The sequence below is a fragment of the Suncus etruscus genome, chromosome 17 (assembly GCF_024139225.1).
Source record: "Suncus etruscus isolate mSunEtr1 chromosome 17, mSunEtr1.pri.cur, whole genome shotgun sequence".
NCBI classification, from domain to species: domain Eukaryota; kingdom Metazoa; phylum Chordata; class Mammalia; order Eulipotyphla; family Soricidae; genus Suncus; species Suncus etruscus.
In genome coordinates, this window is record NC_064864.1 from 23,074,585 (window position 1) to 23,196,480 (window position 121,896).

The window sequence follows — 121,896 nt, forward strand, 5'->3', positions numbered from 1 at the left end:
CTCTTTTTGCCTTTGGAGAAGCCTGTTCTCTCTCTCTCTCTCTCTCTCTCTCTCTCTCTCTCTCTCTCTCTCTCTCTCTCTCTCTCTCTCTCTCTCTCTCTCTCTCTCTGCTTTCTGGGCCACACCTAGCATCACTCATCACTCAGAGCTTACCTCTGACTCTGCACTCGGGGGTCACTCCTGGGAGGACCATATTAGATACTGGAGGTAAAATTTGGGTCAGCACAGGGAACCATATCAGATATTGGGAATAAAAGTCTGAGTTGGCTGTTTGCAAGGCAAGCACCTTACCCACTGTATTATCATCCCTCTGGCCAGCCCACAGTCTCTTGAGCACCTCTTGTCTCTCTGTTTTTGTCTTTGTCTGTCTCTGTCTGTGTCTCTGTCTCTCTCTGTCTTTCTCTCTTTCTCTCTTTCTATGTGTCTTTGTCTTTGTTTCTTTCCATCCTTAAAAATTTCCAGATAAGGGCCGGAGAGATAGCATGGAGGTAAGGCGTTTGCCTTTCATGCAGAAGGTCATCCGTTCAAATCCCGGCGTCCCATATGGTCCCCCGTGCCTGCCAGGAGCAATTTCTGAGCATGGAGCCAGGAATAACCCCTGAGCACTGCTGGGTGTGACCCAAAAAACCACACACACAAAAAAAATTTCCAGATAAGGGGACTGGAGAGATAGCACAGCGGTAAGGCATTTTCCTTAGACACAGAAGGACTGTGGTTTGAATCCCAGCATCCCATATGGTCCCCTGAGCCTGCCAGGATCGATTTCTGAACGTAGAGCCAGGCAGAATCCTTGAGCACTGCCAGGTGTGACCCCCCCCCCCCAAATTTCCAAATAAAAACTATTTTGCTTCACTTCTTGCCTTCCACTGAAAATTCTTTATCTTCTTTCTTTAATTTTCTTTATTGATTTGATTGATTGATTAGTTTTTTGAGCCACACCCACTGGTGCTCAGGGATTACTCCTAACTCTTTTTAAACCCTGGCAGGCTGGGGGACCATATTGGAAGCCAGAAATCGAACCAGGTCCCTCCAGGGTCAGCCTCATGCAAGGAAAACACCCTATCACTGTACTATCTCTCCAGCTCTAAAAATCCTTTTCCTTTGAGAGAAAGGCAATAAATTAGAATAGCCTGGTTAGGGTTGAGCTTTGGCCTTGCTTTCCTACAAAACTAGTTTTCTGCTGCAGGATAAGTCCACAGCTCCCTGAGAAATTGGAGGGCAGGGATCAACTCCAACACCACGCATAACAAATAAATATCAGAGGCAGTTGAAAGAGAGGTCTGTACTGAGAAGGGATTCACTGTAGTCTTTTTTCAGTCCCTAATTCCCGAGGTACTCGTGGTGGTAGAGTACATAGAGAGAAAGCAGTATATTTCCTTCTCCAGACTTCCATGATCTCCTCCTCACTTCCCATAAGTCACCTGTATACTCCAGGTCACCCCTACTGGGAAAGTCCACTGGCTTCTGCATGATTTTGTTATATGCATATTTTTGGGGGGACACACCTAGCTGTGCTTAGTGCTTACTCTTGGCTCTGCATTGAGAGCTCACTCCCAATGGTACACAGTGGACCATATTAGATATCAGATAGCTGTATGCAAGGCAAGCACCTTAAATTCCATGTTATCTCTCTGGCTCCATATTGTAGCAGTTCCTTTTGCTGTATGAAAGTTTATTTTTCTTTTCTCTAATTTGGGCCATTCTTAGCAGTGCTCAGGGCTTAATCCTGGCTCTCTGCTCAGAGATGTGGGGTTTGAGGGACTGTGTGTGGTGCCAGAGAATGAACCATGGTTCACTGCATGTAAGGTAAGTACCTGCTGTACTATTGCTCTGGCCCCTATATGATAAATTTTAAAGTTGATGTAATCCCATTAGTTAAATCTTTTTTTAAAAAAAATCTTTATTTAAACACCTTGATTACAAATATGATTGTAGTTGGGTTTCAGTCATATAAAGAACACCCCCCTTCACCAGTGAAACTTTCTCATCACCAATGTCCCAAATCTCCCTCTGCCGCACCCCTCCCCGTACCTGAGACAGGCTTTCTCCATTAGTTTAGTCTTGCTTTTTTGTTCCTTGCCACTGGAGTTGAATGTCCCCTCTAATGATCAGAAAGTCCTGAGGTGTACCTCTTATGTTTTAGTATTTATGGTTTTGGGGGGGGTCTTAGATTTAAAAAACTTTATTGCATAAAATGTTATATACTTTAGTTAAATAAATGCAAGAAACAATGTGTAAACCAGGAAGCAGAAGAGAAAATGTTGGCTAAAATGTGAAGTCCTGGGGCCTGAGCGATAGCACAGTGGTAGGGCATTTGCCTTGCTTGCAGCCTTTTCAGGAAGGATTGTGGTTCTATCCCACACCTCATATGGTCCCCCAAGCCATGAGCGATTTCTGAGTGCATAGCCAGGAGTAACTCCTGAGCATCACGGGGCGTGCCCCCCCAAATGTGAAATCCTTAAGAATTGAAAACAGTAGCTGGAGAGATGGTACAGAAAGTTGGATGCTTGCTTTGCATATGGCAGACCTAGATTAGACCCCATCAACCCATATAATCCTCCAGGCACTGTCAGGACCAATCCTGAATGCACAGCAGGAATTATTCCTAATGTGGCCCCCAAACAAAATAACAACAACAAACACTGAAAACAGCCAATGAGTGACTAAAATCCAAGTTAAGTCATGTTTGTAATCATGGTGTTTAAATAAAGATACTATTAAAAGAGAAAAAAGAAAATAACCCATGCTTTTATCTTACCAAATGGTCTAGAAGATAAGCAAAAGGCACTTTCTTTTTACTTACTCTTTTACTGCATCACTACAAATTATAAAGTAACAAAGATGTTTGTGATTAAGTTCCAGGTAAACAATTTTCTAACATCAATTTGTTCACCAATGTCCATTTCCCTCCATCAATGTCCCCAATTTCCTTCCCACTAACCAGCATCATAAGTCTCCTGGAGACACCCACCACTGGTATCATATTTCCCCTCAGCAATTGTTTTAGTGTACACTTTCTTGACGTATGCCCCCACCCACTCCAGTGGGAGTTTCCTACTGAAGACCATCTTTAAAATATAGGTTCTCAAATTTGCATAATATCCTTGTGTAGGGATATGCTAATCTTCTGTGTTTTATTTCAATTTTAGGATATGTGCTGCCAAAGCAATCACCAAGAGACAATTTCTAATGGGGAAACAGATTTGAGAGAAGAAGTATTTGGTTTGCTGAAAGCTCTTGTGAAATCCTATGCCTGACCTTTGAAGACTGGACGAATGTCTATGGGGTCAGGTTTTCAGGGGGTATTCAAACTCTAAATTGGATACTGCTCACTAGTATCCTTGGAACTTGTCTAACTGGCCCAAGTGATTTTTTTAAAATTTATTTTTATTTTTTACAGGTTTTTCACAGTTGTATTTCAGTAACATAGTGACAGTGAATTAGGGCCATTCCCACCATCAGTGTTGACCTCCTCCACCATAGTTGCCCTAGTGATTTTTAAAATTCTCCATCTAGGGGCCAGATCATACCTCTGTATGATATGGTGCTTGTATTGCACACAGCCAACCAGAGTTAAATCCTCAGCACCCCATGTGGTTCCCTCTAGGAGTGACCCCCCCCAAAATAGTCAGGAGTAATCCCTAAACACCTCCAGGCCAATGGAAGGGTATTTACTTTGCACATGGTCAATTTGGTTCAATCCCTGGCACCCAATATGGTCCCACGAGTCCCATCTGGAGTGAATTCAGAGTGTAGAGTCAGGCTGGACAGGATTGTGATTGGTTGAACAGAGATCATGCTAGGGCGGGTCCCAACCTGGATCTGGTCCCAGAAGAGCAGGACTTGCACTCTTAAATTCCCAGATCCACACTGCACATCCTTCACCAGGTTCTGTATCACCTCCTCCATGGGTCTGGAGCTCTACCTGGACCTGCTGTCCCAGCCCTGTCGCGTTGTCTACATCTTTGCCAAGAAGAACCGCATCCCCTTCGAGCTATGCCATGTGGACCTATTCAAAGGTGGGACCCTATAAGCTCTCCTCCTAGGAAGTCAAAACTCTCCTCCAACACCAAGAGCCTCCCCAAAACACTGCAGCTCACAACTGAGCACAAACCTCCTTGTGGGTGTCCTTTGATAAGCAATAGGACTTTTCTAAATGGGAGTGGGCATTTGGTAGGAGCCCTAGGTGGAGATTTTGTAAGGGTGGGAGATCAAAGGGTTTGGGTGATTACTTTTCAACTGGGAGTCTGGGTTCCATCCCAGACACCCTGGTTCTTCAATACCTCTAGGAGTGAATTCTCCCTTCCCTAAACCTTTCCCCAACTCTTATCATGGACAATCCCCTAATCACCACTGTGTGGCTCAAACTACAGAGATACAAAGACACACACACACACACACACACAAAACACACACACACCACACACACACACACACACACTGAGCCAAGACACATTGTTGTGGAAATTGAAACAGAAATGATAGAACCTTCCTTCTTTTGACCGTCCCAGTTTCAGCTAATTGGAAATAACTTCTCTTCAATCATATGCAGCAGCTCCATTATAACTCAGGTTCCTCTGCAAAAGGGCAGGAGGCCACCCCTGATCTCAGGCTGGCTGGGGTGGGAGCAGGAGGCCAGCTGAGCCTGGGCATCTCTACTCTGACAACTCAGTAGGCGCGGCTTTGCACTATAGGTCTCTGATTTCCTCCTTAGGTGAGACCATTAGCAAGGACTTTACACAAATGAGCAGCCTGCAGAGAATACCTGTCCTCAAAGATGGTGACTTTGTCTTGAATGAAAGGTACTTAACAATCTTGTGCCCTCTGACCAACCCCATGCCCCAACTGCATGCCTGCTCCATAGTTGAGGTTAAGTGCCAAACAAAAATTCTGTCCTGTGTCTTTGGGGACAGTGGAACATGGTGATTGAGGGAGGCACAGAGAGGAGAGGGAGGAGGTGGTGTCCAGGGAGCTTGGGGTAGAGGTGAGGAAATGCAGGGAACCTCCAGGGCTCCTGTGGGGCTGGGAGCACCTGGAGGTGTGGATTTCTGATCCTAGTGTGCTCCCCAGTGTGGCCATCCTGTTCTACATGATCTCTAAATATAAAACAGACAGTCATTGGTATCCATCTGATCCCCATATCCGAGCCCGCATCCATGAGTACCTGGGCTGGCATGGAGACCTCGTTCGAGGCACTTTTGGTGTGCCCCTGTGGGTAAAGGTGAGAAGCACCATCAGAGGCAGTTGATTGCCCGGGTCATGGGTGGATGTAGAGACCATGGTCAGAGCCCCACTTCTGTTTCTTCAGGTGATTGCTCCCGTCTGTGGGCTCCAAATACCAGAGGAGAAAGTGGAACGCAACAAAGATCTCATGGACAAGACACTGCATAAGATGGAGGAATACTTCCTGGGCAACAAGCCTTTCCTTGCTGGCCAGGAGATGACCATTGCTGACCTAATGGCACTAGAGGAATTGATGCAAGTATGAATTGTCCCTAATCAGCCAACCCCCCCTTTTGGCAACCTCTGCTAGCAACCCTGAGAAAGCAGCACTTTGACCAGATGAGAGCAAGTTTCTGGGTTAATTGGTGCTGAGGTGCTGACCTCATGCTTCTCTTCTGAGATGGTGCTCTTGGGTCCTGCCATGGAGCTGGTAACTCAGATCTCTCAGGGGCTTGGGGAAAGGGCCTGGCACTCTCAGGGCTCTTGGAGTTGTGCATTGAGAACTTTTTTTTTTTTCTTGTTCCTGTAGCCCTTGGGTGTTGGCTATGACCTGCTTGGGAGACATAAGAAACTGGAAGCCTGGCGTAATCGAGTGGAGACTTTCCTGGGTTCTGACCTGGTTAAGGAAGCCCATCATCCTATTATGAATATCGTGCAAATTTCTGCTAGTACAACCATCCCACCCCCTCCCCCAGATTTCTATTCATATTTGAGACATCGTATTGCCAGGATCCCCTGATGATCAAGGTTGGGAGCTCATGGTAGGGTAGCAAGCGATTGGCAATAAAGATGCACACTATTTCTTTTGTGTCCCCTGAGTCTTTTTTTAGGTCTCTCTGCTATCCTTGTAACTGGCTCCAGGAGCACTCTGCAGTCAGACTGCAGCAGTGTGTCTGGGTGATCTTGTGCCTCAGAGATACATATAATACTTCGAGGACTCAAATTCCCATACTTAAAGAGCTGTAAAGTTCAATACCATGAGAACACACCAGCTGAAGAATAAAAATACCAGTATTTAAGATCTAAAATTTAGGGCCAGAGAGATAGCATCAAGTTTAGGCATTTGCCTTGCATGCAGAAGGACAATGGTTCGAATCCCAGCATCTCATATGGTCCCCCAAGCTGACAGGAGCGTCTTCTGAGCATAGAGCCAGGAGTAAATCCTGAGAGCTATTTTGCGTGACCCAAAAACCAATATATATATATATATATATATATATATATATATATATATATATATATATATATATATATGGACTACTGCTGGTAGTCATCAAGGAATTGGTTTCCAAGTCAAGAGCCTTATCTCCAAAACCCATTTTTTTTTGCTTTTTTTTTGTTTGTTTGTTTGTTTTTGGGCCACATCCGGTGATGCTCAGGGGTTACTTCTGGCTATGCGCTCAGAAGTCGCTCCTGGCTTGGGGGACCATATGGGATGCCGGGGGATCGAACCGCGGTCCGTCCAAGGCTAGCGCAGGCAAGGCAGGCACCTTACTTCTAGCGCCACCGCCCGGCCCCTTTGTTTTGTTTTTGAGGATATTCAGCAGTGCTCGCAAGTACTCTTGTTCTCTGCCCTTTGTGCTGGTGGGGATTGAGCTATACATGGGGTGCCTAGGATTTGTCTGTTCCTGCTTCCTGAGCTGGTATCCCCTAATTCAGGGCCAAAATGTTAGGGAATCTACAGAATCAAGATTGTAGTCAAAGCTAATGGAAGAGAAACTCTTGGTCGTGTGGACCAAGAGTTTAGGCAATTCTGGCAACTCTAGGCCTAGTAGATGATCCACACCGTTTACTCACATTACAATAACCAAGCAAGCAGCATTCTTACACAACATAACTGACAGTCTAAGCTGGTGCTGCTTTCCACAAGCTAAGTTGCTGTTGAAGCTGAAGTGACTGGCCTTGAGGGACAAAAACTATTTTGTGCTAATCCATCTAGCTGCAGCTGCTATGATCAAGTGACTCAGGTGATTTTGTGCCCAATTTACCTCAGTTTCCCTGGAACTGCCTACTCTACTTTAACCTGGTGGTTTCCATTCATCTTCCATTTTTTACATTTAACCCTCTCCCACTGGTTCTTTCTTTCTTTCTTTCTTTCTTTCTTTCTTTCTTTCTTTCTTTCTTTCTTTCTTTCTTTCTTTCTTTCTTTCTTTCTTTCTTTCTTTCTTTCTTTCTTTCTTTCTTTCTTTCTTTCTTTCTTTCTTTCTTTCTTTCTTTCTTTCTTTCTTTCTTTCTTTCTTTCTTCTTTCTTCTTCTTCTTCTTCTTCTTCTTCTTCTTCTTCTTCTTCTTCTTCTTCTTCTTCTTCTTCTTCTTCTTCTTCTTCTTCTTCTTCTTCTTCTTCTTCTTCTTCTTCTTCTTCTTTCTTTTGTCACTGCACGTAACATGGATGTCTTCATTATAAAGGGAAAGCACACTCCAGATGTGTCTACTGGCTTTTCTGGTGAAGTGCCTAATTTTCTCCAAGAAATAATTCTGCCAGAGGGCCTGTCGGTGGAGGTCAATCATAACCGCTGCTTAGATTACTGGCTATATTTCTGACATAGCTGTGACATTATATTTCTCTCTTTTTTTAAATTTGATTTTGTCTCCTTTGCTAACTACAGAATTTCGGACTTAGTTATCCTAAAGTCATAAAGAAATTTCAGTACCAAAGAAAGCTGCTAGAAGTTCCCTGCTGGCTAAGTATATTTGCTACTGAAAATCCAGCCAGCTACCTCTTTCTGTCAGCCTATTTACTCCAAAGGCAAGGTCCAAACTTAGCATCTTCAAGACAATGGACTTTCTCTCCTTGCCTTTGAGCACCACAGCAGAATGATTTTGCCTCAGGGACTTTCCCAGTCACTTTGAATACCCACTTACAAACAGGTTTGGTCAGTGTAGAATTAGGCTATTTTACTAGGTATAATTCTGTACCCCTTTCATAAGTTTTATCTCTTTCTATTACCAGATCATAGGAAGTGAGTCTTAGCCCTTAGCTGGAATACTATTTCCCTCAGGTTAAGGATATTTGCTATTAGGAAAAAACCAGGATTCCTGCTATCCCTTAATTTACATCAGTAATGACACCTAGGGCCAGGATCTACTTTGATATGTAAGAAATTAGCCTTCCTTTTCCTCTGACTCCTAACTGAAACCTATTCTATTCTAAGGTTACAAACCACCTAAAGCTATGTGTATTTGTTTTAAAAATCAAACAATACATTGATAGTTCCTGTACTTTGAAAGAAACAAATGTTGGCATTCCTTTTATGATATGATTCTTTCTTTACCCATTATATACTCCCTTGCCTGAAGATTAAATTTGTCGCACTCCTGCCAGAAGTGTGTTGACCCCACATACACTGCATGTGGTATCATTTCATATTCTACCGCTCTTGTTACCCATTTTCCTACTTGAAGGACTCCCGTCCCACTAGAACTGCTGAGACGCAAGACACCTGCAGCAGTTTTTGGGCCACACCCAATGATGCTCAGGGATTACTCCTGCTATGTTCTCAGAAATTGCTCCTGGCTCAGGAGACCATATGAGATGCCGGGGATCGAACCCAGGTCCATCCTTGGCAGCAGCTTGCAAGGCAAATGCCCTAACACTGTGCTATTGCTCCCTCCCATCTCGATGTGTTAGCAGAGGGTGCGATCCCTGCACTATTTATTAAATGCAGCCTGACTGCCTCCAACCAGGTTTTCATAAAACATATTAACCCATTGCCAACACGACAACATATGGCTCAACCAGGAGCAGGTAGAGAAGTGCCATTGCTAGTCTCTGGAAAGGGGTGATTCACCCTGACCTGGGCTTCCTGGGAGAGAGATCATGATTGGCTCCTGCTGTCTTTATGTATCTCTTCAGGAGTCCTGACTGATTAACTCAGAAGTAGTACTCCTCTTCTGGGGCTCAAATTAAGTTAATATAAACCAGGGGTTTTCACACTTGTTGGAAAAGCTTTCTTAAGGCAAAATTAAGTTTGATACCTGGTAACAAAACTGACATGAAATTAGGTTCCCTTAACAATAGTATGCATTCCCATAAAATGGGAAGACTGATTAACAATATAGCATGATGCTGGCCTTGAGGAACAAAAAGCTACCTATTAGGTTGAGAAAATCTAAAACAAATTGGCTTGAGACCTGTAATTTGGGAATATGATGACTTGTCCTCAGGAAAGGCTGCCCTCCTCTAATCTTTACCCCTGAGTCCAGAAAGACCATTTAAGCTTAATCTAAGTTGCAGATCAAAGGAATCTGTATATTTCTTACTATGTTAATGCAAAATGACTGCCAATATTTATCAGAAATGTGGAAATTAGACCTCAGATCCAGATCCTAAGAGTCCCTTTTGGGAAGTTTGGGAAAGACATTGGCAGTTTTTAGAAGTTCCAATATACTTAAAAACTGCAAAAAAGCCCTATTTCTCCCATATACCCTCCCAAGGAATTCTGCAGTTTGAAGAATGTTTGTTAAGGAGTCAGCTACTTCCTCCAACCTTTGATTTTGAGTTTATGTTTGTTCTGACAATTCAGGTGTGTTTCTTGTAGGCAGCAGAATGTTGGATTCAGTATTCTGATCCATTTTGCCACTCTGTGTCTCTTAATAGGTGCATTTATTCCATTAATGTTGAGAGAAATAATTGTCATGGGATTAGTGTCATTTTTGTGTAAAAGTTTGGTGTGTCTGTAAACCTTTCAGTTTTTTTTTCTATTTTATTTATTTTCTTTTTCTTTTTGGGTCACACCCAGTGATACTCAGGGGTTTTCCTGGTTATGCACTCAGAAATCTCCTTGCTTGGGGGACCATATGGGACACTGGGGGATCAAATTATGATCCACCCTAGGTTATCATGTACAAGACAATCCCCTACTGTTTGCACCACTAATTCTGACCCTCAGTTTTTCTTTCAAGGCTGGTTTTGAGACTGTAAAGTTTCTGAGCTGTTGTTTATCTGTGAAGCTATGTATACTTTCTTCAGACCTGAAAGTCAGTCTGACCAGATGTAGTCAGTATTACTACAGATGTACTACCAGATGTAGTATTCTAGGTGAAGCATTCATTTCACTGAGTTTTGTCACTATATGCCACCACTGCTTTTGGGCCCTGAGGGTTTCTTGTGACAGGTGTGCTGTAAATCTTAAAGATGCTCCTTTGAATGTAATTTCCATTTTTTTTTTTTTTTTGGTTTTTGGGCCACACCTGGCAGTGCTCAAGGGTTACTCCTGGCAGTCTGCTCAGAAATAGCTCCGGGCAGGCACGGGGAACCATATGGGACACCGGGATTCGAACCAACCACCTTTGGTCCTGGATCGGCTGCTTGCAAGGCAAACACCGCTGTGCTATCTCTCCGGGCCAGTAATTTCCATTTTTGATCTTGCTCCTTTCAGTATTCTATTCCTATCTATTGGATTCATCGCTGTGACTAGGATGTGTCTTCAATTGCTTTTTTTGAGGGGTGGTGGTCTTTTCTAGATGGTACTCTTGGGGCATGCAGAATTAGTTTGCATGTAGTATTTAGCTCTGGAAATATCTCTGCAAAGATGTCCTTGACAATTGATTCTTTTTTTTTTTTTTTTTGATTTTTGGGCCACACCCGGTAATGCTCAGGGGCTACTCCTGGCTATGTGCTCAGAAGTTGCTCCTGGCTTGGGGGACCATATGGGACACCGGGGGATCGAACCGCGGTCCGTCCAAGGCTAGCGCAGGCAAGGCAGGCACCTTACCTTTAGCGCCACCGCCCGGCCCCGACAATTGATTCTTCCTGTAGATTTTCTTCCTGTGTCTTTGGGACTCCAATGATTCTTATGTTTTTCTGTTGAGTTTATCAAAGACATCTATTTTCATCTGTTCACATTCTTTGAGTACCTGTGCTTCTCTGGTACCACCCTTGTGGGCTGAGACAGCATACCTGGCCTGGGAGTCTTGATGGGATCAAGTTCACTAGTGTCATCATCAGCCACTTCACGCAGGGAATCAGGAAGCCAAAAATGGAGGAATGCAGAGGCTTTTTAAAAGGACACAGCAGGAGACTGGTACCACCATTGTGGTTTGGGACAGCCTACCTGTTTGGGGAGCCTTGATGGGATACAGTTTGCTGGGGTTGTCCTCAGCTGACTCATGCAGGGAATCAGAAAGCCCTCTAATGATTCTTATGTTGTTTCTGTTGAGTTCATCAAAGACTTCTACTTTTTTCCTTTTCACATTCTTTGAGGATTTTTTCCATTGTCTGATCTTTTGTATTAAAATTTTTTTTCATTCTCTTCTGTTGTATGGAGTTGTTATGCATCTCATCTTCCAGCTCACTCAGAGTCCTCAGCTGCTGTTACTCTGTTGGAGAGGCTTTCCAATGAGGTTTTCATTTCACTTACCAAGTTATTTTAATTTTGAGTTTTCTGATTTCTATATCATATTCTCTTGATTTTTATTTGTGGTTCATTCAGCTAGAATCATATATATATATATATATATATATTTTTTTTTTTTTTAGTTCTATGAACATCCTCCATATTTCTTCTCTAAACTCCTTATCTGAAAGGCTTAATAAGTGGTTGGGACTTTTTGGGTCATCATAGTTGCCATTTTCATTCTCTGTGCATGGTGTTGGCCTGTGCTGTTTCGCCATTGTCACACTTGTAGTGTAGTGTTTCCTTCGCATTGTGCTAGGGTTCATTGGCTAGAAGAAGTGCATGGCAACAAAGCAAAAAGGAACAGCTGCACTAAAGCACACAACAGGAATCCCAGATTGGGTTTTTTAGAAACCCCCAGCTCAAGGATATTTCCTGATATGTGACTATTGGGAGCCATTTTTCAGACTCCACAAGACCATGTCACAGACTAAAGTTGTGCTCCAGATTTTATCCCTCCCCAGACTATTTCAAAAGACATTAAGGGGATATGTATATTTCCTTCATATATATCTTTAAGTGTATTTCCTTCATAGGTATAATTCTTATTGTTTATTTCCTTATGTTGAAGTAGTTTTCCCTTTTCCTTTTTTTGGATCTGTTTAGTAGGAAATTCTAGTAGATAAGTTTCTCTTGGGTTCTGAGTTCATGTTAAATCTAGGTTATAGGGATTGTTTAACTTGCTATTGTTTTTTTAACCCACATATGAATCATATGTTAGAATTATGTAACATTGTTCCTTCTTGTATATACATATTAAAATGGAGAAAATCTTATATATGGAAACAAGTTCTTATCTAATAGAGATAGGAATTCATAACTTTTATATTGCAGTGGGGCCTTTCACTATGATCATTTGTCATAGTGACTTGGCTTAGGCTCAGATGATTGACCAACAGCCATTCACCCTGAACCTTGGATCCCATCTATGGTACAAGCATATTTTTCTGCACCAGCATCAGGAATTGGATTTATTTATTTTTTTCTTGGTTTTTGGGCCACACAAAAACTGGGGTTACTCCTAGTTCTGCAGATCAGGAAACCATATGAGATGCTGGGGATCTAAAAAAATGTCCATCCAGGGTCGTCTGAGAGCAAAACAAATGCCTTACCACTGTGCTATCACTCAGGCCCCAGGAATCGAACTTATACCAGGGAAGACCCTAATGCTGCCCTAGACTGACTTACTCCAAAGTAGGTTCATAAACACATAGTCAAGTCATATCTTGCTGATTTGGAAACAGCAATAACTTGCTTTCAGGGCAGGGTTCCCTGCATTGCCATCAATGGTGAGAATAAATCAGAAGACACTCCAAGGCACCCTGACTTCGACATAGGATCTGAGCAAAACAGGATTTCTAATTATCGAAACCTGACTACAACAACCATGATTTGAAAGGATTTTTATTGGGACCACAAGAAAGACTTTGGGGTTAGACAATGACAACTTAGTATGCCTGGAGCCTGTAGTTGGTTTTATGACAGGATGCTTCATGGGTAGTGTCTTCCTGTTTATAGGTCAAAGATTTTTCCTTTTATTTTCCCTACATTTTGTTGTGCCTATACAAAAAACAAAACAAAACAAAACAAAAAAACCCAACATAATCATTCCCCTCCAAAAATAACCCCCAAACTAGACAAAGAAAGCAAACAAAAAACTTGCTGCATACCCCTTTTTTTCTTTTTCTGTTTTAATTTTTTTTGGGGGGGGGGTCACACCCGGCAGTACTCAGGGGTTACTCCTGGCTCCATGCTCAGAAATCGCTCCTGGCAGGCACGGGGGACCATATGATATGGGACGCCGGGATTCAAACCGATGACCTTCTGCATGAAAGGCAAATGCCTTACCTCCATGTTATCTCTCCGGCTCCTCTGTTTTAATTTTTTATTTATCTTTTAAATAGGGGGTCCTGCCTCTTTCATAGAACCTTAGGGCATGAATTATTTTGTTTCACCACATATTTATTAATATTTTTATAAAACTAATAAGAATGGAAAAACTAAAGGCTGGGGACCAGGGGCCAAGTGTCTCAGATACATTGGTGGAGAAAAATAAGGACATAATTGAATATCCATGCAAAAGTTAATGACAGTAGAATCAAGAGACCTATACTTTAACAATCTAAACTTAAATGGGCCCATTATCCTGACAGACCAGGGGGCAAAGGATGGTGGTATAGGTTGCACTCTGGTTCATTGGTGGAGGGAGGTTGACACCAGGGCTGGGAATAGCCCTGACTCACTGTATATCTGAAATTCAACTATGAAGGACTTTGTAGATCACAAAGATTTCAATAAAAAATGTTACTGCAACACTAGAATTTTGTAGTTGATTAACTTCCAAATGATTCATTACAAGATATTGCATTGTCTATTTCTTGTGTCTATGCAAAAAAAAAAAAAAAAAGACATTGCCATAATATAAAACATACAACAAGGGTTGGAGCTGGAGCAAGCATAGTGAAGAGGGAGTTTGCCTTGCATGTGACTGACCTAAGTTCTACCCCTGGTCTCTCATATGATTCCCCAAGCATGTCAGGAGTAATTTCTGAGTGCAGAGCCAGATATGGCCCCAAAACAGAACAAAACATACAAAAAGGTGTAGAGGTGAGAAAAGCAAGTAGTTCACTTACATCATGATTCTGTCCTTTACATTATTTCAGGTTATTAACTTTAAGACAAAAGTATTTTAAATCCCTAAAAACAGATTTAATTTGATCTCAAAGCAAATTGTTTAAATTTTGATTCATTTCTAATACTTTATCTCAATGCAAACATTTTAATTGCTTTTTCAATAATTTTAAATTTTATTTTCTATAACTTTAAAAATCCAATTCTTACAACTTTATAACTTTTCAAAAAACTTCCATCTAGGAGCCGGGTTGGTGGCACAAGTGGTGGCACAAGGGCATTTGCCTTCCACGTGCTAATCTACGACAGACTGTGGTTCGATCTCCTGGCATCCCATATAGTCCTCCAAGGCAGCAGCGATTTCTGAGCGCACAGCCAGGAGTAACCTCTGAGTATCACCAGGTGTGGCTAAAAAGAAAAAAAATCTTCCATTTAAGTTATTATGTAACATGATTAAATCACACTTTAATCAGAGTACACAGAGTAATACAGCAGTTCAAAATTCACGATTGCAAATTAGTTACACTTGTTTAAAATTAAGTACTTGTTGGTATGAGTCAATGGAGCTATTCTTGCAAAAATAATGTGAATTTTTTTCTAGTGTTGTGAATTCTTAAAGCAACCATTTAATGTAATTTACAGTTCTTTTTTTACTAGAGATATTTTTCAAAGAAATACAGTTTCTCAATTTACTAAGTTACTTTAACTTTATTCCACTACCAGAGATATTTTATTTTCTCATTCTTTTTTTAAATTTCATTCTTTATATTCCCTACATAGAAAAAAAATTTTCAATTACATGCAATTCTCAATACACAGTTCAGAGTGTCTTATACAATTTTTACTTTGTAAATTAGAGCAAATTTTGAAAAACATAATTTAGAACAGAATGATAAAGTTTTAGCTTGTTCCCTTGTAAATTAGAGCAACTTTTGAAAAACATAATTTAGAACAGAATGATAAAGTTTTAGCTTGTTCCCTTGGCTCTCTTCATTAAAGTCCAATTCACTGGGCAACTCTTGGTCCAGTATAAGATCCTACATTGTATACATTCTAATAATCAAGCAAACAAGTATTTTTTTTGTTTGTTTGATTTTGAGTTTTATATCACACCCAGAAATTCTAGGGGTTACTCTTGGCTCTGGGGTTAGAAATCACTCCTGGCAGACCCAGGGGATCATATGGGATGTCAGGATCACAACAGAGGGTTGACTGTGTGCAAGACAAACCCTCTACCACTGTCCCATCACTCTTGGCCCCTAAGTATCACCAATGCAATCTAATAAGTCCTGTCAGAAGCCCACTGATAAGCCTTTCCTCAGTGTAGATGTCTGACCAGATTCTGATAGTGTGGGTGATATTTCTTAGGCTTAGTTAAAAGCATTTATTTGGCCTAAATACTAATCTCTGTTCTTTTGTATTAAGTGTGTATATATTTGAGTATTTACTTCCAAACATAAGTATTTATACAGGCAAAAAATAGCCTTGAATAAATTTCTTTTTACCTGGGAAAATTTGCACTAAAAGATATTTTATAAACAACTTCAATCCTCATAGTCTTTTAAAAGACCCTGCAGGTTTTAAAACAGACTGCTGTAAGGTGAAAGGAATGCTTGCTTTGGGACACTGCTAAGGAACACTGAGTGACTTGCTAATTCAATTTACCTCAGAGTTAACATTCAAACTGTGGCCTAGATGTAGCAATGGGCTGTTAAGAAAACTTTGACCAGGTATAGCTTTGTATCTCTTTCATATAAGCTTGTCTCTTTTATTGCCCCTTCTAAAAGCCAGACCTTAGGAAGTTAGTTATTTGTGATATAACCCCTATATCCCAAAATCTGTTCCCTCAGGAATAGGAAATTTGATAGAAAAGCCTGTTTTCTTGCTGAATCCCTTAACATCAAAATTGACATCTAGGGGCTGGCCAGAGAGGAACTGCTTTGAGATGTTAAAATTTACCTTCTTTCTATCCTCTGGACTCTATTTTTCATTTTTTTTCAATTTCATTATTTAAACACCGTGATTACAAATATGATCGTAGTTGGGTTTCAGTCATGCAAAGAACACCCCCCTTCACCAGTGCAACATTCCCATCACCAATGTCCCAAATCTCCCTCCTCCCCACCCTAACACCGCCTGTACTCTAAACAGGCTTTCTACTTTCCTCATTCATTCACATTGTTAGAATAGTTCTCAATGAAGTTATTTCTCTAACTGCACTCATGACTCTTTGTGGTGAGCTTCATGTCATGAGCTGGACCTTCCAGCCCTGCTCTCTTGTCTCTGAGAATTATTGCAAAAATGCCTTTCATTTTTCTTAAAACCCATAGATGAGTGAGACTATTCTGCATCTATCTCTCTTCCTCTGACTTAGTTCACTCAGCATAATAGATTCCATGTACATCCATGGAAAATTTCATGACTTCATCTCTCCTGATGGCTGCATAATATTCCATTCTGTATATATATCACAGTTTCTTTAGCCATTCATTTGTTGAAGGGCATCTTGGCTGTTTCCAGAGTCTGGCTATTGTCAATAGTGCTGCAATGAATATAGGTGTGAGGAAGGGATTTTTGAATTGTATTTTTATGTTCCTAGGGTATATCCCTAGGAGTGGTATAGCTGGATCAAATGGGAGCTCAATTTCCAGGTTTGGGAGGAATCTCCATATCGCTTTCCATAAAGGTTGGACTAGACAGCATTCCCACCAGCAGTGAAAAAGAGTTCCTTTCTCTCCACATCCCAGCCAGCACTGCTTGTTCTCATTATTTGTAATGTGCACTAATCTCTGTGGCATGAGATGATATCTCATAATTGTTTTGATTTGCATCTTCCTTATGATTAGTGATGTGGAGCATTTTTTCATGTGCCTTTTGGCCATTTGTATTTCTTCTTTGGCAAAGTGTTCATTTTTTTTGATGGAATTAGATGTTTTTTTTTTTTCTTGTAAAGTTCCTTCAGTGCCTTGTATATTTTGGATATTAGCCCTTATCTAATGGATATTGGGTGAATAGTTTCTCCCACTCATTGGGTGGCTCTTGTATTCTGGGCACTATTTCCTTTGAAGTGCAGAACTATGGTACAATGAGTAGGGCATTTGCCTGCATGTTGGTGGTATGGGTTTGATGTGTGTCACCACATATGGCCCAGAGCCCTGTCAGAGTGCTCCCTGAGCACAGAGCCAGGAGTAAGCTCTCAAATGAACAGGTGTGGCCCCTCAAAATTTCCCCTTCTAATTTTTCTCCTTGTTGTTTCAGTGATCAAGGTCACATACACTGGGCTGTACTGACATATAGGTGCTTGCTTGGGTCACACATTTTGGTTGTAGTGTTTGCTGGGTGCTGAATAGTCTTCAGGCATACAATATTTCAACTCCTATTCCTTCCTTCCATGTAGGCCCCTCTCTCCACTTCCCTCCACCAAATTCTGCATTTTTACAGATATACCCTAAGTTGCTGAAACTGGACTGAGGTAGGTTTAGAGAAGGAACTGATCTTCCAACACAGTTGCAGCAGGAGACCAGAGATCGGAGACCAGAAACTGCTTGTGTAGTGGGGAAGGTACCTGCTAGGTTCTAGGATTCTGGGAAGGTTGCCCTTTCATCACCACTCTCTCCTCCCATGTCCTCCCTTTTGCCTTTATTCTTCAAATCCAGGACTAGGCCCTGGATGTTGAAATTTTCTGGAGAATATTTTCAGTGGACAAGAGTGCTGGCATGATTAGGTAAGAAATATGGTTGATCACACACATTATTGGGGTGCTGGATCCCAAGCTTGGGGGTGGTGCAGGAGCCCTCAATCCTCAATGTAGGTTTTTTCTTAACACTGAGCTCTCCTAGGACACTAGGGTCCCTCATTGTAGACATCTTGATGAAAAGCTGTGGGTTTTCTTTGGATCCTGAGCTTTCAGTTTTGATCTTAGTCACCTAGATGCTAATAACCTGAATTCTCATCTGGTCTTGGGCCCTTTCAGTTGAGGCCTAACTTCACCCACCTTAGTGTTGCAGGGGTCTTCTTTGCACTCACTGAAGATACAGACTCAGGGACAGGAGGGGGCTGATGTAGGCTAAGTCAGGATATTGAGTGTGAGCATAAGTGTTAGAGTGTATATACATGTGTTTATTCTGACCTTGTGATCACTGCTGGCCCCCAGAAATGCTGCTCATGATCAAATCTGGAGCAGGGACCCCTTCTCTTTCTGGTAATTCCAATTTTACAAATTCCAGGGAAGCATCTGGGCCTGGGGTTTTGTTTTTGGGCAAACTTTTGATTATGGTTTTAATGGGGGTGTTTAGATATGCTACATCATCTTTATTCAACTATGGATGGTTATAAGAGATCAAACATTTATCCATTTCTTCTAGGTTCTCATATTTAGAGGCATAGAGTTTCTCAAAATAGTCTCTGAATACTCTTTGAATCTCTGCAGTATCTGTAGTGATCTTCCCCTTTTCATTTCTGATACAGGTTATCAGGTTTCTCTCCCTCTTTCTTTGTGTTTTTCCAATGGTCTATCAATCTTGTTTATCTTTTTCAATCTTGTTTATCTTTTTCAAAGAACCAACTTCTGCTTTCAGTCTTTCGAATTGTTTGTTTGTTTGTTTGTTTGTTTGTTTTTTGGTTTCCACTGTGGGAGGCTGCTCTAGCCTGCACAAATATGGATGCTATCACCTTAGCCTCTATCTCTGTGGATAGTTCCACTGAGCTGCATACGTGACTGCCGGCAGGTTCCTAGCCCATGAGCAAATAGGCAATCTTGCTATAACATAGCCCCTTGTACTAACCACAGGGCCATGAGACCAGAGACAAGATAATATTTCCTTATATGTCTCTGATTCCGGTCAAGCTAAAGGTTACTAGGATCAGTCATTCAGTCATTGAGTCATGCCTCCCCCTTTTCCTTTTCCCACCTCCTTTGGGCTGTGCTTAACAAGGCACACTCTATCCTTTTTCCCTTTTTGGCCAAAATACCTGTAGTAAGCATATAATTGGTGAGAAGCTTGTTTGAATTGACCAATGCTTGTATGCCCCATAAGTTTAATGTTTAGTACCTTTACTCATTTTTGGTTATGTGCCTATGCTTGGAATATAATTGGATAAGAGATGGTTTGAAATGACCAATAGTTTTTGAGACATACTTCCCCTTGTGTAAAAAATATATATAAGTGCTTGCCTGCTTAATAAATTGCCTTTGACCAGATAAAGACTTAGGCCTTCTTTCTAACCTTTACAGCTTTTTCCCCCAGATATTTCGGATCGGGTCGGCTTCAGTGAACCCACGAATAAGTTGCGGCATTCATCCCCTTCACCCTGCTGGCCAGGGTCCCCAGAAAGCCGCATTCCACTTCATTGATTTCTATTCTAAACTTTGTTATTTCTTTCTGTCTCCCTATTTTTGGTTCCTTTTGTTGATCATTTTCTAGTTCTATAAGCTATGTCATGAAGCTATTCAGGTATGCTCCTTCTTCCTTCCTAATGTGTGCTAGCAAAGTTATAAATTTTCCTCTCAGTGCCACTTTTGCTGTGTCCCATTTTCATTGTCATTTGTTTCCAGGAAAGTTTTTATTTCCTCTTTGATTTCATCTCGGACCCACTGGTTGCTCAATAGCAGGCTGTTTAATTTCCAGGTGTTAAATTTTTTCTTCTGTGCCCCTTTGTAGTTCACATCTAACTTCAGAGCCTTGTGGTCAGCGAAGGTAGCCTGCAAAATTTCTATCTTCTTAATTTTATGGAGGTATGTTTTATGAAAAAGAATGTGTATCCAGGTTTCTGGGGATGGAGTGTCATATATATGTACTAGGCCTCTTTCTTCTATTTCTCTTTTCAGGTCTATTATATTTTTGTTGGGTTTCAGTCTGGTTGACCTATCAAGTGTTGACAGGGCCATGCTGACGTCTCCCACAATTATTGTGTTATTATTGATATCCTTTTTCAGATTTGTCAACAATTGTATTAAATACTTTGCTGGTCCCTCATTGGTTGTATATATGTTTAGGAGAGTGATTTCTTCCTGCTGTACATATCATTAATTAGTACAAAATGTCCCTTACAACTTTTCTGAGTATAAAGTTTGTGTCATCTGATATTAATATGGTCACTCCAGCTTATTTAAGGGTGTTGTTTGCTTGGATTATTTTCCTCCTGCCTTTGATTTTGAGTCTATATTTGTTCTGACTATTCAGGTGGGTTTCTTGTAGGCAGCAGAAGGTTGGATTCCATTTTTGATTCATTTAGCCACTCTGTGTCTCTTAATGGGTGCTTTTAGTCCATTGACATTGAGAGAGATCATTGTCATGGGATTTAATGCCATCTTTGTGTAGAATTTTGGTGTGTCTGTTGGTCTATCTTGTCTTAAATTAGACCTTTTAGTTTTTCTTTTAAGTCTGGTTTTGAGTCTGTAAAGTTTCTGAGCTGTTGTTTATCTGTATACTATGTATACTTCTTTCAAACCTGACAGTGAGTTTTGCTGGGTGCAGTATTCTAGGTGAAGCATTTATTTCATTGAGTTTTGTCACTATGTCCCATCATTGCCTTCTGGCCTTGAGTGTTTCTTGTGACAGGTCTGCTGTAAGTCTCAAGGATGCTCCCTTGAATGTAATTTCCCTTTTTGATCTTGCTGCTTTCAGTATTCTGTCTCTATCTGTGGGATTCATCATTGTGACTAGGATGTGTCTTGGGGTGATTTTCCTGGGGTCTCTTTTAGCTGGTACTCTTCAGGCATGCAGGATTTGGTCACATATATTCTTTAGCTCTGGTACTTTCTCTTTGATGATGTTCTTTACTGTTGATTCGTTCTGGAGATTTTCTTCCTGGGTCTCTGGAACTCCAATGACTCTTAAATTGTTTCTGTTGAGCTTATCAAAGACTTCTATTTTCACATTCTTTGAGTAATTTTTCCATTGTCTGACCATTTGTTTTTTTGGTCACACCCAGCAGCGCTCAGGGGTTACTCCTGGCTCCATGCTCAGAAATCACTCCTGGCAGGCTCCGGGGACCATATGGGATGCCGGAATTCAAACCAATGACCTTCTGCATGAAAGGCAAACAGCTTACCTCCATGCTATCTCTCTGGCCCCCTGATTATTTGTTTTAAGGCTTTTTTTCCAATCTCTTCTGCTGTATGGAGTTGTTATACATCTCATCTTCCAGCTCACTAATTCTATCCTCAGCTGCTGTTTCCCTGTTGTAGAGGTTTTCCATTGAGTTTTTAATTCGTCTACTGAGTTTTTCAGACCTGTTATTTGACCTGATATTTCAGTTTGGAGTTTTCTGATTTTTATCTTCATATTCTCTTGATTCTTATTAGTGTTCTGTTCTACTCAATCTATGCTTTCTTTGAGTTCTGTGAACATCCTCCATATTTCTTCTCTAAACTCCATATCTGAAAGACTAACTAGGTTGTTGGCCGTTGTTGGGTCATCAGAGTTGCCATCTTCATTCTCTATGCCTGATGTTGGTCTGCATTGTTTCCCCATTGTCACGCTTGTATTGTGGGTTTTTCTACATGTTGTGATGGTATTCATTGGCTAGGTGGAGTGTGTGGCTGCAAAGCAAAGTGGAGCAGCCATTCTCCTTTGGCTCCATCCCTTGTGGTGGGACAACTGTATCCACAGTCTCCAGGCAGGGAAGACTCACCTCAGAAGAAGCGAGCCCTCGGGGTAAGGATGCCAGAGAGGATCAAAATTCCCAGGCTGAAGCAAGCAGAGGGAAGCCTCAAGATGTCTGCCATGCTAAAACAAAGGCAAGAAAGAAAGAAAAAAAAGAGATCCATCAGAGTCAGCTGTATCCACAGTTTCTGGGCAGGGAAGACTCACTTTCTTGGATTCATTTCTAATACATTTTTTATCTCATGAAAAATTTGAATTGCTTTTTAAATAATTTTAAATTTTATTTTCTATAACTTTAAAAGTCCAATACTTACAACTTTATAACTTTTCAAAAAAACTTCTATCTAGGGACCAGATTGGTGGCACAAGTGGTAGGGCATTTGCCTTCCATATGCTAACCTAGGATGGACTGAGATTTGATCCCCTGGTGCCCCATATGGTCCCCCAAGGCAGGAACAATTTCTGAGTGCACAGCCAGGACTAGCCCCTGAGTATCACCGGGTGTGGCCAAAAAAAAAAAAAACCAACAAAAAACTTCCATCTATGGGGCCGAGCGGTGGCGCTGGAGGTAAGGTACCTGCCTTGCCTGCGCTAGCCTAGGACAGACCGCGGTTCGATCCCCCGGCGTCCCATATGGTCCCCCAAGAAGCCAGGAGCAACTTCTGAGCGCATAGCCAGGAGTAACCCCTGAGCGTCACAGGGTGTGGCCCCAAAACAAAAAAACAAAAACAAACAAAAAAAAAACTTCCATCTAAGTTATTATGCAACTTAATTAAACCACACTGTAATCAGAGTACACAGAGTAACACAGCAGTTCAAAATTCATGATTACAAATTAGTTACACTTGTTTAAAATTAAGAAGTTGTTGGTATGAGTCTATGGAGCTATTCTTGCTGAAATAATGTCGTGTACATCCCCTTTTATTTTCTTAAGGCAACCATTCAATGTAATTTATATTTCTTTTTTACTAAAATTTTTTTCAAAGAGATACAGTTTCTCAACTTGCTGAGTTTTTTTAACTTTATTCCACTATCAGAAGACATTTCATTTTCTCATTCTCTGTTTGAAATTCAGTTCTTTATATCCCCAACCTAGAGAAACAAAATTTCAATCACATGCATTCTCAATGCACAGCTCTGATAGTCTAATACCATTTAAATTTGTACCATTAGAGCAACTTTTGAAAACACAATTTAGAGAAGAATGACAAAGTTTTAGCTTATTTCCTTTGTTCTTTTCATTAAAGTCCAATTTTCTCTTGAGACAACTCTTGCCAAAATACTTTAAATCCTGAGTTTCTTTTAACCATAAATATATATTTAGCTTGTCTTATATCAATAATTTCTATTTATAAAACCTTTAGAACTTTTAACCCTCACGTATCAGTTTTTTTTTAATATCAAAACTATAACTAGCATAAGATGATGATCTTCGCCAATCCCACCTCTTCCTAGACTTGGGGAGGAAATCAGGGGACTCTCTTGAGCTGCAGGGAATATGGGTGACTAAAGCACAAAGACATATGCATTATTTTTAGAATCTTTTTTTTGTTTTTGTTTTTGTTTTTTGTTTTTTTCGGCCCACACACATGGCCTCATCCGGGGTTACTCATGACTCTGCACATAGAATTGCTCTTTTCAGGCTCTAAGGACCATATGGGATGCTGGGGATTGAATCTGGGTCAGATCTCCCAACATAGTTGCTGCAGGAGGCCAGAGACAGTTGGCCAGAGACCACCTGTGCCGTGGGGAAGGTACCTGCCAGGATCTAGGGTTCTGGAAGATTGCCCTTTCATCACCTCTCTTCTCCTCCTCCTGTGTCCTCCCTTCTCCCTTCCTCCATATCTAGGACAAGGCTCTGGATGTTGAAATTTTCCGGCGAATTATGCCAGCATACCAGAATGCTGGCATGATAGGTAAAGTGTGAGTATCCCTTCCCCCAACTTCCTGTTCATTCCACTTGGATGGTCAGACCCACCCACATTTGGGAGGGGTCTGAAGTTTGGAATAAAAGTGACCTGATCCCTGATTCAATGCCACTATGTACTGCAAATTTGACTGTGAAAGATTTGTTATTCACGTTGGTCACAATAAAAATTATTTTTAAAAAAAAGTGACCCGAGGGGAAGGGAATGCAGAAAAAGGAGCAAAGGCCATCAAGGGCAGCAGGAAAGAGGCTGCTTAGCTTAGAAGTCATGTGGAGAAATGCACAAGGTAAGTTAAGGCTGTGTAATAAAATTGGCTGTCTCCTGAAACTTGAACTGACTGCTTCGTGAATCTCTCCACCATTATCCTGCAACTTTCAGACCCGGCTGCCAAGGGACTACAGGCAGCATGCAGAGAAAGGCCTCATTCCAACAGTAGGACTCTATATTTTATATTTAAACAACATTAAGGTACATGGTGGATCACACGTTTTGTTGGGGTGCCGGATCCCAAGCTTGGGGATGGTGCTTGGAACCTTCCTATACCAAACTGCAAGGTGGGCATTTCACTTGCCACTGACCTCTCCTAGGACACTAGGGTCCCTCACTGTGGATATCTTGATGAAAAGCTGTGGGGTTTCTTGGACCTTGAGCACCCAGTTTTGATTTTAGTCACCTAGATGCTAATAACCTGAATTCTCATCTGGGCTTGGGTCCTTTCGACTGAGACTTGAACTTTACCCATCTGGGTGATGCAGGGTTCTGCTCTGCATTCACTCAAGCTACAGGCTCAAGAATAGGATGTGTCTGCTGTCGGGTAAGTCAGAATAGTGAGTGTAAATGTAAGTGTGAGAGTGTATAAAATATACAATACATATTGTACATACAATATGATGTGTGGATTCTGGCCTTGTGACCACTGGTGGCCCCCAGAAATAATGCTCACGATCACTTCTGGAGCAGGGCCCCCTCCTCTTTCTGGGAATTCCAATTTCACTAATTCCAGGGAAGCATTCTTGTCTATTGGCATAATGCTCCAGCAAGTTCAACAGTTGGAACTGAAGAATGAGGGGAGGAGAGATAGGAGGGAGAAGAAGGAGATGGAAGGGGTGCCTTCTTGGACCCTAGATTTTAGCAGCTAGCTGCCTTTGCCCACAGCTCAGAAGGTCTCCAGGGTCTCTGGCCTCCTGCAATAACTGTTTTGGCGATCAGATCCCATTGCGAACCTGCCCTGTGGAGTTTTCCAGTTGCCCCAGCCAAGTCATATCTGCAAATGTGTCACTTCATTAGGAACCCTCTGAGACCACTGACACCACTGGGGAGCGCCCTTCCTCGGGACCCCAACAAAACTCTGAAAGAACCTTCCAGATAGACTTTATCAGTCTGTGGGACTGGCCGTGCCTGGGCAGGGAGAGGGGGATCCTCAGGCAGTGTGCACTGAAAAAGTAGGACGGTGCATAAACTGCCTAGAGTTCTTCTTCACTCCCCTCGGGGCCCCTCTGTGTTTTGGCCAAGGCTCCCTGCAATTCTGGACTGTTGGCCCAGTACCCATTCCGCTGCATGGACGCAGCCTGCAAAGCCTGTAACTCTAGAGCTGGGTGGAAACTTGTCTGCAGCACAGGGCCGAGGGGTGCCCCTTGTAGGTCTAGTTAGGGTCAATGATCGCGGGGGCGGGAGGCAGGGGAGGGTCCTCCCGGACCTACAGTAGCCTAGAGGCTGCTGGCGAACAAACCAAGTCTCAATAGAGCCAGATGGACCGGGTTCTGACCTATTGGGCAGCGGCAGTGCTGGGCGGGATCCAAGCACTTAAATACCGGCCCGCAGCCTCCTTCCAGAGTCCTCACCACCCCACCCACCCCCACCCCCCCCGCCATGGGTCTGGAGCTCTACCTGGACCTGCTGTCCCAGCCCAGCCGCGCCGTCTACATCTTCGCCAAGAAGAACGGCATCCCCTTCGAGCTACGCCCCGTGGACCTGCTCAAAGGTGGGACCGGGACTTCGTGTCCTGCTGCATCCCCTTTCCTACCCCCCCCCCCCCCAGCAGCAAAAGCCTGTGCCTCTGCAACTGGCCCCACAAAACTCCCGCTGTGTGACTTGATCTAGCCACAGGCCTTCTTAGAACTTTGCTTTTCTCTAAAAAGGAATCAAATCCAGTGTGTGTGTGTGTATGTGTGTGTGTGTGTAAGAGAGAGAGAGAGAGAGAGAGAGAGAGAGAGGGTGAGAGAGAGAGAGAGAGAGAGAGACTTGGTCTAGCCACAGGCCTTCTTAGAACTTTGCTTTTCTTTAAAAAGGAATCAAATCCAGTGTGTGTGTGTGTGTGTGTGTGTGTGTGTGTGTGTGTGTGTGAGAGAGAGAGAGAGAGAGAGAGAGAGAGAGAGACTTGGTCTAGCCACAGGCCTTCTTAGAACTTTGCTTTTCTTTAAAAAGGAATCAAATCCAGTGTGTGTGTGTGTGTGTGTGTGTGTGTGTGTGTGTGTGTGTGTGTGTGTAACAGAGAGAGAGAGAGAGAGAGAGAGAGAGAGAGAGAGAGAGAGAGAGAGAGAGAGAGAGAGAGAGTGACTTGGTCTAGACACAGGCCTTCTTAGAACTTTGCTTTTCTCTAAAAAGGAATCAAATCCTGTGTGTGTGTGTGTGTGTGTGTGTGTGTGTGTGAGAGAGAGAGAGAGAGAGAGAGAGAGAGAGAGAGAGAGAGACAGAGAGAGAGACAGAGAGAGAGACAGAGACAGAGAGACAGAGAGAGAGACAGAGAGGATTGATTGGTGGGGGCATTTGTAGTAAGGCAGGGAGATCAAAGGGCATGAGAGGTTGTTTCATTCGAACCCTCGTCCTCCATCCAACACCTCCAGAAGAGTGAACCTCCCTTTTCCGATGCTTCTTCCAGCCTTCCCTGAGTAGCCCCTGATCACCATTAATCGAGGCCCCAAGCAAACTAAACTACAAGTTGCTCCTCGAAAGAAACCCTGGGGTCTAGACTCCGCTGTGAAAACTAAACCGAGAATGCTGGAACCTCCTGTTCAATCTAGTTCCAGCTAAATAGAAATAACTTCTCTTCATCGACATGTAGTAGCTCCGAAGTAACTCTAGTCCCTCTATATCTAGTTCCTCTGCAGGAGAGCTAGAAACCAAGCCTGACCCAGGCACTCCTGGTGAGAGATCAGGAAGCCAGCTGAGGGCATACACAGTTCCAGGCCACTGGGTCTGAGCCAGCTTTGAGTTGTGGCTCTGCCCTGTAGGTCTCTGACTTCCTCCGTAGGGCAGCACCTGAGCAAGGACTTCACCCAGATCAACAGCCTGCAGAAGCTTCCAACCCTCAAGGATGGTGACTTTGTGTTGACTGAAAGGTACCTAAATTCTGTGCTGTCACCCTCATACTTGTGGTCCCTATGAGTCAGGGAGGGCCAAAGATGAGGAATGCTGGAAGAACAGAGCCTGTGGGTGACCAGGGCCGACACAGTGTCTCAGCAATTACCTGTCTTCAGCTTTCTCTTCTGAAACCCAGTCCTCTTCCCATGCCCACATTCAAGATCATTAGAAGCTAATAGGGGCTATGACCATGTACATGACCATGCCAGGCACAAAGATGAACATGCTGAAAGGAGTTCCTCTGACTCCTAAACCTCATCACCAGAGTCTGCTGTACCTGAGAGTAAATCTAGCTATCAGAGAAATGGCTACAGAATAATGGCTTGGGGACTTGCCATGGTCACTCTTGATAGATCTGATAGATCTTCATAGATCACTCTTGATGGATCCTCAATCCATACAGCTTAACATGGAGGGATGACTGAGCACCATGCACAGTTCCAAGGAGCAGGGAGCCAGTTCTGAGCTGCATGAGCCAAGTCGTAGCACCAGTTTGTACCTTCATTTCTGCCTTTGCCAAGGGCACAGGAGTCTCTTCTGAGAATATTGTGCCATACTCAGAGACCAGGTGCTTTGGTGGTAGTAGTTTTCTGTAGCACCAGGGATTGACCCAGTTTCTCACCCATGCCAGACAGTCAATCTACCAATGAATCTACCAATGAATCTGAAGTTCTTAGGAGCCAAGCGGAAGGTCTACCCAGTGCCTATGGGAACATAGGAACACAGAGATTCAGGGGAGCACAGTGGGGAAAGGGAGGAAGTGGTGCCCCGGGAGCTTGGGGGTAGAGGTATGGATGGAGGAAGGGCCTCAAATGCAGGGCAATTATGGGGCTTCTTTGAGGCTGGCAGCACCTGGAAGTGTGAGCTCCTGATCCTAGTGTGCTCCTCAGTGTGGCCATCCTGATCTACCTAAGCTCTAAATACAAAATGGAGGATCACTGGTACCCACATCTGAGCCCACATCCATCAGTACCTAGGCTGGCATAGTGACTTCATTTGGGGCACTTTTGGTGTGGCCCTGTGGGTAAAGATGAGAAGCACCATCAGAGGCAGTTGATGGCTTGGGTCATGGGTGGATGTAGAGGCCATGGCCAGAGCCCCATTTATGTTCCTTCAGGTGATTGCTCCCATCAGTGGGCTCCAAGTACCAGAGGAGAAAGTGGAATGCAACAAAGATCTCAGGGACAAAGCAGTGCAAAGAATGGAGGACTTCTTCCTGGGCAGCAAGCCTTTCCTTGCTGGCCAGGAGATAACCATTGCTGACCTACTGGCACTAGAGGAACTGATGCAGGTATGAACTGGCCCTAAGCAGCCAAGCCCTCCTATTGCCACTCTCTGTTAGAAACCCCGAGAAAGCAGCACTTTGTCCAGATGAGAGCAAGTTTCTGGCCGAATTGGTGCTGAGGTGCTGACCTTATGCTTTTCTCCAAAAATGAGATCTCAGCTGGTTCTCTTGGGCCCTGCTATGGAGCTCTCAAGAACTTAGGGAATAGGCCTGTCACTCTCAGAGCTCTTGGAATTGCACATTGAGAACTTTTTCGATTTTTTTAATTCTTATTCCTGTAGCCCTTGGCTCTTGGCCATGACCTGCTTGTGGGACATAAGAAACTGGAAGCCTGGCGTAATTGAGTGGAGACTTTCCTGGGTGCTGAACTGTGTCAGGAAGCCCATGGCCCCATCTTGAACATACTACAATTCACCAATAAAACTATTCCACCACCTCCCCCAGAATACTACTTAAGGGTGAAGCTTCGTGTTGCCAGGATTCCCTGATGGTTAGGATGGGGGCTGCAGGTGGGGGTACCAGGAAATTAGCAATAAAGATGCATACCATTTCTTTTGTGTTCCATGTCCTTTTTAATTATTTAATTTTTTTTTATCTCACTGCTGTTGCTTGTACCTTGGCTCCAGGAGCATTCTGTAGTCATGCTGCAGTGCGTCTGGGTGGTGCTGTGCCTCAGGGATACAGGTAACCCTTTGGGGACTCAAATTCACAGACTTAGAGAGATTTAAAGTTCAATACCATGAGAACACACCAGCTGAGAAATTATAAATATTTAAATCTAATTTTTAAATTTGATTTCGGTTTTGGGACTCACAAGTACTGAGTATAGATGGGGGTTCTCTCCTGGCAGTGTTCAGAAGAATATTGTGAGTGTGTACGTGTGTGTGTGTGTGTGTGTGTGTATGTGTGTGAGAGAGAGAGAGAGAGAGAGCGAGAGAGAGCGAGAGAGAGAGAGAGATAGATAGAAGTGCCTTAATCCCTATAGCATATCTACAGTCCATTATTTTGTTGTTTGTTTTTGGGACCATACCCAGTTGTGCTCTGAGCTTACTCCTGACTCTGAACAGGGGAATAATTTTTTTTTTCGAGACCTGGGTATCATATGTTGTGTCAGGGATTGAATCTGGGTGGACCACATTCAAGGCATGTGCCCTGTCCACTGGATTATCTCTACACCCCTCACCTTTCATCATTGGTTATTGTCACAATCACTTTACCTTTTCCTTTCACTTTCTCTAAGTTAATTAGCACAAGTACCCTTAATTTAACAGGAAAAGCAGCAGAAAAGAAGAAGCTTGGCTGGCTCTATAAGACCAAGAAGTTGCTCAACAACCCCTGGCTGAAAATACACTTTTTCTGTGACTCTCTCTGATTTTTTTGTACAAAATCACACATATTAAACTTGGTATTTTAAAAAGAATGAAGACTTTATATTTTAAAATGCTTTAGGATTCTAAAATGTTCTTAAATGAATTAAGACCAAAAATAATTTTTTTGCCTTTTTACCAAGATTATTCAGATATGAAGATATTTGTGGTATAGCTAACTACTAATTCTTCAAATCTAGAACTTTGTATTTATCGATGCAATGCATAATTGTAGGGTTTGGGGGCAATTGTTCTTGTTTCATTATTTGCCTATATTAAAATGTTGCCTCAGTGAGCACACGAAGACTGAGGAATTGAAATCCAAACTATATAGTTCGTTGAATCCTTTGCAGCATATTTTTAGTACGATCTGTTCCTCATGCTAAGCCCTATAAGATACATATGAATTTGGGGCCAGAGAGATAGCACAGCGGTTAGGTGTTTGCCTTGCATGCAGCTGATTCAACCAGATGGTGGTTCAAATCCCAGCATCCCATATGGTCCCTCTGTGCCTGTCAGGAGCAACTTCTGAGTGTAGAGCCAGGAGTAACCCCTGAGCACTGTCGGGTGTGACCAAAAAACATATGAATTCAACATTTAATCATTTGTATGGGTAAGTTACAATGGGTCATACAACACATTATCAAAGCACAATTCTAGACTCTAGTAAGGTGCTGAAAATAGATAGATTTGTCAGAGTTTCAGGCATGTTTTCCCACAAACAATGTTTAGACTATCAATAGCAGGTCTCTCCAAGGCTGCATATTGAGTAGAGTCTCATGAAAAGCAGCTCTATCTTATTATAATAGTTTGCAAGGACATTTAGCCCACGTATTGGTATAAAATCCAAATAAGAAATAAACATGCTTCAATTCAACCCAGCTGTTATTTATGTATAACATATTCTTTGTGTGTGTGTGTGTGTGTGTGTGTGTGTGTGTGTGTGTTTGTTTTTGTTTTTTGCTTTGGGCCACACTTGGAAGTTCTCAGGGTTAATTCCTGGTTCTATACTTAGGGGTCAGTCCTTGCAGTGCTCAGTGCTTCATATAGGATGCTGGGATTACTCCTTGCAGTGGTCAGTGTCTCATATGGATGCTGGGGATTGAAGTTGGTCAGCCATATGTAAAGCAAGCAGCCTATTCATTGTACTATTGGTGCAGCCTATATAACACACTTTTGGGGGCTGTATTTTTGGGAAACACTGATTGTGCTCAGGGCTTAGTTCTGGCTCTGCACTCGGGGTCACTCCTGACAGATAGTGCTTGAGGACAATGTGAAGTAGTGGGGATCAAAACTGTTGAGTCCATTTGTAGGGCACTTGCCTTGTATATAGCCCACTTTGACTGACCCTGGTTCCATCCCAGATATTACACATGGTCCCTGAGCTCCACCTAAGCAGGAGTCAGGAATAGACCTTGAGTCCTGCTTGTACTGCTTGTGTCACATCCTGCCAAATAAATTTTAAAACGTTATTAAAATATCTTTTGATGTTAACGATCTAGACCGTTTGAAATTTAACTCCTAGCTAATCACACTGATGTGAATGGGATAGCTTTTTAATGTCTATTTCTTCTCTATCATTATTGGTATACAAGAAGACCATTGATATTTGCGTGTTAATTTTGTAGCCTACCTCTTAGCTAAATGAATCTATTGTTTCTAGAAACACCCAGTGAGCAAGGACTGCTGGGAGAGTCGCCAGGCAGAGTTGATTCTTCTGTCTGTGGAGGTGCTTTCATGCTGTGCCCTTGATGACTGTGGTAACTTAAAGGGACCTGTTGGCTTTGTTTGTGTCTCTTTTCTGAATCCCTCAAGCTCTCCTCAGAGGGCTAGGAAGGGCAACCCCCACAAAAAAAAAAAAAAAAAAAACTGTCCCTAGAGGCCGCAGAAGAGCACGGCTGCGAACCCCACTGCAACACGCAGAAAAAAATCACACTACAAGCGCGACAATGGGGAAACCTTGCAGGCAAACACCATGATGAGAATGAAGATGATAGATCTGACAACACAAAAAATTCCAACCATCTGATTAACCTCTCAGATAAAGAGTTTAGAATAGAAATATGGAGGATGTTCATAGAACTCAAAGAAAGCATAGATCAATCTGAACAGACCACAAAGACAGAAATCAGAAAACTGCAAACTGAAATAACAGATCTGAAAAATACGGTAGCTCAACTGAAAAACTCAGTGGATAGCTCTCCAGTAGGGAACAGCAGCTGAGGACATAATCAGCATTCTGGAAGATCAGATGCAGAACAATGCAATACAGCGTTACTTTAGAAATTCCTAAAAATTGGGTAGATAGGGCCCAGAGAGATAGCACAGCGGTGTTTGCCTTGCAAGTAGCCGATCCAGGACCAAAGGTGGTTGGTTCGAATCCCGGTGTCCCATCTGGTCCCCCGTGCCTGCCAGGAGCTATTTCTGAGCAGACAGCCAGGAGTAACCCCTGAGCACCACCGGGTATGGCCCAAAAACCAAAAAAAAAAAAAAAAAAAAAAATTGGGTAGATAATGTTGCAAATCAATTTAATTTTGTGAGTGTCCTAATCAACAACGGGGAAGATGTAACAAAAATAGCTCCTTCAACCCCATGCCTGTGGTGCAAAAACAGGTTTCATTGGCAGGCTGACTGTAAATCTAAATTTCATAAGAATGAGGAAGACTTTAAACTAAATTTGGGCATCCCTCAGCCCCATCATCCAAAGGGGAATTACTAAAAAGGATACTGCTAAGGGTGCCTCACTCTGAAAGCAGGGTCCCCAGCCTACTGGCCTGGTGGTATCAGGAGTAAAGAGAAGTATACCTCCTCTTAAAATTATTAAGTGGTTAATATGAAAAGTTTCAAACAGAAATTCAGGGGCTATAATACCCCTCATAATCTCTTAGGACAGGAATACTGAGGCAATGGAAGGCTTATATCTTCAAAACACCTAAAGGTGGTGGCCAGGCCACTGCCCTTCAGATACTGATAATATCCTGGTGACCAGGAAAACCTGTCAGGGTGAAGCAAATAAAGTTGGACGCTTTAAAAAATATAGTGAAAACCACCACCCGCCCCTTAGGAATTTTGGAGCAAGGATTATCAGTAAAGAAAAACGTTTTGTCATTTTAAATTCAAATAGGCCACAAACATATTAAAATTTGGGGCTTTATTTTGGGGAATGGGACACACCCGGCAGCGCTCAGGGGTTACTCCTGGCACTATACTCAGAAATTGCTCCTGGCAGGTTCTGAGGACCATATGGGATGCCGGGATTCGAGCCACCATCTTTCCGCATGCAAGGCAAACATTTTACCTCCATGCTATCTCTTCAGCCCCAGAATTTGGGTCTTTTATATTATTACTGAACAATTTTTTTTTCAATTTTAAAGGTATCTAGAAAACTGTGTGCAAAATGTTGTCGTTAACCTTTTATTTTTTATAACATTGTTAATTTTGTGAGTGCTTAATATTGCTGAGATAACCAAATTTAGATAACTAAATTACATAACTGTTACCACAAGATATTAAATTTAATGTTGATCTTACGATCAAAAATGCTTAAAATGGGGCCCTGAGAGATAGCACAGCGGCGTTTGCCTTGCAAGCAGCCAATCCAGGACCAAAGGTGATTGGTTCGAATCCCGGTGTCCCATCTGGTCCCCCGTGCCTGCCAGGAGCTATTTCTGAGCAGACAGCCAGGAGTAACTCCTGAGCATCACTGGGTGTGGCCCAAAAACAAACAAACAAAACAAAACAAAACAAAACAAAAAATGCTTAAAATGTCTTTACTAAGTATAATAAAGGACAATTTGTTCTGTCAGATGGAAGTAATTCTGGCAATTTGCTTTCCAATTGGAAGAAAAAGAAATAAAAGTTCTGAGTATCTAGATAAAATACAAACCTTTTAAAATTGGAGTAAAATAAGTCTTATTTTATATTTATTAGGCTTTACAACTTAAGTTATGATAGTGTTTGGATTTAAAAAATACTAGTTGTCCAATTCAAGTCATCCTCTGTAGTGGCAATACACCTCCATTCCTCACTTAGTCTCTGTTGTTGTTGGTATCATGCTTCTGTATTAAAGATCCTGGAGTCTGCATATCCCATATTGTAGTCAGGATGGTGCGGAGCATCCTCTCATTTCACCTCACACTTATGGGGCAATAGAGAGAACCATGTCCTGTAGAGCAGGTCATTGTTGTTGTCAAGTCTTCTCAGTGTAACCGGAAGTCTCTTTTTAGGAGGTCGATGTCAGACCCTTGGTAGAGTCTTTCCTGGTAGAGGACTGCTTCCAGCTGTTGCTATAAAAGACCTTGGACGTTTCGTAGATAGCTTGCCTGGTTCCGGCATGAATGGAGGATGCCCATTCTTCTGAGGCCTGTGCCAGGACAAACTAGTGTGCCTGGAGCCTAGAGTCAGTCCTGTGCCAGGAAACTTCAGGGGTAGGGTCTCCTTGTATTTAGACCATAATTTGCCTTTTCATATCCCTTATGTTTTGGTGGGCCTATGCAAACAAATGCCACTTTAATACCGTTTTTTACTATGTTCCCTTGACTCCAATCCTTAAGAAAAACAACCCACTAAAACTTTTGAGGCTAACTTAAACTAGTAAGCATGTGCATGGAACTAGAGAAATGTACTTTGCCCTCAATGTTTAAGGAGTTACATAAGTCTAATGTCTTTAGATTATATTGTGTGCTGCTAAGAAATAGTATGTACTACAACTGGGGATTTGAGGGACAAAGTAATTGTATTGTACATGGGTTCAGTTTTGTTTTTCTTAATGTTCTTTGGCTGAAAGTTCAAGGCTGGGATATCATCGATGGGACTACCGAGAATTCTGTTTATGGGTGATTGGGCTTCCACTGTAACTTTACCCTGTCCTCTTTCTTTGCATCTTTGTTGTCATAATTAAAAAAAAAAATACTAGTTGTCCTTGATATATTACTTTGGAAACTATTGAACATCACTTACTTCTCATTTGCTAAACAAAGAAAGAAACTATTTTAAATAATGTTCTAAGTTATTTTTTAAAAAAAGAGCAAAGTGGGGCCCGGAGAGATAGCACAGCGGTGTTTGCCTTGCAAGCAGCCAATACAGGACCAAAGGTGGTTGGTTCAAATCCCGGTGTCCCATATGGTCCCCCGAGCCTGCCAGGAGCTATTTCTGAGCAGACAGCCAGGAGTAACCCCTGAGCACCGCCTGGTGTGGCCCAAAAACAAACAAACAAACAAACAAACAAAAAGAGCAAAGTAACTAATAATGTGTGTGGTGATGTCATATCTTAAAATTGTAATTCCTCTGGATTACTAATCTTAAAACTTCTTTTTAAAAATTTATATATCTTTTATAATTTTGGGATTTTTTTAAAATGAGCACCTATTATTTCTTTTTTTTCTTTTTTAATTTTTTAAATATCTTTATTTAAACACCTTGATTACAGATATGATTGTAGTTGGGTTTCAGTTATGTAAAGAACACCCCCTTCACCAGTGCAACATTCCCATCACCAATGTCCCAAATATTCCTCCTCCCCACCCCACCCCCACTTGAACTCTAAACAGGCTTTCTACTTCCCTCATTCATTCACATTATTATAATAGTTCTCAATGTAGTTATTTCTTTTTTTTTTTTTTTTGGTTTTTGGGCCACACCCGGCAGTGCTCAGGGGTTACTCCTGGCTGTCTGCTCAGAAATAGCTCCTGGCAGGCACGGGGGACCATATGGGACACCGGGATTCGAACCAACCACCTTTGGTCCTGGATTGGCTGCTTGCAAGGCAAACGCCGCTGTGCTATCTCTCCGGGCCCTATGTAGTTATTTCTTTAACAGCACTCATTACTCATTGTGGTGAGTTCATGTCATGAGCTGGACCTTCCAGCCATCAGCCCTCTTCTCTTTTGTCTCCATGTACATAGTTCCATGGTCATCCATGTATAGGAAAATTTCATGACTTCATCTCTCCTGACAACTGCATAATATTCCATTGTGTATATGTACCACAGTTTCTTTAGTCATTCATCTGTTGAAGGGCATCTTGGTTGTTTCCAGAGTCTGGCTAATTTAAATACCACTGCAATGAATATAGGTGTGAGGAAGGGATTTTTGTATTGTTTTTTTGTGTTCCTAGGATATATCCCTAGGAATGGTATATCTGGATCGAATGGGAGCTCAATTTCCAGTTTTTAGAGGAATCTTCATATCGCTTTTCATAAAGGTTGGACTAGACGGCATTCCCACCAGCAGTGAATAAGAGTTCCTTTCTCTCCACATCCCAGCCAGCACTGCTTGTTCTTGTTTTTTGTGATGTGCCCCAATCTCTGTGGCATGAGATGGTACTTCATAATTATTTTGATTTGCATCTTCCTTATGATTAGTGATGTGGAGCATTTTTTCATGTGCCTTTTGGCCATTTGTATTTCTTCTTTGGCAAAGTGTCTGTTCATTTCTTCTCCCCATTTTTGATGGGATTAGATGTTTTTTCTTGTAAAGTTCCGTCAGTGCCTTGTATGTTTTGAATATTAGCCCCTTATCTGATGGGTATTGGGTGAATAGTTTCTCCCACACAGTGGGTGGCTCTTTATTCTGGGCACTATTTCCTTTGAGTTGCAGAAGCTTCTCAGCTTAATATAGTCCCATCTGTTTTCTCTGCTTCCACTTGTTTGGAGAGTGCTATTTCCTCCTTAAAGATGCCTTTACTCTCAATGTCATGGAGTGTTTTATCTACATATTGTTTTATATATCTTATGGTTTCAGGTCTGATATCAAGGTCTTTAATTCATTTGGATTTTACCTTTGTACATGATGTTAGCTGGGGGTCTGAGTTCTCTTTTTTTTGCAAATGACTAGCCAGTTGTGCCAACACCACTTGTTGAAAAGGCTTTCCTTGTTCCATTTAGGATTTCTTGCTCCTTAATCAAAAAACTAGGTGATTGTATGTCTGGGGAACATTCTCTGAGTACTCAAGCCTATTCCACTTATCTGAGGATCTGTCTTTATTCCAATACTATGCTGTTTTGATAACTATTGCTTTGTAAAATGGTTTAAAGTTGAGGAAATTAATGCCTCACATATTCCTTTTCACAAAGATTGCTTTAGCTATTCAAGGGTGTTTATTGTTCCAAATGTATTTCAGAAGTGTTTGATGTATTCCTTTGAAGAATGTCATAGGTATCTTTAGAGGGTTTGCATTAAATCTGTACAATGCTTTGTAGAGTATTGCCATTTTAATGGTGTTAATCCTGCCAATCCATGAGCAGGGTATGTGTTTTCTTTTCCAAGTGTCTTCTCATTTCTTGGAGCAGGGTTTTGTAGTTTTCTTTGTATAGGTCCTTCATGTCTTTAGTCAAGTTGACTCCAAGATATTTGAGTTTGTGTGGCACTAATGTGTATGGGGTTGTTTTCTTAATGTCCATTTTTTCCCTATCATTATTGGTGTATAAAAAGACCATTGATTTTTGTGTGTTAATTTTGTGGACTTCCACATTGCTATATTAATCTATTGTTTCTAGAAGCTTTTTGGTCGAGTCTGTAGGGTTTTCTAAATATAGCATCATGTCATCTACAAACAGTGAGAGCTTGACTTTTTCCTTTCCTATCTGGATTCCCTTGATATTTTTTTCTTGCCTAATCGCTATAGCAAGTACTTTTGGTACCATGGTGAATAGCAGTGGTGAGAGAGGGCAGCCTTATTTTTACCAGAACTTAGAGGAAAGGCTTTTAGTTTTTCTCCATTGAGGATATTTGCCTTTGGCTTGTGATAGATGGCCTTAACTATATTGAGAAAGGTTTCTTTCATTCCCATCTTACTGAGAGTTTTTTTTTTTATCAAGAATGGGTGTTGGCATTAAAATGGGAAAATACTATACATACAAATAACATCCTATCTACTAGAGATTGGAACACACAAATCTTGTAGTGCAAAGGGACCTTACATCCTGAACATTGACATAACGACCTGGCACAGACCTCAGAAGAAAGGGCATTTTCCATTCACCCCTGAACCAGGGAAGCCATCCACAAAACATCCAGGTTTGTCTATGACATCACCTGGAAACAATCCTCTACCATGGAAGATCCTACCACTGCTCAGACATCGACCTGCTCAAGAGACTTCCCTTAACACTGAAAAGACTTAACAACAACAACGACCTGCTTACAGGGCAGGGCTTCCTGCATTACCCTTTAATTGTGAGGTGAAATGAGAGGACGCTCCACGCCCTGACTTCAATGTAGGATATACAGATTCCAGGATCTTTAATACAGAACATGATACCAACAACAGAGACTGTGTGAAAAATAAAAGTGTGTTGGCACTACAGACAATGTCTTGGATTGGACGATCTAGCTTGCCTGGAGCCTAGATTTGGTCTTATGCCAGGAAACTTCAGGGGTAGGGTCTCTTTGTATTTAGGCCAAGGTTATTCCTTTCCATGCCCCTCATATTTTAATGGGCCTATGCAAACAACAATTGCCACTCTAACACTGTTTTTACTGTGCTCCTTTGACTCTAATCCTTAAAAAAAAAAAACTTAAAATTTGAGGTTAACTTAAGCTAATATGCATGTACATGGAAATGTAAAAAATACTATGCCTCTAATGTTTAAGGAGTTAAGTAAGTTTTATGGCTTTAGATTGCCTTGTGTGCTGTTAAGAAATATTATAATGTGTTACAATCTGGGGACTTGAGGGACAAAGTAATTGTACACGAATTCTGTTTTATTTATCTTTTTTTTTTTTTTTTTTTTTGGTTTTTGGGCCACACCCGGCATTGCTCAGGGGTTACTCCTGGCTGTCTGCTCAGAAATAGCTCCTGGCAGGCACGGGGGACCATATGGGACACCGGGATTCGAACCAACCACCTTTGGTCCTGGATCGGCTGCTTGCAAGGCAAACGCCACTGTGCTATCTCTCCGGGCCCTGTTTTATTTATCTTAATGTTCTTTGGCTGAAAGTTCAAAGTTAAGGTATCAGCAAGGGGACTTCTTCTGAGAATTATGTTATGGATGATTGTCCTTCCACTGTAACTTTACCTTGTCTTCTTTCTTTGCATCTTTGTTCTCATAATTAAAAATAAAAATAAAAAAAAAGAATGGGTGTTGGTCCTTATCAAATGCTTTCTCTGCGCCTATTGATATGATCATGTGATTTTTCTTTTTCTTTTTTTTTTTTTTTTTGGTTTTTGGGCCACACCCTTTTGACACTCAGGGGTTACTCCTGGCTATGTGCTCAGAAATCGCCCCTGGCTTGGGGGGACCATATGGGACGCCGGGGGATCAAACCGCGGTCCTTCCTTGGCTAGCGCTTGCAAGGCAGACACCTTACCTCCAGCGCCACCTACCCGGCCCCGATTTTTATTTTTCTTGTTCTTGATGTTGTGTATTATGTTGATAGATTTACAGATGTTAAACCATCCTTGCATTCCTGAGATGAAATCTACTTGATCAAAGTGAATAATCTTCTTGATGAGGCATTGGATCCTATTTACCAGGATTTTGTTAAGGATCTTTGCATCTGTGTTCATCAGGAATATTGGCCTGTAATTATCTTTTTTGGCTGCATCTCTGTCTGGTTTAGGTATCAAGGCGATGTTGGCTTCATAAAAGCTATTTGGAAGTGTTCCTGTTTTTTCAATTTCATGAAAGAGTCTGACCAGGATAGGTAGCAGTTCCTCTTGAAAGGTTTGAAAGAATTCATTAGTGAATCCATATGGGCTTGGACTTTTGTTTTTGGGCAGACATTTGATTACTGTTTTAATTTCCTCAATACTAATGGGAGTTCTTAGATATGCTACATCCTCCTTATTCAACTGTGGAAGATTCTAAGAGTTCAAGAATTTAGTTTCTCAAAGTAGTTTCTGATTACCCTTTGAATCTCTGCAACATCTGTAATGATAGTCCTCTATTTATTTCTGATATGGGTTATCAAGTTTCTCTCTCTCTCTTTCTTTGTTAATTTTGCCAATGGTCTATCAATCTTGTTTATTTTTTTCAAAGAACCAACTTCTGCTTTCATAGATTTTTTGGTTACCACTTCATTGATTTCTGCTCTAAGCTTTGTTATTTCCTTCTATCTCCCTATTTTTTGTTCCTTTTGTTGATCATTTTCTAATTGTATAAGCTGCGTCATTAAGCTACTCAGGTATGCTCCTTCTTCCTTCCTTATCTGTGCTTGCAAAGCTTTAAATTTTCCTCTCAGTACCACTTTTGCTGTGTCTCTTAGTTTCTGATAGTTTGTGTCTTCATTGTTATTTGTTCCAAGGAAGTTTTGATTTTCTCTTTGATTTAATCTCAGACCCACTGGTAGTTCAGTAGCAGGCTGTTTAATTTCCAGTTGTTAAAGTTTTCTTGTGTCCCTTTGGAGTTCACTTCTAATTTCAGAGCCTTGTGGTCAGCGAAGGTAGCCTGCAACATTTCTAACCTCTTGATTTTATGGAGGTATGTTTTATGTGCCAGCATGTGATCTATCCTTGAGAATCACCCATGTACATTGGAGAATAATGTGTATCAGGTTTCTGGGGGGATGGAGAGTCATATATATATATATATATATATATATATATATATATATATATATATATATATATATATATATATATATATATATATATATAGACTCTTTCTTCCATTTCTCTTTTCAGATCTAGTATATTTTTATTGGGTTTCAGTCCAGTTGAATAATCAAGTATTGACAGGGCTGTGATGAGGTCTCCCACAATTATTGTGTTGTTATTGATATCCTTTTTTAGATTTATCAACAATTGTATTAAATATTTTGGTGGTCCCTCATTGGGTGCATATATATTTAGGAGAGGGATTTCTTCCTGCTGTACATATCCCTTGATTAGTACAAAATGTCCATTTTTGTCCCTTATTACATTTTTGAATGTAAAGTTTGTGTCATCTGACATTAGTATAGCCACTCCAGCTTTTTTAAGGGTGTTGTTTGCAAAAAAAAAAAAAAAAAAAGGGGGGGGTGTTGTTTGCTTGGATGATTTTCCTCCAGCCTTTGATTTTGAGTCTATATTTGTTCTGACTATTCAGGTGTGTTTCTTGTAGGCAGCAGAAGGTTGGATTCAGGTTTTTGATCCAATTAGCCACTTGGTGTCTCTTAATTGGTGCATTTAGCCCATTGACATTGAGAGAGATAATTGTCATGGGCTTTAGTGTCATGTTTGTGTAGAAGTTTGGTGTGTTTGTTGATCAGTCTTATCTTAAAGTAGACCTTTCAGTTTTTCTTTTTTTTTCTTTCTTTTTTTGTTTTTGTTTTTTTTTTTGTTTTGTTTTTTTGGTTTTTTTTTTGGGGGGGGGCCACACCCGGCGTTGCTCAGGGGTTACTCCTGGCTGTCTGCTCAGAAATAGCTCCTGGCAGGCCCGGGGGACCATATGGGACACCGGGATTCGAACCAACCACCTTTGGTCCTGGATCAGCTGCTTGCAAGGCAAATGCCGCTGTGCTATCTCTCCGGGCACTCAGTTTTTCTTTTAAGTCTGGTTTTGAGTCTGTAAAGTTTCTGAGCTGTTGTTTATCTGTGAAGCTATGTATACTTCTTTCAAACATGAAAGTGAGTTTTGCTGGGTGCAGTATTCTAGGCGAAGCATTTATTTCATTGAGTTTTGTCACTATGTTCCACCATTGCCTTCTGGCCTTGAGTGTTTCTTGTGACAGGTCTGCTGTAAGTCTCAAGGATGCTCCCTTGAATGTAATTTCCCTTTTTGATCTTGCTGCTTTCAGTATTCTGTCTCTATCTGTGGGATTCATCATTGTGACTAGGATGTATCTTGGGGTGTTTTTCCTGAGGTCTCTTTTAGCTGGTACACTTCTGGCATGCAGGATTTGGTCGCATGTATTTTTTAAATCTGGTAGTTTCTCTGTAATGTGTTCTTGACTGTTAATTCTTCCTGAAGATTTTCTTTCTGGGTCCTGGTACTCCAAAGATTCTTAAGCTGTTTCTGTTAGCTTATCAAGACTTCTATTTTCATCTGTTCACACTCTTCGAGTAATTTTTCCATTGTCTGATCATTTGCTTTAAGGCTTTTTCCCAATCTCTTCTGCTGTATGGAGTTGTTATGCATCTCATCTTCCAGCTCATTGATTCTATCCTCAGCTGCTGTTATCCTGTTGGAGAGGCTTTCCATTGAAGTTTTCAATTTGTCTACTGAGTTTTTCAGACCTGTTATTTGACCTGTTATTTCAGTTTGGAGTTTTCTGATTTCTATCTTCATATTCTCTTAGTTCTTTTTTTTTTTTTTTTTTTTTTGGATCTTGGGTCACACCTGGCAGTGCTTAGGGGACCATATGGAATGCTGGGATTTGAACCAATGACCTTCTGCATGAAAGGCAAACGTCTTACCTCCATGCTATCTCTCCAGCCCCCCAAAAAATCACCTCTTTCTTTCTTTCTTTCTTTCTTTCTCTCTCTCTCTCTCTCTCCCTCCTTCCTTCCTTCCTTCCTTCCTTCCTTCCTTCCTTCCTTCCTTCCTTCCTTCCTTCCTTCCTTCCTTCCTTCCTTCCTTCCTTCCTTCCTTCCTTCCTTCCTTCCTTCCTTCCTTCCTTCCTTCCTTCCTTCCTTCCTTCTTTCTTTCTTTCTTTCTTTCTTTCTTTCTTTTTTTTTTTTTGGTTTTTGGGTCACACCTGGCAGTGCTCAGGGGTTACTACTGGCTCTATGCTCAGAAATCGCTTCCGGCAGTCTCAGGTGACCATATGGGATGCCAGGATTCGAAGCACTGACCTTCTGCATGCCAGGCAAACACTACCTTCATGCTATATCTCTGGCCCCCATATTCTCTTGATTCTTGTTAGTGTTCTGTTCAACTCAATCTATGCTTTCTTTTAGTTCTGTGAATGTTCTCCATATTTCTTCTCTAAACTTCATATTTGAGAGACTAAGTGGTTGGCAGTTTTCAGGTCATCAGAGTTGTCATCTTCATTCTCTATGCCTGGTATTGGTCTGTGTTGTTTCCCTATTGTCATGCTTGTAGTGTGGGTTTTTCTACGCATTGTGGTGGTATTCATTGGTTAGATGATGTGCATGGCCCCGAAGAGGAGTGGCTGTGCTCCTCTGGCTCTGCCCTTTGTGGGCGGGTCAACTCTCCTCCAAGGAAGAATAGTTCTCAGGGAAGAATGACACTCAGGATAAAGTCTTAGGCCAAAGCAAGCAGAGAAAAGTCTAAAGATGTGTGCTGTGCTGCAGAGACACAGTAGAACTCCATAATTTATATTTTGTAATGGTCTACAAATTTTGTTAACCTGGCACATAAAATTTTAACATGGAATACTTATGAGCACAGTAAGAGGCCATAACTTTTGAATTTATTTAATTTTGGTTCAGTGTTTTGACTAAAAGTCTTATTTTCAAATATGACTTAAAATAAAAAAGGAATACTCATTATTTTGGGGGCATTTAAAATAGGCTTAACTTTCCTTAAAAGGACAAAAATAGATTTTCTGGTAATTTACAAATTATTAACTTGAGGTCTTCAAAAATAAAGACATTTGCTTGTTTTTTTGTTTTTGGTTTTTGGGCCACACCCAGCGTTGCTCAGGGGTTACTCCTGGCTGTCTGCTCAGAAATAGCTCCTGGCAGGCACAGGGGACCATATGGGACACTGGGATTCGAACCAACCACCTTTGGTCCTGGATCGGCTGCTTGCCAGGCAAACACCGCTGTGCTATCTCTCCGGGCCCATTTGCTTGTTTCTTGAGTCAGTTTTGGTCACCTTTAATAGTTTGTGTTTAAGAATTGAAAATTTAAAAAATTATTACAGCTGTCTTATTGTTCATGTTATTCTTTTTTTTTTTTTTGGTTTTTGGGCCACACCCGGTAACGCTCAGGGGTTACTCCTGGCTATGTGCTCAGAAGTTGCTCCTGGCTTGGGGGACCATATGGGACACCGGGGGATCGAACCGCAGTCCGTCCAAGGCTAGCGCAGGCAAGGCAGGCACCTTACCTTTAGCGCCACCGCCCGGCACCTGTTCATGTTATTCTAATATAAGCTACATCCTTTAAAAAGAGCCCTCAAAGGATAAAACAGGGAAGAAAAGGTTAAAAAAAAAAAAAAAGGAATTCAGATGTGTGACTTATGCAAGAAAGATAAGGTGTGAACGTATGAATACTGGAAAAGGGAATGGAAGAGTAAATTTAAGGAATGTGCAGAAAGGTTTCAGGATGTGTTTTAAGAAAAGAAACTATATAGGGGTCGAAGAGGTGGCACTAGAGGTTAGGCATCTGCCTTGCAAGCGCTAGTTAAGATGAACCACAGTCCAATCCCCCAACATCCCATATGGTCTCCCCAAGCCAGGGGCGATTTCTGAGTGCATAGCCAGGAGTAACCCCTGAGTGTCAAATGGGTGTGCCCCCAAAAATAACCACAAAAAAGAAACTATATAATCAAATTGAATGATTATTAGATATAACTGGACATGTTTTGTCTAATTAGCTTTTGTATTTGCTACTATCCAACTGATAATTTTTCATATATTGATAGGAGTATATCACAAAGAGCTTCTTTCCTCAAGGTGCAGAAGTATATGAATCTGCTGTGCATTTAGCTGACTCAATTTCCAGTAAGGAGAATGGGCTGTCAGCCTTTGCTCAACATTGAAAAAAGAAATCAGGTCAAGTCCCAAGTGACAGTCTATTGGAAGGAACCAGAATTAGGGAAATGGAGGGGTCCGAATTCTCTGTTGTCAGCAGGTCATGGCTTTATCTGTGTGTTTCCACAGGAAGAACCTAGACCCATTTGAGTCCCAGCCAGAAATATCAATCTTCCTAGTAAAAATACTAATAATGATAACTCGACCCAGCTTAATCCAACCTGAGGTAAGCTTTTCTTTTGTTTTGCAGGATAAAGATTTGTTGGATTTTCTTTCTTCGCTTTTTTTTTTTTTTATCCAGCTACTGCCTAGTGCCACCCTCTACCCCCATACAGCACCAACCAGTTAAGCAACAATGGCACGTTATTTGAGCCGCTGCTGGTGTTGATGCCCTTATGGTTGAATCCTTGCCTACCCAGCCAAAACCTGGTTTCCAGACTTGCAGTTTGATTTATGTGACCTTGTGGGCCCCTTTTGGTCCAGTATTCAAATACCTTGGACAGTCCCTGAATACCATGACCCATGGGAATCATATTATGATTGCTCCACGTTAAATGCAAAAAATAATTTCTGCAATTTACAATTTTATATATGCCCTGGCCATGGCCCTTTTTCTACAACTAAATGTGGAACCAAAAGGGATTATTATTGTGCCACATGGGGAAGTGAATCTACAGGTTCAGGTAGCTGAATAAAGTATAACACCAAAGATTTTATTAAAATTACCAAAACACCATCAGTTGTGTGCTCACCCAGGTATACTCAATGTAACCCTGTGCTTTTACAATTTACAGAAACTGGAAAGAAAAATGTAGAAAATTTTGAAAGAAAAATGATGTGACGATTAAGATTTTATTAATTTGGCTATGACTCTATTGCTTTTTAAAATCCAGTTAAGCATCATTTATTCTACCTTAAAATAGGGCCTAAGCTATGGCCCCATACCACCTCCTGCCCTCCCTGTAACATCTCTCAGCTTTTCATCACCCAGTCCAACTGTTCTGACCTCTGGGTCACCAATATTTATCACCAAATTATCATGACCCCTAGTGGGTCACTGCCCATGCTCCATGTTCTTTTAGGTTTAACACCTACTGCGCATGCCTGTTGGTACCTTGTGAATTCCACCTATGTTATGCTTAACTATACCAGGCTTAATTTAACTAAGGCTTGCTGACTTTGTTTTGATGCAGCCCTCTCTTTTTATGAAGCTAGTGCCCTTAATCAATCTTTTTTTATATAAATGTGCCTGAAACTCAATGGTGCTCCACCTCTGACACCCTGGTTCTGACATTTGGACAGTTCCAGGGTCAAGGCTCCTGTTTATATAGTGGGCAAGGGAAACAGTAAAATCGTCCCCCTTATTGCCAATTGGACATTTCTTTTTTCTGATTAGGCAGTTCAAGTCACCGGGCAATGGCTGTGTAAAAATATAGGCCATACCTAGTACATATAATTGATCAGCATTTTTAAGCAATAATCCAGATGTTTGTATCATTGTCCAGTTAATTCTCCGAGTTACCTGGCATTCTGTTCCAGATATTACACCTCTGCCACTATGACTCGCTTTAAGTGGAATCCAGGCCCTGTAGCCACTATCACTGTGGCCTCCCTTTTAAGCCTTGCAGGAGCAGCCACCAGAGCAGCAGCCCTTGGAACCCAGCATGCAGCCATCGCAACAATGAGATGACAAATTGATGAAGATTTGACTGAAACCGGCAACTCTGTCGTATACCTGCAGACTTCCCTATGTTCCCTGGCCGAGGTGGTGTTGCAAAATTGACGAGGCCTGGACAGACTGTTCCTGAAAGAGGGTGGCCTTTGTGCTGCCCTACGTAAAGAGTGCTGCATCTATACTGACCATACTGGACTGGCTGAGGACTCTATTAATAAATTGCAGATGGGAATTGAACAAAGAAAGAGAGTGGAAGGTGGGATCATCTTGGTATTTAATTGGTCCCCTTGGCATACTACCCTTTTATCTACATTAGCAGGATTGTTAATTTTTTTGCTTATTATTACTTTTGGACCTTGCATTTTAAATAGTCAGGTGGCCATGATTGAGTTGTTTTCACGTGGTTTCGATGCTTGCTATTGTAGCAAATGAGTTAACAGTACAAACTGGAAACAGAGTGGCTGCAGTGTATGTTATGTTAGTAGAAACTTATGACATATAGGCTGGTTTGGTAGTCAATAACAGGTAAGATTCTGGGACATCTTTTACATTTCACCAGGGCAACTTAAGACAGGCACAAACCCCAGAGGCCCCCAGCCCCTTCTGCATAACTCACTCGGTTCTTATAATCTAAAAAGATGGAGATGTGGGGAGAGAGGCTGAGAAAGAAGAGGATTTCTGCAAGCTGGCCTTATATATAAAAGAAAGTCTCTGTTTAGAGATTTGTGTCCCTGCTGTTAGGAGTGCAGGATGAGGGGCCGGGCAGTGGCGCTAGAGGTAAGGTGCCTGCCTTACCTGCGCTAGCCTAGGACAGACCACGGTTCGATCCCCCGGCGTCCCATATGGTCCCCAAGCCAGGAGTGACTTCTGAGCGCATAGCCAGGAGTAACCCCTGAGTGTCACCGGGTGTGGCCCCCCCCAAAAAAGAGTGCAGAATGAACAAAATAAATAAATAAATAAATAAATAAATAAATAAATAAAAATAAATTTGTGCTCGCTTTGGCAGCACATATACTAAAATTGGAACAATACAGAAAAGACTAACATGGCTCCTGTGCAAGGATGACACGCAAATTCGTGAAGCATTTCATATTAAAAAAAAAAAAGAGTGCAGGATGAGATAAGGAGAAAGTCATCCAGCACAACCTGTTCTTACAACCTGTTTTGGCTAATAGTGTCCTAAGCAAAATTCTGGGTTCATGGGCCACTCAGGCTCTGCACTCAGAAATCGCTGCTGGCAGGCTAGGGGACCATATGGGATGCCAGGAATCGATCCAGGTCTCTCCAGGTCTACAGCGTGCAAGGCAAACACCTCATGCTGTAGTATCTCTCAGGCCCCTAAAAGTCCAATTCTTACAACCTTATTACTTTTCACAAAACTTCCATCTAAGTTATTATGCAACATGATTATACCACATCTTTAATCAGAGTACACAGAGTAACACAACAGTACAAAATCCAAGGTTGCAAATTAGTTACACTTGTTGAAAATTAAGAACTTGCTGATATGTGTCTATGGAGTTAATCTTGCACAGATAATGTCCTGAATGCCCCCTTTTATTTTCTCAAAGCCATCATTCAATGTAATTTAGATTTTTGTTTTTTGTTTGTTTGTTTGTTTGTTTTGTTTTTGGGTTACACCCGACAGCGCTCAGAGGTTATGCCTGGCTTTTATGCTCAGAAATCGCTCCTGGCAGCTCAGGGGACCATATGGGATGCCGGGATTCGAACCACCGTCCTGTGCATGCAAGGCAAATGCCCTACCTCCATGCTAACTCTCCGGCCCCTATTTTTTTTTTTTTTTTTGGTTTTTGGGTCACACCCGGCGGTGCTCAGGGGTTACTCCTGACTGTCTGCTCAGAAATAGCTCCTGGCAGGCACAGGAGACCATATGGGACACCAGAATTCGAACCAACCACCTTTGGTCCTGGATCGGCTGCTTGCAAGGCAAACGCCGCTGTGCTATCTCTCCGGGCCCTCTAGATTATTTTTTTACTAGCAATTTTTTTTTCAAAGAAATACAGTTTCTCAACTTACTGAGTCTTTTAACTTTATTCCATTATCAGAAGATATTACATTTTCTCATTCTTTGTTTAAAATTCAGTTCTTTATATCCCCAACCTAGAGAAACAAATTTTCAATCACATGCATTCTCAATACACAGCTCAGATAGTCTTATACCATTTAAATTTGTACCATTAGAGCAACTTTTGAAAACACAATTTAGAGAAGAGTGACAAAGTTTTAGCTTATTCTCTTTGTTCTCTTCATTGAAGTCCAATTTTCTCTTGAGAGAACTCTTCTGCCAAAATATTTTAACCATAAATATAGATTTAGCTTTCCTTATATTACTAATTTCTATTCATAAAAACTTTAGAACTTTTTTTTTTTTTTTTTTTTTGCTTTTTGGGCCACACCCATTTGACGCTCAGGGGTTACTCCTGGTTATGTGCTTAGAAATCGCCCCTGGCTTGGGGGGACCATATGGGACACCAGGGGATCGAACCACGGTTCGGTCGGTCCTACGCTAGCGCTTGCAAGGCAGTCACCTTACCTCCAGCGCCACCTTCCCGGCCCCATTTTAGAACTTTTAACCCTTGACATATCAGTTTTTTAATATCAAAACTAACTAACATGAGATGATGATCTTCGCCATTCCCACCTCTTCTTAGACTTGGGGAGGAAATCAGGAAACTCTCTTGAACTGCAGGGAATATGGGTGACTAAAGCACAAAGGCTTATGCATTATTTTCAGAATCTTTTTTTTTTTCGGCCCCCATACATGGCTCTGTGCTCAGAATTGCTCCTTTCAGGCTCCAGGGACCATATGGGATGCCAGGAATTGAACCTGGGTCTGATCTCCCAACACAGTTGCTGCAGGAGACTAGAGACCGGAGGCAAGAGATTGCCTGTGCAGTGGGGAAGGTACCTGCCAAGATCTAGGGTTCTGGGGAGGCTTGCCCTTCGATCACTGCTCTTCTCCTACTCCCATGTCCTCCCTTCCCCCTTCATCCTTCAGATCTAGGACAAGGCCCTGGGTGTTGAAATTTTCTGGTGAATTATGCCAGTGGACCAGAATGCTGGCATGATAGGTAAAATGTGGGTATCCCCTCCCCCAACTTCCTGTTTCTTCCACTTGTGGATGGTCAGATCCAACCACACTTGGGAGGGGTCTGAAGTTTGGAATAAAAGTGACCTGACCCCTGATTCATTGCCACTATGTACCACAAATATTACTGTGAAAGATTTGTAATTTACAGTCACAATAAAAATTATTTTAAAAAAAGTTACCTGAGGGGAAGGAAAGGCAGAAAAAGGAGCTAGGGACCATGAAGGGCAGCAGGAAAGAGGTTGCTTAACTTAGAAGTCATGTGGAGAACTGCACAAGGTAAGTTAGGGATATGTAATAAAACTGGCTGTCTCCTGAAACTTCAACTGACTGCTTTGTGAATCTCTCCATCGTTATCCCGCAGCTTTCAGACCAGGCTGCCACCAGGCTACAGGTGGTATGCAGAGAAAGGCCTCATCCCAACACTAGGACTCTAAAAATTTTATATTTAAACTACAGTAAGGTACATGGTGGATCACACACTTTGTTGGGGGTGCTGGACCCAAGCTGGGGGTGGTGCTTGGAGTCTTCCTATACCAACTGCAAGGTGGGCATTTCACTTGCCACTGAGTTCCCCTAGGACACTAAGGTCCCTCATTGTGGGCATCTTGATGAAAAGCTGTGGGTTTTCTTTGGATTCTGAGCTCCCAGCTTTGATCTTAGTCACCTAGATGCTAATAACCTGAATTCTCATCTGGGCTTGGGTCCTTTCAGCTGAGACCTGAACTTCTCCCATCTGAGTGCTGCAGGGGTCTTCTCTGCACTTATTGAAGCTACAGGCCTAAGGACATGATGTGGGTGCTATAGGGTAAGTGCTTGTGTAAGAAGCTTGTGCCAGGCCACTATTGGCTGGGCCGCTTTTTGGCTGGAAAGAAGAACAAAAGTGCCTGGCCATTTTTTTGGTTGGAGAGACTGGAGTTTATCAAAAGAGAATTCACTCAGTCCCCAAGGCAGGGGCTATTGTCGGTAATCCCAGACTCACCTGGCTGGTGGGTTAGGTGTAGGCAAAGTGATTCCAGTGGGTCCTTTACATATCAAAGGAGGGACTAGAGCTAAGGGAGAAAGTCTATGTTTAGTTAATGGCTGGGAGTCCAGGGGAAAAAAGTTGTGCATTTAAATTTCTACTGGAGAGGGCCCGGAGAGATAGCACAGCGGTGTTTGCCTTGCAAGCAGCCGATCCAGGACCAAAGGTGGTTGGTTCGAATCCTGGTGTCCCATATGGTCCCCCGTACCTGCCAGGAGCTATTTCTGAGCAGCCAGCCAGGAGTAACCCCTGAGTATCTCCGGGTGTGGCCCAAAAAACAAAAAACAAAAAAAAAATTTCTCTAACTTTAAGGTTTCTTAGAATGAACAATTGGGTGGGAAATGTTTCAAATTATTGTGGTTGGCCTTTTTAGACATATTGTTCATTTTGTGAATGCATGATATTGTTTAACTCAATTCCATGTCAAATTTATCTCACCAAACTTAATGTTGGTCTTAAGATAGCTTTAATGTGAAAATCTTGGTGGTACTAGGTTGTGAATATCTGAAGGAAAGGAATCAACAGAACTGGGTTACAGATCTTTAATAAGTACCATAAGAAAAATTTGGTCCTTCTAGGTGCAAGAATATTCAGCCAAGTGGATCCAAATTGGCAGCATAAAATTTAAAGCTCTGCTCCTAGGGCCTTAGTGCTGGGTTCTAGGCTGTTAACTTGGGACGGGATTCGAACCAATCACCTTAGGTCCTGGATCAGCTGCTTGCAAGGCAAACACCGCTGTGCTATCTCTCTGGCCCCTGGAAGCTGGTTTTTCTTAAGGAGAGGCTGGACCACCGCCCCCCAGAGGGTGAATGGAGAAGAGGTTAGAAAGGAAAGAGGAGGGGACAGAGAGACAGCATGGAGGTAGGGCGTTTGCCTTGCATGTAGAAGTACCATAGAAATCCTTGTCAGCGGCAGCACCACAGGCTGCCTTGCTTCCCACTCCTGGTGTGGAGAACCGGGCTGGTGCTGGGCTGAGGCACTGAAAGGCAGGCAGAGCGAGTGCGCCAGGCAGTTGCGCTTTTTGGATGTCCTGGAGCCTCTAATTAGAGAGTTGCCCTAGAGAGGACAGTGGTTCAAATCCTGGCACCCCATATGGTCCCTGAGCCTGCCAGGAGCGATTTCTGAGCCTAGAGCCAGGAGTAACTCCTGAGCACTGCCAGGATGAAAAAAAGAAAAAAAAAAAAAAAGGAAAAAAGAGAAAGGAAAGAGGAAAGTAGCTGAATGCAGAACGTTTAAAAGGGATTGGAAATGTGTACTAGGAAAGAATGAATGCTATTGGGTGAAAATGGGGTAATACTGAGATCTTATAAACATCTAAAAAGATAAAGGTTTTAAAGTAAATAATTAAGAATTTAAGAAAAATCATTAAGGTCCTGTTTAAAATTTTTTGAAAAATGGTTGATTGTTGATTACAAATTCTTTAAAGTCTGAAGTCTGCCAAAATAGTGGGGTTTCTTCCTGGTATTCAAAATTAATTTGTGGAATGTGGATTGCTGATGTCTTCTGCCTGTAAACCGAGGTCAGGAGACTAAACTTCTGCTTTCTGTATGTAGAATCAAGCATGATTAAAACACTGTTTACAATTTTTCATTATTTGCTGCCAAGGATACTAATAAGTATATCACAAGGAGCTTTGTGAATATGGTCATGATTTAAAGAACTAAAAATATGAGAAGTCTTATTGTGAAAAGGCCCTAGACAATAATCAAATGACTTTAGGATTTTCTGTGCAAATTTAAGTAACATTTGCTTTTTCTCTCTCCTAGCACCTTTTAGTACCGTTTATGTATCATGGCATCATGTTGCTTTACATAAAATACAAACAGGTGGGCCCAAAGAGATAGCCCAGCGGCATTTGCCTTGCAAGCAGCTGATCCAGGACCAAAGGTGGTTGGTTCGAATCCCGGTGTCTCATATAGTACCCCATGTCTGCCAGGAGCTATTTCTGAGCAGACAGCCAGGAGTAACCCCTGAGCACCGCCAGTTGTGGCCCAAAAACCAAAAAAATAAAAAATAAAAAAATACAAGCAGGTGGCTTTCCTTTCTACATGAGGAGTGATCCCCATGCAGACAGGAAATATTAAAATTAGTGAGGAGGCCCCAGAGCCCTTTTTTTTTTAATTTTTATTTTGACCATCTTGGCTTACATATCTTTCACAGTAGTATTTTAGGTACATATTAACATTGAATCAGGAGAATTCCCATCACCAAATTTGTCCTCCCACCACCCCCATTCCCTTCCTGCAACCCATATCCCCCACCATCACGCCCCCTCCCCCGGGCTGCTAGAGTAAGTGGTCCCTTTTGTGTCTAGCTTACTACTAGTGGTCATATATCTGTTTGGTCCTGGTACCCTCCTCCCTTGTTTCCCCCTCTGTTTGAGAGGCAGAGCTAGATAGTTTGAGTTATGTGATTTTGTTTGAAGGAAAGAAAAGGAATAGAATGGTGTAAAAAATCAAATAAGCTGAAAATGGGTGAGTCCTTCTAGAGGCTTTCAACCTCAATTTGAGAGAGGACAGGAACAAGGTAATTGAAACTCCGCGGGGCCGGGCAGTGGCGCTAGAGGTAAGGTGCCTGCCTTGCCTGAGCTAGCCTAGGACGAACCGAGGTTCGATCCCCCCGCGTCCCATATGATCCCCCAAGCCAGGAGCGACTTCTGAGTGCATAGCCAGGAGTAACCCCTGAGCATCAACAGGTGTGGCCCAAAAACCAAAAAAAAAAAAAAAAAAAAAAAAAGAATGGGGTGTGTGATTCCTCCAGCATTGCTGTGTTTTTGCAAAGGAATTAGCCAAAAGTTATTCAAATATCTGGCAAGGTACAAGGTGAGGATGGAGAGAAAAACTATTTTTGTAGCTGATTAAATTAAATGCATTCTAGTGGGCCTAATTTAAAACCCACTACTTTGGAGTAACCTATGTGGAAATGTTCTTACTAGTTGTACTAGACCAGATCATAAACTGTAAATGCAAGCATTAGTCTGGCTGAAGTAACTCAGAGCTGAATTTATTGATAATGCTATGATGCTTTAATTTTTGTTGTTTAACCTTGTATTATCATGCAGATAAAAGGGACAGCTGTATTATTTACTGCTCCAGGGCCTGATTGGGTTAAGTAATATTTCTCTGTCTAATTGCTCTGATTCTTTTCAGGTGTTGAGACTGCAGAAATGAACCAGTTAACTCATTTAGGGTAATATGAGAACTCATCCTATTAGAAATGGAGACTACAGTCCTTTGCCAGCCTGAAGTAGTTACAGAAAAAAATGAATCTTCGACCACACTCCCTTTAATGACTTCTAAAGTGGTGAAATCTCTAGGGAAAATATGGAGCAGAATGGTCATCAGGAAAAGCTTCCAGGGAAATAAGGGAAAAGAAAGGCCACAGGAGTTCAATGAGCCAAGTTGACAATTGGAAATTACACTATGCCTATCTATTCCAGAGTTTGGAGCAGGTAGCAAGAATAAACGGACACTGACATTTAACAAGGATGAATGGTATAAGGGAAAAAAAAGCCATAAAAATTATGGCTTCCCTTGGTAATGTTAAGAGTAAGAAAATTATTACTAGGTATGAGATTTCTTCATCTCTGTCTGACCCAGTGCTGGAAAAGCAACTGGATTTTAAGGCTCTATGTTGTTCTCTCCACCCCAACAACCTTTTAAGTTGCAGGATTAAAGAAGAAGTAGGAACCTCCTTTTCTTCGTGGTGAAATCACAGCCTGAATAAGAAGGAAACCCTGAAGATCCAGCTGACTCAGCTCACTGGACCAGAACAGAAGGCAGACAGTCCTGGTGTTCCTGCAGCAGTGACCATAATGACTGACTGCACAGCGACTAGCAAGAATGACACTCTTTTACCCAGATTGTGGATGGGTGGGGATTGTGGGCCAGACTGTCACCATGGTGATTCCTCCCCTAAACTTTGACTTGGTGTGATTTGTTTGGGGTTTCTGTGTATGCTCCTCAAAATCTGCTCCTACTAAATTGTAAGTGTTAAGAAAAGTGGATACTGGGGCCGGAGAGGTGGCGCTAGAGGTAAGGTGTCGGCCTTGCAAGCGCTAGCCAAGGAAAGATCGAGACCGCGGTTCGATCCCCTGGCATTCCATATGGTCTCCCCCAAGCCAGGGGCAATTTCTGAGCGCTTAGCCAGGAGTAACCCCTGAGCATCAAATGGGTGTGGCCCGGGAAAAAAAAGAGAAGAAAAGTGGATACCAACCAACCCATGGGATCGGGTTCTGGGGAAAGGGATTTCTCTGCTGGATATAAGCATGTGTCAGAGTAGCCATCTGGCAGCACAGAGGGAGCTGGACCCTTAGGCTAAGGCTAGAGGTCTCAGGCAGAGTTTTGGGAGTGCTGTCAACCTGAGCTGTTTATCCCAAATATCAATAGGGTCTTTAAGAGAATGTACCCAGATTAACTCTAGTGGGGAGCATTAGTTAAGGCAAATAAAGAGGGAGTCATCAGCTTAACTGTCTTACGGCACCAGTGTATGCCCCATAACCCTATACCTCTTCTTGACCCAATAATTAGAGGAGAAGAGACACTCAGGATAATAATAAAGAGGGCAGTGGTCCAGACAACAGACTGGCTGCTCCTGGACTGAGGGGAGGACCACTCTGTAGGGAATACAAGGTTTGGGCATGTGCCTCTTACCACCCCCTCCCCTTACCTAAACTATTGCCATGAGACTGCAGAGGCCAAAATAGTTGCATGGGGAAATAATCCCCATCAAGACTAATTGGGCCGGGCCCAGAGAGATAGCACAGCACATCGGCATTTGCCTTGCAAGCAGCTGATCCAGGACCAAAGGTGGTTGGTTTGAATTCCGGTGTCCCATATGGTCCCCCGTGCCTGCCAGGAGCTATTTCTGAGCAGACAGCCAGGAGTAACCCCTGAGCACCGCCGGGTGTGGCCCAAAAACCAAGAAAAAAAGTAATTGGGCCATGGCTTTGTGTGTATCAAGGAACTGACCCCCTGTATGTCTGCCACTGTTTTTGCACACCCAGATTATTTTTACATCATCACTAATTTTCCCATCCCAGGTTTTATAACTGGCAGAAGAGGGTAGGTGAGAACAAAATAAACTCTCCCATCCAAGTGGATGCTGAGCAGGAAGTTAGCTGAAATTGCTTTCCAGAGCATGTGGGGACTAGACCTAGGCTCAGAGGGAATAATATATCTGTGCTAACAAGTCAGAAGATTCAGCCATGAGACACTGTAGCAGGTGAAGGCTAGTTTGCAGGAGTGAAGAAGGCAGTGGAAAGATTCTGATATAAACAAGTGGTTGAATATCACCCTGGAAAACCTCCTTGATTAAGATGCTTGTGTTAAGGTCCCAGTCTGTGCCTACAAGTAGAGACAAGGATAAGGAACCTCAAGGAGAGTCAAAGATTTGACTCAGGTCCATAAGAAGAGGGAATCTTGGAACCTGAATTCTGAACAAGGAGGGGCGCCATTTTGTAAAAGCCACGTGGCAGGCTTCTTCTTAGGTTCTGAGCAGGGAGAAACACCATTTTGTAAGGACCACATGGTATGAGTCACATGCTGGGGCTTCACAAGCCTATTTCCATAGACTCTGCCTCAGTCTACTTGGCCATACCAGGTAGCCTATCAGGGAAGGACAAGGGAGCAGTAGGACAAGTGCCATTTTTTAGGATTTTTATAGGGAGCTGACATCTCCCTATATCCCTTCCCTATATAATCTTTATCATGACTTTGGGCGGGGCTCATCTCCTTCCGGGGATGGCCCTGGCTGGCCAGGCTGGGGAATCTTGTTGGCAGGAGAATTAAAGTGTTAAACTTTATTCCAGTTGTGTGGTCTCGTCCTTGTATCTGGAATCTTACACAATGTGTGGATTCTGGCCTTGTGACCACTGGTGGCCCCCAGAAATGATGCTCACGATCACTTCTGGAGCAGGCCCCCCTCCTCTTTCTAGGAATTCCAATTTCACAAATTCCAGGGAAGCATTCTGGTCCATTGGCATGAAGCTCCAGCAAGTTCAACAGTTGGAACTGAAGAATGAGGGGAGGAGAGATAAGAAAAGAGAAGGAGATGGAAGGGGTACCTTCTTGGACCCTAGATTTTAGCAGCTAGCAGCCTTTGCCCACAGCTCAGAGGGTTTCCAGGGTCTCTAGCCTCCTGCAATAACTGTTTTGGCGATCAGATCCCATTGCGAACCTGCCCCACGGAGTTTTCCAGTTGCCCCAGCCGAGTCATATCTGCAAATGTGTCACTTCATTAGGAACCCTCTGAGACCACTGACACCACTGGGGAGCGCCCTTCCTCAGGACCCCAACAAAACAAAACTGAAAGAACATCCCAGATAGGCTTTTCCAGGCTGTGGGGCTGGTCATGCCTGGGCAGGGAGAGGGGGATCCTCAGGCAGTGTGCACTGAAAAAGTAGGACGGTGCATAAACTGCCTAGAGTTCTTCTTCACTCCCCTCGGGGCCCCTCTGTGTCTTGGCCAAGTCTCCCTGCAATTCTGGGCTGCTGGCCCAGTACCCATTCCGCTGCATGGACGCAGCCTGCAAAGCCTGTAACTCTAGAGCTGGGTGGAAACTGGTCTGCAGCACAGGGGCGAGGGGGCCCCTCTGTAGGCCTAGCTAAAGGTCAATGGTCGCTGGGGCAGGAGGCAGGGGAGGGTCTACAGGAACCTAGAGGGTGCTGGCACACAAACCAGGCTGGACCGGGTTCTGATCTATTGGGTGGCGGCCGCGCTGGGCGGCGCCCGTCCCAGGCTCCGGTTCCAGCGGGGCGGGATCCGAGCGTTCAAATACCTCTTTCTTTTCCAGAGACCTCACCGCTCCCCGCCATGGGTCTGGAGCTCTACCTGGACCTGCTGTCCCAGCCCAGCCGCGCCGTCTACATCTTCGCCAAGAAGAACGGCATCCCCTTCGAGCTACGCCCCGTGGACCTGCTCAAAGGTGGGACCGGGACTTCGTGTCCTGCTGCATCCCCTTTCCTACCCTCCCCCCAGCAGCAAAAGCCTGTGCCTCTGCAACTGGCCCCACAAAACTCCCGCTGTGTGGCCTTGAACTAGCCAAAGGTTTTCTTAGAACTTGGCTTTTTCTCTGAAAAGGAATCAAATCCATTGAGTGTATGTGTGGGGAGTGGAGGTTTGGTGGGGACTCTTTTTCCCCCCCATAAATGTTGGGGGTTTATTGTATTTATTTTTAATAATATAGTTATTTAAGCGCCATGATGACCAACATGTTTGTAGTTGGGTTTCAGTTACTAAAAGAACACCACAACCCCTTTCACCAGTGCAACATTCCCACAACAATGCTTGGTAGGGAATTTTGGGCATGGGCAGTTTTTCATACCTTGGTCCTCCTCCATCCAACACCCTCAGAAGAGTGAGCCTCCCTTCCCCAAGGATTCCTCCAGCCTTCCTGGGCTTTGGCTGTGTTTAAGTAGCCTTATCATCATTGGGTGTGACCCCAAAGGAAACTAAACTACTGGTGCTCGCCCAAAGAAACCCTGGGGTCTAGACTCAGCTGTGGAAACTGAACCAAGAATGATGGAACCTCCCTCTTTCCTTCCCCTTTGCTTGACCACTCCGGTTCCAGCTAAATAGAAATAACTTCTCTTCATCCACATGTAGTAGCTCCGAAGTAACTCTAGTCCCTCTGCAGGAGAGCTAGAGACCAACCCTGACCCAGGCTCTCCTGGTGAGGGAGCAGGAAGCCAGCTAAGGGCACACACAGTTCCAGCCCACTGGGCCTGAGCCAGCTTTGAGTTGTGGCTCTGCCCTGTAGGTCTCTGACTTCCTCCGTAGGGCAGCACCTGAGCAAGGACTTCACCCAGATCAACAGCCTGCAGAAGCTTCCCACCCTCAAGGATGGTGACTTTGTGTTGTCTGAAAGGTACCTAAACTTTGTGCTCACTGACTTCTCACCCTCATCCTTGTGGGCCTTGTGAGTCAGTGAGGGCCAAAGAGGAGGAGTGCCGGAAGAATAGAGAGCCGGTGGGTGACCAGGACTGACACAGTGTCTCAGCAATTACCTGTCTTCAGCTTTCTCTTCTGAAACCCAGTCCTTTTCTCATGCCCACATTCAAGGGCATTAGAAGCTAATAGGGGCTATGACCTTGTACATGATGACCATGCCAGGCACAAAGATGAACATGCTGAAAGGAGTTCCTCTGGCTCCTAAGCCTCATCACCAGAGTCTGCTGTACTTAAGGGCAAATCCAGCTATCAGAGAAATGGTTACAAAATCAGCGCTTGGTGACTTGTCTTGGTCACTCTTGATAGATTTGATAGATTTTGATAGATCTTGGTAGATCACTCTTTTTGTTTGTTTTTGGTTTTGGTTTTTGGGCCACACCCGGCATTGCTCAGGGGTTACTCCTGGCTGTCTGCTCAGAAATAGCTCCTGGCAGGCACGGGGGACCATATGGGACACCGGAATTCGAACCAACCACCTTTGGTCCTGGATCGGCTGCTTGCAAGGCAAACACCACTGTGCTATCTCTCCGGGCCCGGTAGGTTACTCTTGATGGAGCCTCAATCCATGCAGCATAACATGAAGGTGACTGAACAACATGCAGAGTTCCAAGAAGCAGGGAGTCAGTCTGAGCTGCATGAGCCAAGTCATAGCGCCAGTTTGTACCTTAATTTCTGCCTTCACCAAGGGCACAGGAGTCTCTTCCAAGAGTATTGGTGCCATATTCAGAGACCAGGTGCTTCGGTGGTAGTAGTTTTGTGTGGCACCAGGGATCTGCCAGTTTCTCACACAAGCCAGACAATCAGTCTACCAATGAACCACATCCCTGCCTGAGGTTCTTAAGTGCCAAACAGAAGCTCTACCTAGTGCCTGTGGGGACAGAGGAACATGGTGATTCAGGGAGGCACAGTTGGGAGAGGGAGGAGGTGGTGACCAGGGAGCTTGGGATAGAGGTGAGGAAGGAGGAAAGACCTCAAATGTAGGGAAACTCTAGAGCTCCTTTGAGGCTAGGAGCACCTGGAGGTGTGAGCTCCTTCCTGATGCTGATGTGCTCCCCAGTGTGGCTATCCTGATCTACCTGAGCTCTAAATACAAAACGGAGGATCACTGGTACCCACCTGAGCTTCACATCCGAGCCCGCATCCATCAGTACCTGGGCTGGCATGGAGACCTTGTTCGAGGCACTTTTGGTGTGCCCCTGTGGGTAAAGGTGAGAAGCACTGTTAGATTGTGTCCTGGGTCATGGGTGGATGTAGAGGCCATGGCCAGAGCCCCACTGGTGTTCCTTCAGGTGATTGGTCCTATCAGTGGGCACCAAGTACCAGAGGAGAAAGTGGAACGCAACAAAGAGCTCATGGACAAGACACTGCATAAGATGGAGGAATACTTCCTGGGCAACAAGCCTTTCCTTGCTGGCCAGGAGATGACCATTGCTGATCTAATGGCACTAGAGGAACTGATGCAGGTATAAAGTGGCCCTAAGCAGCCCAGCCCCTCCTATTGCCACCCTCTGTTAGAAATCCTGAGAAAGCAGCACTTTGTCCAGATGAGAGCAAGTTTCTGGCTGAATTGGTGCTGAAGTGTTGACTTCATGCTTCTCTCCTGAGCTGGTGCTCTGGGCCTGCCATGGAGCTGGTGACCCAGACTTCCAAGGGCTTGGGGAAAAGGCCTGGCACTGTCAGGGCTCTTGGAATTGTGTGTTGAGAACTTTTTTTGATTTTTTTAATTCTTGTTTCTGTAGCCCTTGGCTCTTGGCTATGACCTGCTTGCTGGACATAAGAAACTGGCAGCCTGGCGTAATCGAGTGGAGACTTTCCTGGGTGCTGAGCTGTGTCAGGAAGCCCATGGCCCCATCTTGAAGATATTCCAACAAGTGACCAATAAAACTATCCCACCACCTCCCCCAGAATTCTGCTCAAGGGTGAAGCTTCGTATTGCTAGTATTCCCTGATGGTCAAGGATGGGGGCTGATGGTGGGGGGTACCAGGAAATTAGCAATAAAGATGCATACCATTTCCTTTGTGTCCCATGTCCTTTTTAATTAATTAATTAATTAATTATTTTTTTTTATCTCGCTGCTATTCCTTGTACCTGGCTCCAGGAGCACTCTGCAGGCATGCTGCAGTGTGTCTGGGTGGTGCTGGGCCTCAGGAATACAGGTAACCCTTTGGGGACTCAAATTCACATACCTAAAGAGCTGTAAAGTTTAATACCATGAAAACACACCAGTTGAGAAATGATGAATACCAGTATTTAAATCTAATTTTTATGCAAATGTGCTTCTCTTGCAAGATGGAAGATTCAGAAACAAGGACTGGCCTACCTCTGGAGTGTGAAAAAGTAGAGGTGTCCTTACTGATCTGTTACACAGCCTGTAGTCCACCCCCACCTTGGCCCCTACTGTCCATTTAAAGACCTTCTGCATACAAGGCAAACACCATATCTCAATGCTATCTCTCTGGCCCCATGAGGAATATTTTTTGCGAGACTTGTGTACCATATGTTGTGCTGAGAATTGAACCTAGGTGTACTGTAAGGTTAGCTGATTTCCATTCTACCTTGCCTGCACTTGATAGTAGTCTTTGTTTTCCCAATAAAGGCTCCCTGGGATGGGAAGCCACCATCTTGACTAGCTGTTCTGCGTGTGAAGCTGCTATTTGGTGGGATTAAACTTGCGGTGTGGTTTGTTGTTTTTTTCTGATTGTCTGTGTGGATTATTTTCTGCATCGGATTTTCTACTGGATTTGGATTTTCTGGACTGGGGCACAAAAATCTTTCTCCCTCACTGGGGGTTGTGGACTACTCAGCCTAATATTTCACAGCTGGTGCCTAAACAAGGATCTCTGTCTAGAGGTGAGATGTTTCTTTCGAGAATTCCCTCAATGCTTTTTGGATGGATGATGTTGGTGATTAAGTGGATAATTCCTCCCTTTTGTAGAAATACTGGTTCTGTGTAGTTTAGAGCTTTGGCTATAAATTGGTTGTGGTCCAAAGTGCCAGGGAAATTATTCAATTATATTATTGCCTTTTCATTCCCGGATATAACTATAAACATTACTAGAGTTCCCATTTCTGTAAACATTGTCCTGATAGGCATGTGGATAAGTTTGGCATTAAAGGATAAAAAGGATAAGAGATCTGAAGCACTTCTCATTTTGGAAGACAAATATGTTTTTCCTGTTTGAACTCGGGCCCAAGCAAAAGGCTTAGAAACTGGCAATTTGGGCCGGAGAGATAGCCTGGAGGTAAGGAGTCTGCCTTCCAAGCAGAAGGACAGTGGTTCAAATCCTGGCACCCCATATGGTCTCCCATGCCTGCCAGGGGTGATTTCTGAGCGTAGAGCCAGGGGTAACCCCTGAGTGCTCCGGGTGTAACCCAAAAACCAAAAAAAAAAAAAGAAAAAAAAAAAAGAAACTGGCAATTTACCAATTATTTCTAATGCTATGCCAGAAAATCTGACTCTAGCCAAAGGGCTAGAAATGGGCAATTCGACACCTATCTCTAATACTACAATGCCTACATAATATCCAAGTTTGACAGATTTTTTTTTTTTTTTTGGTTTCTGGGTCACACCCGTCAGTGCTCAGGGGTTACTCCTGGCTGTCTGCTCAGAAATAGCTCCTGGCAGGCACGGGGGACCATATGGGACACCGGGATTCGAACCAACCACCTTTGGTCCTGGATCGGCCGCTTGCAAGGCAAACGCCGTTGTGCTATCTCTCCGGGCCCGACAGATTATTTTTTATCAGGACTTATTATAAGAAGGACATTAACAGATTAAATCCTTTTGGACATAAAGGCAAAATAGCAGTAGAACTTAGCAAAATTATCAAAACATTGTGGAATGGACATCATGGGTATATCAATCCTAAAGACTTTAAGATGACTATTGTTAAGCTAAATTATCAATTTGCTGGATACAATCAACAAGATCCTTATCCTACTAATATTGAACAAAGCTGCTTGGCAGAAAAGAGCTCCAGAGGGAAGTGCTGATCACCTTATGGACAGTAAAAATGCAAAACAAACCTGGCAGAAACACAGTTTTATGAGTCCATGTATGTACTTTTCCAAGGCCAGTTCAAACCCATACTTCAATGCTTCACCTGCCACCAAGAATCTTGGGTATTTGAGATATTTATTCATTTATTCTTACCTGTGACATCTACAGATAAATGTACATTACAAGATTGCCTTAAATTATTTTTCAAAGAAGAGCTGAGATGATAATAAGGTTCATTGCAATCATTGCAATACACAACGGAATTTTTGAAAAGAACAGAAATTTGGAAATTATTACCTGTGCTTTTAATACATTCGAAATGCTTTTTCTATGATGGCAAGCAAATGAAAAAACTACAGACAGGTGTGAACTTTCCTCTAGAAGACCTCAATTTGTTACGGTTCACTACTGATTTAAAAAACAAATATGAAAAGTCCAATTTATCATCAGTTTCAAACCATTATGATGAAGTGGATAGAGGACACTGCACAGCTTATTGTAAAAATACTGCAAAACAACATTGGCTTAAACTTGATAACCATGAAGTTGCAGAAATCTCCAGAGCGGGCCCGGAGAGATAGCACAGTGGCGTTTGCCTTGCAAGCAGCTGATCCAGGACCAAAGGTGGTTGGTTCCAATCCCGGTGTCCCATATGGTCCCCCGTGCCTGCCAGGAGCTATTTCTGAGCAGACAGCCAGGAGTAAACCCCTGAGCAACGCCGGGTGTGGCCCAAAAACAAAACAAAACAAAAAAAAAGCAAAAAAAAAAAAAAAAAAAAAGAAATCTCCAGAGCATCAGTGAAATCTTCAGCAGCTTATATTCTTTTTTATATTTCAAAGAGACCTACAGCATGAGATTTAACAACTTAGTTTTTTCAGGTTCCCAGCTAACTACTCCCTTTCTTTTTCAGTTTATATTAATGTTCAAATTTTTTTCTCACAGAAACAGCTGTAGGACGAGTTTGGAAACTCTGAACTCCCACTATGGTGCCCCTTGGGGTGTTTTCCTAACAAGTATTTTATGTTATTCATTTGGAATTGAATTATGTCTACTTTCATGATACTGTTTTTTCCTCCACAGAGATTTCTGGAAAAAGCCTTCTGCATTTTAAAGACTATTGTTCCAGTGTTCAGTCTATGAGTGTGTTTTTGCTTTTCAGTTTTAATTTATGGTAGTCTTCTAATATATCTTATTCCTTTACCCTCAGCTGGATTTCAGGATTGACTTTGGATGCATAATTCTGACGATTCTACACTTCTTGTTATGAATTCCTTCTTCAGTGCTCTTTGTCATTTTTCACAGTATTATAGATTTATTTATCACTATTGTTATGCGTGCACTCCATGCTCATTTTCTTAATAAAGTTCTCTTCCAGATATGCTCTTCGTGATTCCCAGATGATTTTTATGACTTTGAAACAATTTTCCACCTGAATCACCGGCATTTGTATTTTGAAATGCTTAAGCCATTTCACCTGAGTTAGTTTTTCAATGGTTACTTTTGGGTCCATTTTAATTGAATTATTGTTAAAGTATGTGTGTATGTGTGTACATGTGTGGTGGCCACCTCTGTCTGTTCAATGCTTGTCTGTATTGTATTTTGTCTGTCTATATTGTATATAATCCCTTCCTTCCTCACTTTCCCCTCTTATCATTTTGCATTGCTCCCTTGATTTGTTCTTTAACCCAAAATTAGTTCTCTCTACTCTCAGCCTTTGACTATTAGATTCAGGAACTCTTGCCTCTTCTCCAATCATCTCCTTTATGAACTGATGCCTCCTTCTGATTTTGGCTTTTGAAGAGACCCTCAGCTCTATGAGTGTTTCTTTTTTTGTGTGTGTGGTTTTTGGGTCACACCTGGCAGTGCTCAGGGGTTACTCCTGGCTCCATGCTCAGAAATTGCTCCTGGCAGGCACAGGGGACCATATGGAACGCCGGGATTCGAACCGATGACCTCCTGCATGAAAGGCAAACACCTTACCTCCGTGCTATCTCTCCGGCCCCTCTATGAGTGTTTCTTACCTCTGACTGTTATGAGCTGTTTGTTCAGACTCCTCAAGACTCCACTGATGGCTAAAATAGGTTTCCCAGAAATTTCTTTTCTCTAATTTTTTAAAAAAGACTCAGAGAAGATACACATCTCTTGTGTATATTTCTGATAGGTGTATTTCTTTCATTTGTATATGCCTTTACTTTCTATTTTTTATGTATTTGTAGTTCCCCTCATTTTAAATTCTCTTATAGGAATTTACTTTAGATTACATTTTTAGCAGGATAGTTGCATGGGCACATTAAAATGAAAAAACTTGTAGGTACAAAAAGGAGTTTCTACCCACTAGGAATGAGACCTCAAATGTTTCTACCTGGGCCCGGAGAGATAGCATAGCGGCGTTTGCCTTGCAAGCAGCCGATCCACGACCAAAGGTGGTTGGTTCAAATCCCGGTGTCCCATATGGTCTCCTGTGCCTGCCAGGAGCTATTTCTGAGCAGACAGCCAGGAGTAACCCCTGAGCACTGCCGGGTGTGACCCAAAATCCAAAAAAAAAATATTTCTACCTGAAACATCTTGTCTTGGTGACTTGACTTAAACTCCTTTCACTCAGACATCAGCCAAAAACCCCTGAATCTTTCACCTCATTTTTGGATCTGGTAATTTGACATGGTTTTCTATACTTTCTCCAGGAAGCAACCATATTCCATTAATGGGCTCAGAACTTTGAAATATTCTTCCCCTCAAGTGGGCTTTCTTGCTGTCTGGTTAAGACTTGTAAATCAGCTTTATCTTGCCCACAAGGCGGACTTTCTTACATTGTCTCCTAAAAAGGATCTCTATCCAGAATTTACTTTGTGACACTCTGCTTCATAAGATCTGCATAATCTACCAGATCCTTGATCTCTAAATCCCACTTTGGCATCTATACTTCATAGGAAAACTTTTTGGGAACTTTGAATAAAAATCGATGGGGGTTGTAAATTTATCTGTATAGAGCCTGTAGTTGGTTCCTTGACTCATGTTTTGGGTAAGGACACCCTGCTTTTAGGCCAAAGGTTTTTTTTTTTTCTTTTGCTGTGTCTATGCAAATTACTGCTATTTATTTAGTTTTAGTTTTTTTCCCTTGCCTTTTTTTAGAGTCTTTTAGGATTTATTTTATTTTGTGCTATTACTTATTCTCCCATTTAATTTTTTCCATTTAATTTTTATTATTTAGAAAAAATACTTGGGCCTGGAGAGATAGCACAGCGGTGTTTGCCTTGCAAGCAGCCGATCCAGGACCTAAGGTGGTTGGTTCGAATCCCGGTGTCCCATATGGTCCCCCGTGCCTGCCAGGAGCTATTTCTGAGCAGACAGCCAGGAGTCACCCCTGAGCACTGCCGGGTGTGGCCCAAAAAAACAAAAACAAAAAAACAAAAACAAAAAAAAAAAAAAACAAAAAAAAAAAAGAAAAAATACTTAAGTAAAAGCCAACCCAAGTATATGCTGACCCCCCCCCTACTTTTACCCTAAAAACTGGGAAAACGGGGCTGGAGAGATAGCATGGAGGTAGGGCATTTGCCTTACATGCAGGAGGATGGTGGTTCGAATCCTGGCATCCCATATGGTCCTCCGAGCCTGCCAGGAGTGATTTCTGAGTGTAGAGCCAGGAGTAACCCCTGAGTGCTGCTAAGTGTGACAAAAACAAACAAACAAACAAACAAAAAACCTGGGAAAACTTAGTGACTCAAGTATAAGCCAAGGTGGAAAATGCAGCAGCCCCTGGTAAATTTCAAAACTAAAAATGTATACCCAAGGGGGGGGTGTAAAAAAAAAATATATATATATACCCAAAGCAATTACAATAATGGAGAAACGGTAGGTTAAATGTTTCTCAATATTTATTGCTAAAGAAAAACTGTAAACTAGCAACAATAACTTTAAAACTTTAAATAAAGTGCAGAAAATCATAGCTTAATGGTAATCAAGCTAAATCACAAAGGTTAAAATCCTTCCAAACTGAATTCCTCCTCCTCCTCCTCCTCCTCCTCCTCCTCCTCCTCCTCATCTGTATGTCTAAACAGAGTTCAGCTGTATCTGATGTGAGGGTATCAGCATAGACATTGCCATCATCACTGAGTTCGCAGATATCATCACTGTTGTCGGTCTCATACAAAACGCAGAATATTGAGGGTTAAATAGTTCAGTGCCATCCAGTTCAGTTCAGCCGCCTACCTCTTCAGCCCAGCAGAGACTTGTGGATACCCCCCTCCAGCAGACGGCAGAAGACGACTGGAGACTACATGCACCGAATCAAATAACCTGTATGACCCGGGTATAAGCCAAGTTCGGGGATTTTGAAAAAACTCGGCTTATACTCGAGCTTATACTCAAGTAAGAAGAGGGAGATGTTGGGGTTAGCTGGTTTTCACTCTACCTTGCCCTACTCTTGGAGTGGACTTTGTTTTCCCAATTAAGGCTCCCTGGGAACCCCAGAGGGGAAGCAGACTTCTTGGCTATCCTTTCTGTGTGGTGGAGCTAGCTACTAGCTGGTGGGGTTCAGCTTGCAATGTGCGTGCCTGGCTCTTGTTTTTCCTCACTCATGTGTGTGGATTATTTCCCGAGTCGAATTTACTACTGGACTAGTGTCTCTTGTCCTACCTGGACTGGGGACATGGGAATCTCACTCCCTCACTGGGCGTTGCGGAATATTCAGCCTAATATTTCACAGTAGTGGACCACTTTCAAGACAAGTTCCCTGCCCACTTTTATGATCTCTCTAACCCTCACCTTTCATCATTGACTGTTGTTATATGCATGTAAAAATCATGAAAAAAAATCCCTTTTCCTTTCACCTTTTCTGAGTTAATTAACATAAGTATGCTTATTTACACAATCCTGACCCTCAGGCGATTTATGTTAAAGTCCGGCTAATAAAAAGTGGCAGGGATGGGCCGGAGAGATAGCACAGCGGTGTTTGCCTTGCAAGCAGCCGATCCAGGACCAAAGGTGGTTGGTTCGAATCCCGGTGTCCCATATGGTCCCCCGTGCCTGCCAGGAGCTATTTCTGAGCAGACAGCCAGGAGTAACCCCTGAGCACTGCCGGGTGTGACCCAAAAACTAAAAAACAAAAACAAAACAAAACAAAAGTGGCAGGGAAAGTAGTAGAAAAGAAGTTTGACTGGCTCTGTAAGATCCAACAAGCTGCTCAACAACCCCTGGCTGAAAAATACACCTTTTCTGCGATGGTATCTGATTTCTTGTATGAAATTGCACATATTATAATTGAGATTTTAAAAACAATGAAGATTCTATAGTTAAAAAAAAATTCTTTTTTTTTTTGGGTTTTTGGGTCACACCCGGCAGCGCTCAGGGGTTCCTCCTGGCTCTTTGCTCAGAAATCGCTCCTGGCAGGCTCGGGGGACCATATGGGATACCGGGATTCGAACTGCCATCCTTCTGCATGCAAGGCAAACGCCTTGCCTCCATGCTATCTCTCTCACCCAAAAATGTTTTTTATGGTTCTAAAATATTCTTAAGTGAATCAAGACTGAAAATACTTAATTTATTTGCCATTTTACCAAGATTACTCAGATACAGAGATAATGAGGTAAGCTAACTACTGATTCTTCTGTTCTAGAACTTTGTGTTCATTGATGCAATCAATGCATAATTGTGGGTTTTGTGGGGGCTTTTTTGGGGGGGGCCACACCCAGCATTGCTCAGGGCTTACTCCTGGCTGTCTGCTCAGAATTAGCTCCTGGCAGGCACGGGGGACCACATGGGACACCGGGATTCGAACCAACCACCTTTGGTCCTGGATCGGCTGCTTACAAGGCAAACGCCGCTGTGCCATCTCTTCGGGCCCTGTTGGGGCATTTTTTTTATTTCATTATTCTGCCTATATTAAAATATTGTCTGAAGTGAGCACACTAAGACTAAAGAATAAAAACTGAATAATAAAATAATAATAAAAATAAATAAAATAATAAAATAAAATAATAAAAACGGAATAAAATAATAATAAGATAATAATAAAAACAGAATAATAAACTGGATAGTTCATCGAATTCTTTGCAGCATATTTTAGTGCAATCATTCCTCATGCTAAGCTCTATGAAATACATATGAATTCACCATTTAATCATTTGTATGGGTAAATTACAATGGGTCATATACTATCAAAGCACTATTTTCTTGTTTTTTGGGGGGGCACGCCCATTGACGCTCAGGGATTACTCCTGACTATGAGCTCAGAAATCACTCCTGGCTTGGGGACATATGGGACACTGGGGGATCAAACTGCAGTGCATCCTAGGCTAGTGCTTGCAAGAGAGGCACCTTACCTCTAGTGCCACTGCTCTGGCCCCATCAAAGCACAATTCTTGACTCAAGTTAGGTGCAGGAATTAGACAAATCATCAATTTCAGACATGTCTTCCCACAACAGGCAGGTCTCTCCAAGGCTGCATGTTGAGTACAGATCCTCATAAAAATTAGCTCTATCTCATTATAATAGTTTGCAAGGACATTCAGCCCACTTATTGATATAAAATCTAAATAAGAAATAAATATGCTTCAATTCAACCCAGCTGTAATTCATTTATAACATCATTTTTTGTCTGATGTTTGCTCTTGCTCCACACTTGGCAGTTTTCAGGGTTTATTCCTGGTTCTTTACTTAGGGATCACTCCTTGCAGTGTTCCATGACTCATACAAGGTTTTGGGGATTGAAGTTGGTCAGCCATATGCAAGGCAAGCAGCCTATTCATTGTACTATTGGTCTAGCCTTTAGAACACACTTTTAGGGGTTTATTTTTGGGCAACACTGGCTGTACTCAGGGCTTAGTTCTGGCTCTGCACTCAGTGACACTCCTGACAGTGCTTGGAGGACAATGTGGGGTAGTGGGGATCAAAACTGTTGGTTCAGTATGTAAGGCACTTGCCTTGCAGCCACTTTGGCTGACCCTTGTTTCATCCATAGCACACATGATCCCTGAGCTCTACCTAAGCAGGAGTCAGGAATAGACCTTGACACAACACAAGCTTGTACTGCTGTGTCACATCCTTCCAAACACATTTTAAGGCGTTACTAAAATATCTTTGGATGTTAACAATCTAGAGCTTTTGAAATTTAACTCCTAGTATATTCCTAAAAATCAATCAAAGAGGCCCTGCGATTAGGGTTGATAACAGTATTAGGTTTAGGGTTAATGTTAGTATTAGGTTGAAGGTCACAGTTTGGTTATGTTTTGGCTGGATGAGGGAGTGAAAATGAGACAGAGGATGAGGATGAGCATTAGGGTAATTAGTAGGGTCAGGTATTTATCAGATGCAGTTAAGGGTTACTGTTATTGTTGTGTATTTTTTGTAATATTTTTTTGCCTGTCGTCCCACCTGGATCTTCCAGGTGAGGGCGATTAAGGAAAGAATAAAATAGCTTGTTGGGGAGGCCTACGGGGCTTTTTTGCCAGAGCTGACGGCTGTTTCGGTTTGCTTTTTGGAGCTGGCTACAGACTGACAAAAGACTCTCTTTGCTGAGCCTTTGGTCCCCTAATCTTTTGTCTGTGTTGATTATTTACTCCGGATATTATTACCAAGGTCTCCCCCAAAAGGGGGGACGGAAGAATGGGATTTAATTTATCTTTCTGGGAGCTATTTGTGGACTCAGAAACGATCAATAAGGAGTTCAAATTCCACCAACAGTTATGATTATGGTCAGGATTTAATAATTATGTTTAATTAGGATTTAATAATTAAGTTAGGATTAGTTCATGGTATGGGGTGAGAGTGCAAGTGGTTAGGGTGCTTGTTAAATTAGAGTGATGGCTAGGGTTGGCCCTAGGTTAGGATTAAGGTTATTATTAGGGGTAAGGTTAGGGTTTAGCTTAGGGTGCTGACAGGGGTGTGAGTGTGGCAGTGCCCTCTGCTGGCACTGATGTGGTTATCAAGGCTTCACCTCTGATAGAACAGGTGTAAAATAAACCCACACCCCTACACACTCACTCACACTCTCTCTCTCTCTCTCTCTCTCTCTCTCTCTCTCTCTCTCTCTCTCTCTTAATCTCTTTCTTTCTCTCCTCTCCTCTCCCCTCTCCTCCCCTCCCCTGCCCTCCCCTCTCCTCCCCTCCCCTCTCCTCTCTCCTCTCCCTCCTACCCTCTCCTCTCCTCTCTCCTCTCTCCCCCTCCCCTCTCCTCTCCCCCTCCCCTCTCTCCTCTCCTCTCCCCTCTCCTCCCCTCTCCTCTCCTCTCCCCTCTCCCCTCCCCCCCTCCCCTCTCTCCTCTCCCCTCTCCTCTCCCCTCCTCTCCTCTCCTCTCTCCTCTCTTCTCTCCTCTCCTCTCCTCTCTCCTCCCCTCCCTCCTCTCCTCTCCCCTCCCCTCCTCCCCTCTCCCCTCCCTCCCCCCTCCCTCTCCTCTCCTCCCCTCTCCTCTCCCCCCCCCTCTCCCCTCCCCTCCCCTCTCCTCCCTCTCCCCTCCCCTCCCCTCCCCTTTCCCCTCCCCTCTCCTCCCTCCCCTCCCCTCTCCTCCCTTCCCCTCCCCTCCCTCCCTCCCTCCCCTCCCCTCCCCTCCCCTCTCCCCCTCCCCTCCCCTCTCCTCTCCTCCCTCCCCTCTCCTCCTTTCCCCTCCCCTCTCCCCTCCCCTCTCCTCCCCTCCCCTCTCCCTTCCCCTCTCTCCTCCCTCCCCTCCCTCCCTCCCCTCCCCTCCCCTCTCTCCCCTCCCCTCCCCTCCCTCTCCTCCTCCCCTCCCCTCTCCTCCCTTCCCCCCCCCTCCCCTCCCCTCTCCTCCCTTCCCTCCCCTCTCCCCTCCCCTCTCCTCCCCTCCCCTCCTCCTCCCCTCTCCCCTCCCCTCCCCTCTCCCCTCCCCTCTCCCCCTCCCCTCTCCCCTCCCCTCCCCTCCCCCTCCCCCTCTCCCCTCCCCTCTCCCTCTCCCCTCCCCTCCTCTCTCTCCCCTCCCTCCCCTCCCCTCCCTCTCTCCCTCTCTTCTCTCTCTCTCCTCCCCCCTCCCCTCTCCCCTCCCTCCCCTTCCCCTCCCCTCCCCTCTTCCCTCCTCTCCCTCCTCTCTCTCTCTTCTCCTCTCTCCTCTCCTCTCTCGTCTCTCCTCTCTCCTCTCCTCTCCTCTCCTCTCCTCTCCTCTCTCCTCTCTCTCTCCTCTCCTCTCCTCTCTCCTCTCCTCCCCTCTCCCCTCCCCTCCCCTCCCTCTCCTCTCCTCCCCTCCCCTCCCTCCCTTCCCCTCCCCCTCCCCCTCCCCTCTCCTCCCCTCCCCTCCCCTCCCCTCTCCTCCCTCCCCTCCCCTCCCCTCTCTCCCTCCCCTCCCTCCCCTCTCCTCCCTCCCCTCCCCTCTCCTCTCCTCCCCTCCCCTCTCCTCCTTTCCCCTCCCCTCTCCCCTCCCCTCTCCTCCCCTCCCCTCTCCCTTCCCCTCTCCCCTCCCCTCCCCTCTCCCTCCCCTCTCCTCCCCTCCCCCCTCCCCTCTCCTCCCCTCCCCTCCCCTCCCCCTCTCCTCTCCTCCCTCCTCCCTCCCTTCCTCCCCTCTCCTCCCCTCTCCCCTCCCTCTCCCCTCCCCTCTCCCTCCTCCCCTCCCCTCTCCCCTCCCCTCTCCCTCCCCTCCCCTCTCTCCTCCCCTCTCCCCTCCCCTCTCCTCCTCCCCTCCCCTCCCCTCCTCTCTCTCTCCTCCCCTCCCCTCCCTCCCTCCTCTCCTCTCTTCTCCTCTCTCCTCTCCTCCCCTCCCCTCCCTCCCTTCCTCCCCTCTCCCCTCCCCTCCCTCTCCCTCCCCTCCCCTTCCCTCCCCTCCTCTCCTCTCCTCTCCTCTCCTCTCCTCTCCTCTTCTCCTCTCTCCTCTCCTCTCTCCTCTCCTCTCCTCTCTCCTCTCCTCTCCTCTCCTCTCTCCTCTCCTCTCCTCTCTCCTCTCCTCTCTTCTCTCCTCTCCTCTCTCCAGTCATGAGAGTCATGGAATCAGTCTGCTTTTCACCTTGTGTCAAACCAAAACTGCTCCTTTCATTCAAACAAGTCCCAATTCACCTATCCAGGTGGGCTTTTACATATCAAAGGGAGTGGTTTAAAGGAAAGAGGAAAGATGGAGAACACCTTTGTTTTGGGTTAATAGCTGGGTGTCATCTTACATACTCTGCTGTCCTTGGCGTTAGGAGGTGCACCTGTACCCATAGCAATACTTGTGTCTGCCCCTGAAAGGAGGGACAATGGCTTCCTGCCCTAGCTTGGTGGCTTTAACCAGACAGTCTAAGTAAGGGGGTTCTGAGTTGAGGCCTCCTGAGCTGGTTGGTGTCTCTGAATCATAGCCTCAGCACACGCCCAACCATGATGTCAGCCTGCAACTCTGAACTCGGTAGAGTACTAGAGCATGGTGTGCATTGGGAACTAAGGCATAAGATAGATATTCAGGACTGGTTAGGGGACCTTTCAACTCAGAATGCTGGTGCTGGTGCTGGGTGGGATGCTGCCCAGCAGGGACAGAATTGCTTTTTTCTCTATTTTCTCCTGGAAGAATCTTCTCTTTTAAAAAGCCCAATACAGGGCTGGAGCAGTGGCACAAGCAGTTAGGGTGTTTGCCTTACAAGCGCTAACACAGGACAGACAGTTTGATCTGCAGTTTGATCCCTCAGTGTCCCAAATAGTCTCCCAACCCAGGAGCAATTTCTGAGTGCATAGCCAGGAGTAACCCCTGGGCGTCACTGGGTATGGCCCCCCAAAAGCAAGCAAGCAAACAAACAAAAAGCCCATAAACAAAGATGTTTGATCTGATGTATAAAAGGCCATTGGATGTTAAAAAGTCTAGTCTATATAGATTAAAATAGGTTTCTGATCAAAGAATGTTCTGATGATCACTTGTTCTAAGCAATAAATATTATATATGGAGGACAGTCAGGGCTCTCATTCTATGAGGCTGTGAGCATCCTAACCTCATAGCTTTTTCTTATATTTTGTCTCTTGTATTAATCCTTACAGGATCCCTATTTCAGACCTGTTCAACAGGGTCAGTCCTGGCAAATGTGACCAAGTGAATCCTGGGTAGACATCAACAGCCTCTCCTGGTACCCTGATGGGGTTGTAGCAGAGGTCCTGTCCAAAGGGGTGGTATACAGTAGGCTCAGCTGATTGTCTCTGCTTTCTGTCTCCCACCTAATTGCTGTGGTTTGGTTTGGGGCCAGGGTGGCATCAGCTGTGGGGGTGTTGTTTCTAGACATAAGAGGGGGACCTGTGATTCTGGGAATGGGACCTTTACCTCCCTCCTGAAGAGTTCATATAGTGTAAGTTATCTTCGCTGTTAAATCCTTTGTTGGGTATTTGTGAATCCAAGAACAGTCCCCAGAATGAGAAATTACTTCCCATCCCCTTGTCCCCTTTCGGGGGGAGACCTTGGTAATATTTATCCACAGCAAATAATAATCCACACAGACAAGAAGGATAGGGTGTAAAAGATTGAGCAAAGAGAGCGAGAGAATCCCCCTGCAGCCTGCAGCTTTCGCAAAAGGACCCCTCTCCCCTCTCCATCAAGCTATTTATTGCCAACTCCACAGCGCCCCACCTGGAAGGGCTAAGTGGGGCAATAGTCATAGAACAATCCTAAGGAAATAATTTTATATACAACAATTCCAAGAATAATCTTATGGAAACTTTTTCATATACTACAATGTAGTAGCTCCCTGAGTGCTCTCCCAGGCCCCACCATTGTCTGCTGAGGCAGGTAGGAGGGTGGCCTGGTGCTCACAGCCTCTGCCATCTGGTGCCTATTTCAGTCTTTCTTTCCTGCCCTGGTTTATCCCTTCCTCCCCTTATCTTTCTATGTCCTGGATTCTAGTATATGATCCTTAAGAAGAGTTTTCTGGGCAGGGCTGAAACTATAGTACAATGGGCTGGGAGGTGTGTGTGTGTGTATGTATGTATGTGTGTAATAGGGTGTGTGTAAGTAGACAAATGTGTCTGTGTAAGAGGTTGTGTAAGAATGTGAGAACACAGATGTGTAAGAGCATGAGTGTCACAGGCACCATGGCAGGGAAGACTCAGCCTTGTCACTGGTGTGCCTGCCAGCTTACCTCCCACAGGGGTTGTGAAAGCCAGAGGGAGGCCCAAGGAGAAGGAGAAGGAAAAGGAAGGCCCAGAGTCTTGTGAAATTCCGCAGAGGGGGAGGGCCTATGTGAGGACTCTGCCAACCAAAGTCCATGTGACAGAGCCAGGAGAGGTTTCAGTCTGGCAGGAGGCCTGGCCAGTTGGGAGGAAGGAGGATTCAGGGAAGAGATCAGAGCAGGACCCTTGCAGCCTCTGTGTGGACACCAGTGAGGAGCCACCATGGTGCTGGAGCTGTTTCTGGACCTGTACTCTCCCCCGTGCCGTGCCATCTACATTTTCGCCAAGAAGAATGGTATCCCCTTTGAGCTGCAGGCTGTGAATCTGGCCCAGGGTGAGCAGGGCACTGGATTGAATCGGGAGGGAGTACCCAGGAAGACACCCTACCTGAGTGTCTTCTGCTGTCCACCTCCAGGGGAGCATCTGAAGCCTGAATTCCTGAAGGTGAACCCCATGAAGAGGGTACCTGCCCTCAGAGATGGGGACTTTGTGCTGGCTGAAAGGTATGGACACCCAAACTTAGTAAGGGGAAGCATGGTGGCAGGTAGGAAGATGGTAAACCCCAATTTGGACATCTTCCCATCTGTGCAGAAGCATCTGCACTGGGAGGGTACAAAAGTCCTGGAATGGGCTGTGGTATGAGGTTGGCTCTTCTCCAGGTGCCCTGAATGTGTCCCTTCAGAGTCACAGTCCCAGAAAAACCTGAGTTTAGACTGGACTCGAGTTGGGCCTCCCACTCCCAGAACTGCCTAGGCTCTTTTTCTCTAAACTTGGTGTGGGATCATTTCCACCTCCTGGAGCCCACCTAAGCATGCAAAAATGAACCAAAACTCTTGGGTCCTGCAACTGCCAACCAGGAAAGAACTTAGAGATTCTCTAGTCAGCACTTGCTAAATAGGACTCCAGATACCAGGAAGCTGGGCTTGAGGAGGAAAAGGGCTAGGGGTATAGCTGCTGGAAGTGGGGACTCCTGGGGGCCAAGTAGAAGCAGAGCAAGAAAAGGAGAAAAGACAGGGGAGGTGCCGTTGGAAGGGCTAGTGAGAGAGAGAGTGAAAACTTCTAGGGGAGAAAGTGATCAGATAGATGGCCAAAGGAGGGTAAGATGGAGCTAGCCACCCCTCCTGCCCACAGCGTGGCCATTCTTTTGTACCTGAGCCGCAAGTACCAGACAGCACCGCACTGGTACCCAACTGATCTGCAGGCTCGTGCTCGGGTAGACGAATATCTGGCGTGGCAGCACACCGCTATCCAGCAACTGACTATTAACATCTACCTGTGTAAGGTGAGCCTCTCTGGGTCTGACCTGTAAGCCTGGACAGCAGCTATACTCAACCTCCACATTCCCCCTGGTCCATAGCCCTGACCCCTCTGAACCCTGAAAGAACATTACTAATCCACCCAGTACTATCCACAAGCCTGAATAGATATAGATGCAGAAACTCAAGAAGCTCCCTGGTGATAAGCTGTCCCTCTTGTTGGGCCTAGGCCCTCCTGCCCTACTTCTCAGGGCAGCCTGTGGATGCTGTGAAGCTGGAGCGGCTGAAGCAGAAGTTGAAGGTGTCCCTGCAGCACCTGGACCAGGAGGTCCTGGCAGTTAGGCCTTTTTTGACCTCTGAGCAGATCTCTCTGGCAGATCTGATCACGCTCACAGAGCTGATGCAGGTGAGGTGCTTTCTCCTATGTCCCTAGGTCGGGGGTGGTTATTGAAGGGTACTCTGGCCTCCAGGCTGAGTCCCTCACTCTCTCCCTGTATCTCTAGCCCACTGCTGTTGGCTGTGATGTTTTCCAAGACTGGCCCCGCCTGGCAGCCTGGCGGACCCGTGTGGAGGCTGCCCTGGGTTCTGAGCTAATCCAGGAGGCCAACAAGCTGTTACTTTCACCTCGAGACCCCAATATGGTGAAGCAGAATCCCCAGGTGGCCCAGAAGCTGGCGCAGCGGATTCAGGAGCGGATCTCCTAATGGGGGTGCCCAGTTCCCCTGAATAATGTTCTTTACTATTATAAATATGTTGGTGAGCTCTGCTGGTGTCTGTCTTTCTCTGCTGTAGGTTAGTCAAGGAGTAGGAAATGGTGAGATCGCATAGCTAAGAATGTGACATTCAGGCTTTGCTCCCTGGAATGACCATGTGTATGCAGACAGTTTCTAGCCAAGCCAAAATTTTCTGGTTTTTGTTTGTTTGTTTGTTTTTTGCTTTGTTTTTTGCATGACACTTGACTAACAAGTACCCCATACTTGGTAGTGGTGGTGTGTAGGTACAGCCACACCCTCTGTGCTCAGAGCTTATTCCTAGCTCTGCATTCAGGGATACTTCTGGTGGGTTTGGGGAATCATATGGGATATCTTCCAGAGATTTAAGTCAGATGAGCTACCTTGTACTATTGCTTAGGCCTCTCCCTTGTATCCTTTTCTTAAGGATTTGCAGCTTCCAGAGCCTGTTTATTTTTCTCCTAATCCTTCCCTAAGCATGGTTCAGGCTAAGTGGACTAGCGGATGCTCTCTTTCTCTATTTCTGGAAACTTTTCCTCCATCCTTACTCACAACAGACACTGTAAAGTTCCTCTGGACACTTTCTGAACTAAAAGCCAGATGCAGGAATTTACCGTTCAGTCCTTTCCTGCCGCGTGTGCGGGTCCGGAGACTCACTCAACATCCAGTCCTGAGCTGGGGTCTCTCCAGCCTACCCCCACGCCTCCTCAGAATCTTTGCTGCAGGGAATTCTGGTTTTCTTGGACTCATAACAATACCCAGAATGTGGTGCCTGGAATGTGGCATCCCTTACTGCTACTGAGGGTGTGGAGAGGCTTAGGGGTACATGGCCATCTCGCCAAGCTGGGTGACCTGAATTCTATCTCAGCATGGTCCTGCAGCTCTACCTGGACCTGCTCTCCGCACCCTGCCGTGCTGTCTACATCTTTGCGAGGATCAACAACATCTCTTTCGAGTTCCAATTTGTGGATTTGCTCAAAGGTCAGCCCCACCCCACCCCACCCCAGGCTGTATAAAAAGGTCTGGTGCCAGGTATAGGCAGGACACCAGGTCAGGGCATTTCTGAGAAGTGGACATACCATGGGGGAGGTCCTTCCCCAAGGACCACCAGGAAATGTTCCCAGGAGAATTCTAGGTTGTGCTCCTGTCCAGCCTACCTTCCCCTGTACCTGCTAATTCTGACCTCACTCCCTTCAGAGGTCCTCAAACTTTATCAACAGGGGGCCAGTTCACTGTCCCTCAGACCATTGGAGGGTCTGACTATTGTAAAAACAAAACTTATGAACGAATTCTTATGCACACTGCATATATCTTATTTTGCAATGAAGAAACAAAACAGATACAAATACAATATGTGGCCCGCGGGCCATAGTTTGAGGACCACTGCTTGAATAAACCACTTGTAGAAGGTAAAGTGAAAGCTGGGGAAAGGTCCCCAGGCTCCACACAGCATCCGGGCTTTCTTGTTTGCTTTAATATCTGTTGAGTCTGCAAAGGTGGAAGAAATGTGTGGCCATTCTGTTAGCAGTAAATCCCCGCTGCTGATGGACTGGGCAGCAGTGGGTCACATGAGAGCACTTTTTTTTTTCTCCCATGCTAAAAAGGACACTGGAGTGGAAGAAACCAAATCATTGGGGGTGGCAGCAACATGTTGTTAGGCCTGTATCAGAATTTTGGACAACATCAGAATTTATTTTTTTCAAAGAAATTTTTTGAAAAAAACATAGTAGTGCTCAGGGGTTACTTAGGGATTACTCCAGGCAAAACTTGGGAGACAATACATATAAAATAAAAATATCCACGAATGGTGAGACTGCCCCAGACAGCATGTTTCTAACCCCCTAGGTGGATGGGTCTGATGAAGCAAGGTAGCAGCAGAGAAATAATACCAAGTCAGTAAAAAGTTTTTTATTTGCTTGTTTTGGTTTTTGGATCACACCTGGCAGCGCTCCGGGGATACTCCTGACTCTATGCTCAGAAATTGCTCCTGGCAGGCTCAGGGGACCATATGGGATGCCGGGATTTGAACAACCGTCCTTCTGTATGCAAGGCAAATGCCTTACCTCCATGCTATCTCTCCAGCCCCAAAAGTTTGTTTTTTTTTGGTTTTTTGTTTTTTTGGTTTTTGGTTTTTGGATCACACCTGGTGGTGCTCAGGGGTTACTCCTGGCTCCATGCTCAAATATTTCTCCTGGCAGGCTTGAAGGACCAAAAAATAATAATAAAAGAAAAAGAAAAAAATGGAAGAGAAGGGGCCAGAGCAATAGAACAGCGGGTAGGGCGCTTGCCTTGCACGCGCTCGACCTGAGTTCGGTCACCGGCATCCCACATGGCCCCCCATGCGTGCCAGGAAGGCGTCCTGAGCAAAGCTAGGAAGACCCCCTGAGCATAGCCGGGTGTGGTTAAAAAAAGACAAAAAAAAAAAAAGGAAAAAAAATGGAAGAGAAGAAAAAAGAAAAAAAAAGTAGAATAGCAAGCACATTTGTGAAAATTATTATATCTCTAATAAAGTCATTAATACAATAGAAGAAGGTTTAGTAAACTCTTGTTGTTAATTGTCCACTCTGTTAAATTGGCGTGTTCTTTTAGGGATGACAGCGTCAAACAAATGAAGTTGTCTAGAAATTCAAAGCACTGTTACCGGTACTATGACTTTTAGGGGCATGTGCTCAGCTGGCAGGCTGCCCAAAAGAAGGAAGATATGGGGTGAGGGCACTCACTCTAAAAAGCCCTGATGATATCATTCTGAAGACAAATCTGAAGTGTGGTTAGATTGGTGCCCTGGCCATCAAGAAAATGGTAATTCTAGGTGATTCTGGGTGAAGGAGTTCACATTTATTTCTGTGCAAAGTAAACCATCTATCTTGTTAACATAAGCTTTATCAGTATACATTGTTTGATCTTCAAAACAATCCACATGCCTCTAGGTGGTTTGTAGACCTTATGAATAGATATATTCCAATTAAGAGCCCAGAGGCTTCCCTGGGATCAAAAGAGGGTAAACAAGATTTTTATTTGGGGGGGGGTCACACCCAGCAGCGCTCAGGGGTTACTCCTGGCTCTCTGCTCAGAAATCGCTCCTGGCAGGGTTGGGGAACCATATGGGATGCTGGGATTTGAACCACACTGTCCTTCTGCATGCAAGGCAAATGCCTTACCTCCATGCTATCTCTCTGGCCCCAAAAGAGGGTAAATTTTTAAAATTAATATCTTTATTTAAACACCTTGATTACAAATATGATTGTAGTAGGGTTTTAGTCATGTAAAAAACACCTCCCTTCACCAGTGCAACATTCCCATCACCAATGTCCCAATTCTCCCTCCTCCCCACCCCACCCCCACCTGTAAGAAGAGGATAAATTTTAACATCACAAAGTTTTTCCTCTCTGGACAGGCCCTAGGCGTTAATTCTGGTATAGATTAAAAGGTATCAAGAAGTCAATTTTTCCTATCAAGGTTCTTTTTTACCTGAGGGAACAGGTTTTTTGTTTGTTTGTTTGTTTGTTTGTTTAGGGCATTTGAAACTAACTTCATAAGACTGACTAAAAAAAAACAGTTAAGGGGGGCCCGGAGAGATAGCACAGCGTCGTTTGCCTTGCAAGCAGCCGATCCAGGACCAAAGGTGGTTGGTTCGAATCCCGGTGTCCCATATGGTCCCCCGTGCCTGCCAGGAGCTATTTCTGAGCAGACAGCCAGAGTAACCCCTGAGCACCGCTGGGTGTGGCCCAAAAACAAAAACAAAAAAAAACAAAAACAAAACAAAACAAAAAACAGTTAAGGGACAACTAAAAAGACACACTTATTTGAAAAAGATTTAAATTTTTACCTGGTAAAAATCTTTCTTAACAATCCATTGCTACTTCCAGGTCAAAGTTTGGATGTTATACCCCAGTTAAAAATTAGCAAGTCATTTAGAGTCCCTTAGATCTGAGAGAAGCTTTCATCTGAGGGTGCTGAGTTTTCTAGGTAAAGAGAAATTGAATCAAGGCTATATTTGCCTGTCTTAATTCTTATATCTGGAGGCAAATGCTCAAATATATACATACTTAGTACAGCAGAAGAGAGATTCATATTTAGGCCAAATAAATGTTTGTAACTAAGCTTGAGAAATACCAAGTGACCTTTTTTTGGGGTCTAGTCAGCCATCGTGTCAAGGGGGCAGTGGGTCTTCTGATAATAGCTTCCTGGGGTCTCAAACTCAATTTACCTGCGGGCCGCAGGAGACAAAGTCGGGGTGATCCTTGAGTGCAAAGTCAGTAGTAAGCCTTGAACATTGGGGGTGTGTGACCCAAACAACTAAAACAAAACAAAACAAAAAGATTCCTCTAGGGCAGGGCCACAAAATGTTGTACGGAGGGCCGTTTGCGGCCCATGGGCCGCAAGTTTGAGACCCCTAAAGTTTAGACTGTGGTGGTGGCAGGCCATTGTTTTGCTACATAGGTCAGTGCACCCATAATCTTTCACAACTCAGTTAACATCTCATTAAAGAGAAGCTATGGAGCTGGCCTGGGTTGAACTTGATTTCAGTGGTGCTCAGGACATACTCCTAACTCTGTGCTCATGGATTTCTCCTGGTGGGCTCAGAGCACCCTATGTAGTGCTGGGATTCAATTCCTAGTTAACAGCATAAGGCAAATGCCTTACCCACTGTACTATTTCTCTGGTCCTACACTGAGATTTTAGAGTTTTCTGGTTCCAGGTCCAGATCCAGGTGGTGACATAAATCTTATTTTGACTCCTTGTCCTTACCAGGCAATGTTATCAGAGCCAAAAGAGGAATGAAGAAGCTGCAGAAGCTGTTTAAAATTTACTTATTACTGTTAATTCCTAACACTGTGACCTCATCTGGATTGATCCCTGCAACACTCTCACAATGATGCTCTCCTGACCTGCTCATCAGGTGGCATCATCTCAAGAATGCCCAGAGTGGGGGCCAGAGTAATAGTACAGTGGGTAGGGTATTTGCCTTGCATGTGGCAATCCCAGGCATCCCATATGGTCCCTTAAGCCTTCCATAAGTGATTCCTGAGTGTAGAGCCAATAGTAATCCCTGAGTGCCACTAGATGTGGCTCCAAAAATAGAATGCCCAGAATTCCCCACAAAGATTAACTGATCATTAACTGTAATGATTATCATGTAATCATTAACTGTAAATGATAGTGGAAAGCACTAAGTGCTGCCATTCCAAAAACCCAAGGTTTTCTTTCTCTAACACCATAGAAAGGGCTGCTTTAGTTCACGCTAACCACTCTTGGTAAGGCAAATCCAGGGGCAGGGCCCCAAGTCTCAATTGGTGCTTTGAAAACAGTCTGAGTCAAACCCCTTGGGAATGATTCTGACTGGAGGCATTTTGCCAAGAAAGGATTAACGTGCCTGTCCATGGCTAGAATGATAGTACTGTGGGATTGGCTCTTGCCTTGTCTGAAGCTGACCCAGGCATTCCTTATGGTCCCCTGAGCCTGCCAGGAGTAATCTTTGAGCACTGCCAGATTGCTCTCCTTCACCCAAATGCTTGTTCACTTATGGTGCCCGTTTATGCCACCCTCTTGCTTACAGAAGGTTCCCCCTTTGGATTCTAAATGCTGGCTTCCCCTCTTCCCTAGAGTAGGTGGAACCAGGCTTTCAGGTCTCCTGCTAATTCATGGGCTATAGCTTTGTTCCAAGTTGGAGAGGGTCTGGAATCTTCCAGTTTCCCTGGGTCAAAGGGTGGTTTTGCTCACAGTGTCTGGAAGAGGGTAGAGCCCTGATTTGGTCTATGTTCACTGAAGACTTGGGAAAATTCACAGTACTCCTCTGGGCATCCATTTCCCTTGGGAAAAAAAAATAAAAGAGCTGGAGAGATAGCACATCAGTAGGGCATTTGCCTTACAAGCAGCCTATCCAGGACAGATGATGGTTCGAATTCCAGCATCCCGTATGGTCCCCCGTGTTTGCCAGGAGCAATTTCTGAGCACAGAGCCAGGAGAAAGCCCTTAGCGCCGCTGGGTGTGACCCAAAAACAAAAACAAAAAAAAAGGAGACAAAAGTGTCTCTGTCTCTGGAAGTCCTAGCTGCTTCAGTACTTCCTGCTTCTCTCAGGTCACCACCACAGCAAGGAGTACATCGAGATCAACCCCCTGAAGAAGCTGCCCAGCCTCAAAGATGGAAAGTTCATCTTATCTGAAAGGTAAGCTGCCACCAAGGAGCATGTGCAGAGACTTCCCCACACCAACAAGAAAGTCCCAGACAGCTGCAATATGTTCCAGAATCCACCACAATCCTGACATTCCCCATCCATGGGATAAGGTCCCAGGACAATGGCTGCCTTATCCAGATCCACTCACTTCATCAGATGCCAGCAGAGTCCGGCCATTATCTGTGTTTTTGAGAATCAAAGGCTCTCAGACCCCCCTCTCCAGTTCTATGAATTTGCTAGAACAACTCAGAGAATTGGGAAGTCTACTTATTCTACTTGCTCGAGCAGTTTTCTTTTTCTGACTGTGACTTCCTTCCCATCCTGTTTCCTTTCTGTGTGTCCTGCTGATTGGTCCCCTGGTCACATGTTATTGTCCCTGTTTATATGCTTTTTCATCTGTAGCTGCAACAGGATGTCCCAGGGGTGTGCGAGGGGTCATGGGCACCCTGATTGAGAAATGCTCTGAGATCACTGTGATATCATCAAGGAAATAGCACAGCCTATTTGGAAGATTTGTATAGGCCATGGTAAATAAAACAGCACAGGGCATCATGGCCTCTTCAGGGGCATCCTTCTCCCCAAATTTCTTCAGGTGAAGCAACTTAGAAGCTCTAGCAGTGGTCCTCAAACTTTTTAAACAGCGGGCCAGTTCACTGTCCCTCAGACCATTGAAGGACCAGACTACAGTGAAAATAAAAACTATGAACAAGGGCCCGGAGAGATAGCACAGAGGTGTTTGCCTTGCAAGCAGCCGATCCAGGACCAAAGGTGGTTGGTTCAAATCCCGGTGTCCCATATGGTCCCCCGTGCCTGCCAGGAGCTATTTCTGAGCAGACAGCCAGGAGTAACCCCTGAGCACCGCCGGGTGTGGCCCAAAAACCAAACCAAAACAAAACAAAACAAAAAACCCAACTATGAACAAATTCCTATGCACACTGCATATATCTTATTTTGAAGTCAAGAAACAAAACGGAAACAAATACAATATGTGGCCTGCGGGCCGTAGTTTGAAGACCCCTGCTATAGAATTTCTTCTACTCTTTTGAAGGAGCCTAATTAGGTGAAGTAAATCTCTTCAGGTGAAGCAGTAAATAGAAGATAATACATATCTTCAGGTGAAACAATTCAAAAAAACTCTACAAAGTTTCTTCTATTTTGACAGTAAATGCCCCGAGTTGGGGCCGGAGAGATAGCATGGTAGGACATTTGCCTTGTATGCAGAAGGATGGTGGTTCGAATCCTGGCATCTCATATGGTCCCCCGAGCCTGCCAGGAGCAATTTCTGAGCACAGAGCCAAGAGTAACCCCTGAGTGCTGCCAGTGTGACCCAAACACCAAAAAAAAAAAAAAAATGCCCTGAGCCTTCATGGAGGCTTCATTACTTAAGCATGCCTGATTAACTCATCAGTCAGTGGTGACTGAATTATCTATCTAGCCCTCTCTTCTATCTATCTAGCCAGGCATGGTGGGTCTTGGCCTGTGCTGAGTATTAGTTTCTCTGGAAACCAGTTCTCCTATTCCCATTTCCCTCCAAAGTTACCTTCCTGGGCAAGATACCTTTTATACTCTTTTTGTTTTGTTTTGTTTTTGTTTAGGGGCCATACCTGGTGGCACTCAGGGGTTACTCCTGGCTCTGAGCTCAGAAATTATTCCTGGCAGGCTCAGGGGTCCATATGAAATGGTGGGGAAGGAACCTGGGTTGGCCATGTGCAAGGCACATTCCCTACATGCTGTGCTATCCCTTGGGCCTAACAGTTTCTTTTTTTCTTTGTTTTATTTTGGGGGCACACCCAGAAATGCTCAGGGTTTACTCCTGGCTCTGCACTCAGGAATTACGCCTAGCCATGCTCAAGGGGCTATCTGGGGTGCTGGGGATTGAACCCAGGTCAGCCGCTTATATATTTGGCAGATGAGCAGGCTCAGAGGCAATGAAAGAATTCACGGAAAGTATAGTACAGACAAAAGGGTTAATGACAAAATCTCCTTTGAGGACTGTTGTGACAGATCTTTACTTAGATGCACAACAGATCCTACATCTGGGGTTATGTGCCATCTTGGGTATCTACCCCTCGCCCTACAGGGCAGCACTAGGTACAAACTCAGAAGAGTTTGTACAATTGGGTTTGGAACAGTCTACTTTGGGAGGGGGCATTCCTAGAGGTACTCAGGTTTTACTTTTGACTCTGTGCTAAGGGATCATAGGGATCTTGGTAGAGTTCAGGGATTAATATGTGGTGCCAGGGATCAAACCAGGGTCAGCAAAAAAAAAAAAGTGCCTTATCCACACTGGACTATCTCTCAGCCCCAGATAAGACTTTAAACAAACAAAAAGCCATCACTACATTATTATGTATTCCTGGGTTTCTTCAGACCACCAATTTGTATTTAAAAGTACCTGATTAACTCAAATGTATTTTCTTTGCCATTTTATATACTCTAGATGGGACAAATAAGCAAGTTCTTTAGTCATTTGGTCTATTTCAAATCTTCATTCATTTGTTCCTTCATTCCTACCTTCCTTTCCCCCCTTTTTCCTCCCTTCTTCCTTTCCTATACCTTCCTTCCACCCCCATTCCCTCCTTCTCCCTCATTCCCTTCTTCCTCCCGTCCTTCCTTCTTTCTGTCCTTTCCCTCCTTCCTTTCCTTTACCTTCTTCCCTCCATCCCATTCCTCCTCCCACTCTCCGTCCCTCCCTTCCTTCCATCCTTTCCCTCCCTCTTTCCTTCCTTTTCCCTCCCTCCCTTTCTTTCCTTCCCTCTTTCCTTCCCTCCTTTCTTCCCTTTGTCTTCCTTCTTCCCTTCTTCCCTCCCTCCCTCCTTCCTTCCCTTTACCTTTTTTCTTCCCTTTCTCCATCCCTCCCTTCCTTAGGTCTTTTCATCTGCAACATCCTCCATGCCCCCACATCTATCTTGACATTTTTGTGCTGGAAGTAAATAGACCCTTTATCTTGTGAAGTTTCCCACAGTGTGAAGATCGCAGACTGCATTCTCAGTATTATGTAATTGTTTTGCTGTTTCTGTAATTTGGTCCTTGTGTTACAGATCATGTGGTGGAATTTGGTCATTATACTACTCAAGGGGAAACTGCAAAGGAAACGGAGATAAGCTAATTCTGGCTCTGACAAGGGTTTCTGTTCTGTGTGTTCTAACACAAACAGTTATGAGAGCTGGTCAGAGAAGCTTCTGGTTTTCACCTGCAGGTGCCTTGCTTTAAAGCCCAGCAATCAGTAAGAATCCTGCCCCTCAGACTCCCTGCTGAGAATACAGAAAAGCTTCACTGCCTCTGGCACATATCCAGTGTGAATTCATATGCATGCCTTATTTCTGGGTCAGAGAGCTAGTACATTTGCCTTGCATGTGGCCACATGGGTTCAATCCCCAACACTCCATATGATCCCCCAAGCCTGCCAAGAGTGATCCCTGAATGCAAAGTCAAGAGTAAGCCCTGAGCACAGTTGGAGGTGGCCCCCAAGGCAAACCAAACCCAACATCAACTTTCCACCTCTGAGTGTGATTCCTAGTATTACTATTAGGAGCAAATCAGTGAGAGGGAACACTGGATCTAGCTGGGCATGTTGGTATGGTCCACTTTTTTTTTTTTTTTTTCAGTCACGTTCCTTTCTCTCTCTGCATCTGCTGTTCAAGGACACAAAGCTCAGCCTTTCCTTTTGAGATGATAAGTGCAAAACAGAGCTGTATGATTAGGGCTAGATGTGGGGTTCTGAACACAGACCCAATTCTTGGGATGAACCTCCCCCAGGTTTCCCCTTAAAGGGAAAATTTTGGATCAAGGTCTCCTTCCTGTTCCCAGCTGGCCTTGGGGTTTTGCTAAGATTCAGACTTGGCTGTTTGCCAGAATCCTTCAGAGGCCCAGGGCCAACAAAGAATGAGAAAAACAACTGGGGGGACTTAGGATACAAAATGTTTTGTCTTGGCAAAGCAGCAGCTCATTCTGTGCTTTTAACTGCCTAGCACTCACACATTTCTAGCATCTGGACATCTAAAAGTATGCTCCCTCTGAGGAGCTTGGAAGAATATGGCCCAGGCCTCCTTCCAGGGCCCTGGAAGTCCCAGCAGCCTTGACAAGCACATGGCTATCTTGGCCTTAGATCTCCTCATTTTCCTCTCCCCACACCTGAACAGTCTATGCGTGGGCATTTTGGCTGCTGCCATCTTGACTTCCCTCTTGTTACTTCTGTGGGTTCTGATTCACTCATAAAACATATCTGGCATCAGAGATTTTTTTTTTCCTTCAGTTTTTTTGTTTTTGTTTTTGAGCCACACCCGGCAGCGCTCAGGGGTTACTCCTGGCTATCTGCTCAGAAATAGCTCCTGGCAGGCATGGGGGACCATATGGGACACCGTGATTCGAACCAACCACCTTAGGTCCTGGGTAGGCTGCTTACAAGGCAAACGCTCCCTGTGCTATCTCTCTGGCAGTCAGAGTGACTTTTTTAAGCTTTAAGGTAGAACTTCTAACCTGTTTGCTCACAGATTAGGTATGAGGATTAGGCCCATGGCCTCCTGCTGCGAGGGCCTTCACTCTGCTGTTTCCCCTTCACCCAATCTTTACCTTTCTGCCAGCCATACTCAACAGAAGCAGAAGTCTCATGCTCCAATCTCAGGGGATTGGGGAGACACGGATCTGGAAGCAAATGCCAACACAGGAAATAAAGCACATATGGTTAAGGAGATAATGTAGGTTAGGAAATTCCACTGCAAGCTTTCCACTCCTAACACTAAGGCCAGCAAGTAGATATCTCAATCGTGGAAGACCGAAAAACCAAGCAGTGTCTCCCAGCGACCTCGGGTCTTTATTGGGAAGCAAAAGACCACAACCTAGGATGTATGGTAGGGTAAGAGACTAATCCAAAAGGTGCTTCAAGCTCACCTCAAAAATTGGTGAATGCAGTTAGAGAAACAACTACACTAACAACTATCATGATAATGGTAGTGAGTGAGAGAAATAAAATGCCTATCTCGAAGACAGGCAGGGTGTGGGGGAGGAGGGAGATGGAGGTATTGGTGGTGGGAAGGTTGCATTGGTGAAGGAGGGTGTTCTTTTTTATAACTCAAACGCAAGTACAAACATGTTTGTAATCATGGTGCTTAAATAAAGATATTTTTTAAAAACAACAACAGCAAAGGTGCTTCAACCCAAAGGTGCTTCCATCCAATGAGTGATAAGTTCCAGCAGAGAAGAATTATCCTGAATAGAATGACAGGTTATTCCAACTCACCCACTCTTTTTTCTCCAAGTTAAACTTATTTCCTCTTACCTCTGTATTTCTGAACATATTTCCTGAACTGTTCTTCCTGCCATTTCACATTACCCGACAGCTGCATTCTCATTCCACCCCACTCTCACCACCTAGTTGACCGATGGCCTTTCCTACAACCCTTTGGGCTCATCCTTCCCAGAAGAATGTCAAAGAATATCAGTGCCCAGAATGTAGTTCCGGGCTCCATCTACATGGAGGAGTCTCTGCAGCGGCCTTGGGAAAGGTAAAACGAGTCCCTGACCTGCCCTTTCTGCAGTGTGGCGATCCTCTGTTACCTATGCCGCAAGTACAGTGCACCCTCTCACTGGTACCCTCCAGATCTGCACACCCGTGCCCGTGTGGACGAATTCATGTCCTGGCAGCACACAGGCATTCAGACACCCATGACTGAGATGCTCTGGATCAAGGTAAGTGGGCAGCTGGTGAGCTCAGAGTTCAGCCTTATTTCCATGTTTCCTTCTCTTGTCCTCCTCACCCCAACTGCTGGGAGTATGGAATGAGTGAGCAATGCTCATGCTGGGAATGAGCAAGCTTTGAAAAGACAAGAGGAGCTGTGTCCAGGAGTGACCAGTAGTGCTCAGGGAAGGAAAGAACTAAAGAACTTTCCTTCTGAATGGAAAAATTTCCAACAGCCCAAGTCTGCAGAGGACAGCCAGCCAGCACTTGTCCTTTTACTTCTGATTCTACTTTATGTCTTTGACAGACATTACCAATCAATTGAAGGATCCTTTTCTTCTTGGATCTTTTTTTTTTTTTTTTTTTTGACCATACCCAGTGGTGTTTGGAAGTTATTTGCAGTTCAGTGCTGTGGGATGGGGGTAGCACTCCTAAAAGTGTTTGTGGGGGCGATATAGTGTTGGGGATTGAACCTGGGACTATTGAATGTTAAAAAAGTGTTCTGGCCTATTGAGCTATCTGCCTACCCCTCAAAATATTTAAGAAAACTCCTGGAAAATTCTGTAATCAGAGCTGATAATATACACCTTTATAGCTGATATACATCTTTATAGAGTTCAAGAGTCCTCTAGCAGATCAGGATGCTGAGGCCTAGAAGGTTAGAGAGGACAGAGGTACAGCTTCATCCTGTCTCCTTTCACCCCACCCTGGTCAGCTGCTGATCCCGATGATCACAGGCAAGGAAGCTTCCGAGTCCAAGGTAGATGAGATCACATCAGAAGCAAAGAACTGTATGCGTCAATTCGAGGAGAAGTTTCTGAACAACAAAACATTTGTCACCGGGGAGAATATATCACTGGCTGACCTGGTGGCCCTAGAAGGAATGATGCAGGTGTGGATGTGTGCATGGCAAGGCAGAGGGGTGCAGGTGTGTGTGGAATTTGCAGGAGTATGGGGTGTCAGGGAGTGTTAAATGTGGGGAGTGGTTGTAGGTGTGGAGGGTGGCAAGTTGTGGTGTGAGGTGTGGAGATGTGGATTGTGGGAGATCTATGTGTAGAATGTAGGGTGTGGAATGTACAAGGGTGGGGGTTGTTGAGATGGGCACCAGGATAAGTGGGGTGTGGTGGGAGGATGAGAGTGTAGGGGGTGGAGGTGGCAGATGGGCAGAGGCAGAGGTGGCCTCCTTTGTGATGGGGTCATAGTTTGAGGTGGTGGCAGAGGAGAAATAGGTACAGTGAAAGCTGAATGTAGGTGTCAGGATTCCCTGTGGGATGACAGAAAATGTTAGGCTTTGAGCCAGGAAGGTTCTTGATCATCATCTTGATCATCTCATCAGTGGTAAGGGCTGAGGGTGAACTGGAATAGTAAGGAGAACCCCACTTTTTTGGGGGAAAGGAACATAAAATCCCCCCTTTCTAAATATCTCTATTTAGGCACCATGGTTACAAATATGTTTGTAGTTGGGTTTCAGTCATAAAAAAGAACACCCTGACTGAAACCCAACTACAATCATATTTGTAATCAAGGTATTTAAATAAAGATATTATAGGAAAAAAAGAACACCCCAGGTTCACCAGTGCAACCTTCCCACCACTAATGTTCCCCATCCCCCTCCTTCCCCACCCCTTACCTGTCTTCAAGACAGGCATTCTATTTCTCTCACTCACTGCCATTGTCATGATAGTTGTTGGTGTAGTTATTTCTCTAAATGCACTTGCCAGTCTTTGTGGTAAGCTTCATTTTGTGGGCTGGTCCTTCCAAACTTCATCTCAATTGTCTCTGGGTATTATTACCATACTGTCTTTTATTTTTTAAATCCCACAGATGAGTGAGTCTAATCTGTGTCTATCTCTCTCCCTCTGACTCATTTCACTCAGCATAATAGTTTCCATGTCCGTCCTTGTATAGGAAAATTTAATGACTTCATTTTCCTGACAGCTGCATAGTATTCCATTGTATATATGTACCACAGTTTCGTTAGCCACTCAATAGTTGTTGGGCATCTGGATTGTTTCCATATGGGAGCTCAAATTCCAGTTTTTTTGAAGTTTACCAGAAAGGCTGGACTAGATTGTATTCCCACCAGCAGAGAATGAGAGTTCCTTTCTCCTCACATCCCCGCCAGCACTGATTGTTCACTGTTTTGATTTGCATCTCCCTGATGATTAATGATGTAGAACATTTTTTCATGTGCCCTTTAGCCATCTGTATTTCTTTTTTTTTTTTTTTTTTTTTTTTTTTTTTTTTTTTTTTTTTTTGTTTTTGTTTTTGTTTTTGGGTCACACCCGGCAGCACTCAGGGGTTACTCCTGGCTTCATGCTCAGAAATCGCTCCTGGCTGACTTGGGGGACCATATGGGACGCCGGGATTCGAACCAATGACCTTCTGCATGAAAGGCAAATGCCTTACCCTCCATGCTATCTCTCCGGCCCCAATCTGTATTTCTTCTTTGAGGAATTATCTATTTCTTCTCCACATTTTTTGATGGAATTAGAAGTTTTTTCTTGTTAAGTTCTGTCACTGCCTTGTATATTTTGATATCAATCCCTCATCTGATGGGTCAATGCCCATGGGTGAATAGTTTCTCCCATTCTGTAGGTGGCCTTTGTATCCTAGTCATTGTTTCCTTTGAGATGCAGAAACTTCTCAGTTTAATGTAGTCCCATTTGTTTATCTCTGCTTCCACTTATTTGGACAGTGGTGTTTCCTCCTTGAAGATGCCATTAGCTTCAATGTCGTGTGTTCCATTGGTCTGATGGTCTGTCTTTATTCCAGTACCATGCTGATTAAATTATTATTGCTTTAGGGGCCGGAGAGATAGCATGGAGGTAAGGCGTTTGCCTTTCATGCAGGAGGTCATCGGTTCGAATCCCGGCGCCCCATATGGTCCCCTGTGCCTGCCAGGAGCAATTTCTGAGCCTGGAGCCAGGAATAACCCCTGAGCACTGCCAGGTGTGACCCAAAAACCAAAAAAAAAAAAAAAAAAAAAAAAATTATTATTGCTTTGTAGTACAATTTAAAATCAGGGAAAATGATGCTTTCTATCTTCTTTTTCCTAAGGAGAACACCACTTCTTTAAAATTTTATATGGTATTGATTTATTATGAGATACATGGTTATACAGTTGTTTATGGTTGAGTTTCAGTCAAACAATGTTCCAACACCCATTCCTTCACCAGTATACATTTCCAGGCACCAATGTTCCCAGTTTTTCTCCTACCCCAGCTTGCCCCTGTGGACTGTGACACTCTGTATGACACTATTCTGTCTTTCCACCCTCTTTCTCTTTTCTCCCTTTCTTCCTTTAGTCACTGTAGTTTTCAAGATTGTTACTGAAGGTTATGATATGTATCACTTTATTTTTTTAGCACCTGTCAGAGTGATCATGTCAAACTATTTTGCTATAGTGATACCTCCTCTGTCCTAACTACACTCCTCCATCTTTGTGGCAAGCTTCTTATTATGAGCCAATCCTCTTGGCTCTCATTTCTATTATCTTTAGGTACTAGCCCCATACTGTGTTTATTTTATATCCTGAAAAATGAGTGTGATCATTCTATATCTACCCCTCTCACTCTGACTCATTTCACTCAGCATGATACTCTCCATAAATATATATATATATGTGTGTGTGTATGTATGTATGTATAAACCAGTCTCATGACTTCATGTTTCTAACAGCTGAATAGTATTTCATTGTGTAGCTGTACCATAGTTTCTTTATCCAGTCATTTGTTCTCAGGCACCTGGGTTGGACAGTTGGCTACTGTAAATAGTGCTGCCATGAACATAGGAGTGCATTGTGCATTGTGTTTTTTGATACCTCTAGTCTATATTCTTGGGAGCTGTAATGCTGAGTTGAATGGATGCTTAGTTTCTAGACTTTTTTTTGTGTGTGTGGGGGGGTCACACCCAGCAGCGCTCAGGGGTTACTCCTGGCTCTCTGTTCAGAAATCGCCCCTGGCAGGCACAGGGGACCATATAGGATGCCAGGATTCAAACCACCGTCCTTCTGCATAAAAGGCAAACACCTTACTTCCATGCTATTTCTCCAGTCCCTAGACTTTTTTTTTTTTTTTGAGGAATGTTCATATTGTTTTTACAAGAAGGCTGGACCAGTCAATACTCCCAGTAACAGTCAATGAGAGTCTTTTCTTCTCCACAACTGTACCAACAATGATTCTATTTTTTTTTAATGTGTGCCAGTCTCTGTGGTGTGAGATGATATTATTGTTTTGATTTAAATTTCCCTGATAATTAATGATGTGGAGCATTTATTCATGTGCATTTTGGTCATTTATATTTCTTCTTTGAGGAAGTTTTTGTTTATCTCTTCCATTTTTAGATGAGATTGTTTTTGTTTTTTTGTTTTGTTTTTTGGGCCACATCTGGTGACACTCAGGTGTTACTCCTGGCTATGTGCTCAGAAATCACTCCTGGCTATGTGCTCAGAAATCGCTCCTGGCTTGGGGAATGAAATGTGATGCTGGGGGATTGCTTGCTCCACCACACCAGCCCCGGGATTGTATTTTTTTCCTTAAGTTCTCTCACTCAGTACTTTGTATATCTTGTCATATATAACTCTTCGTCAGGTGGATGTTGAGTAAATAATCTCTTTCATTCAATGGGCGATCTTGGTATTCTGGTCATTGTTTTCTTTGAGGTGTAGACACTTCTTACTTTAATATAATTCCATCTGTTTATCTTTTTTTTTTTTTTTTTTTTTTGGTTTTTGGGCCACACCCGGTGACGCTCAGGGGTTACTCCTGGCTATGCGCTCAGAAGTCGCTCCTGGCTTGGGGGACCATATGGGACGCCGGGGGATCGAACCGCGGTCCGTCTCCTAGGCTAGCGCAGGTAAGGCAGGCACCTTACCTCGAGCGCCACCGCCCGGCCCTCATCTGTTTATCTTTGCTTCCACTTGTTTTGTCCTTGAAGATGCCCTTAGCTTCAATGTCATATAGAGTTCTGCCTATGTTTTCCTCTACATACTTTTTAGATTTGGGTCTGATAGCAAGGTTTTAAATTCACTTTTTTAAATAATATTTTTATTTAATCATCTTGATTACAGACATAATTGTAATTGGGTATCAGTTATATAAAGAACACCCCCTTCACCAGTACAACATTCCCACAATTAAATTCAGTTTGATTTGACTTTTATGCCTGGTGTTAGAAAGAGAGGTGAGTTACTTTTCTTTTCTTTTTCTTTTGCCTTTTTTTCTTTCTTTCTTTCTTTCTTTCTTTCTTTCTTTGTTCTTTCTTTCTTTCTTTCTTTCTTTCTTTCTTTCTTTCTTTCTTTCTTTTTTTTTTTGGCATGTGGCTAACTAGTTTTCCCAATACCACTTGTTGTAGAGATTTTTCTTGCTCCACTTTATATTTTTTGCTCCTTTATTGAAGATTGATTTAAACCCTATTTCTTTATTAATGATCAGGGCTCCACATTCTGCTTCCTCACACTAATTCCCTAGAAGTATCTGGAGGCTTACAAAAGACCCTTCTAGCTTTCATTCCTCTTACCCAAAACTCTAGACAGAGGGCTATACAGAATAGTTTTCCTGGCTTTGGAGCTAAGAGGTCACCACTGTGTGCTTGAGCATACCTGAGCCATTTGAGGTTTTTACATAGAGGGAGGGTGGGGGAGACACGCCAGTGGTGCTCAGAGGTTACTCAACTCTGTGCTCAGAGCTTGCTCCTGACATGTAGGATGACATTAGGAGACCATGTAGGATGCCAGGGATCAAACCTGGGTCAGACCCAGGTCAGACCTGGGCGGCTGAGTGCAAAGCAAATGCCCTACCCACTGTGCTATTGCTCCAGCCCCAAGAGTGGTCAACTCTGAGCTAGCTAATGTGTAGGAGAACCCATTTATTTATGTTAAAAATCTGTTTTTCGGGGACAGAGGGCTAGTGCAGCAGTAGGACGTTTGCCTTGCATGCGGCTGACCCAGGACAAACCTCGGTTCGATCCCTGGCATTCCATATGGTCTCTCGAGCCAGGAATAATTTCTGAGTGCATAACCAGGAGTAAACCCTGAGCATCACCGGGTGTAGCCCAAAAAAACAAAACAAAACAAAAGAATCTTTTTTTCCCTTTTGCTTGCTTTTGGACTATACCTAGTGGTACTTCAGGCATACTCTCTGTGCTTGACAATTTCTTCTGATAATTTTAGGGGAATAATATATTGCTGGGAAGCAAACGTGGTTATCCTGCATGTAACATATGTGCTCAACCCTTTGACATAACTCTTTGGCCCAGGATGATCAATTTATACCCTGACCAGTGTCTTGAGAAAGACATAATTTCTGGCCAGTATAAGAAGAGGCCATGAGGCATAGAGTTAGTACTGGGGTCAAGATACTTCTCTCAGGCCTGGAGAGATAGCACAGTGGCGTTTGCCTTGCAAGCAGCCAATCCAGAACCAAAGGTGATTGGTTCAAATCCCAGTGTCCCACATGGTCCCCTGTGCCTGCCAGGAGCTATTTCTGAGCAGACAGCCAGGAGTAACCCCTGAGCACCGCTGGGTGTGACCCAAAAACCAAAAAAAAAAAAAAAAAAGATACTTCTCTCTCAGACCCCAGTTTGAATCCCTGGCACCATATATAGTTTTCCAAGGACCACCACAGGTTACTCTGGAGCACAGTCAGAACTAGCCCTAAGATCTGCCAGGTGTGCCCCCCCCCCAAAATGATCACTTTGAGATCAGGTCAGTGTGTAGCAGGTATTTGTACCAGGGGAATAGCCTGGTTTTCCTGTACAATGCAATGTGGAAAATGTTCATGCTCCCTCTCCAGGATTTACATTTTTATCTATCTCATCCACTTTTGAGTCCTCTGAACATCTTGGGGTATACCTCTTTTTGACTACCTTCTATTTCAGTAATTGCATTTGGTCATGAAGAGAGATTCAATGTGGGCATGGGGCTAGTGAGAACTTGTTATTAAAAAAATATATATAGGGGCCCAGAGAGATAGCACAGTGGCGTTTGCCTTGCAAGCAGCCGATCCAGGACCAAAGGTGGTTGGTTCGAATCCCGGTGTCCCATATGGTCCCCCGTGCCTGCCAGGAGCTGTTTCTGAGCAGACGGCCAGGAATAACCCCAGAGCAACGCCGGGTGTGGCCCAAAAACCAAATATATATATAAAGAAGAAAAGTTAATAATTCTAAACATTAAAATAGTTTAGTACAGAAAAAAAAAGACAGAGAACTTGTACTCCCAACTCTGACCTAGAGACAAAAGGTTTCCCTGGAAGAAGGGAAGTCCCAGGTTAGAAAAGTGGTAACTGCCTGGGCCATGGGGAATCTCAGAGAGAAATTTGGAAGTCGATAAGTGTTAAAACTCTGGGAGTATTCTGCATTTTATAGACCTATCCCACATCTATGATATAGTCTGTGATTCCCTCGCAGTCTTGGGGTCTTGGGGGTCAGAACAACCACTTAAGGAACCTCATGGGGAGAGAGACCTTGTGGTGTAAGAGGCCATCCAGGTTTCCTGGATGATCACTTCTTCCTCTTTGTCTCTTTACAGCCCATGGTTCTCAACTATGACCTTTTCAGTGACAGCCCCAAGCTGGCTGAATGGCGAGCACGGGTAGAGGCCTTCATTGGCTCTGGCCTCTTCATGGAGGCCCATGATCGGTTAATGAAGTTGGGAGAATGGGATTGTTCAACGTTGGATCCAACAGTCAGGGATAGAATCAGTGAGCTCCTAGAGAAGTACCAGTAAAAGCAAACCAAGCTGTAGGGTCAGGTTGGCTCAGCCCTCATCTTAGGGAAGATGCTGAAAAAACTCTCATTCTTTCCCTAATAAAGAAATGGAACAACCTCTGGCTGCCAAGCGATTGGTGTGAGTCTAAGTCCTGATGCAGGAGAGGGGCTGGAGTGTTAGTGGGTGGTGGTTGTGGGTCCTCTTAAAAAGAATTTCTTTTTTTTTCCAAAATAATTTCTTTCGGGGTGCCGAAGAGATAGCGTGGAGGTAGGGTATTTGCCTTGCATGAAGAAAGACAGTGGTTCAATCCCGGCATCCTATATGGTCCACAAGCCTGCCAGGAACGATTTCTAAGCATAGAGCCAGGAGTAACCCCTGAGCACAGCTGGGTGTGACCCCCCCAAAAAAAAAAAAACAAAAAAAAGAATTTTTGGGGGGGGCACACCAGGTGACTCTCAGGGGTTACTCCTGGCTATGCGCTCAGAAATTGCTCCTGGCTTGGGGAACCATATGGGACACCAAGGGATCGAACCTTGGTCCATCCTAGGTTAGCATATACAAGGCAAATGCCTTACAGCTTGCACCACCACTCCAGCCCCAACATTTTATTTTTTTTTTTTTTGATAACAGTTGTGGTTTTATTCTGTCCAATGCATCAATAAATGAACTTTACACCCGAGCCTGCGTGTGACCGGATTCACCCAGCCCCAGGCTGCCACCCCGCTCCCCCATCCCGGCCTCACAGAAGAGGGGTGAGTGTCTGTCACCAGCCTTCTAGACTCTACCACATAGGTCACCGGAGGAAAGAAAGAGCGAAAGGAGCACCATGCCCAGCCTCCACCTGGACAGCAGGCTCAACTCTACACTGATCTAAAGAAACACAGCTACTTGCTGAAAACCTGAAAACCACCACAGCAAAGGTTGAAGTCCACCCTCCATGACTGCTGGCCCATATGGGTAGCAGGAGGCCGCTCTGGGGTGAGCAGACAGTGTGCTTCTGCCCCCTGGTGGTGGGGGGAGGCAGTGTCCCCGCCGCAATAGCACCTTGAAAGGGGAAGAAGGAAGATAAGGGCAGAGCCAGCCAAAAGCGGTTGGTGTGTGGAACGGCACAGAAGGGGAGGCCCTGAAAGATCATCTCAGCGACTCCCATCACTTTACAGATGAGAAAACTGAATCCGAAAGAGGGCGAGGGCCTGGCGGGGGCCCAGAGTCACATATGACTCAGCACAGTCGGCAAACGAAGAGGCCCACGAGTGGCTACCTGAGCAGGAAGGGGAAGAGCTGAGAGAGCAAGCAGCATCCAAGCTGACTCCTCTGAGTCCTGCCACAGTCCTGGCACGTGAACACCATCCTGGGGCACCCTGCTTCAGGTTAGGGTTCGAATGTGTCACAAACAAGAAGCTCAGAGTGGGACCCTTGAGGGTAGAGCTGACCCCCCTCCAATAACCCCTTCAGAAGTCACCTGGGAACAGAGGGGGTGGAAGTGGGGTGACCTGCAGTTCCCAGAGCTGGGAAGAAGCAAAGGTGGCCAGGAATAACCCGGCTGCCTGCCCCAGTGGGAGCACCACCCCATAGTTGATGACAGCCCAACTGTTAGCTCTGCCCTCTCTTGGAAACGCCACTGTGCTATCTCTCCGGGCCCTACTTTATCATATTTTACAAATTAATTATATTATAGAGTGCTTATCTGGGTCTGACCTATCTCATATAGCTTAATGCCCACAAGGCTCACTTCAGTGTTATAAATGGCAGGGTTTCCTTTTAAGATGGAATAGTATTCTATTTACATGAGACAAATATTGGGGCCAGAGAGATAGCACAACAGTAGGGTGTTTACCTTGTATGCGGCCAACCTGAGTGGGGCCTGGTTTTATTCCCAGCACCCATATGGTCCCCCCGCCTGCCAGGAGATGATTTCTGAGTGCAGAGCCAGGAGTGACCCCTGACCACTGTCGGATGTGGCCCAAAATCCAATCAGTCAATATAAATAAAGTTAAAAAAATAGAAACATATATGAGACAAATATTGTGGATTCACTTATTTATCCATTCATTTGTTGAGGAAGTTTAGATTGCTTCCATATATTGGCAATCAAGAATAATGCTGCAACCAACACAGAGATACAAACTATTGTTATGACACTGTGTTTTCATTTCTTTTGGGTCTATGGTAGGCAGCGAGAGTGCCGTATCTCTTTTCATCATTTAAAAACGAAGAAACTGGGGCCATAATGATAGTACAGAGGTTAAGGTGCTTGCTTTACATGTGGGTGACCCAGATTTAATTCTTGGCATCCTTTTTGGTCCTCAGAGCTCCTCTACAAGTGATTCCTGAGGGCAGAGCCACCAAGTGTGATCAAAACAAAACAAAACAAAAACACACAAATTAAAAAAGGAGAACGGAAGTCCCACCCGGGAAATGAACCCAGGCACCAACCAAGGCTCATGCCCTAAACTGGCAGGAGCAGGAAGACCAAGATCTGTCAAATTTCAGGGGACTATGGGAAGGAAAGTGAGTGACCACAAAACATGGAATATTAACCAAAGACTTCACCATTTGCAAGCATCAAGATCTTTGGCTTTGGGCCCGGAGAGATAGCACAGCGGCGTTTGCCTTGCAAGCAGCCGATCCAGGACCAAAGGTGGTTGGTTCAAATCCCGGTGTCCCATACGGTCCCCCGTGCCTGCTAGGAGCTATTTCTGAGCAGACAGCCAGGAGTAACCCCTGAGCAATGCCGGGTGTGGCCCTAAAACCAAAAAAAAAAAAAAAAAAAAAAGATCTTTGGCTTTGGGGACTAAAGGAATTGGTCCTAATGTCAGACAGTTTGGGTTGCAATCACTGCCTGCCCCAATTTCCTTATCTATAAAATGGCAAAGATGAGAGATTCTGAACCAGGTTAGTGTCTGATGGGTACATGAATACTGAGTTGAAGAATTAGAGATAAGTGAAAATCGGTCACAAAAAGACTGGGAATGCTGGCCATCGGGAGAGGATGGCCCATTTACCCCCACTCCAGCCCCACTCCAACCCCTGCACCAATTTTGGGAACCCTGAGACACGCCCAGGGCCTCACCACCGATTGGCTGGACCTGCCTGGGCTGCCCAATGGGAAGCGGTGGGTATGGCCTCCTGGTCCGGGTCTAAAGCTCCCAGCTCCGGAGTTTGTCCCAATCTCCCAATCGCCTCCAACATGGGTCTCGAGCTCTACCTGGACCTGCTGTCCGAACCCTGTCGCGCTGTCTACATCTTCGCCAAGAAGAACGACATCCCCTTCGAGCTGCGCCCCGTGGACCTGCTCAAAGGTGGGACGGGGAGAGTTGAGGCCAACAGAGAGGTTTAGAAGAAACTGGGAGACCGAACAGTGCAGGGAACTTCTATTCGCGCAGTCTCCTTCCTAGGACTATTGCAGGAAAGACCGACCCACTAGGTAATCCGAGATTCAAGGAACCCAGCTTTCATGCCACTCACCCAACTCTGCTCAAAACAAAACAAATAAAAAAACACAAAGCGACCAGACTCCCCTGAAACCGAATGAAGAAAGGAGCCACCTAGTGAAAGGGTTGAGGGTGCACTGAGCTAGCAACTAGAAAAAAAGTTGGGAGGAAGGGAAAGGGAAAGGAGGATACTATTCTGTGGGTACAGTTCGGTTCCTCCTCTTTTTAAGTCCCTGATAGCTGGACACTCCCTGGCACAGACTCTGCCCCCTTCCCTTCTAATTCTTCTCCCTGCACACCCCAGTAAACACTGGAGACCTCCTCTCAGGCCTGCTCTCTCAGTTCCCTTCTGAACTTTGCATCTTTCTATCCTGGGTTATCTTTGAAAAAGGGGCGGGATGGGGTTGTGTGTTTCTCAGTCAGGCACCCCCAGGCTCTAGAATAGAGTGGCCTGGATCTAGGGACAGAAGAACCCATGTGGTAGAGCGTGGCTTCTTTCTTTCATTGGCACCTTCTTCTTTTGTTTTCTTTGCCGGGTCTAGTTTCTCTCTCCAGGTCGCCTCTGGGGCCACTCACAGTCCTGCCCAGGGTTTGCCTCTGCAGAGAGTGAGACGCAGGGGTGCTCCCGACCAGCTAGTAAGCATAAGGGGTTGGTGGAGGTGTGTCTGACCAGAAGAGGATCAGAGGGTGTTTCTAGATAGGGAATACTCTGAAAGGAGAAAACATGTGGATGCCAGGGGATTGGCTGAGGCTAGGTAGTAGTGTATGCTTCTGAGGAATTTTCGTTAATTCTTGGGTCACGGTGAGCCAGGGAAAGACTCTGAGCAGGGCAATGCTCAGATCACTGATGTGATCTACAGGCTATTCAGAAACTTGTCTATGGCTTCATCTGCAGGAGCAGAAACTACTCATATTTGCAAAGGTTAGGATCTCTGGGGGACAATGGACTGGAGTTTTAGGGGGATGGTGTGTGTGTGGACAGGATAAAAATAGCAAAAATTCATGCTTCAGGAAAGCCAAAAAGGAGGGCCACTCTCCCCAATGCTAGTAGAAGTTGGTTACAAGGCAAGAGCTGCTCTGTACAGTGTCTCCACCTTTGAGCTCACAAAAAAAAAAAAGGGCACTCAGTCATAGATCGCTGTTGAGATACCTTGTCTCTGCAATGAACACACCTTGAATGTAAATCCAGGTTGCTAGGGATGGCAGGAGTGGTGGATAGAAAGTCAGAGGACAACAGCACCCTAACTGGAAGATTCTAAGCTCTAGGAAAGAGATATGTACAGGGCCCGGAGAGATAGCACAGTGGTGTTTGCCTTGCGAACAGCCGATCCAGGACCAAAGGTGGTTGGTTCGAATCCCGGTGTCCCATATGGTCCCCCGTGCCTGCCAGGAGCTGTTTCTGAGCAGACAGCCAGGAGTAACCCCTGAGCACCGGCCGGGTGTGGCCCCCCCCCCAAAAAAAAAAAGATATGTACAGGCCAGGGGAAGGTTTTCCATAAGGACTGGCAAAACTGCCAAGTTCTATTTTGCACCAGCTGACAGGGAAACTTCCTCTCTTCTCACAGTGCTCCCTACTAGCTTTTGCTATGCAGAAGAATAGTTAGGACCAGGAGAAGTGGAGAAATTGGGGTCTGGGCCATGCAAGGAATGGACACAGACTAAATAAGGGTCAATGCTTTCCTCCACAACCCACCATCCTCTGCAGGCCAGCACCTCAGCGATGCCTTTGCCCAGGTGAATCCCATGAAGAAGGTGCCTGCTCTGAAGGATGGGGACTTCACCTTATCTGAGAGGTAATGGGGTCCTGGGGTTGCTATCACACCTCACTGGACCTTGTCCTTGTCCTACCCCTTGTTTGGGTTAATTTTAACCTTTTCCTGACCCCCTGTTTTTTGGAAGATAGTTTGGGCCACACCCAGGTGTGCTTAAGGCCTTACTCTTGGCTCTTTGCTAAAGGGGTCACTCCTGGTTATACTCAGAGGACCATATATTGTACTAGGGATTGAACCAGAATCTGCCACTTGCAAAGAAACACTTTAAGCCTAGAACTTCTTTCTGGCTCCCTGTTTTATTTTATTTTATTTTATTCTATTTTATGTCTTTAGGTGTTGGGGATCAAACCCAGGTCTCTTGCATGTAAGATAAGTGCTTTACTAATCAACCACATAAGTTTTGTAGACAGTAAACTGAGATTCTCAAAGGTGAAGGAAAGGGTCCCCACAGTCAGGGCCAGAACCGAGCTGACAAGCATGATGAGAAAAGCAAGCAGATCTTTTACTTCTGGTCCAGTACTATGGTTATTGGTGTGAGTACCTTGGTGCAGAGGTAAAGGACAGAATCAACCACTCCATTCTGCCCCATAATGGCAACCCTGTGGTCAAACATTTGTTGCAGTGTCCCCAGGTGTCTGGGCTACTCCTTGGCTCCACTTTGAGCTAGAGTGACTCTAGCTGGTCCTCACAAGAACAGCAGTTCCCATGATGTGGAAACACAAAGGCAAATAGAATGATCAAAACTTAGATCAACAAGGAGAGATAGCACAGCGGCGTTTGCCTTGCAAGCAGCCGATCCAGGACCTAAGGTGGTTGGTTCGAATCCCGGTGTCCCATATGGTCCCCCGTGCCTGCCAGGAGCTATTTCTGAGCAGACAGCCAGGAGTAACCCCTGAGCAATGCCGGGTGTGGCCCAAAACAAAAAAAACAAACAAGGGTCAATTAGAGATAACTATTTTATCTTTCTATGATGTTACTAAAGTCAGTCTAAGTATTTATTGTGCTGTGGTTGGAGCTTGTTGAACCTCTGTACTACTGTTTAGACTCACTGAGCTTGGTGATTTTCCCCATCTGATTTTCCCCATCAGATTTCCTATGATAACACTGGGATAACACTACAATAAAATTTTGAAGTGTTGTGTGGCTGTAAGAAACTGTGCAATTCAAGTTTTATAGATTTGAAATAAATTTTGTGGCTTGGCAGTTTTGATAAGGTTAAGTTGTGAAGTTGGGCGGTTTCTGTCAGAGGGAGTGGGTGAGACACTGGGCTACTGGGATTTGTGCATAAAAGGGAAATCTACCCTTATCCATTCTGAGAATTTCACATAGGTATTAGTCTCAACCAGAATATCTAGGAAGTATCAGTGCCTGTTATTTTCTTTAGGAGCTTAGTGGAGGAGCCAGGCCATTTTTCTACCTGGAAGTTTGGCACATGTGGGTAGAGGCTGCTGGGTTTTCCAGTGTTGGGGTGGATTTGTGAGAGGGGCTCAGTCCAACCCCATTTTGAAAAATGTCCCATTTTTTAGCTCTGTAGGGCAGTCTCATCTGAGAAGATTTAGCTGGAGTTCAGTCATGGAGCTGGGCTGCTTTTGTCAGCGAGTGGAGGATGAGAGGCCAGAGGGATAGCACAGCGGTAGGGCATGTGCCATGCAGGTGGGCAACCGGGACTGACCTGAGTTTGATCCCTGGTGTCCTATATAGTTCCCCAGAGCCTGCCAGGAGTGGTTTCTGAGTGCAGAGCCTGGAGTAATCCCTGAGCACCGCCAAGTGTGGCCCCAAAATCAAAAATTAAATTAAATTAAAAATATAACAGAGAGTATAGGATGAGGCATTGAATTCCTGTGATTCATGTAGAAAAGAAAATCTGTGGCTGTACTTTCTGAGAATTCGATAGAGATATGGAATTCTAGATCAGCTTGGACCAGACTACAAGGGGAAAAGCCTCTGAGCAAGCTAGTATCAGATGTGGTCTGACTTTACATAATATGGCTGTATCCTGAAAACAGCTGAGTTTTGAGAAATTTCAGCTTTGATTTTTCTCCTCAAGAAAACTTTCTCTGGCCAGAAAATGCCCTGAAATTTTTAGCAGGACACTACTGTGAGATCATGGCAGATTGTACATGAGCTTGGGGATTAGATTTAGGAAGTCTTTCCACTTGGCTTTAAAGCCCATGTGTCCCAGGGCAAATCTCCTCACTTTCTTTTTGGTTTGTTTTTGTTTTGGGCCACACCCACTGGTCTCAGTGCTTACTGCTGGCCTTATACTCAGTGATCACTCCTGCTGAGACTCAGGATATAGAGTGCTGGGGATCGAACCCGGATTGGCTACGAACAAAGCAAACACCGTACCTGCTGTATTATCTATTGTCTGGCCCACCCTTCATTTTCTAAGCCTGACTTCCTTGTTTGGAGAATAAGGCAGATAGATAAGGCACAGGATGAGTAAGGGTAAAGAAAGGACTCTATAAAGCACCAAGCAAAGTGCCCTCCTGCCATCCATCATAACCTTCCCTTCCCTGCAGTGTGGCTATCCTGCTATACCTGACTCGCAAGTATAAGGTCCCTGACCACTGGTACCCCCAGGACCTGCAGGCCCGAGCCAGGGTGGATGAGTACCTGGCATGGCAGCATGTGAACCTTCGAAGAAACTGCATTCGGGCCCTGTGGCATAAGGTGAGGCTCCAAAGAGGGTTCAGTGATAGCATCCTCACAAAGGGGCCAACATCTCACCGCATTCTCCTTCCTCAGTCTGGATGGTTTCTATAGATCTGATTTTGATTCTCCCTTTGATCTGACTTTGATTCTCTTTTGTGGCCAGGTTGCTATGCTATAAAGTCTATTTTTGGTTCATTTTGTTGATCACTTTCCAATTTCTTTAAATTTGTTTTCTTTGGTATGGTGGTGGTGGTGGTGGTGGTGGTGATGGTGGTGGTGGTGGTGGTGGTGGTGGTGGTGGTGGTGGTGGTGGTGGTGGTGATGGTGCACTTTCCAATTTTTTCTTTTTTTCTTTTTGGTTTTTGGGCCACACCCCGTAATGCTCAGGGGTTATTCCTGGCTGTCTGCTCAGAAATAGCTCCTGGCAGGCACGGGGGGACCATATGGGACACCGGGATTTGAACCAACCACCTTTGGTCCTGGATCGGCTGCTTGCAAGGCAAACACCGCTGTGCTCTCTCCAGGCCCGCACTTTCCAATTTTTTAAGCCGTGTCATTAAGTTATTTGTGTAAGTCTTTTCTCCCTTCCTAATGAATGCTTGCAAAACTGTACATTTTCCTCTTAATACCTCTTCTGTTGTGTCCCACAAGTTCTGATCATTCCTATCTTTATTCTCATTTGTTTACAGGAGTCTTTATATTTTTGTCTCTGACTGACTATTCAGTAGTGAACTGTTTAATTTCCAGATGTTAAAGTTATTTCTCTGTATCTGCAATTCACCTATTTTCAGTATATCATGATCTGAGAAGAGAGTTGATACCATTTCTTTTTATGACCCAACATGTGGTCTATCTTAGAGAATGTCCCATATGCTTTGGAGAAGAATGTGTATTCTGCTTCCTGGGGATGGAGGGCTACATATGTATGCACTAAGCCACTCTTTTCTATTTCTTCAGAACCAGTATATCTTTGTTAAGTTTTATCCTGGTTGACCTATTGAGGGGGGACAGGGTAGTGTTGAGGTCTCATACTATTATTGTGTTGCTATTGATGTCTTTCTTCAAATCTGTTAGAAATTGTTTTAAGTATTTTGCTGTTCCCTTTCCTTATTATAAATGAGTAGATGGAGGCTCTGGCTCAGAAAGTTTGAGTGTTTTGCTCTGGGTACACTGTTTATAAGTGACAGAATGAAGGCATTGAGAGTCCATCCTCCTGGAACCTGAGGCATAGTACAAGGGTTAAATCATTTGTCTTATGCAGCTTGAGCCCTGTCTATGATCACTACATAGGAACCTCTGAGCATTGTCGGTGTGGCCTAAAAACCCATTTTTTTTGTTTGAAAAAAAAAAAAAAGAGCACATCTTCCTAATTACTTAAAATATATACTGATTAAAAAATAGTACATGGGGCCGGAGAGATAGCATGGAGGTAAGGCGTTTACCTTTCATGCAGAAGGTCATCAGTTCGAATCCCGGCGTCCCATATGGTCCCCTGTGCATGCCAGGAGCAATTTCTGAGCACGAAGCCAGGAAAAACCCCTGAGCACTGCCGGGTGTGACCCAAAAACCACAAAAAAAAAAAAAAAAAAAAAAAAAAAAAAAAATAGTACATGGCGGGTTACTCATTCCTAGCACAGTTTGAATAAAACATGCAGTGCTGGGTATCAAATCCCTGATTGAAGACCATGATTTCCATCCCTTTGAGTTATCTCTCCAGCCAAGAAATACTTATTTATACTCAGGGGTAAAGAGGTTATAAAATAGTCAACAAGGCAGCCTTCTCCATCCCCGATACGAACTAATTGACTGTTATTGAGTCTTTCTCAAGGGTTTCAGGCCATTTTATCAGATTCCCCTTTGATTCATCCAATCAAAATTTTTTTTTTCTTTTTTGGGCCACACCCGGTAACCCTCAGGGGTTACTCCTGGCTATGCGCTCAGAAGTTGCTCCTGGCTTGGGGGACCATATGGGACACCAGGGGATCAAACCACGGTCCGTCCAAGGCTAGCGCAGGCAAGGCAGGCACCTTACCTTTAGCGCCACCGCCCGGACCCCAATCAAAATTTTATAGGCTAATTCTGGTAAAGGGGATCTTTCTTCTGGATAGAGCCAGTTAATGGAGACCAGGAAGCAGCTCCTGCCCTCAGGAATGTGTTGCCTCTTCACCTACCTGCCAACCCCAAATTTGCTTGCCCATCACCAGGTGATGTTTCCTGTTTTCCTGGGTGAGATAGTATCTCCTGAGATTCTGAAAACTACACTGGCAGAGTTGGACGTGTCCCTGCAGCTTCTTGAGGACAATTTCCTGAAGAACCAGGCCTTTCTTGCAGGGCCTCACATCTCCTTGGCTGACCTGGTAGCTGTCACAGAGCTGATGCATGTGAGTACTGTGGGTCCACTGGGTAGAGGGCATCAAGGCTAATTGCTAAAGTCCTCACATCTCAGGGCAGGAGAGAAAGCATGGAGGTAAGGCATTTGCCTTGCATATAGAACATTGGTGGTTTGAATCCTGGCATCCCATATGGTCCCCCGAGCCTGCGAGGAGCGATTTCTGAGCATAGAGCCAGGAGTAACCCCTGAGTGCTGCCGGGTGTGACCCAAAAACAAAATAATAATAAAACAAACAAACAAAAAATCATAATGTCCTCACATCTCCCTTATCTATAATTAGGTGTTGAAAACCTTTATGGAGTTCTGTGGTCTCAGAACCAAATCACCATCTTTGACCTCATCTCTCTACCTCCATCTTGTTCTTTTTTTCTACCTAGGCTGTGGGTGCTGGCTGCCCAGTCTTTGAAAGACGACCCAAGTTGGCTGCATGGTACCAGCGAGTGGAGGAGGCAGTGGGAAAAGTCCTCTTCAGGGAAGCCCATGAAATCATTCTGAAGGCCAAGGAATTTCCACCTGTAGACCCTACCATAAAGCAGAAACTAATGCCTAGGGTGCAGTACTTGCTCCACTGAGCCAGGAAGGCTCTTTCCTTCCCACACTGCCTTCCCTATGTAGTTGAAGAAGTGCTCTATTTTCCAGTTTCTCATGGGAAGCAGACCCTGAGTAAAGAAGTAGCTTGTCATACTCCTGATGCACTTCTGCTGTCCAGACATCTGGACGTGTCTTAGTCCAGCTCATCTTCCATAGCTGCCTGAGATATAATGCATATAACACTTGAATTTGTCTCCTTCAGTTGCCACATTTGTTTTTTCCAGTTGAAGCAATAAAACCTGGCTCAGCTTTAGCCTCTGCTCCCAACTCTGACGTGTGGTTTATTTGAATTTCAGCTCTCCTGACCTGGGTCTTGGTTTTTATCCAAAAGACAACTCCCTTTCCTAGGTCAGCTTCCCCTAATAGTTGCCAAGGGTGAAATAAACAGGCTTGCTTTTCAAGCCCAAGGGGTTACTCCTGACTCTGCACTCAGAAATCGCTCCTGGCAGGCTCAAGAGACCGTGTGAGATTGCCGGGGATTGAATCTCAGGTCAGCAAGCAGCATGCAAGACAAACACCCTACCCACTGTGCTATCTCTCTGGCCCCTGATAATTCTTTTTAAGTGGGGTTTGAGCATCCATTCCAGAGAATCTGCTGTATTGAATCTTTGGGCTGAACCAGATCTTTGGTAAGTCAAAGTACAATTGTTTCAAGAAATCTTCAAGCTAATAATTGAGGGGTCATCCTGATAATAAAGATGCATGATTTGGGATATTTTGCTTGAGGATAGAATGAGTAACAAATCATATATTAAGAGTAACTTTAGCATGTCAGCACCAAAGAACTCTGCTTGGGGATAACATGTGACAGTGCTCAGGGATCACTTCTGACTGGGCTCAGGGAACCATATGAAGTTCTGGGGATTGAACTCAAGTCAACCACATAAAGACAAGTGCCCTAATCACTGTAATGTCTCTTTAGCTCAGGACCAAAAAACTTTTTAAACCATTTTCCACAACTTTCTCTTTCCAGAAAAACAAAACACAACAAAAACAAAAATGAAAATCTACCTTTGATTCTTTCCTGGGATGCCAAGCTTCTCCCAGAATCCATGATTTAATAAATCCTTGATTTTAAGTAAGAGCTACATCAGAGCATCCTCAGGCATCCTATACTGGCTAAAGAAATGGGTTTAATTCAGCTAGCAGGGCAAGCTTCTCAAGACATGGCCCTTTGGCACCAAGCACTGAACATCATAAGGCCTGCTTCTCTCTGTCCTGTTCAGGAAGGGCAAATCTGAGCTTCAGCTTTCCTGGTTAGGACTTAGCTACCTGGGATCATAAATGGTATGCCTACAAACTGCCAACAGAAACAAGAATGCAAGCTCGGATTGTGTTTTAGAATATTTTGGCTTCTGTGAGGGTTGAACTGGAGGGCAGCCATGGAGGAAGTAGAGGGATTGGATGTTGCAGTAATCTGGCCAAAAGTGATTTGTGGAGGAGGACATGCCACTGGAGGAAAGAAGGCTGGATCATATTCTCAGCCTGGAAAAGAATGTAGTGCCAAGCCAGGAAGATGCTCTCCTATGTCTCCTATAAGGCAATATAAAGAACTTTAGGTCTTCTTTCAGTCAGGAGTGTGGGGACTAGTTTTCCAATAATTTACTCCAAAAGGCTTACTCTGAATCTTGCTTGGGGTTGTGGCAGTCTTCTCATCCCAGGAGGCTTTAAGGATTGGGGGCATCATAGCTACAGATTTTAGGGAGCCTTGGAACCTTAGTTGGAGGAACTTTGTGAGAGTTGCAACCACTCCTTCACAAATTTCTAGGTAAAAGAGCAGCCCCTATCATTTTTCCCATGTGGGATTAGCTATGTCAGAACTATAACCCAGGTACTGAAAGCTGGAGAGGGAGGATCATTCTTTCCTTGAGTCTGGAAGGGAAGAAGGGTTCACACACCCTTCTCAGCCACCATTCTGGGCATAGGGCTTAGGGGAAGTTGATCTACCTTCTTTCCTCCACTTGTGCTCCCAGAATTTCTAAGCTGCTACTTTCTCAAAGATCCTCAAAGTGGGAATATGGCTTGGAGTAATTTCTGGCAGTCCAATCCGTCCAACCCTAAATACACTAGGACTTATGCTGGAAACACCTTTCTTGATGCACCATTTTTATCACTACTGTCTTCTCTGATCTTTCTTTTCTTTTGTTTTCCTTTATAAGACAAACATCCTTCCCACTGTTCTATCACTCCTGCCCCTTCCTCATGATCAACAAAGCTTTTAGTAACAGTCTCTGGCATTCAGTACTACTTTCTAAATCCACCATTCACAATGTCAACATCTCTCCTATAATGACCTAAGTTTTCCTCCTTCCCATTCTTCCTCCGTTGCAAATCATTTTCTAAATTTACTTATTAGGGGCAGGAGAGATAATACAGTGAATAAGATGCTTGCCTTGCGAACAAGTGCAACCTCCTGGCACCTGAGCCTGCCAGGAGTAATCCCAGAGCACAGAGTCAGGAGTAACCCTGAGCATTGCCAGATACCCTTCTCCCACCCTCTGCAAATTTTCACTTATTAGGGTTTGCACCACTTGCTTAACGCTAGAATGACTCTTGGTTTTGAGTTTTGTTTTGTTTTGTTTTGTTTTTGGTGGTTTTTGGGTCACACCGGCAGTGCTCAGGGATTATTCCTGGCTCCAGGCTCAGAAATTGCTCCTGGCAGGCATGGGGAACCATATGGGACGCCAGGATTCGAACCGATGACCTCCTGCATGAAAGACAAACGCTTTACCTCCATGCTATTTCACCAGCCCCGACTCTTGGTTTTGAAATACAGTTACTCTGTGTGTGTGTGTGTGTGTGTGTGTGTGTGCGTGTGCGTGTGTGTGTGTGTGTCTTTCATCACTAAAATGCCCAAGACCCTTGACCAATACTTTACTGTTGTTTGATTTTCACATTCTCTCTCCCCACTCTCCTTTCTCCTACTTTGTCTTTCTCTTTTCCATTTCTGTCCCCTTCGACGATGTCAGATACTGAAATGTCAGAAGGTAGAAAAGAGGGGGTACTGTGCGCTCCCTCCCAAACTAGCCTCAGCTTTCCACACTCTGAGAAAACCAGAGGAACGGGCACATTGTTCATTGATCCAAGATCCTACAGAGCCGTCCAATGGATTGGGGGAAGGCATGGCTGAGCTCGGGCTGTGAATGGCTCGAGGCTGCTGCCTCCGAGCTCTGGCAGTTTCCCTCCGCCTTGCCGTTCCCGGGTGGTCTGTGGCACCCCAGCTCTCGGCCATGGGTCTGGAGCTCTACCTGGACCTGCTGTCCCAGCCCTGCCGCGCCGTCTACATCTTCGCCAAGAAGAACGGCATCCCCTTCGAGCTACACACTGTGGAGCTGCTCAAATGTGGGTAGGGCGCCATGTGGGTAGGTCTGGTCCAACTTTATGCTGAGAAACACCCCCATTCTCATTTACTCCTGACCTCCCACCCCACTCCAGCTCCTCTGGCCTCAAGGTCTGATTGCACGTGCAAACGGATGGGAATAGGCCGCAGAAACTTACATTACTTATAATCGTGTGATTATCATCATTGTTTTGTGTGTGTGATTTTGGATCACACCTGGCGGCTCTCAGGGGTTACTTCTGGCTCTGCGCTCAGATCGCTCCTAGCAGACACAGGGGACCAACCATATAGGATGACGGGATTCGAATCACTGTCCGTCCTAGGTTGGCTGTATGCAAGGCAAATGCCCTACCGCTGTGCTCTCTCTCCAGTCTCTCCAGCCCTAACATCATCATCATTGTTATCATCATAGCATTTCTTCTTCTTCTTCTTCTTCTTCTTCTTCTTCTTCTTCTTCTTCTTCTTCTTCTTCTTCTTCTTCTTCTTCTTCTTCTTCTTCTTCTTCTTCCTCTTCTCCTCCTCCTCCTTCTTTTCTTCTTCTCCTCCTTCTTTTCTTCTTCTTCTTCTTCTTCTTCTTCTTCTTCTTCTTCTTCTTCTTCTTCTTCTTCTTCTTCTTCTTCTTCTTCTTCTTCTTCTTCTTCTTCTTCTTGTTCTTCTTATTGTTCTCCTCCTTCTCCTCCACCTCCTCCTCCTCCTCCTCCACCACCTCCTTCTCCTTCTTCCTCTTCTTCTCCTTCACCTTCTCCTCCTCTTCCTTCTTATCTTCATCCTCGTCCTCCTTCTTCCCTTCTTTCTTCTCCTCCTCTTCCTCTTCCTCCTCCCCTCCTTCTTTTCCTTCTTCTCTACTTTCTCCTCTCTTTCTTCTCCTCCTCCCCATCTTCCTCATTATTTATTATTATTATTATTATTATTATTATTTTGGGGGGCGTCTCACTCGGCCGCGCTCAAGGGTTGCTCCTGGCTCTATGCTCAGAAATTGCTCCTGGCAGACTTAGGGGACCATATGGGATGCAGGGATTCAAACCACAGACCTTCTGCATGCAAAGCAAATGCCTTACCTCCATGCTATCTCTCTGGCCCATTATTATTATTGTTATTATTATTATTATTATTATTATTACAGTGCTGGGTATTGAACCTAGTTCAAAACACACATGTAAAGCAAGTGCCCTAACTCTTAGCTACATTCCTAGCTCCAACTGTATATTTTTCAAAGAACCTGCATTTCTGCCAAGTGAATACAAAGTATTCTTCAAAATACAGGTTAAGAGGAAGTAGAGCAGGTGGAAAGCAGTGGGAGGGATTTAAGAAAGTAAAGAGAGAACCCAAATGCCTCCCACTGCAGGATTTAGAAGACTCTGTGTCCTTGTGTATTTATTCCCTAATTTCCTAGTAGGAGTAGACCCTTTTTTCTGAGTATCAGGAGAGGATTGATCACCTGGATCTGATCCTCTCTTTGCTCCTACCTATGCCTAGAATCTTTTCACCTTTGCAGAATGCAATGACTGAGCAGGCCTGCAACTAACTGCACTGGAGGGCAAGTTCCAGTGCCAGAATTCCTTGAGCAGGCTACAAGGGAGATTTAAACTGTTTGGACCTGCTCACCTGCTTTGGTGCATGTAGCCTCCGTTGTCTGCTACTATGCTACCAATTTGTGTTCTGGCATTGGGAAGGGACAGAAGCTGGACACAGAAACTGTTTAAAAGGTAGAATGGGGGAGGAGTGACTCTGTCCACTCTGTAGAAGGCCAAAGAAGGGTCAGAGTGGTAGCATAGCGGGTACTGGTACTACATATTGGCCCCAGAATTCTGCCAGGAGTGATCCCTGATTGTAGAGTCACAGGTGAAGGTCACACTAAAGGCTGGACACAATTATCGATGTGCCAATAGCATGACTCTAACTGGAAAGCTACAGGTGTGACACCTGGGCTCTTCATTAGTGGGTGAAACTATAGCATGGGGAACAAAGTGCTGATCTGCTGGGGGGGGGGGGTTGCTGCTCTCTGAATGGGGCAGGTGTTCCTGTCCAGAGAGAGACTGGATGGATGGAGCTCTAGAATCTGGACAGGTAACACACTGAGGAGGGAAATAAGTGAACTACAACAGCAAGTCACGAGGTTGACAGGGGCTGGAGTGTCTGTCAGATGGATGGAATTGACTGGGGTTGGTAGAGTGCCAATTGCAGTTCCTAATAATAAATATGTTCTCCCCCACCCACCCCCCCATATCTTGCCCCAACCCAAGTTGAGATGCTGCTTGGTCCAGATTCCCAAGGAGTTGAATCCAGGAAAAGTGTCTCTCTGGTGGGCTTTGTTGTATATGAAAATATTTTCATAAGATTATTCTTTGCCTGTTGTCCCACCTTGACCTTTCAGGTGGGTGTGTGTAGAATCAAATAATTAACGATGGGGCTGGATGGTGGTGGATGCCATTCCAGGCCACGTGGCTCTGCAACCCCATCCAGCCGGCGTCCCAGGCCCAGGTGAAAGGCGAAATCACTCACTTACAGGCGGGCTTCAGGAAGCATTAACTTTATTCATGCCCTATTCACCACATGTGTGTGGCCTATCTCATAACCTTTTAAGCATTCAGCCATTCTAGGCTACCCTGCGTCTTAACCCTTTCAGCCATCTTCCCTTTGGTCTCCATCCTGGTCCAAGACCAGAAACAGAGATCCCAAAGCCAGCGAGCTCAGCAGGGCCGAAAGGGCCCAATTCCCTCGGTCCAAGGCTTATCTAACTTTTCCAAGACCCCTCCCAGGAATGGGCCGGGTCTTGCAGGTAAGGTCACACCTAATATCCGGTTCCCAAGACCCCTCCCAGAAATGGGTGGGTCTTAGGTATCTACACCAAATCCAGGGTCTCACACCAACAGGTGTGCTGTTGAGAGCCTAATAAATAGTTTGGGAGAGAGGTGTTCAGGGTCCTTTGCCAGAGTTAACTGGCTGGCTCCAGGTGTGTTTTGGAGCTAGCAGCAGGCTGACAAAGGACTATCTTTGCCCAACATTTTACGCCTTAACCCTCCTGTCTGTGTGGATTATTTGCTGCTGATAAATATTACCAAGATCTCCCCCCCAAAAGGGGACAAGGGGATGGGAATCAATTTCTCATTCTGGGAGCTCTTTGCAGATACACAAACAACCAACAAAGGAATAAACAGGACCCAACAAATGGGGCAACAGGCTTAGAGTCTTTGATAGAGACACCAGCTCAGTGGCCTCCCTTTTTCTGTTCTCCAGGCACCTGAGAGTGCTGGAGCCTGGACACTGGAACGGGGGCTGGTAGATCCAAGGAGGTGCAGGGACCTCCCTAATGACCTCACTGTCTCTCCCACAGGTCAGCACCACAGCGATGCCTTTGCCCAAGTGAACCCCCTTAAGAAGGTTCCAGCCTTGAAGGATGGAGATTTCACCTTAGCTGAGAGGTAACCAGTCCCTGGGATGCTATAGGTCCTCATGGGGACAGTTACATAAGCAATAATGTCCACTGTGGCCAGTCCCAGAACCTATGCTGGCCTCAGGGTGAAGAAACTGTCCAAGGTGCTCAGAAATGGGGGTCCTGTACCCCTGCTTCACACTGCATTGAGTAGATGAAGCTAGGAGACAGGAGGACTGGCACACAAGTCACAAAAAATAAGCTGGACCAACTTTCAGGCTTGCTTACTGCACATCCATCTCTCAGACAGGAGAATGATAAGTATTGAATAACAGCTGTACTAGGGATTTTGACTTTGCTGTTCCTGCAAATACTGTGGGATAATGACTATTTTCCTGAATCAACACAACACCCAGAAAGCTTCAGAGGCTGTTTGCTGAGAGCACATTAGAACTAGAATCTGACCCCTGACATAGAGGCAGTGGACAGCTTCAAGTACTTGATCTCCAAAAACTCATACTCAGGAGAAACTTACAATAGTTTATGTAAACCTATGTAAGTGGGTTATGTTGCAGGTGACGTAAGTGAAGTGGGGAGATGAGAGGGCGTAGCCTCAAGAGGAGAGTTTACTGCTTTCCTCTCTATCCACCCCACACTAGGAAGTCCCTGGGAGGATTAGGACTGATAAATTCTGTAGATGTGATAAAATCACACCTATGAAGCCTTGTCCTTCATGTCCCAGCAGTTCCACTGAACTATCATTAGATTGTACCTGAGTCTCACTTGATCTACACAGTGGAGAAATTAATCTCTACCACCCAAGTTCTCAGGAATCTAAGGAACTTAGGTTGGAGAGAGGAGCTGCTTTTTTGCAGGAAAAGAAAAATCATTCCTGGGCTGAAGAGATAGCACAGTGGTAGGGTATTTGCCTTGCATGAGGCTGGCCTGGAATGGACCCAGATTTGATCCCTGACACCCCATATGGTCCCTCAAGCCTGCCAAGCATGATTTCTGAGTGCAGAGCCAAAGGTAACCCCTGGGTGCCACCAGGTGTGACCCAAAAACTGAAAAAAAAAAAAAGTAATAGTAATCACTCCTAACTCCTGTCCAGGCTCTTTTCAGATATGTCACTTTCCCTTGTAGAGGGGAGAAAATAATTTGTAGGGCCCGGAGAGATAGCACAGCGGTGTTTGTCTTGCAAGCAGCCGACCCAGGACCTAAGGTGGTTGGTTCGAATCCCGGTGTCCCATATGGTCCCCCATGCCTGCCAGGAGCTATTTCTGAGCAGACAGCCAGGAGTAACCCCTGAGCACGGCCGGAAGTGGCCCAAAAACCAAAATAATAGTAATAATAATAATAATAATAATAATAATAATTTGTAGAAAATAATTTTAGGACAATGGTGCTAAAGCCATAGTACAGCAGCTAGGGTGTTTGCCTTGCATGCAACCGTCTCAAAGTTGATCCCTGGTATTTCATATGGTTCCCCGAGTACCACCAGGAGTAACTTCTGAACATTTTGGGGTGTGGCTCAAAAACCTAAACAAAAGGAAAAAAAAAAGAAAAAATTGAGACATGATCAATAATAAGGTTAAAGAGTATTACTTAGAGATTATGAAGAGGAAAGAGAGAATAACATTTTCAAGAGACAACATGGGCATCTCCAGAAGGGAACCTAGGGTACCCCATAAAGTAAAAAGAGAAATTACACACCCCAAACTGAGATGTACATATCCCCTATAATGGTGAGTCATGCTACGACTTAGCAAAGTAAGTTTTATAGGTTTTCTCCAGAACTTCCCCCCCCCCCCACACACACACAGGAGCTTTCTGTGTAGATAAGCATCTATTGCTGGGAAAATGCTTTGAACTTTGGTGGTCCACCTTCTGTGTCTTACCACAGTCATCTGTTGGGAGTTTCTCCTCTCAGAAGGGGCCCAGTCTTCTCTGGGCAGGTGCTGGTGCCAGTTAGTCATTTAAGTCTCAGTCCTAAGTGTAGTAAGTAGATCCAGCCTTCAGGGCTAGTGATGAGAGGCTACTTGGATTTAGGGTTTATTAGTTGGCTTACTCCTTTACTACCTGGTATTATTGCTTTCCAGTACCTCATTTCCAGCCCCTGTCCCCTTCCTACTTGAGTAACACATAACATGATGTGCACCTTAAAAAGAATAATATTGGGGGCCTGGAGAGATAGCACAGCAGCATTTGCCTTGCAAGCAGCCAACCCAGGACCTAAGGTGGTTGGTTCGAATCCCGGTGTCCCATATGGTCCCCCGTGCCTGCCAGGAGCTATTTCTGAGCAGACAGCCAGGAGTAACCCCTGAGCATCACCGGGTGTGGCCCCCCCAAAAAAATTAAAAAACAAAACAAAACAAAAATATTGGGGCCGGAGGGATAGCACAGAGGTAGGGCGTTTACCTTGCATGTGGTTGACCCAGGACGGACCTGGATTCAATCCCTGGCATTCTATATGGTCCCCCAAGCCAGGAGTGGTTTCTGAGCACATAGCCAGGAGTAACCCCTGAATGTCATTGGGCGTGGCCCAAAAACCAAAGGGGGGGAGAGAGAGAGAGACAGAGAGAGAGAGAGAGAGAGAGAGAGAGAGAAAGAGAGAGAGAGAGAGAGAGAGAGAGAGAGAGAGAGAGAGAGAGAAATACTACAAGGTTAGCATGGGAATATTGTAAAGAGAAGGTCAAATTTCCCCTGAGGAGGCACCTGAGCAGAGACATGTAGGAGTGGAGATGCAAACCATGTGGGGAAAGGTTTTCTGGCAAGAGAGGACAGTGAGGCCAAAAGCCATGAGGTGGGACAACATTTGGGGTACAGACAAAAGGGTAAGGAGGACAGCATGGTGAAGAAAGAGAGCAGGGATAAAACCAGAGAGAAGCATATGGGGAAAATTGACATGTCCTGTATGGAAGACAGATAGGGCCATAAGATGGTTTCAAATGCAGGAGAGTTTTAGGCCTTTGAGTTTATTTTTTATTTGGTTTTGGAGTCACACCTAGCAGTACTTGGGTACTGCTTCTTGCCTGGCCAGATACTGAACCTGGCTTCCTGTGTGCAAAACATGTTGGAGGGGCCAGAGCCATAGTAATGTGGGTAGGGAGCTTTCCTTCTTGCATGTGGTACAATCTCCTGAGAACCACCTAAAATAAACAAACAAGCAAACATATGCTCAAGCCCTTTGAGATATTACCCAACTTTGGGTTCTATTATTATTGTTATTTTGTTTATCTTGGGGCCACACCTGGCAGTACTCAGGGGGTTCTGGATCTACACTTTGGAATCACTTCTAGCAGTGCCATATTGAGAGCGGATTGAACCTAATTAGACCACAAGCAAGGCAAATACACCCCTTGCTGGTAATATTACTCTTGCCTTTAGGTTTCTATCATCACCATCATCTCTATTATTATTATTATTATTATTATTATTATTATTATTTGGTTTAGGGCATCACACCCAGCATTTCTCAGGGCTCACTCTTGGCTCTGTGCTCAGAGATTTCTCCTGACAGTGCTCAGGAGTCCAGAATTGATCTCAGGTCAACTGTGTACAAGGCAAGTGCCTATACTATCTCTCCTCTTCTCTAATTAGATCTTAAAAGATCCATCTGGAGGGGGTGAGAAGGCTAATCACTAATCCAGGCAACAGTGCTGTTGCGGGCCCGGAGAGATAGCACAGCGGCGTTTGCCTTGCAAGCAGCCAATTCAGGACCAAAGGTGGTTGGTTTGAATCCCGGTGTCCCATATGGTCCCCCGTGCCTGCCAGGAGCTATTTCTGAGCAGACAGCCAGGAGTAACCCCTGAGCATCGCCGGGTGTGGCCCAAAAACAAAAACAAAAACAAAAAAAAAAAGAGTGCTGTTGCTCAGATCAAGGCAGTGGTGCTGGAGAAAGTGGAGAGTCTTTAGACTGAGTAAAAAGGTTTGCTCTGTAGGATTGGAGGTTATTCATGTCCTAAACGTATGAAGGAAACCCAGCCTTCAGGGTTAATGGCGAGAGGATTTTTGGGGTTAGGATTTATTAGTTGACTTACTCCTTTATTACTTGGTAATAATGAATAACCCCACCTCTCTGGGGACCACACTATGGCCTTCTCTACCATAGTGAGTGAGAGTAGTAAGATACATTTTCCTGGCTTTAGCATCTGTGATGGGGGCAATGCATTCCCACAATAGCATGAGGAAAGAAGGGAAGGTTGCCAAGAGGATCTCCTTAGGAGGGGGCTGTTGTCTTGGGTGGGTGGGTGGTGAACAACGTCAGGGCATGAATCAGTTTCCTGTGTCAGCCACAGTGGAGTTTGAGGGGCCAATAAACCCCCTTGTTCATGTTTGGGATATATTGGGATGGGGCACCCTAATTGCTTTTATGCTATTAACAAGTTCCAGGCAGCTTCCCCTTCCATTTTTTGGAGGTGGTCACACTTGGTGCTCAGCATTTCCTCCTGGTTCTGGCTCACAGATCATTCCCGATAGGCTCAAGGGACCATATAGGATGTCAAAGATAGAACCTGGGTCAACTGCATGCAGGACAGGCAACCTTTTGGCTATACTATCTACATGACAGACAATCCTTTACTCTTAAATTCCATAATATTTTCCTTTTCCCTCTGCATTATCATTTCTCATGATCAACCCAACTTAGAACTGTGCAACCATGGGCAGTCATCTGGCCTCTTTGGAGCCTCCTATTGCCATTCTGCAAATGAAAGGGTAAAACCTCCCATTCTGAGGGGCTTGGGAAAAACATGCCAGCAGCCAGGTCCTGAAGTGGCAGCAAATGACCTGGACATCTGTCTCTCTCACATTATGCCCCCCCCCCTCCAGTGTGGCCATCTTGTTGTATATGAGCCGCAAATTTGAGACGCCTGATCACTGGTATCCTCAGGACCTGCAAAGCCGTGCCCGCGTGGACGAGTACCTGGCATGGCAGCACACAGCCCTGCGGAGTAGCTGCACCCGGGTCCTATGGCAGAAGGTGAGCTTCGGGCCCGGAGAGATAGCCCAGCGGCGTTTGCCTTGCAAGCAGCCGATCCAGGACCAAAGGTGGTTGGTTCGAATCCCGGTGTCCCATATGGTCCCCGTGCCTGCCAGGAGCTATTTCTGAGCAGACAGCCAGGAGTAACCCCTGAGCATAGCCGGGTGTGGCCCCAAAAACCAAAAAAAAAAAAAAAAAAAAAGAAGGTGAGCTTCATGGGGGCTGATACTTCGGAAGAGAGGAGGGGATCCCTCCTAAGATGCCCTGGTGGGGTGCTTCTAGTTTAAAATTTCTGTTTGGAACTGAGACCTTCCAACACCAAATACTAGAGAATACCAGAGGGTCCCTAACCAGAGTTCTAATCAGGTTCTAATCCAGAGGGAAAACTGAATTAAAGATGGACCTGCCCCCACCTCTACCCCACCTGCTGTGGTTCCTGAGCTTCTGGAATATAATACTTTGTTCTTTTGCATTTACCAAGCTGCCTGAGAACATTGCCTTTTGCAGGAGAAAAGAAAGAACTCTATCTTTCTCTCTCCTCTCTCCACTTTGCTTTCACTTGCCATCTGGAAAGATGTTAAGTGAAAAAAAAAAACCCTCAAAATTAAGAAGACACAAGGCGATACAATTTATCAACATTAGACAAATGTTCGTTTAATTTCTGGGTATGTTAGAATTTTAAAGCCTAGAAAGAGTAGAGGAACTTCAGGAAAGGCCTAATAAGTTTTACACATAAAATGACATTTTGTGCTAAGAAAATACAAATTAAGCTTAGAACAAGGAAAAAATGGGAGAAGATCCAGGCAAAGATAAGTTAGGATCAATGTTCTTAGTATTAAGATGCTCTTGGAAATGTATCATGATAGAAGAGAAAAATGGACAAAAAAAAAAAAAAAAGGAAATCAGGGAGATGTTGGGATTCTTTTGATTGGGAGCATACCTGGTGGTACTTGGGGGGTCAGTCTACTTCTGGCTTAGGTCCTGCTTGATGCTGATGGGGGACCATGTAATGCTGGGAACTGAACCCTGACTTTCCATGTGCTTTGACCCATGGAGCTTTTTCCCTGGCACACCAGCAGAGATTTAATTGAAGAGAAATTCGTATAGGTTCTATAATATAGGATGTTGCAAAGACAGACCCAGGGAATGGTAGGGGCTATCTCTTTTAGAAGAGGGGTGGTATTTATGGGTGGGTAGACAGAACACGGAGAAATAAAAAGTCTGGTGGCAGACTGGTGAGAAAAGGAGCCAGGCTGGCTTTGGCCACATCCTGAGCTTTCTCTCTGCCTGCCCACCCACTAGGTGATTATTCCTAAATTCATGGGCCAACAAGTGCCACCTGAGATGTTGGTGTCCACTCTGGCTGAACTGGATAGATGCCTGCAGCTGTTAGAAGACAAGTTCCTGAAGGACCAGGCCTTTCTTGCTGGGCCCCTTATCTCTGTGGCTGACCTGGTAGCCATCACAGAACTGATGCATGTGAGTGCTGTGGGGTGGGGTGACACCCTGGGCAATAAATTATCTGGGAGGAAATGAGTGCAGCAGCTCATATTTCCCCCATCTCCAATTCTTAGGGGAAGTCATTTCATGCTCCGAGAAAAATGGGGTTCAAAAGCCCACTGCAGTGAAGATTTCCCAGTGTCTCTAGGGGAGAACCCCAGTCCATTGCAAGTGTGTAGAAGAGGGAAACTCTTCCCCTAAGCCAGGGCTACCTATCTTGTCCTTGATGGTGCTCAAAACTCTCCCTGGAAACCTTTCCCCATAGCCCATCTGTGCTGGCTGCCATTTCTTCAAGAGCCGCCCCAAGCTGGATGCATGGCGTCAGCGAGTGGAGGCCGCTATAGGGGACACCCTGTTCCAGGAGGCCCACGCTACCATCATGAAGATCAAGGACCTGCCTCCAGCAGATGCTACTATAAAGGAGAAACTGAAGCCCTTGGTGCAGGTCCTTTTGCACTGAGGGCCAGGGAGGGACCTAGAGAGTCACTACCAGTGCCCATGACAAAGACAGGAGTTTCCAGTGGTCAGCTGGAGTTCCTCTCCTGGGCAGTGAGCAAGTCCCTGCACATAGTGTCAGGTCCACACAGCTAACTCCACAATCAGGCCTTTCTCCCTACTCTATCTTTTGTCTCCTCCACTCCAACTCCCGTGGACCGTCTGGAAAGAGTTTAGTAAATGCAACGTTTGACTCTATACTTTCTTTGTTTGCAGTCTTTCTTTGTTTCTCTCAGTCCTGAAGTTTTAGGGCAAACCTTGAACTTTGTATCCATCTCCCACTCCCTTTCTTCCCAGCAGCTCCCTTCTGCTTGTACAGAGTATTCCATCATGTTCCAACCTCTTCTTTGAACTTCTATCCTGGCCCAAGCCCAGCTGTTTCCAATGCCTGCAGAGCCTCTCATCACCCTTACTGGGAGTTCTCCGGGGCTTTTGGTCTCTGCCACTATTTTGGCTCCTTCAGGAAGAATTCCTGAGTTCACAGTCCCAGGTTCCACCCAGGTTCCCCCTCAGCCCTACTCCTTCTTTCCCTCAGGGCAGTCAGTGTCATGCCTCCAGGGATGAGTACAGGTCACACAGGAGGCTAACCCTTGAAAAGCAGCTGAGAATAGTTTAGTGGACAAGGCACTTGCCTTGCATGTGAACAACCCAGGTTCAATTCCTGGCATCCTATATGGTCCCCCCAAGCATGCCAGGAGTGATTCCTGAGCACTGAGCCAGGTGTAACCCCTGAGCATAGCTGGGGGAGCCTCAAAACAAAACAAAACAAACAAAAGGCAGAAGGAGCAGGAGGAGGAGAAGGTGGAAGAGGAGGAGGGGGAGGAGGAGGAGGAGGAAGAAGAGGAGGACCGCGGTTTGATCCCCCGGCGTCCCATATGGTCCCCTCAAGCCAGGGGCAATTTCTGAGCGCTTAGCCAGGAGTAACCCCTGAGCATCTAATGGGTGTGCCCCCCCAAAAATAAAAAAACAAAATAATTAAAAAAATTATTGTAATTGTAATCATTCATATACACCTATGCAGTACCAGTTATATTTTCATTGACAGTTCAACTGATTTCACAACACTGATGGAAGTATGGCAACTTCAATAATGTGTTTTTAATCAAAGTCTTTTTTGTTGGGGATAAGACCTGGTTGTAAGTCAGGACTTACTCTTGGCTTGGTGCTCAGGGATCACTTCTGGTGGTGTTCAGGGAAACACCAGGATCAGGGGTCCTTCACGGTCAGCAACATGCAAGACAAGCATCAGATCGCCTATACCAGGGGTCCTCAAACTTTTTAAACAGGGGGCCAGTTCACTATCCCTCAGACCATTGGAGGGTCTGACTGTAGTAAAAACAAAACTTATGAACGAATTCTTATGCACACTGCATATATCTTATTTTGCAATGAAGAAACAAAACAGATACAAATACAATATGTGGCCCGCGGGCCATAGTTTGAGGACCATTGGCCTATACTATCTCTTGGACTTGACGAAGATTTTTTTTTAATTAATAAAGCTCATGAGGAAAAAGGTTAGCCCCCAAATCCCACAAAATGGTGTTACTCAAGCATCTTATGTTGTTGTTGTTATTATTATTATTATTTTTGTTTTGTTTTGGGGTTGCCATTCAGCCGAGCTCAGGGGTTG

The 121,896-nt window shown here is 44.4% G+C and overlaps 6 protein-coding genes, 2 non-coding genes and 1 pseudogene across 8 annotated transcripts; 8 read left to right on the forward strand and 1 right to left on the reverse strand.

The window, feature by feature from the left end:
• Nucleotides 1-3,071: 3,071 nt before the first annotated feature.
• On the reverse strand, nt 3,072-3,173 carry LOC125995487 (U6 spliceosomal RNA). Its single transcript, XR_007491004.1, has one exon. It is a non-coding gene; the product is annotated as a U6 spliceosomal RNA (small nuclear RNA).
• Nucleotides 3,174-5,278: 2,105 nt separating this feature from the next.
• Nucleotides 5,279-5,993, forward strand: LOC126033381 (glutathione S-transferase theta-2B-like). Its single transcript, XM_049790385.1, has 2 exons — nt 5,279-5,482; nt 5,753-5,993. The coding sequence occupies exons 1-2, from the start codon at nt 5,279-5,281 to the stop codon at nt 5,960-5,962; spliced, it is 414 nt and encodes a 137-aa protein (XP_049646342.1). The 3' UTR covers nt 5,963-5,993.
• A 19,644-nt stretch (nt 5,994-25,637) lies between these two features.
• On the forward strand, nt 25,638-28,978 carry LOC126033774 (glutathione S-transferase theta-2B-like; annotated as a pseudogene).
• An 18,061-nt stretch (nt 28,979-47,039) lies between these two features.
• Nucleotides 47,040-47,146, forward strand: LOC125995415 (U6 spliceosomal RNA). Its single transcript, XR_007490949.1, has one exon. It is a non-coding gene; the product is annotated as a U6 spliceosomal RNA (small nuclear RNA).
• A 9,823-nt stretch (nt 47,147-56,969) lies between these two features.
• Nucleotides 56,970-60,145, forward strand: LOC126033773 (glutathione S-transferase theta-2B-like). Its single transcript, XM_049790776.1, has 5 exons — nt 56,970-57,106; nt 57,961-58,048; nt 59,189-59,339; nt 59,421-59,594; nt 59,871-60,145. Exons 1-5 carry the CDS (start codon nt 56,995-56,997, stop codon nt 60,078-60,080), a joined length of 735 nt encoding a protein of 244 aa, XP_049646733.1. The 5' UTR covers nt 56,970-56,994; the 3' UTR covers nt 60,081-60,145.
• A 14,228-nt stretch (nt 60,146-74,373) lies between these two features.
• LOC126033726 (glutathione S-transferase theta-1-like) lies at nt 74,374-76,204 on the forward strand. The gene is made up of 5 exons (XM_049790736.1): nt 74,374-74,516; nt 74,598-74,685; nt 75,314-75,464; nt 75,668-75,844; nt 75,942-76,204. The coding sequence occupies exons 1-5, from the start codon at nt 74,405-74,407 to the stop codon at nt 76,140-76,142; spliced, it is 729 nt and encodes a 242-aa protein (XP_049646693.1). The 5' UTR covers nt 74,374-74,404; the 3' UTR covers nt 76,143-76,204.
• An 834-nt stretch (nt 76,205-77,038) lies between these two features.
• LOC126033734 (glutathione S-transferase theta-4-like) lies at nt 77,039-95,748 on the forward strand. The gene is made up of 5 exons (XM_049790744.1): nt 77,039-77,150; nt 82,249-82,336; nt 87,883-88,033; nt 88,738-88,914; nt 95,551-95,748. Exons 1-5 carry the CDS (start codon nt 77,039-77,041, stop codon nt 95,746-95,748), a joined length of 726 nt encoding a protein of 241 aa, XP_049646701.1.
• Nucleotides 95,749-98,908: 3,160 nt separating this feature from the next.
• LOC126033761 (glutathione S-transferase theta-1-like) lies at nt 98,909-106,841 on the forward strand. Its single transcript, XM_049790765.1, has 5 exons — nt 98,909-99,032; nt 100,870-100,957; nt 103,459-103,609; nt 105,796-105,972; nt 106,361-106,841. The coding sequence occupies exons 1-5, from the start codon at nt 98,921-98,923 to the stop codon at nt 106,553-106,555; spliced, it is 723 nt and encodes a 240-aa protein (XP_049646722.1). The 5' UTR covers nt 98,909-98,920; the 3' UTR covers nt 106,556-106,841.
• Nucleotides 106,842-109,804: 2,963 nt separating this feature from the next.
• On the forward strand, nt 109,805-120,228 carry LOC126033736 (glutathione S-transferase theta-3-like). Its single transcript, XM_049790746.1, has 5 exons — nt 109,805-109,916; nt 113,249-113,336; nt 118,118-118,268; nt 119,571-119,747; nt 120,034-120,228. Exons 1-5 carry the CDS (start codon nt 109,805-109,807, stop codon nt 120,226-120,228), a joined length of 723 nt encoding a protein of 240 aa, XP_049646703.1.
• Nucleotides 120,229-121,896: the final 1,668 nt, after the last annotated feature.

Coding starts and splice junctions, on each gene's coding strand:
- LOC126033381 (XM_049790385.1), top strand. CDS start 5,279: ATGGTCAGAGCCCCACTTCTGTTTCTTCAGGTGATTGCTCCCGTCTGT. Junction 5,483..5,752: donor CACTAGAGGAATTGATGCAA/GTATGAATTGTC, acceptor TTGTTCCTGTAG/CCCTTGGGTGTTGGCTATGA.
- LOC126033726 (XM_049790736.1), top strand. CDS start 74,405: ATGGTGCTGGAGCTGTTTCTGGACCTGTACTCTCCCCCGTGCCGTGCC. Junction 74,686..75,313: donor GACTTTGTGCTGGCTGAAAG/GTATGGACACCC, acceptor TCCTGCCCACAG/CGTGGCCATTCTTTTGTACC. Junction 75,465..75,667: donor TTAACATCTACCTGTGTAAG/GTGAGCCTCTCT, acceptor TGTTGGGCCTAG/GCCCTCCTGCCCTACTTCTC.
- LOC126033734 (XM_049790744.1), top strand. CDS start 77,039: ATGGTCCTGCAGCTCTACCTGGACCTGCTCTCCGCACCCTGCCGTGCT. Junction 77,151..82,248: donor ATTTGTGGATTTGCTCAAAG/GTCAGCCCCACC, acceptor TGCTTCTCTCAG/GTCACCACCACAGCAAGGAG. Junction 88,034..88,737: donor CTGAGATGCTCTGGATCAAG/GTAAGTGGGCAG, acceptor CACCCTGGTCAG/CTGCTGATCCCGATGATCAC.
- LOC126033773 (XM_049790776.1), top strand. CDS start 56,995: ATGGGTCTGGAGCTCTACCTGGACCTGCTGTCCCAGCCCAGCCGCGCC. Junction 57,107..57,960: donor CCCCGTGGACCTGCTCAAAG/GTGGGACCGGGA, acceptor CTTCCTCCGTAG/GGCAGCACCTGAGCAAGGAC. Junction 59,595..59,870: donor CACTAGAGGAACTGATGCAG/GTATAAAGTGGC, acceptor TTGTTTCTGTAG/CCCTTGGCTCTTGGCTATGA.
- LOC126033761 (XM_049790765.1), top strand. CDS start 98,921: ATGGGTCTCGAGCTCTACCTGGACCTGCTGTCCGAACCCTGTCGCGCT. Junction 99,033..100,869: donor CCCCGTGGACCTGCTCAAAG/GTGGGACGGGGA, acceptor CATCCTCTGCAG/GCCAGCACCTCAGCGATGCC. Junction 105,973..106,360: donor CTGTCACAGAGCTGATGCAT/GTGAGTACTGTG, acceptor TTTTCTACCTAG/GCTGTGGGTGCTGGCTGCCC.
- LOC126033736 (XM_049790746.1), top strand. CDS start 109,805: ATGGGTCTGGAGCTCTACCTGGACCTGCTGTCCCAGCCCTGCCGCGCC. Junction 113,337..118,117: donor GATTTCACCTTAGCTGAGAG/GTAACCAGTCCC, acceptor CCCCCCCTCCAG/TGTGGCCATCTTGTTGTATA. Junction 119,748..120,033: donor CCATCACAGAACTGATGCAT/GTGAGTGCTGTG, acceptor CTTTCCCCATAG/CCCATCTGTGCTGGCTGCCA.